General features: G+C 38.8%; 9 protein-coding genes across 20 annotated transcripts in view; 8 read left to right on the top strand and 1 right to left on the bottom strand.

The window, feature by feature from the left end:
• Nucleotides 1-11903, top strand: part of LOC144665253 (cytochrome P450 4V2-like) — a 13819-nt gene extending 1916 nt beyond the window's left edge. For both annotated transcript variants that reach the window (XM_078526462.1, XM_078526461.1), the window contains exons 4-15: nucleotides 149-221; nucleotides 1441-1453; nucleotides 3550-3670; nucleotides 3797-3866; nucleotides 4418-4487; nucleotides 5765-5891; nucleotides 6496-6681; nucleotides 7936-8038; nucleotides 9087-9154; nucleotides 9976-10042; nucleotides 10872-11051; nucleotides 11567-11903. In XM_078526462.1, the coding sequence (XP_078382588.1) occupies nucleotides 149-221; nucleotides 1441-1453; nucleotides 3550-3670; nucleotides 3797-3866; nucleotides 4418-4487; nucleotides 5765-5891; nucleotides 6496-6681; nucleotides 7936-8038; nucleotides 9087-9154; nucleotides 9976-10042; nucleotides 10872-11051; nucleotides 11567-11727 (1239 nt within the window). In that variant the 3' untranslated portion in view covers nucleotides 11728-11903. The remainder of the gene's footprint in view (nucleotides 1-148; nucleotides 222-1440; nucleotides 1454-3549; nucleotides 3671-3796; nucleotides 3867-4417; nucleotides 4488-5764; nucleotides 5892-6495; nucleotides 6682-7935; nucleotides 8039-9086; nucleotides 9155-9975; nucleotides 10043-10871; nucleotides 11052-11566) is intronic.
• Nucleotides 11904-16616: 4713 nt separating this feature from the next.
• On the top strand, nucleotides 16617-26221 carry LOC144665248 (urethanase-like). Its single transcript, XM_078526455.1, has 9 exons — nucleotides 16617-16744; nucleotides 17535-17664; nucleotides 18261-18573; nucleotides 18876-19076; nucleotides 19611-19688; nucleotides 20678-20843; nucleotides 21509-21571; nucleotides 22611-22898; nucleotides 24403-26221. Exons 1-9 carry the CDS (start codon nucleotides 16639-16641, stop codon nucleotides 24600-24602), a joined length of 1545 nt encoding a protein of 514 aa, XP_078382581.1. The 5' UTR covers nucleotides 16617-16638; the 3' UTR covers nucleotides 24603-26221.
• Nucleotides 26222-29462: 3241 nt separating this feature from the next.
• LOC144665393 (uncharacterized) lies at nucleotides 29463-62835 on the top strand. 4 transcript variants are annotated; one of them, XM_078526647.1, is made up of 5 exons: nucleotides 29463-29649; nucleotides 29754-29828; nucleotides 45128-45246; nucleotides 48964-49246; nucleotides 62573-62835. In XM_078526647.1, exons 3-5 carry the CDS (start codon nucleotides 45132-45134, stop codon nucleotides 62727-62729), a joined length of 555 nt encoding a protein of 184 aa, XP_078382773.1. In that variant the 5' UTR covers nucleotides 29463-29649; nucleotides 29754-29828; nucleotides 45128-45131; the 3' UTR covers nucleotides 62730-62835. The 4 variants fall into 4 exon arrangements, with proteins under 4 accessions (XP_078382773.1, XP_078382772.1, XP_078382774.1 ...); XM_078526648.1 differs by lacking the exons at nucleotides 29463-29649; nucleotides 29754-29828 and adding exons at nucleotides 40769-40808; nucleotides 40911-40985; XM_078526646.1 differs by having other exon boundaries at nucleotides 29463-29828.
• Nucleotides 53318-54398, top strand: LOC144665337 (uncharacterized). Its single transcript, XM_078526574.1, has one exon. It carries the CDS (start codon nucleotides 53514-53516, stop codon nucleotides 54396-54398), a length of 885 nt encoding a protein of 294 aa, XP_078382700.1. The 5' UTR covers nucleotides 53318-53513.
• Nucleotides 62836-66562: 3727 nt separating the features above from the next.
• Nucleotides 66563-71780, top strand: LOC144665396 (amidase-like). 2 transcript variants are annotated; one of them, XM_078526652.1, is made up of 3 exons: nucleotides 66563-66620; nucleotides 67547-67834; nucleotides 68491-71780. In XM_078526652.1, the coding sequence occupies exons 1-3, from the start codon at nucleotides 66602-66604 to the stop codon at nucleotides 68688-68690; spliced, it is 507 nt and encodes a 168-aa protein (XP_078382778.1). In that variant the 5' UTR covers nucleotides 66563-66601; the 3' UTR covers nucleotides 68691-71780. The 2 variants fall into 2 exon arrangements, with proteins under 2 accessions (XP_078382778.1, XP_078382779.1); XM_078526653.1 differs by lacking the exon at nucleotides 68491-71780 and adding an exon at nucleotides 67951-68353 and having other exon boundaries at nucleotides 67547-67860.
• A 1607-nt stretch (nucleotides 71781-73387) lies between these two features.
• LOC144665384 (uncharacterized) lies at nucleotides 73388-82207 on the top strand. Of its 5 annotated transcripts, XM_078526629.1 has the most exons (5): nucleotides 76007-76036; nucleotides 76138-76212; nucleotides 78841-78967; nucleotides 81211-81496; nucleotides 81931-82206. In XM_078526629.1, exons 3-5 carry the CDS (start codon nucleotides 78883-78885, stop codon nucleotides 82088-82090), a joined length of 531 nt encoding a protein of 176 aa, XP_078382755.1. In that variant the 5' UTR covers nucleotides 76007-76036; nucleotides 76138-76212; nucleotides 78841-78882; the 3' UTR covers nucleotides 82091-82206. The 5 variants fall into 5 exon arrangements, with proteins under 5 accessions (XP_078382756.1, XP_078382754.1, XP_078382753.1 ...); XM_078526630.1 differs by lacking the exons at nucleotides 76007-76036; nucleotides 76138-76212 and adding an exon at nucleotides 73388-73439; XM_078526628.1 differs by lacking the exon at nucleotides 76138-76212 and having other exon boundaries at nucleotides 75974-76036; nucleotides 78868-78967; nucleotides 81931-82207.
• Nucleotides 82208-88210: 6003 nt separating this feature from the next.
• On the top strand, nucleotides 88211-91298 carry LOC144665416 (uncharacterized). The gene is made up of 2 exons (XM_078526676.1): nucleotides 88211-88425; nucleotides 91040-91298. Exons 1-2 carry the CDS (start codon nucleotides 88262-88264, stop codon nucleotides 91212-91214), a joined length of 339 nt encoding a protein of 112 aa, XP_078382802.1. The 5' UTR covers nucleotides 88211-88261; the 3' UTR covers nucleotides 91215-91298.
• A 5596-nt stretch (nucleotides 91299-96894) lies between these two features.
• Nucleotides 96895-122613, bottom strand: LOC144665251 (cytochrome P450 4V2-like). The gene is made up of 14 exons (XM_078526460.1): nucleotides 122321-122613; nucleotides 118601-118716; nucleotides 117507-117579; nucleotides 117037-117049; nucleotides 107648-107768; nucleotides 107471-107540; nucleotides 106708-106777; nucleotides 101044-101170; nucleotides 99805-99990; nucleotides 99553-99655; nucleotides 99113-99180; nucleotides 98475-98541; nucleotides 97818-97997; nucleotides 96895-97119 (listed from the first exon to the last, which is right to left on the bottom strand). The coding sequence occupies exons 1-14, from the start codon at nucleotides 122487-122489 to the stop codon at nucleotides 96959-96961; spliced, it is 1524 nt and encodes a 507-aa protein (XP_078382586.1). The 5' UTR covers nucleotides 122490-122613; the 3' UTR covers nucleotides 96895-96958.
• Nucleotides 122614-122961: 348 nt separating this feature from the next.
• LOC144665250 (cytochrome P450 4V2-like) lies at nucleotides 122962-138485 on the top strand. Of its 3 annotated transcripts, none has more exons than XM_078526458.1 (14): nucleotides 122962-123252; nucleotides 124650-124765; nucleotides 125797-125869; nucleotides 126500-126512; nucleotides 127348-127411; nucleotides 127831-127900; nucleotides 130746-130815; nucleotides 131218-131344; nucleotides 135024-135215; nucleotides 136073-136175; nucleotides 136681-136748; nucleotides 136892-136958; nucleotides 137331-137510; nucleotides 137801-138485. In XM_078526458.1, the coding sequence occupies exons 1-14, from the start codon at nucleotides 123084-123086 to the stop codon at nucleotides 137959-137961; spliced, it is 1473 nt and encodes a 490-aa protein (XP_078382584.1). In that variant the 5' UTR covers nucleotides 122962-123083; the 3' UTR covers nucleotides 137962-138485. The 3 variants fall into 3 exon arrangements, with proteins under 3 accessions (XP_078382584.1, XP_078382583.1, XP_078382585.1); XM_078526457.1 differs by having other exon boundaries at nucleotides 127291-127411; XM_078526459.1 differs by lacking the exon at nucleotides 126500-126512 and having other exon boundaries at nucleotides 123136-123252; nucleotides 127291-127411.
• Nucleotides 138486-142947: the final 4462 nt, after the last annotated feature.

Below are 142947 nucleotides of genomic sequence, written 5' to 3'. Positions count from 1 at the left end.
TGATAATCTGGAGATGATGCTCTTAAATAATATTTTTGTTATTTATAATATTATATTATGCACATAATTATTTTATTCCATTGAAAGCATTCTGTACAATTAATATCATTTTTGTTTATAAAAAATTGTTAATGTTTATTTCTTTCAGATTCTTCTTAGTAGCTCGAAACATACAAGCAAGTCACCAGATTATATATTTGTGCATCCTTGGCTGGGAACAGGTGAGCTATAGCTATTTTTAACCTGACCGAATACTCAGGATTAATATCTGACTGCAAGGCACGTGCATATGATTACAGGAAGTGGGTGTTGGAGGGGGGCATATAACACTTTCAGTGTTACATGCATAGCATTTTTCTTTTGACATCTGTTCTTCAACATGCTAAACAAACAACACAGATCAATCAATCCACCAATCACAGCCCACTAGGATGACCTGTTGAACTTGCGAGCTCATTTGCATGAAACAAATACCGGTATGCATTGGTTTTGATAAGCTCATTTCAAACAGTACATCCAAAGAAAAAGTTGAAAGATGGATGTAGAAAGACAGCTGTTATGCACATAACCCTGAACGCAGGTGTCAATTGTTCACAGATGCTCTTAGAATAATGTTTCAAAGTATTAGTAAGCTGGGATTAAAAGTGAATAAGTTGCCCATCAGTGATTTTTTTTTTTTTTTTACTGGCCAATCAATGCCACTTAAGTATATGCCATTTTGTACTGTACATTAGAATCAAAGTGACACCAGCTCTTAAGGTTGGCACACAAGATGGAAGAAATCCCTGTGACTAGTCCCTGCAACAGGTCTGAGGACAAGTCCCTTCTTGCGAGCTACCCATTTTAACTAAGAATTCAATTTGGTCCCCATGAATTATCCCAGAAATAAAATGTATTTCAATTTGGTTGGAAATAAAATGGAGGCGACAGGAGTGGGTAATCAGTCCCATGGCCCAACCCCCCAACATGAAAGACCAGGGGGAAAGGTGTGGTGGTGGGGGGGGGGGGGGGCAACTTTGTATGGCCTACCGGAAGTTCCTGTAGTGCACAAGACTGCAGTCAATAATAAATAATAATAAATAAATATTTATATAGCACCTACCCAGGCCTGCTCTAGGCGCTTTACAATAATGTGAAAAAAAATAAGATTACTAAAATCACAATATAATAAAATCGATAAAAATTAGCTAAAATGAGCTGTTGTACATGTAAATCTTAACATTAATTATTAAAAATGTGCATTAAAAGTAATAAAAAGCAAAAATTGCTAAGAATAATAAGTTTTTTTTTTTTAAAAAAGATAAGCCAACATAGCTCTGGGGGTCATTGAGGCATACAAACTATCCAACCAGGATAAAGTGGTAACCACAATATTTACTATTTAACAATGTTTTGTTCTTGATTTGTTTTTGGTCTGTTCCGGTTTATTTTATAATGAAGGCTTGCTGACCAGGTAGGTAAAGCACACGTTTCTTTTATTTTATTATATTGTTATTTATATTTATATCATTACATCAGACTGTGTAAGCTCAAAGTGTTAAGTTTCCTGAATAAAACTGACCAATTTATTAGCATTATTGTCTTAATCCCAAAGTGAGACCAAACCCCATATTTTCCATTCCTATGCAAGTTAATGGACATCCGCGTCCCATTCAGAAAGGCCATTTGTGATTTAACCCTCAGAATGAACTTGGTTTTCGGCGTTGACAAAACCTGGATCGGATCGGATCGGATCACGGATCGGATCGCGGATCGGATCACGGATCGGATCACGGATTGGATCATGGACCGGATCACGAAAAGAATAAATTAAAATAACAAAAAATAAATAAACAAGTAAATGGTTGTTAGTAATCGGCGTAACGGCGGAACGCGGAACGGCGTAACGAGAATCGGCGTAACAAGATTTTTTTCTGTTTTTTTTTTTTCTTTTTTTTAATTGCTTTATTAATTTATTGCTATGAACTTAATTAAAATAATAAATTATCACTTTGCAGACCTGCAGACAGCGGTATCTGGAACCTATTTTTTCTTTATTTCACACACAACTGAGGCCGCAATGTCGTTTACGGCTTATATGATCTCTGGACTTCTGATTACGTAGAACTGGGCAAACAAACAAACAAACAAACAAACAAACAAACAGTAAATATATCCCACAAAATAAAGGGCACCCACATCTTATAATTAATCCTTCGAGGTCGATCTAGAGCCAGGATTTGAGGATTTCAAAGAGAAGCTATAAACGCGACTGCACAGTGTGACTGCCCTTCGGACATTCTTGCCCCGATCGAGACAATGAAACGTACAAAGCCGAACAAGTCAACGGAGCCGTTGGAAAATAAAAAGGAGGGCCTGAAAAGTTACCGATTGCGTAAGAAAAAGAAAGAAAGAAAATGAAAATCCCACAGCAAGATATATTTATATTTTCAGCTGGTCACCCATCCAAGTACTTACCCCGCGCAACAGGGCTTAACTTCGGCGATCGGACGCAAACCAATGCGTTCCTTGTGGTATCACTGTCAGACGAGACAGAGGGTTATAAGAGAGGGTTATAAAAGTAATACCTGGTTAAAATGGATCTTTTGTACAATTTGGCACTTTCCTGCTAAAATTGGTCTTAACTTTTATTAGCAAAATTACGTGCTCTTTCTGATACCATATGGAAAGCAACGGCTCTTGTCCGATCACCGAAGTTAAGCCCTGTTAGGCGAGGCTAGTACTTGGATGGGTGACCAACTAAAAATACCCCTAGTTAGTGGGCATTTTTATTTTCTTTCTTTCTTTTTTTTATGAAATCAGTTACTTAACAGGCCCTTCATTTTTTTTCCAACGGCTCCGTTGACTTCTTCGGCTTTGTACGTTTCATTGTCTCGATTGGGGCAAGAAAATTCATAATACGCCATTCCGCTTTCCGCTGATACGCCGATTATTTTTTTTACTAACAACCATTTATTTGTTTATTTATTTTTTGTTATTTTATTTTATTTTTGTTATTTTTTTTTTTCGTGATCCGGTCCGTGATCCGATCCGTGATCCGATCCGCGATCCGATCCGTGATCCGATCCGCAATCCGATCCGATCCAATCCAGGTTTTGTCAACGCCGCTTGGTTTTTCAAAATGGAAAAGCACCTGTCCAAAATGCTTTTGAATTGTATACTAATGAAAAGAAAGTACTATAGAATCATTTAAGTGAGAACCTGTAAAACTTGGGTTTGGGTGTACATGTAGGTCAGGTGATATTTTAGTATTCTACAGAATGCTACTAAAACAAAGCAATTTGCAACTGCCATAATATAAAATTATGGTGAAATTTGTTGCTTTCTTAAAGTTTCTTTTGTCAAGTAAAAGCAATCTTTTTATTGGTGTAAGATTGCTAAAAGTTTTATGTAAAAAGAAAAAAAAAACCGAAAAATTAACACTGTTTGTAAAGCAATTTTTTTTATTCATAATTATTGATTAACATTTGATAAAAGATTTATTAGTCACTCAGTGAAATGTATTTATACATTGCATTCATATCAACATGCATTTTTTGTTTGTTTTAGTGATGGCTCAAAGTGGAAGACACGTAGAAGATTAATAACACCAACATTTCACTTTAAAATCTTGAATAACTTTATTCAAGTGTTTGAGGAACAGGCAGCCATTCTGGTCACACAACTTGAGGTACATGTGTAACAGCTGTCCCTTTTGCTTGTTTGTTTGTTTTCTAACTTTGTAATGATGATGATGATGATGAAGATGATGTGACATTGTCTTTTTCTCTTCCTAACCTGAACTGTACATAAACAGAAGAATGTCAAAAAAGGCCCCTTCAACATTATGCCGTACATTTCTCATTGTGCATTGGACATTATATGCAGTAAGTGTATCAAATGACAGCGTTAGAAAATTGTATAAATTATACAGTCAGTCTTAAACATGTTCATTTCATGTAAGGATAATTTACTGCATGCCAGTGTATTCGTCTGTTGAAGAAGGTTTGAGTTAAGGATGTCTTACCTTCAAATTGAGCGCATTAGAGCAATTTTGGATTGGATGTTATGCAAGACGGCTAATCTGAAAACAAAGTACATGTTAACACTCTGGCCAAACACAAAGGCATTTTTAAACTATCCAGTAAAGCAATCAAAACTCGAAGCAAAGACATGTAGCCAATGTGTAGTACAGGAGAGCAGTCAATTATGATTCGCTAGTTGAAATTTGGGGAACTTTTGTGGCACCTTCATAACCATCATTTGTTACAGTCTGCACATGGATACAAGCAAGTTAAGTAATTACTTTAACATTCAAGAATATCATAAATATAAAAGCATGATATCCATTCACAATGTAAATATTCTCTTAAATTAAATAAAAAATAGTTGGAAAAAGTTTTTTTTTTATTTTTCCTTTTTTTTTTTTTTGCAACAGTTACGTCCATGGACTCATCCCCAAACGCACAGGGAGATGCCAATTCGCCTTATGTCAATACTGTGTTAAGGTACAGGACAGCTATACATGATTGGGGCATTGCTTCTTGTTAAATAGATAGATTTTTTCCCCAACGGCACAGGCTCTTATTGGCTAATTCGAGGTCACATGAAATCTAACATTAATTAAAAGTCTCTGAGCGGGCAACATTGCAACATCTATGACGTCAGAGGGTAACAGTGCACAGTTGCCCGCGAATGTCGACCAACGTCCGCTATTTTTCGAAGTCTTCGTCTTACTATAATAAGAGCAGTTTTAAATTGAGTGCCGTAAAACCAAAACCAAAGTAATTACTCTGACCAATCACAAAGGACCCAGACAACCCAATGAACCAATCAAAACTCGAAGCAAATACATGTAGCTGGCACGAAGCGCGGGGAAACGTGCGCGAGCGAGTCACGATTGGTTTTGGTTTTGGCTTAGAAATTAGTGGCGCGAGATTTTTAAGCCAATCACTAAGCATAGTAATGCAAAACCAAAGCAAACGCAATTTACTTTCGACACTCAAGTGAAAACCGCTCTACAAGAAACTAAAGCACTTATGATAACTGATCCTACGGAAAACCAGTTAATTTTGTTTCCCTTTGAATCTCAATTTTTCGTGGGAAACAAAATTTTCTGTTTCCCACAGGAACAGTCATCAATTGTATAATAATTTATTATTGTTTCAAGTGTTGTTGGTACTCCACTAGTTTATAGTCCAATTTATGTACAGAGCATGTGTTCGTTGCAACCAATGTAGATCTTTTGTTCTGTTCTGTTTTTTTTTTTTCATTTGTCTGTTTATTTGTATAGAAACAGTAAGGGTTTGATTCAAATTGGTCCTTAACTGGTTTTGCCAAACCTACAAGATTGTAGTTTTATCAGGGAGCTAAGATATAAGCACATAACTAAACGCTTTAATGGCCGGTCTGTCTAAGTCAATCGATATATCACGCATTACTTCACAGGCGGCCCAAGCGCACTATGTGAATTATTCATAAAGTATAAGCGAACGTAACCCTTACCTTCGAGCGGTGTTGTGTTACAAAGATGCGATTTATAAGGGTTTGTATGGGAACTCAACGATTTTGGTTCAAAAGGAATAATATGTAATGTTCTGCTAATAAAATCGACTAACCACCTGCTAACCTTATTGCCTTGTTGTATTCTTTGGGAACACCACCAGCCAGCGCTAACTCACCGAAAACGCTTCAAAATGGCCTGAGATGCGGGCGAACTACAAAGAATACAACAAGGCAATAAGGTTTAGTCGTTTAGTAGTTTATTTTTTTTTTTTACCCTTAGAATGAGCGAGTTGATTCAAATGCGGCAGCGATCACCGTGGCTGTTTCCAGATATTGTGTATTATTTTACGCCTTCGGGAAGAGAGCACAATCGATGTCTTAAAATTCTCCACGGCTTTACCAACAAGGTGCATGTAGCAAATTGTTGTAATTGTTCACTGCGTCAAATATATGTGCGAAAAAACATTATCGTTTAACAAATGTAGCTTCAATGGCAATTTAAGTTGTCAGGCTCAAAACAGAACCTCATTTTCTTTTTTTGTTCTTATTTTGTTTGTTTGTTTGTGTTTGTTTGTTTGTTGTTGTAATTGTTGCTGTTTTTTTTTTTTAAAGATGAGAAAAACAATTTAGAACGGGCCAAGTGAGCTAAGCTTAGTGCATGACCATTAGATAACGAACATTAAATAAATGTATACTTTTTTTTTTTTTGCTTTTTTTGTATTGAGCTTTTTGATAGTTTCACTGTGGGCTAAAAAGTCGACGAGAAATTTACATGACATGAATGGCACGCAAGAATCGTGACATGTTTGGAGTTCTTTGCCAGGTCGTGGTCACACAAACGATTAGACTCGTCAACTAAGCAGATTTAAAATTTGACGAACTAGTACGCGCGAGGTAATCTCCCACCAGATCGTCTTATTCTTCCAGAACATATGGCTAAGATATTTTGTGAGGGGAGCGAGGGTTTAGATTGTTGTTCATCTGACCATTTATTCTCCACAAAATAACTAGGTAATCGACGAGCGAATTGCCAACAGAGCAGCCAAGAAAAAACAGTCTCAAGCTGAGGAGAAGGACGATGGCGAATTTAGACCAAAAAAGCGTCTTGCTTTCCTTGATCTGTTACTAGAATCTTATGACAATGGAGAAATCTCACGAGAAGGAGTCAGAGAAGAAGTGGATACGTTTATGTTCGAGGTAGGTGCTTTTCTATGCTGCCTAGACACCCGGGTGGGGGGGGGGGGGGGGGGAACTTGACCTAAGTTTTGGTATAGGGGTGCCGCTGGAGGTTTGAAACCCTGACCCTGTTTAGGACAATAAAAACTTAAAATACCTACCCTAGGCCTGTGTAGGACAACACCCGCTATTTTAAGACCCTATTTAGGATTAAGGACAGCATCAACAATCATTTACGCTTGATTGTGATTCCGTCCCGTACGCGATGTTTGACGCATTGAAATGTGAAAACACCGATCCCACCAAATAAAATAATGCTTTTTATTGAAGCGAAAGCGAAAACAATGTAAATACATGGATGACAGTCTTGCATCCATACCCCGTCTAGGACAGCTTCAGACCCTGTTTAGGACAGAGGAGCTTGAAATTATATACCCTGTTCAGGACCGGAGGAGTCAAAAACCATACCCTATCCAGCGGCACGTCCCCGTATAGGCCATAGACACAACTCTTTGGTTGGCAAGATTGAAGACAGAACAGCAGATCTTTTGCGGTGGTTTTGTATTCAAAACTGACTATCTATACAGGTCATCCGAATCATGTTTTACAAATTTAAACCGCGTGTCATTCAAGATGTGTTCATTTTTCACCGGGTGTAAGATGGGAAAGATGGATGTTTATTCGTTTGAGGCGTTGATTGCGACGTTTCGACTGCTTTACTACTCTTCATCAGGCAATGAGGTCGATTACTTACGTGTCGCTAGCATGTTGGTTCGCTGCTTTTGGTGCACGAAACAGCCGGAATAATAATGAGGATCGAAATGCACCAATAGCCGTGAACCAGGCGACACGTAAACAATCGACCTCATCGCAAGATGAAGACTAGCGTTTGTAAAAAGCTGGGACCACGCATGTAACTTAGTGTCCGTCTGAAGAAGGTGCCCGATTAGCAAAATTTGACTGTATTTAGAGATTTTTTTATTGAGTTGCGTTCAACCAAAACCAAAGTAACCACCCGGGCCAATCACAAAGGACGCTGACAATCCAGTATACCGATCTAAACACAAAGCAAATACATGTAGCCGGCACGAAGCGCGGGAAAACTCGTGGAATCGAATCGCACTTGGTGTTGGTTTTACTCCTGATTGGTTGGGAAATTGGGACATTCTTTTTTCTAAACCAAGTACTTGGCGTTGTAATTCAAAACCAAAGCAGATGCAAACTAATTTTACACCCAAGTAAAAATCGCTCTTTTGGTTATTACTATTTTTAAAGGGTCATGACACCACAGCCGCTGGCATCACCTGGGCTTTGTATCTTCTTGCTCGACATCCTTTAATACAGCAAAAGGTTCATGACGAAGTGGACAGCTTTTTTGGTAAGTGTTGAGGTCATTAAGCATCTCTCGCAAAGTCTAACATGTCGATGGCTCGCTACCCTTTGAAAGAGTCTTAGAACAAACAGCAGGCGCAATTCTCATAACCTCAAAAACAATAGCACCTGCTACAAAAGAAGGGGTCGGGTAACAGCTCACGTGAGGTCTCACATGAATGGCTTGCTACACGAGGTGGGTGAATAGGAAAACGGATCGACGGATTTTGACAATTTTTTTTTTTTTTTTGCCCGGATTTCGAATTCAGAGCAAATTTTTTTAACGGATTTGCGGATCCTGCAATTGAAGCGGATCGCGGTTTCATCCAATTTTTGGATTTTGGATTTTGCTTCTAATAAGGTTCGGATCGCGGATCTGGAAGAGGGAGATTCAAGCATATTTTTTTCTTTCTAGTAGGAGCCATAACGCGTTTTGGACGACAAGTCAGGATCAACAACAGATAATTAATGTGGCAAAATGCTGATTACTTCTTAGCTATCACAAAACAACTCCAGGGACGTTTTTTTTTTTCACAAATCCTAGCAACAAATAAAATTTGGTTTCGAATGTTTGACCTTTTTTCACGGATCGACAGATTTGGCCATTAAATTACAACGGATCGACGGATTCGGTCATTAAATTATGACGGATCTCCGGATTTGCATACCCCTATTCACCCACCTCCTACACTTTCGACGGAATTTTAAAAACAAACGACAGGAACAATGCCCCTTGCCCCCAAAACATTGGCAACTGCTATGTACACTAGAGGGATCGAGTAGCAGCTCTCGCTCTTGCTTTCTTATTGTTAAGGTCTCACATGAATGGCTCGCTATCCTTCAAGATAACAATAGAACAAACAACAGGAACAATGCAATTAACCTTTAAAACAATAGCACCTGCCTCACAACAGGAGCAGTAGAGTTAAAATGTTACAAAAGCTGCTAGACTACTGTAGTGTTGTGCTTGTAACGCAAATGTTACAAAGATTATACTGAAACAAAATTGCAGTTATAATATTTAAAACAATTTACATAATTATGAAATATTATAGAACAACGTCCAGACACAATGACAGTGGAGGATTTGAAGGAGCTGCGTTACCTGGAATGTGTAATTAAGGTACATTATATTGTCCACGGTACTTTACGGAAGCATGTTAAATTTCCTGCGGCCATTTCCGAAAGTTTTTTGTCTCCCTATCAAAACAAAGTCTAGTGAGAAACGTCTCATAGTGGAAAACGAGTTAATTGTCCTGAAAATAACAGTTCGTCGATGTGATATGAAAGGTTAATTTCTAGACATGACTACGGACCATTTACACCCTGTACAAGCACGCGCGTCTGTCGTAAGGGTGTGGTTGGTTGATTTACACGACGTGACTCGTGTTGTAAGCCTGTGACATGCGGTTATCGTTGGGAACCGATCGTGTCTTCTGATTCGCCTATAGGAATTCTTTTTCATCCAGAGAACATTTCTTAAGTAATTTCCTTTTTCTTTCAGTAATGTTAGCGGAGTAGACAGTCAGATTTCACGTTCCGTCTATAATGATTTGGTAACCTTTGTTTGATGCGAGAAAAAAAGGAAATGCTCGCAGTCTGCCCTTTGCAAAACGATAGGTTTTATCACGGTTTTCGACGCCATCTTGACGAGTAGACAAAGCGGGTAGAAATTACAGTGTTTGTATGAGAATCCGACGACAAATATCTTTTACAAACATTGAATTCTGGAAAACTTGTGATTTATAAAGTTAAGATACTAGGAAAAAGTTCTTATCCACCGAGTTTGAAGGATGTAGCTGGGATAGAAAGCGCCCAAATATTTTATCGCGAACGCGTCAATTTGCGGAAAAAAAATATAACCTAAATCTCCTATTTTTTATTGCTATACAAACATGTTGTCATTATACTGATTTTTGTTTGTTTGTTTGTTTGTTTTTCAAGGAGTCTCAGCGTTTGTTTCCATCTGTGCCCTTTTTTGCAAGAACAACTTCTGAAGAGTGTCAATTGGGTACGTGTTTCATTTATTCGTTTGCTCGTTCACGTGTTCGTTTACTCGTCCGTCCGTCCGTCCGTCCGTTACTTCTTTCGTTCAATAGTTTAATGGTTGGCTTGGTGTTTTGTTCGCTTTTAGCGTAAGCAGAGCTTTGCACCAACCCTTTTTGAGAGTTCTGACCTAAATGTGTTTCACTGTAGATGTGTAGAATGTGAATTTACTATCGCATTCAAAGCTAATGAACATGCACCTAAATTGATCTATGCGGTGATCTTTGATTTAAAAATAAAGGCGTATGAACCAGTCAGATTTGATAAGAAATATATCTGTCACACCTGTACATTTTGGCGCGGTCAGCTTTGTAATGACCGCGATCAATATAAATTAAAAAGAAAAACACACTTTCCAAGTTCCGATTTTGACACACTGGGATTTAATTCACAGACTTTAAAGTTAAAGAAGTTAAACCGTCATTAATTATGAAGGCGCAGTGGCCTAATGGTCAGGTTGCTGGATTACGGATAAAACGGTCCGGGTTCAAGCCCTAGTCGGGATCATTTTGTTGTGTTCTTGGGAAAGGCACTTGGACAGTGCCGCTACCCACCTACGAGTTGGCATCGGCGAATGGTTGGGGCAACCTGTCAGAATGCGGAGGAGTAACCTGCGATGGACTAGCATCCCATCCAGGGGGGAGTAGCAATACTCTAGCCGCCTCCTGCTACAGAAACCGTAGTTATGTTCCAAGAGCTGTAAGTAAGTTGGGCTAAGAAAGGCCTTACCTATACTACGACATCAATTGACTCATAAAGGGGGTGAAACAAATGTTTTCGAAATTAACTTGTAGATGGTTACAAAGTCCCAAAAGGAGCTTCACTTGGGGTTATGCCTATCGGACTTCACAGGAACCCTGACGTTTGGCCAGCACCGCTTGAGTACAACCCTGATCGGTTTCTTCCAGAGAACAGTCAAGGTCGCCATCCATACGCGTTTGTTCCTTTCTCAGCAGGACCAAGGAACTGTGTCGGTAGGTTTATCTGTATGTCTGTCTGTCTGTCTGTCTGTCTAACTGTCTGCCTGCCTGTCTGTCTGTCTGTCTGTCTGCCTGTCTGCCTGTCTGTCTGCCTGCCTGCCTGTCTGTCTGTTTGTCTGTCTGTCTGCTGTCTGTCTGTTTGGTGACATGAAAGTAAAATTAAAAGCAATGATTTTCTGTCGTCATTTCATAGTTTGTTTTTCTCATCTGTCTATCTGTCTGTCTGGTATGTCTGTCTGTCTGTCTGTCTGTCTGTCTGTCTGTCTGTCTGTTTGTCCGCGGCAAATTACGCTTCATCTTTTTCGGTGGATTAGCTGAGTCGTGCATTAGCATTACAGGTGCATGTGTTGTAATGGACAAAAAAAAGTTTGGGAAAGGCCAATTTTTAACATGTACTAAGAATTTCGAAAGGAAAAGTCGTTTCTTTGCCATGTTTTCCAACAGACAATTTGTTTGTCTTGCTTTTGTAAATTATTTTCCCTCATCTTATTTTTTTTTTTTATTTTTAGGTCAGCGATTTGCTATTCTCGAAGAGAAACTTGTCCTGGCTCACGTGTTGCGTAATTTTAGCATCGAGTCCACGCAGACCTTTGATAATGTTCGGCCATGCGCAGAACTGATAACCAGACCTAAAGAAGGAATATATGTTTCCCTGGCCGAACGACATTAGTACGAAGGAATGATCAGTACAGAATCACGGAGATAATTGTGAGAATAACCGCGCATGTCCACCACGAAGAAGCGGAAAAGGCCCATAAATTATGTTCGTAGTGCAGAATGATTTTATCAAGAGATAGGATCTAACACAGTCAAGTCAAACCAATAAAATAATATATGAATAAGAAACTGTGCAGTAGTTTTCAAGAGACGGGTTCTTAAGTGAGTGCTTGGTGGCTTGAAATAACTTCTTAACCCCTGTTATGGTGATAACTTAATACGTGTGTCCCCCCCTCCCCCCCCCCCCCTCACGACCATTGGTTCCAGGCAGCTTTATAATTTACAGTTATTCACCGACACTAAGGTGTAAAATTGTTTTAGTATACAGTGGAACCCCGTTAATACGGACACCAAGGGGACATGCCAAATTGTCCGTATTAACGGGGTGTCCGTATTAAGCGGGGTCTCAGAAAAAAGTCACGGACACACGTTTTATCGATGAACAAGAAATAAAACGCATTTCCACAGCAACCGAACGTGTTCTATAAAGTTTCCTTTGCAACTGCAACTGAAACTCTACTGAAAAAGTCGGTAATTTAACTTTGCACGAAAGTTTTTAGCTTGCGACACAACCAGGCGGACTGAAGATTCGTCAAAACCTTTGAAAGTCACGCTATTAAGCTACTTTTTGTAATAATATCGTTTTAACTCGTCGAATTCTGTCATTATTTGACCAGAGTAAAGTTAGCAAATAATCGCGACAATGAAATTTGACAGTGCACAGATAAACAGTGTCCTTAAGGCGGGGTTGACAATGTATGGCAGTTTGAAACTGTCGAAACTGTCCGTAATACCGGGGTGTCCTTATTAAGCGGGTGTCCGTAAAGCGGGGTTTCACTGTATACTAAACAAGTCAACTAAAGGACCACTACTCACTACTCGGAGGTGAATAGTACTTCTTTGCTAACAATCTCCGAGTTAACCAATCAGCGCACGTGAAAAGCACTATTCACTTGACTGCTTGGTATACGGTAAAATTCTGGTTATAAGCTGTGGGGGGGGGGGGGGGGGTATAACCGGAATTTTACGGTATACGGTAACTACCGTATATCGTTCGATCAAAAGGTTAATAATTAATACCAAGGAATATACAATATTAGTATATACACACTCAGTGATCTTGGTGTTTCAAGCAATCTGATTGGTTCGCTATCTCGGGCTAATGAGCATTATTCACTCCCTACGGAGTGAATAATGCTTGATCCAAACTGAATCAAAATGGCCGGCGTAAACTCGCGTTTCGCCGGCGTTTCTGAATCGCAAATACTAAGAATACAAGAAGATGGTGAAACCAGAAAAGACAAAAAAAGGCTAAGAAATTTAGCCTGATGTTTGTCAAAGTAAGAGAAGACTTCATATTTCGCAATTTGCAGCACAATGTCCATGGACATTGTGCTGCAAATTGCGCAAATTGCTGCAAATTGCTGCAAATTGTGCAAGTTGTGTGCACACAACTCGAGTACTAAAACGATAAACAATTGCTTACCGTGAAGTCGCTCTTCGTCCGGCATCGGCAGAAATGAATACCGCAGATTTATCGGCAGCAACATCAAGTGTTATTCAACCAAGATCCTCCACGAATATTCAGGAAAACGTCTTTGTGCAAGAAAACATCCAGTTTTCACCACAGTTCTGCACACATTCAGTATAATCCAAACTTTCAGGTAGATCCTTCGCCAACTGCTCTTTCAATTTTCAATTCAAGTGAACTTCAAAAGCTTTGATTCAACGGTCAAAATGTTTTGCAAGCAGGTTTTTGATTCAGATTGCAGGTTTGAGTGGTGTCAAAGGACCATTTTGCTAGATTGTGACGAGGATTTTATCGAAGATTAACTAGATTTGCCATGTTTGAAGATTCTGTAAACTGTTTCGCGCATGTCCGTTAGTGTCGCTTGTATGTACGTTTTCCACGCATGAATTGAGAGGTCAATTAAATCGACTTTAAATGGTTTCCTTATAAAAACTTTGAGATCGCTTGCTGTTGAGATCACTTCGTGTGTATACCGTAGAATTCCGGTTATAAGCCCTGGGCTTATACAACTTCGTAAGGGTTTTAGGGTGGGCTTATAAGCGGAGGGGCTTATATCCGGGAGGGGTTATAAGCGGAAGAAAAAAAAAACGTTTCGAAACGAGCCTAGAGAGTGTTGATCGAAATACGTTTTTAAGTTAAAAACGCACAAGAAAGCAACATTTAGCCCTTTCAGTACTGTCATCGGGTAGAGGGGGGCTTATATCCGGGGGGGCTTATAACCGGATGTATTTTTTTGTTTCCAGGTTGATGGGCCTATAACCGGGGGGGCTTATAAGCGGGGGGGGCTTATAACCGGAATTTTACGGTATACTAAAACAATTATTCTTTGAAATCTCGGTGAATAGCGGCAGAATATTCACCTCGATTTCAAAGAATAATTGTTAAATAATATAAGCCGTTGGAAAACGAAAATCGCATTAAGGCTGGAAACTGACATTAAAACTATTGAGCAATCTCACACTCAACTTTAGTTCCGGAATAGACCTGCTCTGCAACAAATGAAAGTCGTGCCAAAAAGTTGAAAGTCGTGTCAAAAAGTTGAACTCTTGCCAAAAATGTAAAGTCGTGCCAAAGAAAGCATAGTTGTGCGAAGCAATTTAGAAGTTGTTTATAAAAATAAAAGTCGCACAAGGAAAATCTGGCGAGGGGAAATGAGTGGCCATTTGATAATTATCTCTTCCAATTTCAAACATATCCACGTGGAATAGAGTGAATAATTTCCAGTTAGACAAAGGAACAATTCTCTGAGAACACCGCACGATCTGAAATGGGTAATTTACATACGTAGCTAAAGAGATCTATTATCACGACGATGGCAACACACGGGGAATCTGGTAAGAACTTTGAGTTTATAGATATGATAGTGAATAAGCTGAGTAAATATAGAGCCAAAATATGTTCCCTCTATCAAGCTAAGGGCCTCAGAAGGGCATATAATATCTGATTTTATCTGCATTTGTTATTTGGCGACTAACCTGTGTTTCACTACTTGACCCACAAGCGGCCCACGTCACGTTGAGAGGAGTTGAAATAGGTAATTAAAATAATACTCTTGGAATACGCGAAATGCGGCTCTTGTCTGATGGTGTATGGAGGTGTTGTGTTACGACGGTTCGTATTTTAAAAAAAGTTTGTATGAGAGCAAACCCTTGCATATCTCGCTTAAAACGCCTCGGATCGGCCTGAGAAGTGAGAACCGAGATAGCAACAAGACATTGATGACAGTAGATGATTTTATTGTCAAAATGTCATTACGTTTAGCTAGAAATTTGAAAGCGTTTCGCCCATACCGAAACCTTTATAAATACAAACTGTTGTAACACAACACCTCCATACGCCACATGGCGAGAGTCACGTTTCAACTGCTCTCATCGTGAGCTTGGGCCACCTGCGCTTGACCTTCAAATTCGAAGGTCAGTTATTTGTTTTGCTGTGGAAGGAATATCAGAATAAAATTATCAGCAATGTTACACTTGAGCTACCGACGATGTTTAATACTTTTTTTTTAAAGCAGCTTTCTCATAAGTACACTTCAAGTCAGTAAAATTTTACTGTTGTGGCTTTGTAATACTTCGCACACGTGGGGACAAGACGAAGGTCCATGTCGCAGCAACAAACAGCAGCGGCAAAGTCATGTGATGTTCACACTGAGGGGACATGTAGCAGGGACGTGCAGCGGGGACATGTTGCAGCAACAAAATCAAAATATACACACACAAGTAACTGTAGCGGGGACATGTCCCAGGGACGTGTCGCACCGACACATCCCCTCGTGTGTGCTGATAATTTTTGGCACGTGTAACACGAAATCCTGCACTCCATAGGTAACACTTCTGTTAACCGTAACGAAATTTACCGTAAACCGTAAAAGTCACAACCCCACCGAGACTCGCTTACATGAATCTCTGCGACATGTTCCTACGTGTGCGAGGCCTTTATATATGAATAAGCTGGATGTAAATAAATAAGTGTAGGAATCTTGACAGAAATGAATAATTCCATTCAGTAGAAACACAGACGTGTACTTAAGAAAATCTGCAAATCTGATTGGATACCGTGTACCGGATAACCGTGTGGGTTCTGGTGCCCCCCCCCCCCCCCTCCCAGGTAGGGCATTGAAGGTTACGTATTTCGATTGGCGTAAAACTGGTCAACCACTTGAAATTGCCTCAATGGGGGAAGGGAAATGGTACGGAGGAAATGTTTTAAATTACCTCCCACTTGAGGGATTAGAATAACGTGCGTCATACGCGTTTTCCATGTGTTTAACTCAACAAGAAATCGTCGCTTAGACCACAGAGCAAAATAGTATTGCTGCTCAATTAGAAATGACCAGCACAATATATAGATGGAAAAAGTCATGATCACGTTATATTTTATGAGTTTTAAAAGCAGAAAGAAAACAACTCTCGCATCTCTACCTTCAAAGTCTTTAAAAGCGATCAAAGCGCCTTTGACCTTTAATACTGACGGCCAAGTACCGTATATCGCAAGTTACGCTTCAACATAACGCGCTTCTTGTTGAACAGCAATGAAAGGAAATATAAACGCTACTGGGTACGTCACGTCTAAAAGCCTTAGGCTTTCTTGTTAGGCAAAAAAGTGGTTTAACATCAATCACCCGGTTTAAAGCTTTGTTTGCCCCCCCCCCCCCCCCCCCCCCCCCCCCCCCCCCCCCCCCCCCCCCCCCAGTTCCAAGACAATTTGAAAAAAAAAATAGCTTATGCAAAATTTGGCGGGGGGGGGGGGGGGGGGGGGCAAACAAAGTGTATTATGGGCAATTAGAAAATAGAGAATGAGCGATAATCAACTTGGTACATTTTTGCAGAGACAATGTACAAGGAGCCCGCCATCCGTGCGCCCAGTGTTCAACGATTGACTGAAATAGCGCAGAGTCTGGGCCTAGATCTGGATGAAAAGGAAAGACATGAATACCGCAGTAAGCGCTGTGTCAATAATGTACTTGGTGAGGGAAGGGGGCATAGATGGGTGGGGGGGGGGGGGGATGTTGACAGCGATTATCAGCCCATTGTTACGACTTTTGCCCGCTTTAGTGGATTTTCTAATAACATTGTTTTTAAGTTTAGTGACTCTTTTGACCATCCACAAATGCTCCGAGGCTGGCTATTTGAACGGAAAATCTCACGAAGTTTTTACCCGTGACCTTTGACCCGAAAAAAAGTCGGCTACTGTGCATCGGCCTTTACATTGCTCCCCTTTTCAGACCTTTTAAACCATGACATGCATAAGCGCTTAATAAGAAGAGCGAATACAAACAATCACTCTTGTTATACAGTTGTTAAACTGTCGACTATTTTGCTTGTGCTTATACTTATGCATTTGACCAATTAAAACCAGACCACAGTCAAACAATCAGGCTAAACGATCCTAATTTTCACTTCGTCTAAGATTAGTAACACCAAAACATTTTTTTAGTCGGCCAGACCTGTGTTAATACGAAATTTGTCGTCTCCTACACAATTCCGACAAATGGTTTTGTACTAGGCCATTTCCGAGTTAACCTTTGCCTCCGTTTCAAAACGAGTGTAAGTGCGAAACCATTCAAATGAAAATGAGTTAAATTTGCATGAAAATGGACCTCTAGGCGAAACTCATTTTCATATAAATTGTTTCGCACGTCTCTCATGAAACAGAGGCAAAGGGTTACTCGGAAATGGCCAATTGCCTCATAAAATCTACTAACTTCATCTCTGTGATCTGCACAAAAGAGGCCATCGCCATTACCTTGGCGGATACATACCAGAGGTTGTACGAACTTCCAGATCCTAAACTACCTGTAAAGTACCCCAGAACGCCTGGCTATCGGCCTTCAGCGGAGGAAAATCCTTACAACGCATGGTATGCTTAATATTGCACAATTATCCTGCGAAATCGCGCACAGAATATCGCTGGATAGTTAGTTGACGTGGACGTGGCCGAGTGGGCTAGAATCAGACGATAGTACGATAGTATTTGTCGTGCGTAGATGACAATTAACTAGCACTCGCTTTTTTATCATTGATTTATTTAAATATTTTTCAATGATAGTTAAGTTGATCTTATATAACAACAAGGAAAACAACGTGGTTTGAGCTTGATGTCGAACCAAATGGCTCATCAGGCCGGAGCTTATCACGGTTTCAGTAACATTAAGCAGCTAGGAGTATCCCCACACCTAAATGGGATGATAGTTCATCGCAGAGTACCCCTCAGCAGTAAATTCGCCGGTACCCATCCCATTGATACACCTGGTTGCAGAGAGGCACTATGAGGGTAAAGTGTCTTGCCTAAGAAAACAACGCAATTGCCCGACTAGGGCTCGAACCTAATCGCTCGATCCGCAGTCCAGCACACTTAAACCAATAGGCAACCGTTCCTCTCAAAAAACAAAACAAAACACCGTAATTCTAATTCACTAGCGTGTGAATGTTGTTTTGGTGTTTTATATTTCGTAGGTACTGGCGCTGTGATATTGAAGGAGCAACAAACGGGAAACTTAAAGGCAAGACGCTTGCCATTAAAGATAATGTTTGTGTCGCTGGGGTCCCTATGATGAACGGTTCCAGGGTCCTCGAGGGATTTGTCCCGGATGTTGATGCCACTGCAGTGTCCCGGATATTGGATGCAGGAGGTCGTATACTGGGCAAGGCCGTGTGTGAAAATTTGTGCTTCGATGGAGCAAGTTTCACCTCAGCAACGGGTCCTGTACTCAACCCTTATGACGTAACGGAAATGGCTGGTGGCTCGTCAGCAGGTTGTGCAGCTCTGGTAAGAAGCTCAAATTTGTACAATTACATCAGTTTCGCGGATAAACAATAGAACACTACTGAGTTTCAACTAAAACTCGATGGAAACACGGGAAACATGCTTTCTTTTCCTTTTAGAACAACGCAAGGAAAACAAAATAAACCCCTTCTTTTTTTGATCATCAAATTATAATTTCTCTTTGCTCGCGTCATCATGATCATTCCGTCACTGCTCGTGCTAGTTCGGTATTTTTATCGAGTTTATATAGAAGTACGGGTTTGAGCGCGCTTTCTTACAAGATGTTTTCTAAATTGCTGTGTTAGGTTTCAGGAGGTCACGTTGACATGGCTCTGGGTGGAGACCAAGGCTGCTCTATAAGGGCTCCGGCGTCATACTGTGGCATTGTGGGCTTAAAACCCACACACGGTTTAGTTCCATATACGGGTGTAATGCCACTTGATATGACCATAGATCACGTGGGACCCATGGCCAGGACCGTGTATGACGTAGCGTTATTGTTGGAGGTAAGTGAGTAGGTCATTGTATATTGCGTATTTAATTTTTCCAAGGTATTTTGATTGGAAGTGATCCTGTATATCCGCAAGAGAAAAAAAGGAGGAGAAAATAAGGAGAAATATAACAATGATGAGGATGACGATGGCAATAACAATGACATTAATTGATGATGCTGATAAAGATTAGGAGAAGCAGGAGGAGTAGGAGAATAAGAAGGAAGAGGAAGAAAGGGAAAAGAAAGGAGAAATTTAATGATGATGACGATGATGAGGGGGTTTCGATGTTGTTGATGATGATTAGGAGGAGGAGGAGAAGGAGGAAATATTGAGGAGGAGGAAGAGGGAAAATAGTTGGTAGAGGATTAGAAGAAGGAGGGGGAGGAGGAGGGGGAGGAGGAGGAGGAGGTTCTTTTGGCTATTGTAGTGAAAAGTGTTGATCTAGTTTTAATGTGAATTATTGAATAAAAATGACTTGCAAAATGAGTACTTTTTTCCAAATTGATGTGTTTATAATGTATGTATTTGTTTGTTTGTTGCGTTCAGGTCATAGCTGGGTTTGATGATGGCCTTGACGCAAGACAATCACATGACTTGCAACCTTCTTTATCTTACACTGAACAGGTACAAAAATGTTTACAGTTTGAAACATTCGTGCTCCGATTGGTACACACGCAGAGACATTTGCGTTAAAGAAAACTTTCAGATGTTAACATATTCTACAGCAAAATGGATTAGATGAGTTGACAATTTTGTCATCCAGGAATAAAGGTTCCAGCGACACTTTACCCGTCAAACGAAAGCAACAGCGTTTTGTCGGTAATTTCGACCAGTATTCTGCAATATTGCTGATAATAAACATCCTTGGAGAGCCAACGGCAGTTAATGAGGAAAGGGAAAATCATTGCTCCTTGTTTATTTCATTTTATTAGTCACTTGTGCTTTAGGATCTTTAGGGGTGGCGAATGGTCTTTCAGAAGATGCGTATCTCGCAAAATTTTAGTCAAATTTCAGGGGTCTCGTCGTCTCGAATTTTACATTGACGCCTTTTCTGAGTCTTGATTTCTTTTACAGGGCTAAGTCTCGCATTTACCATTCGTCCCTATCTTTTACCTACTGAAACAACATGAAATTGCTCAAGTTTGTACTTTACATTTGCACAGTGATTTTAGGAGAGGTTAGCGCAAGGGTGTTTATAGGAATAGTGACGCTTAGTAGGGCCGTAATGAAAGCCAAAAAAAAAAAACACAGCGTCACAAAAAACAAAACCGTAAAGATATGCTTTTTATCTAAGGACCTAATCAGCTTCCGCCTTTTTCGATGCCATCGAAATTACGAAAATTGTATAGTGAAGCGAAATCTTATCGCATTGCTGTAAGTTGTGTTACTGGAAGTCTGCTGAATTACCTTTGACAGTTTCATAGTGATCTCTTTCGTTTAGACGCGCCCCGTGTAAAATTTAATAGCAAATTCCCAAACGTAAACAAAAACAAACGCGTAACCGACTAGGGTCCTTTTAGGGTAAGTGGATACTCTTTGAGAAAAGGTTGCTTAATCGAGGCGTCGAAGCGTAACAGTAGTCAACTGACTCACCTGTAAGTGATTTATTCTAGTTGACGGGAAATATATCAGGAGTGAAGATTGGCCTGGTGAAGGAAGGTTTTGGACACACCGGAGCTGAACATGACGTGGAGGAGCTCGTCAGACAAGCCGCCAGCTGCATACAATCACGCTTGGGCGCTAAAGTCGAGGATGTCTCCATACCAATGCATTTAGATGGTAAGGTGGATGCATTTTGTGGAAGATTACTAAATACTTTGATGAGACTGACATCAGTGCCTCATTTCATTTATTTGTTAAGACTGACATCAGTTTCCAGCACTTTATGCTCTTACATTCAAACACTTGATAAGGAAAAGTTTCAAAAATAAACATTGGCTCTGAAACCGCTCCCAGATATATATATATTTTTTCAAATTGCAACACTGAAATTTGTTGCGAGACAAGTTGAGCGCGCATTAGTAATACGGGCAACGACTCGTTCAACTTGCAATGCAACATTATTGCGAGACAAGTTGAACAAAAATGCTTCCCGTATTACCGGGACAATGCATGAGAAGAAAGTTTTTTTTTTAATTTCTTTTATAAAATGATAAAGAAATTACACGCTGAAACTCGTGACGTAATCCACTAACAAATAACAGGTTTACATAAAGTATAAATAAAACTTGAGTTTGTCAAAAACGGCATTCAAAATCATGTTTATTAAGATACTGTGAAATACTGAAAGACGGCGCAATCTAAATTGTTTAAAGGGAGTAGTTGTTGCCCTTATTTATCATTTTGCGGATTGGACGCGCAACCAGCTGGTTGTTTTGGTGGTTTAACAGATGTTCGCTTAATGACGAGCTTGTACTAACACGAATTATACCATTTTACTTTAGGGCCAAAAATATTGTCTGGTATTTACGTTGAAGGATCTACTAGAATGATGTTTGAAGGAGGTGGTGAGTCATGTAAATATCTCTTGCATGATATGAAAACTGGTCGCCGTTGTTCGGGATTCCCATTTAGAAATTTCATTTACCTGCCTGTGGGTTAATGTGAGAGACCTACCAGCGTATTCTCGTACCCAGATCTTCTCAAACATCGGAGAGAACATCCAGTAAATTCGGATTTTGCTCGCGTCAAATGTGTCAGTAATATGACACACAACGCGACTACGCATCCTCGGCAATTTAGTAGATGAAAAGCTCACCTGGCCGCTGTAAATGGCTAATGGACTTCTTTCCTATTCAAGGAAAGACAAGTAACACAATCTTGAAATAGAGTTGAGGAAGAAAAAAGTCGTGTTTTTGCTGATAAATTAAAACACTCAAACCAGCCTTTAACGGTTGGGAAATGCGCGCGCTGTGTTTGACGCGTACAAGCTAGCTGTACGCGTCAAGTACGCGTCAGATTTGCAAAGGTTTTCGCCCATCTTTTTACCCACGAATGGCGTTATGTTTAGCGCGCTTGAATCCAGATCAAGCGGTCTGATCTGGGTTCGATGACCTGGGCGTGGTGACTGTATTATGTTCTTGGGCAAGACACTTTACCCTCACAATGCCTCTCTCCACCCAAGAGTATAAATGGTTACCGGCGAATCTAATGCTGGTGGCGACCCTGCGATGTACTAGAATCCCATCCAGGAGGGCGTAGCAATACCTTTAGCCGCTTTCATGCTGCAAAATTCGGAGTTAAGCCCCGATAAAGGGTTTGAAAGTCGTTACCTCTTTTTTTGTTTTCTACGACCGCTGTAATGGAAGGCCAATTGACCTAACGGTTGCCGCGGGAGGACTTCCAATCGAGCGACGGGATTTTAGCATTGTCCGGAGTAATTTTGTGGTGTTCAAGCGAAAAACACGTAACTCTCACCTATCTCTTTCCACCCAGCATGTCAGGCCATTTACACGACCCGGTCGCATGGTACAAAATCTGCCATGCTGGGACGGAAGTTACTTAACTTCCAAAGTTAGTGGTCATGTTTCTTGATAACATTTGCAGGTTTTGGAACTTCAGCCAAGATGTATTACGACACTGTTCTGCAGCAAGCATTTGCGCGTGGTCTCAGGACACATGGTAATGATTTACCAGTCACGTGTAAACAAAGTCTCCTGCTTGGCCGCTATCTTCTATCAGAATACAATGGCTATTTCTACAGTAAATCACAGAATTTGGCCAGAGGGCTCTGCAAGGCGTACGACAGGGCTCTTCAGGATTACGAAGTCTTGTTGATGCCTACTGTTCCCAGGAAAGCACAGGCCCTTCCTCTGGCTAACATGTCAATGACAGGTGAGAAGAGAAACGCGGGATTTTATAGCGGAGCTCCCAGCGGCCCGAAGGGCCGCAGAGCAGAGCCCCATACCCATAGAAAATTAACAACCCATGCTTTTGGTTTTTCATGGTCATCATGGCTAGCGGTATGGTTCGCGGGCGCGCACGACGTACGTACGTCGTGCAACATGGCGGCGATACCCCAGAAATAGGTTTAACGTTATGGTTAACGTCAGCTTACATGTTTGATATTCGACATCCATGTCATGGTCTTTTTACAGCTGTCAAAACAAGGTATCCGCTGACCAGTATCACATGACCATATCGCGGGCTCACATACAGAACTCATCGAGGTCGAATGTTTTTGAAGTTTACCGTTGACCAAGTAATGGTTTATATAGGATCGCGGGCTCAAGTGCTATATTTTTTTCTGTTATCGGTCAGTAAATTCAGATTTTCGAAAAGGGCGAAGTAAATAACTGGAGAGCTCTGCTTTTAGGCTTGGCTAAATCTATTTAATAGCTGTTACGTTATGCACTGTACTTTTGGGGGATGCGTTGGCCCAATGGTTAACGTGCTGGGCTCCAGATCGAGCCGTCCAGGTTCAAGCCCTGGTCGGGCTCATTGTGTTTTGTTCTTGGGCAAAACACTCACACACATCAGACACACCTCATGGCGTCTCCCCCACCCGAGTGTATCAATGGGTACCGGTGAATTTAATGCCGTGTTTGGTGTTGCAGTAGACTAGCATTCCATTCAGGGAGGAGTAGAAAATCACCTAGTCTCCTAATGCTATTGAAACCGGGATAATCTCTTGCCTGACGGGCAAGCAGACGTTGCCTTACTGTCATGAAAAGTAACCATTTATAGCGCCTTACAAAAACAAGAGAACTGTAAAGTTTAAAAGCTAACTAACTACTGCATTTTTTGCTGCCGTTATTAATTGTTATAGCGACGGCCAACGAGACTTAAGAAACAACAAACAAAATTGATCGAGATCCACCAATCACAACCGATAGACGTGGCCTAAGAGGCTGCGAAAAAAATACCGATTTAATAGTAATGTTTGCGTGTTATTTTAAGGCGCTGAAAGTCAGTGAACCATATTGTGCCATTACTGTTTGTTTTATATATTTAGTACCTTTTAATTGTTTGTTTGTTTGTTTGTTGAACCACTCCTCCTCTTTCCATTTTTGAATATATCGACGCCAATACCAATCGGGCGCACCAAAATGTTCTAAAATATGTTAATGATGAATGACAAACTATTTATGAGGTTCATAAAAGGACATAATAAACAATGAAGCAATAGAGGAATAATATAATACGAAAAAAGAATAAAAAAAATTAAACTAAAATGTTCCCCGCAAAAATAAGGAAAAGTTCCAAATTTCGTCACACATTATTAATTGTCTTATGAATAATATTTTAAGTCACTTAAACACACGTTTTCCCTCCTCCCCGAGAAAGAAAAGTATTTATTTTCTGATATCACTGATCGACTTTTGTTTTATGCTTGCAGAATATACAGAAAAAGCATTCAACCATAGTATAAACACGTCATCAACAACAGTCACAGGTCACCCAGCCATGTCAATCAATGTGGGTTTCAGCAGTGGGTTGCCAGTGGGAATGATGATTATCGGAAAGAAATTTCAGGAGGCCACTCTGCTAAATGTCGCCTTCGCCTATGAAAATATCCGAGATTCGGTTAATTTATGATGCTATCGCCTTATATATTTTATTTTGCCTCCTTGAATGTATTGCCTACTTGAATAATTTTACCGTATTTTCTCGATTAAACGCCGGGCCCCGAATAAACGCCGGGTCTCCGAGCTAGAGTGGTAAGTAAGCCTTCCAGGCATTTATTTGAGGTGTAATATGCTTTAGGTATGATGGCAAATTACATTCATGTCACAAGTAATGATTTAAAACCCTTCTTTAATAAACATTTTGCTCCAATAAACTGCACCATTCAAATAAACGCCGGGTCCATGGAGCCAAGTTTGAAATAAACGCCGGGGGCGTTTAATTGAGAAAATACGGTACATTCCATAGGCATTCTGGCTTGATTTGTGTCAGTTTTCGCTATTTATGTGGCCCAGTTTTCAGCCAGGTCCTATTCTCTGCCACTTTGTGTTCAACGCGTTTTTCGCGCCATGAATGAACTGAAAGAAAAAGTTATTTCATTTATATGATAGACTGATTCCTGTGCTCTAAGTATCTTAAGTTTGGTCTGTCAACTCGCTATAGAACGCACACACGTTGTGTTTACGCGAAGATAGGTGATTTTTTTTTTCCGAAAACGTTTTTGTTTACGACTCCTTCGAATAGGCCATTTTACAGTTGTCTGCTCAGTGACCTGGCCTTTGAATGGAAGTGAGGCCGAAGGTGACCTTGTTTTGATACAGACCTCACTGCTTTTGTTGTGTTAATCGTGTTGTTCTGATACTAACTAGTTTGCATTTACATGATAAAGCAGACAGGTTTGTATCAATGCAAAGTCACCTCCAGCCTCACTACCATTCAAAGGCCAGGCCACTTGGCAGCCAACTGTAAAATGGACTATTCATGGTTGTACTTAAATTCGTATTTTATTCGATTACCCTTACCAAAAGAACCAATGTTTGGCCTATGAGGCGTAGAATAATCCAGCCTTCTGCTTAAGTAAACGTTTTGCCGAACCGTTGCATTTTTTGACCTTAATTTTGTTTGGAAATTTTTCCGTGCAACGATTGCGTATTTGCCTATTCTCGACAACACAATCACAGCTTAGCGCTTTAATTTTTAATACAATTTCATCTCCCTTGACCAGAATGAACGAAAGAAATGTTTTATAAATAAAGGTGAATTAAATCTCCAAGTTTTGACTTGATTCTTGTCTTTATATTTTTATTATAACACCCAGCTCTTTTTCACTACAAAATAAACCATCTCAATGCAATGGTCACAGCACAATTCCGCCCCTATCAGAACCTGCACTTTGGTGAGCACCTAGGCGCGTAAAAACATTTTTTCCTAAAGTATAACAAAGCCGTTTAAATAATTTGTGATCGTAATAACACAAATAAGTTTTAAAGGTGATTTTATGTCTGAAAAATTTAATTGAGCTTTTTTAACCAGGAAATTACGCACAAGGCTTGTTGTGGCCGAGAACTGCGCCTGCGTGGCCGAGAACTGGGCCAACAAACGGAGCTTAATTCTTATTATTACTGGGTAAATTAATAGAATTAAGTGTTGACCACCTGATAGCTTTACACCATAAAACTGGATATTGAAGCTAGCTCTGGACGAAATTCCCTGCGTTTATTCTGAGGTAAAAAATACAAGTTACGTCTTAAGTGGCCGAGAACTGGGCCCCATATATACTGTACCGCCAGCTAACATGGAAATAATTCGCCTTGGTTTGTGTCCTCAATGTTAATTTCTTACAGGCTGAAAAAAATAGAATTCCTAAAAAAACTTGTTTTATGTCCTTTTATGACATTTTGAAGCTTTTTTCTTTGAATTAATTAAGCGCAAAGTGACAAAAAAGAAACCAAAAAAAAAAGAAAGAAAAGCTATAATTGTATATTCCCATCAGTACTATTCGTATAAGAAAAGATTAAAAGAAGGTCGATGTGACGGGTGATAGGTCTCGTTTCGCTTGTAGAGTGAAATGTGTACGTGGTTTGTCCGTCAAATATGTAGGTACAGGTACATATCAAACAGTTGTTGCCACAGCGATTTGAGCCCCGGGCTTAGTTGTTTTGTGTAGGATCACGTAATTTGGCCCGTGCTAGAAAAAATACTTAGGTTGCTGTTGCGCCAAAAAACTACAATAGGTGTGGCTTTTAAGTCATAATAACAACAAGGGGATGCAGTTAAGATGTGCTTGTGAATAATGGACGAAATGGAACAAAGGGCCGAGGTATGAGTGATAACAAAGGGAACACGTTGTAGTTGATCGGGTGTCGAAATGTCTTTGGTCAGTGTTTCGGTACGTGAGATGTTGTGTTCACGTTGTATTTCTTGTGTAATGACGGTTTTATCCACGTTTGTTGAGATATGTAGTCAGTTCATTAGAACGGAGAGTAAAAGTCTCGTTTGTGGAACCATTGCGGCGGAGTCTGGGAGTTAAGCTAAAAGGAATATCGCGCTTACTAAGTACAGGGTGGCATGGCGACTGTAATAAGTATTGATGTTTGGTCAGTAATGATTTTGCCGAGAACACCATTTTTTTTTTTTTTTTTTTTTTTTTTTTTAACCATAAGGGCATTTCATTAAGGAAAAAAATAGTAAATGCAGTCCAATATTATGGCCCGTCGAGGTCAAACTTTGAATTCTAGTTGTTAAATAATGCTTAAAACAAGCGTCAATAAAACACGAAGTAACAACAATTGAAGCTGTCACGCGCACTTGTCACACTCTATTCAACTGCGCTTGGGATATGCCACAAGTTTTATTACATTGCATAAGCGCATTATTACTTTGATATCACAGTTATCCGACTTACAGTGAAATTTCCTTCATTATGCCACAAACTGGCTTTTGGCAATGAATTCGGCAGTTTACACGGGCTTTATATTTCTTCGGTCGTCTCGAACGATGATTTTTGTGCGTGACCTCCTGGCAGTTTAATGTCTTTGGACACCTTTATGCTATATGCCAAAGGCTGGGAAATGTGTTATTAGTTCAGCATAATTTCCTTCTGTTTCAACCATTTTTACATCAGAGATAAGCAGGTAGAAGCAGCAGTTTCTTCATCAGTTTAAGCAACGTTAACTATTTCGCCTCGATTTATTCAATGTTTGACCCTATGATTGCGTTATCGTCAAATTCGTAAATGACCTCTAATTAGAATCTAATAATTAAAATACAGTATCTATGCCCATTAGACAGTTGAAAACAACAGATTGTAGAAATAAATTTAAATTATAACTGAGTAATCATTACGCGCTGTTTTTAAGATATAATTTATTGCGTTTTGCACCTCAGGCAATCATTGACAAAAGTGTTGACACATTATTAATTTAGGCCCTATTTTGTTGTTATTTGAACTAATTTCATCCTTTTGCCCCCACTCTTCTAACCCCCCTTCCCCCTATCAATGTTGTAGTTTGTTTCTAAGAGTCCTTTGCTACAATTTTACAACATTGAATGGGGGAGGGGGTATTCTTGGTTTTAACGTGACGTCATCAAAATTCTAAAACCAAGAATCGCAAGACCCCTGAGTATTTATCCTTTACTGGATATTAGACGTCCTTAATATATGTCTTGTTGAAGGTTTTTAGCTCGATAGCATTCGCCGTATTTAAGATAAGAGCATTTTGAATTTCGGAGTTTCACGCCACACGACATCAAAGATGGCCGCCAGAATGCTGTCACGTACACTTTAAAGAATGCCTCACTCTGTGATTTTTAACAATCTGAACAGTTGTGGTTTTGCAAAAAGTGTTTATGTGAATGTTAACTAGTCCATGATGGTGATCTGAACGCTTTTTGTAGCAGAATTTAATGCCAGATGTTTTCACTGATTTCCGGCCGCCATGTTGGAGCCCAAGCAGTTGGGCTCCAACATGGCGTTTCCATACTGTGCTCTCTAAATTTGCGTGAAACAATTTGACGGATAACTCGAGTACGGAATAACGTACAGACCTGAGACTTGGACAAGTAGTTTATATAGTAGTTTTCTACAGCATGTAATATTCTTCAATTTTTTGACTCAATAGTTTTTGATTTATTTTTTCGCGGCGTGACAGTGAAAACCACCAATTTTGGCAGACAGTCATGAAATTTAAAAACTAGTGGTAAATTCGCCATAAAAACAGCAGAGCGAAATCAATGTGTCAACTACTTTTGTCAAATATTGTAGGATGTGAAATAGTTGTCGTATATTATTAGTTTAAATGAAAAACAAAGTCATCATTTCAATAATCCAAGACGAAGTGTCAACAGCAACCAATAGAAAAACACGACCACATTGTTATCATGTTCTACATTCTCAATTTTTTTTTTTTTCAGGAACAGGCTTTGCTTTTGACAAAGATGAAAATGGCATTGAATAACTTAGATCTCGCATAATTGAAAGATGTAAACTTTACATATTTGTATACATTTTTAAAAGAAATACCGCTGACTGCTGTTTTAGAACTCTCCACATCTTGCAGGAAAGTAAAATTATTCTATTTTACCGCATATAATTAATATGTACGGCTATATTTTTGTCAACCTTTTTACATGCTTGTTAAATTCATTACCGTTGTCAACGATGCGAAATTTCATACAGGTTTCCTATTGTTGTCAACGATGCGAAATTTCATACAGGTTTTCTATTTTTTCTTTTCTATTGTTATGAATAATTAAGGCCAAATTTCACTCTAATCAAGCCAATGTTGTCAGTGTTAAAACCTGGCCTTTCTACAAGATGGTAAAAGGAAGTGTGGAGTTGGTCACTTGCTCAGAATTTTGTATTAAAACAAATTTTACTGACGAAACTGAAGAGCACAGAAATAAACTGAAATATAATTATTATCCAAACCGTAAGTTCTTTTGAATTCTAATGTAATACACCGCCGTTGTCAAGCTCGGATATCAAAGAGTTTCTTATATCCCTAGGCCATAGAAGGACATCAGTCACCTTTCAAGCCAACCAATCACCAAAGGCGAAGTGTCAAAAGCAACCAATAGAAAAACACTACCACATTTTTAGCATATTCCACATCCTCTTTTGGGTTTTTAAATGAGCATCTTAATTTTAGTCGTTTGTTTGTTCGCCAGAGAAACTCAGGTAAGGCGAGTTTGAGACTAAGTAGTTAAAATACCCTTGATTGTTTCTACTTAAAAAAAAAATAGCTGAAACTAAAAATCCAACCGTCCGTTCATTTCCTGCAGCTCAGTTGATCAGTAAAGTTAGGACGCCACCTGTGGTAAACGCCGAGGATATTATTCAACAAACATTTAAGTTAGGTAAGATCTCATTAGTCCCGACAAATGCTACACAGATCGCTACTCGTGGTTAAATTGTTGAAATTTAATTTTTTTTAAACTTAGCATGTTACAAACAATTCTCAGAAACTATGTTGTTTTGAAAAGAAAGAGAAAGCTCTTATTCTGTAATGCGCAGTTAACGATGCTGGGCGCAGTCAAAAAGGGAGCGCACTCACTTCACTTTACCAATGTTTTTTTCTCCTAAGTATGCAACACTTACTTCTTGGATTTCGAGATAAGAAAGGACTGCTAACAGTCCACAAACTCATCGATTTTTGTTACCGAGAATTGTGACGATTAAAATGAAATAATGACACAATAATTTGGACACACCACAAGCAAGCGGTTAAGCACTGTCGGTTGTATGGCTGCATATGCAAAACCAGATTCTGCTCGTCATCAATACAATTTTGATGTAGCCACAAAACTTTCGCTAAAAGAAACAATTACCTTAAAACGCTCTTCCAAAGTTACAGCCTTAGCTTTAGTACTGAAATGAAAATAGCATAGAATACCTTAAATCATGCACGCAAAATTAAATCTTATTAACGGGCCTGCAATAAACTCAATACGGTAAAACAAAAGTATGAATGACACTTTTTCTGTACAATTCCACCTTGAATTCTGGTGGCCAATATTTTAGTGTCTTTCGTATCTTACCAAAAGTATTTTTCATGCTTTATTCCACCTCATAACATAAAACTAATATGTTTTCCTATACGTCAGTCTCGACCGCCTTTTTACGTGTTTGTAAAATACATTACCGTTGCCAATGATGCGAAATTTCGCACACTGTATTCTCTCTCCGTTGTTCGGAATTATTTGTCTCGCGTTTGCGTTTACAGTATAATTTCAGACTTTTCTCATGGAAGTCGCCAATGTATAATAAAACACGGCTTTTTAGACTTTGATGTATCATTTAAAAATCCTATTTTCATTCGGCCTCTCGAGGATTTACCTATAAGTATTCGTTTCGGCGCAGAGGTAAAAATTCTCATTTCACAAACAGGTGTAAATTTGATCCATCCATAAACCTTTCAGTAAGAGAAAAAAATTATACCGAAAAATGTTTTTACTCAGAGACAGGTTTCGCTTTTGACAAAAATTAAAAGATCACGCACGCAAAATTAAGTCAAATTAACGGGTTTGCATCAGACCCAACACAGAAAAACAGAAGTCTAAATATTACCTGTCTTATACATTATACATTGTCAAAGATTCGAAATTTCGTGTTCTGTATTCCCTTTCTGCTATTTGGAGTTACTTACCTCGCCTTTGCATTCAATGGGCCAATTTCAAAATTAACTAACCTATGTCGCCATTTTTTCATAAAAAGCGACTTTTTAGACATTGATGTGTTATTTTAAACACGTTTTTATTCTAATTCCTGCCACTCACGGATTTAGCTTTACTATGCGTATGATCGGCGTGGAAATGAAATTTACATTTAGCTCGCCATCAGTATAAATTTTATGAAGTCACAAAAATTTTGCTATGAGAAGTGATTACAGAAGGCATTTTTTTTTTTCAGGCCCAGGCTTTGCTTTTGGCAAAGATGAAAATGGCATAGAATAACTTAGATCTCGCACGCAATATTAAATTCAATTAACGGGTTCACAATAGAACCAATACATAATTGAAAGATGTAAACTTTACATATTTTTATACATTTTTAAAAGAAATAGCTGTTTTAGAACTTTCCACATCTTGCAGGAAAGTGAAATTATTCTATTTTACCACATATAATTAATATGTACGGCTATATTTTTGTCAGCCTTTTTACATGCTTGTTAAATTCATTACCGTTAACGTTGTCAACGATGCGAAATTTCATACAGGTTTTCTATTTTTTTTTTCTATTGTTATGAATAATTAAGAGTGAGTCCGCACGAGAACCATGCAGGCGAGTCTACAGCGCATCTCACCGATTTCCCTCAAATTTGGCACACTTGTGTAACTTCACTAGTACATTAACCATGTGCAATATTTTGGTTCAATTGTTTATTGTTTTTGAGAAATGTCAATCAAACTGTCAGACAGTGGAAAGTACTTAAATTTGACCTAAAAATATTCACCATGTTTGATCCCCTGCTACATGCTAAATATAAAAAGAAATGATACGAAACTTTTACATAAGACAAATCAAGTCCCAAACAATAGAAAAACGTTCAGTAAACTTGTGTCATTTGCTGCTTTTGGCTGAAAGCAAAATTCCAAATCTCCTTATTCAATTCGTATAAAAAAAGTGGGGTTTCAAAAGTCGTTGTTTGTAGACATGCGGCGTTTCTTCAATCGAATTTGAAAGTATCAATAGATTGCCAAGGAAATGGTGTCCCTATTTATCAAATAAAATCTCTGTTTAGTTTAAGAGGAATTACAGGTTCGCATCAATAAATGGTGTTAACTTCGTGACAATATGCAAATGAGCTCAACACGGAAATCGTGATAAGTTCAGAGTTTGTAAAATATAAACTAAATAGAATGTTGCTATAAGAAGTAAAACATCGTTATGAAGCTTTTTGCATAAAAATACTTTTAAATCGTTAGTAGTTTTAACTACTGGAAGTCGTTGGCTGGTAATAAGCAAATTAAACAAATTCAAACGAACACAAAGGTCATACCGACCTGCTGGTCGTACTGCACCAATTTGAAAGATATCCCCACAAGCAAGCATCATTGCATAAAAGTCATTTCCTTCAAGGGTTTTTGGCATCGCCCTCTTGGTGTGTAAGCTGCGTTTTGCCGTATTTGCCAGCACCATAGTAATTTAAGAACAGATGTTATCAAAACAAGTTGGCGGCGAGGCATCAAATATAATATCCACGGATCATGAAAACCGACTTGTTTTAGAATTCGGTCGTGTGTTTTGTTCACATATAAAAAACATGTTTCCACTGCAAAGAAATTATGTAGTCATCGTTTTCATCCAGTAAGAATCTGCGGCACAAGTGGTTTTTGGTGCTGTCGTTCTTCGAAGAACACCGACAATAGTTGATTGCGTGACAGACCGACTTGTGAATTTTATCTCAAATTTCATGTCTCAAATTTCACTCTGACTCAGATCATATTGCGATCGTCATTGCTTCGTTTATGTGCTTTCAAGAAGGACCTAACATTCAGGGGCCATGGGATATGTATTGAGTCATCTATAAATGATCCAATACGTCACAAATCGCCATGGCTTTAATTTTCCACCTTTTTTAATTTTGAAAATCTGAAATCGAAAAATTAGCCTTTAATACCGACTTACCGTGAATAATCTTATAAACGCCAGGGCTTTTTAATTTAAGGGGTACATGCGGGAGTTTTAAATAAATATGAGGCGTTTAGTAGAAAAGGGGCATTCATTTCACCAGGAGCCCATGATTTCACTCTAACTGTAACGAAATAATAATAATAATAATAATTACAAATTTGTTGTGCGCAAATTCCATACATAAATGTTCAAATGCGCATTACAAAAAAATGAACGTTACACGCTAGAAGTTAAAATTACAGCTTAAAAACTAAAATTCTTAAAAAACTAAGTTATAGGTTAAAAATTACAAGCGTTAAAGTACAATTTATACCTAACTAAAATCTAAAATTCTAAGAAATTACAATTCTATTCGGATTTTAATAAAAACGCTTTAGAAAACAAATATGTTTTAAGTTTGCCTTTAAAATCGGTAACAGTGTTCACAGATCTGATGGCTAAAGGAAGAGCATTCCAAAGTTTTGGGGCAGCATATGTAAAGGAGCGATCACCCAGTGTTACCTTGGATAACGGCTTCGGATAACTAAGGAGAAGGCTGTCATTAGAGCTTCTAAGGTCATACCGTGAAGTTGATTTGATACTAATTAATGAATCTATATAGGTAGGTGCCAAACCCTTAAGAGCCTTAAATGTAATTAAAAGAATTTTGAACTCAATACGAAACTTCACTGGGAGCCAATGTAAATCAAAAAGGAGCGGTGTAATATGGCAAAATCTGCTTTGCTGGCAGATCAGCCTAGCGGCAGCATTCTGTATTCTTTGTAGCTTGTTTATACGGTAGTCGGGAAGTCCATACAAAAGGCTGTTACAATAATCAATCCTAGCAGTAATAAACGCATGCACAAGAGTCTCAGTACACCGCCTTGAGAGATATTTCCGTATACGCCGAATATTGTAGAGATAATAAAAGGAAGAACTGGACAACGTTGTGATATGAGTAGACATCGAAAGCTTGGAGTCAAACCAAGAGCCGAGGTTTCTAGCAGAGTTTACTGTAGAGACATTGCAATCACCAACTCGTATGCTGCCAATGTCAATTTTAGCCAACTGCTGAGGTGTTCCAATGATTAAAAATTCAGACTTGTCGTCATTCAGCTTAAGACTGTCGGTTAACATCCATGAACGAATATCATCAACGCAAGATTCCATAGCACTAATGGCAGAAAGCTGGTTGATTGCATTACTGGGACTGAAGGACAGATATAACTGGGTGTCATCAGCAAAGCAATGAACTTCTGGAAGATGCGACTGAATAATGTCGAACAGTCTACTCGTATAGAGCGTGAAAAGAAGAGGCCCAAGACAGGACCCTTGCGGTACACCACATTCCAAATTAAATATCCTAGAGAGTGATCCATTGACTGATATGCACTGGGAACGGCCCGACAGGTAAGACTTAAGCCACGAAAGCACCTTGCCTTGAATACCGAAGGAGTTTTGCAATCGCCTCAGCAATGTATTATGTTCAACAGTGTCGAAGGCAGCACTCAAATCAAGCAGGAGAAGCAAGGTGACACGTTGCTTATCCATATTGAGAAGAATGTCATTTACTACCTTGAGTAAAGCAGTCTCAGTGCTGTGATGATGACGGTAAGCTGACTGATACACTGGGAACAGGTTGTTTGACGACAAATACTTTTGCAGTTGCCTGGCAACAATGGTCTCAACCAGCTTCGAAATGTACTGTAGATTACTTACAGGTCTGTAATTCTTAAGAACTGGTTCAAGCCCATCTTTCTTGAGAAGTGGTCGTACTAAGGCAAGTTTCCAGTTATCAGGGAAGTAGCCTGTATCCAGAGATAGATTGATTATTCTTGTGACTGAAGGTAGAAGTTCGTCAAGATGCTTAATAAGTAACGTGGTTGGAATCGGATCAAGTGGACAGGACTTCTTGGTGGACGACAAAATAGTTGCACGTACCTCACTCTCTGATAAACGATTAAATTCAGGAAAAGAGACATCCGTGATGGATTCAAGAGGTAAAGCGTTAGTTGAATGGTGAGCGGTGCTAATAATCGCAGACTTAATGTCCAAGATCTTTTGAACAAAGAAATCACCAAATTCATTAGCCAGGTCTTGATCATTTGCACACGGAGGGAAGATGGAACTATTGCCATAATTAAGCAAGGACTTACTGGCCTTAAACAATTTCCTCTGATCGCCACTGATCTCATCTATAAAATTAGTGTAATATTCCCGACGAGCTTTATTCATCAAGTATGTCACATGATTTCTCTGAGAGCGAAAGAGGGCAAGATTTAAGGGTGACCTCGAAGCTCTCCAACGCCTCTCTGCTTTCCTTTTCATCCGTTTTGCATGCCTAATTTCATCAGTCAACCATGGAGCGTAAGGTCGAGCGTGAATATGTTTACTCTTGACGGGAGCATAACGATCCAGCAAAGCTCGCAAAGTGTTGTTAAATTGCGAAACAAGCTCATCAAGGTTGTCCGACGAGTGCTGGTACAAATCGCTGTCAATAATGTCTTGCTTGAAGGCGACTGGGTCAATAGCCCGTAGTTTCCTGAATGAAACAGAAGAAACCAACGGAGGCGGTTTGGCAATCTTCAGTGAGCTTATCACCGAAAGATGATCCGAAATAAGGTAGTCAGTGTAAGGAGCACCGCAGAGTAATTGATCAGAGTTTCGAGTAATGACTAGGTCCAATGTGTGACCTTGCACATGTGTTGATCCAAGTACATGTTGGGTTAAAGACATCGATTCCAGTAATTCTCGAAAAGATTCAGCAGCAGAATCATTAGGATCATCAACATGAACATTGAAGTCACCAGTTAAACAAAGTGGCTCAGACGACAAAATGATCGATTCAAGGTACTCCGAAAATTCTTCCAGAAAGGTGCTTATGGTGACGGGATGATTCTGAGAATATGGTGGTCGATACACAATAGCGAGCCTCAACCGAAAAGATCCAGCAGATAATAAATACTCCGCAAATTCAAAAGACGACTTGGAACCAGAAGCAATATTAGAGACGTAGATGCTATCCTTGAACAAAAGGCCAGTGCCGCCACCTATACGGCAGCTCCTCGGGCAATGAACAAACTTATAGCCAGGTGGCGTAATCTCCTTGCAAACAGCCGAGTCTTCAAAGGAAAGCCAGGTCTCAGTTAAAGCAAACACGTCCGCTTTGCAATCACATGCATAGTCGAAGAAAAGAGCAGATTTATTCCTGAGCGAACGAGCATTCAGAGTACATAGGGTCAACCGAGTCTGGATTGGCCGTGGGACCACATTTGTAGCTGCACACTTGATCTGTGTTAGATTCTTGATGTTTCGACAGCGATAAGCATCCGATCGGCGAGAACGCCGGCAATCGCTGATGCGCGATGAAATGTAATGGCAGCCTTCAGGACCAGGATTGACGCTGATGTCACCACTGACAAGCAAACGAGCGAGATTAAAAGTGGAGACGGAATTCGGATGATGACTAATTCGGGATAAGAGGAAACCATGGCGTTGTGCAAGTCGAAATCCAAAATGGCGGGTCCGATGCAGCGGCGATAAAAAGTTCCACTGACGGCAATTTGCGCCGTTAGAGAAGACAATTCCGCTAGTTCCAGTAAAATGAAAGTCAAGTACAGCAGATCGCCTATTTGGATAAACATTATAGTGGCAAAACCCATTGAAAAGAATCAAAAATAAAACTAAAATCGCAGAGCCGGCAAAAACATGACCGACCGCCATGATGACCGCTGAAACAAATAGACAAACAAGTATGTAAATATGACGCGTAGTTTGCTCCCGGATAAAGATAGGAAACAGATTTTGTGAGTAGGAGACTACTCTAATCTTTTCTAATGCAAAGACGAATCATGAGTTGTAAAAAGGCACGCTGATCTACACTTATACAAATATTTAATTCCGTCGATACGTCGGTCCGTCATTCTAGCTTTAAATTAGGAAATAAGTAGGAGCACTATCAGAGATACAGGTGATTCCAAATTTGTTGAAATTGTTCTGGATTCTTGTTCCCAGGGTCTTTGTTCCCCTAAACCAGTGGTTGATAAACGAGTTTAGATATTAAATTTCGTTCCAAGAACTTGCGCATTTTCCGTCAGCCTTGACCGAACTGGGCCGTCCTCTGCCCTCTGGGCCATTTATGGTTCCGGTTTAATTGTGCGCATGCACCGGAGACTTGAGATGGAATGATCCGTTCTCGCTCCCAGAGTCTACGGTCCTTCTGTTCTGTGCCAGGGATCGAGAACTCTGCTGTTAATGTCTGTTAAGCTACGCAATGAATTGAAGGCGGGGTTTGGCTGGGAATGAAAAGGAATGAGGCACCAGCGGAGTGGCCCCGAGGCGAGAGCGGAAACCCGACTGAGAGGTAAGTGCTTGGACGGTTTCTATAGAAAACGGCTCTACATCGAGGCCCTTTGAGTCACACTAGGGCTTTCCACAAGTTGCTCGGCAACGTTTTGGCATTTTTTTCATGTTTCGAGCAACTTTTTCCCCCTTGGAGCAACTTTTTTCCTCTCGAGCAATTTGTTGCATTTTGAGCAATTTCCAAACCGAAGATTTACGAAGATTATACGAGTGTTGTTCTAAGGCAAAACGAACGTTTCCGAAGACTTACGACGTTTGCCGAAGATTTTCGAGGGACATCTGAAGACGTTTCAACATTCGGCTCATTCTGTATAAAACATTACAAAACTCGTTAGCAAACATGACGTCATCAATATCTTCACGATTTTTCCCAGTTAAAGGAATCCTTGTTACTTAACACAATAATATTCCCTTTAATATGTTATTTAGATACTTTTGCTGTAAAATTGCTTAAAACTGCTTTGAAGATCTTACTCTCAAAGGGAAATTAGCATATATTTAGAAAAAATTATTTTGGTTAGAAGTAGCGTTTTGGAATTTTTGGAGCAACTTTCGAGCAGCCTTTATTATATGAAGCAACGTTTTTGGATTTTTGGAGCAACTTTTTGAGATATTACGGGCAACTTTTTGGGAAATCTCGAGCAACTTGTGGAAAGCCCTAGTCGCACTGCCCGAAGCCAGTGGAGAGCACGGATGAAAGAAAGAAGGATATAGTGAAGGCTAGAGCAACGAAAAAGAAACTACTTGCAGCAAGCGAGCAGAATGCAAATATACGCGTCAGCATGACGACATGTCGACAGCGCACGAAAGACATGATCCACGAGGGCGAGGTTGCACCAGGCACGAACTCAAACCAGTTTAAATTCGTGCGACTGATCGCAGTGACAAAATGAGTGAAAGCAGCCTTGTCGCAGGGTGTGTGCACTTCTGCGACAAAATATAAACTAACCAATGAGAGAGCTTCATGTGTTGAATTCAAAAACTAGTTTACATTCTCCCTCTTCCAAATTCGCTGCAGGTGCACCGAACAAACACCTTGTTGCAGGGACTTTTTGAAGTAGTACACACGAAGCGATTTGTCGCAGAGAACCTCACTTAAGGTTTATTAGTACTTCATTAGTGTTTTCATTAATTTGAAAGTAATATTGTGTATAAGCTACTTTAACTTTTTCATATATCACATTGATCTGCAATATGGCATGAACAGGAGCTAGAGAGATGGTGGAAATGACCCCAGTGTATAAAGATTGAGTGAAGTCCAATTGGGTATGTAATTATACGCGTTATTAACAAAATCGAACTGCGCGGTCGTTCGATTTTGTTAACAAGGCCTTTGAAAGAACTTTCAATTGGCATTAATGGTTTTGACATCCACACTATAAATCAAACATTCAGTTAGGGAAGCAACATTATTTTTTTGGAGGAGTGGCCAAGTGGGATCAAAAATCCTGAAAAAAAAATTGTTTGCAATAGCAAAATGCCCACATAAATTGTTTGAAGACATCAAAAAACATTGTCTGCAGAAAGATGCAGCTGGAAAAATTGTTTGCACAGAGAGCGCCACGGAAAGAAATCGTCTAAACTGTACTATACTACGCTTCGAGTAAAACAATGGTCCATTCCAGCGTTCGATCGAGCACTGAGGCAAGTCTTGAGAGACTGGGTACTAGTCCAAAACAACATGGCGCCCGGGTGAAAAGTAACTTACCAGGCTTATGAAAATGTGAAGTACTGAGGCCATCGCTTACGAGACAAGTGGAAACTAAATCCTTGCAGAGTTGTTTGTGAACATTATAACTACCAGGTGGACAGGAGTGAGCGACGTTTTCTCTTTCCAATCTGCACGTGAAGATACGCTTGAATTCGATCGATGATGAACATGTCCATTCTCGTCCCCATAGCCCTTTCGTTTCTCTTAGCCGGCTTGGCACGAGAAAACGGAGGGCTCTGGGGACATAGGATTTTTGAATTAATTCGAATTTTTTTGATTGGCTGTTTGGAACAAAGAATTCCTAAACGGAAGTCGTAAACGTAACGACTCTCTCATACATTCTTTTGAAACGTCATGACTGCATACATGAAGACCGGAAGTCCTAGAATCTAGGACTGGAAATTCTGTGTCCCCAGAGCCCTTTGTTTCCTCGTGCCAAGGCCCAGCTGGCTAAGAGAAACGAAAGGGCTATGGGGACGAGAATGGAACATGTCAAGTGGCTTGTTTACCTTTTCTCACGCTGTAAGTCTGTATTTATATAGCCGGATAATTAACATCACGAACCACTTTAGATGCTAAAAGGTTTATTGGATTTATGTAAGCGGTATTTCTCACGTCCTCAGCCGACCTATCCATCATGTTATGAAACTCGTTCTAAAACTTTCAGAACTTTGTATTTGTTTTGCTCACATGTACCACATTTTTGTACGCTAAAATCATACTGCCGATTGAACTTAACATACTTTTTTTGACTTTAATTTATTATTTAGTAAATGTTTTACAAAATAATGGCTAATGGAACTATCAGAATAACGCCGCATCGGCGATATTCAAACGTAATTTTACCCTAAAATCTCTAGTGTCACGCATTGCCCGAAATACCTTATTTTTAAAGTAGGTTTACTACTAAACGTGAGAGCGATGAAAAATCTTGATTGTACTAGGTGATACTAACTACAGTGTTATTTGTATATGGAAAGCTTTAATTCTTGCAGAGATATTTTGGTCAAAAGATGGGTCAAAATTTAGGTATTTTTTGGCTCAAAATCGACCATGGGAACGTTGACCACGATATCTTCCACACGTTAAAGAATTTTGCGATAATATTCTACCTACAGCATTATCATCTCAATATGTAGCCCCATGCAAAATATAAAGGAAATCTGAGAGGGTCGATGTAGACTCAAATTTTAATATTGCATGGATTTCATATGGACCCTCTCTTAAGGCCAAATTTCACTCTAATCAAGCCAATGTTGTCAGTGTTAAAACCTGGCCTTTCTACAAGATGGTAAAAGGAAGTGTGGAGTTGGTCACTTGCTCAGAATTTTGCATTAAAACAAATTTTACTGAAGAAACTGAAGAGCACAGAAATAAACTGAAATATAATTATTATCCAAACCGTAAGTTCTTTTGAATTCTAATGTAATACACCGCCGTTGTCAAGCTCGGATATCAAAGAGTTTCTTATAGCCCTAGGCCATAGAAGGACATCAGTCACCTTTCAAGCCAACCAATCACCAAAGGCGAAGTGTCAAAAGCAACCAATAGAAAAACACTACCACATTTTTAGCATATTCCACATCCTCTTTTGGGTTTTTAAATGAGCATCTTAATTTTAGTCGTTTGTTTGTTCGCCAGAGAAACTCAGGTAAGGCGAGTTTGAGACTAAGTAGTTAAAATACCCTTGATTGTTTCTACTTAAAAAAAATAGCTGAAACTAAAAATCCAACCGTCCGTTCATTTCCTGAAGCTCAATTGATCAGTAAAGTTAAGACGCCACCTGTGGTAAACGCCGAGGAAATTATTCAACAAACATTTAAGATAGGTAAGATCTCATTAGTCCCGACAAATGCTACACAGATCGCTACTCGTGGTTAAATTGTTGAATTTTTAATTCTTTGCAAATTTAGCATGTTACAAAAACTTCTCAGAAACTATGTTATTTTGAAAAGAAAGATAGAGGCTTTATTCTGTAATGTGCGGTAATGATGCTGGGCGCAGTCAAAGAGGGAGCGCACTCACTTCACTTTACCAATGTTTTTTTCTCCTAAGTATACAACACTTGGTCCTTCGATTTCGAGATAAAAAAGGACTACTAACAGTCCACAAACTCATCGATTTTTGTTACCGAGAATTGTGACGATTAAAATGAAATAATGACACAATAATTTGGACACACCACAAGCAAGCGGTTAAGCACTGTCGGTTGTATGGCTGCATATGCAAAACCAGTTTCTGCTCGTCATCAATACAATTTTGATGTAGCCACAAAACTTTCGCTAAAAGAAACAGTTACCTTAAAACGCTCTTCCAAAGTTACAGCCTTAGCTTTAGCACTGAAATGAGAATAGCATAGAATACCTTAAATCATGCACGCAAAATTAAATCTTATTAACGGGCCTGCAATAAACTCAATACGGTAAAACAAAAGTATGAATGACACTTTTTCTGTACAATTCCACCTTGAATTCTGGTGGCCAATATTTTAGTGTCTTTCGTATCTTACCAAAAGTATTTTTCATGCTTTATTCCACCTCATAACATAAAACTAATATGTTTTCCTATACGTCAGTCTCGACCGCCTCTTTACATGTTTGTAATTTGCATAATTTCGCACACTGTATTCTCTTTCTGTTGTTCAGAATTATTTGTCTTTCGTTTGCGTTTACGGTTAAATTCGAGACTTTCTTTATGGAAGTCGCCAGTGTATCATAAAACACGCCTTTTTAGACTGATGTATCATTTGAAAATCCTATTTTCTTCGGCCTCTCGAGGATTTGCCTATAAGTATGCGTTTCGGCGCAGAGGTAAAAATTCTCATTTCAAAAACACGTGTATCACAACTTCAAAGAAAGAAGGGAATACAAATCATACTACGTATTTTATTTTCGGTTGTTTGACTATGTTTTTTTTTTAATACTATCCAGATTAATTTTTAATCTCCTTTGTTAATATTATGATAATGAATACCAGACAATGAACAATAAAAATTGAAACTGGTAAAGACATGTTTTAAACCAAAGATAACTGCTAAATATTCGAAACCAATGTTTTCTTCGATTATATCAATTGTTATTCGATAAACCAGTTTTTTTTTTTCTATTTTAAAGATGAATTCCAGTCCGTACTGCGCAATCTCGGCTGCAATGTTTATGTGAGCCCACACGAAGGGAATGTTTACAAGCAAAACTAAAAATTCCGCGACAAACTTACCTTTTTCTTCATTATTATCGCCAGATATCCTTGCAGAACAAATAATAACGAGTAGAAGAACCTTGACGCTATTTCAAACCGACGTTTTAGCTCATCGGAACTTCCTGAACGAAACGAACTGTAATGGCGGACGTAAAAACGTCATGTATGCTGTCACCGAAGTGTAACGTTTCAACGAATTCAAAACAAAAACGTAAACAAACCCCGAGTCTGCGCAGTACGGACTGGAAATCATCTTTAAGTCTAAATTTGATGCAGCCATAAATCTTTCAGTAAGAGATAAAATTATACCGAAAAATGTTTTTACCCAGAAACAGGTTTCGCTTTTGACAAATATTAAAAGATCACTTTAGAACACCTTAGATCACGCACGCAAAATTAAGTCAAATTAACGGGTTTGCATTAGACCCAACTCAGAAAAAAAAGTGTAAATATTACCTGTCTTATGCATTTTTATCACGGATATTCGTGGGATCTCATCTAGAACTTTACGTATAATACCAGAGAGTAAAAAAAAATATATATATTATTTACCACCTTAATTAATATGTATGGCTACATTTCAGTGCGCCCGCCTTTTTACATGTTTGAGAAATACATGACCGTTGCTAGAGATACGAAATTTCGTGCACTATATTATTTTTTCCACTGTTCAAAATAATCCGACTTGCTGTGGAGTCCTGGGACTAGTAGAGTCGTCACGTGACAAGAAGGCCGTGTACGATCGAGTTAGTTGAGTTCTTGCCATGTGTGTGTTGTAACTCGGAGTTTACACACTGTTTTCTGTATTAAATACACCACACTTGCGTTTGGGATTAACGCCACATTTCAGACTTATCTCACGAATGTCGCCAGTATTATCAAAAACAACGGCTTTTAAAACTTCCACGTGCTATTTCAAATACGCTTTTTTCTTCTTCGGCCTCTTACGGATTTAACTAATCGAGTATGCAGGCGATTCTCATTTCACGAACTGGTCTCATATACTTTGTAATAACCACTGCTTCTTGGACTATAAGGAAAATATTGATTACAAATAGTAAACAAACTCGACGAATTATGTAAGGCAGATGCATGACTTTTAAGAAAACTGAAATTCCTGTCTCAACAATAATTTGGAACACTTTAATATAAATAAGACTACTTAATTAGAGGACGACTACACGCTAATCACCTCAGCACGGTGAACAAAAACGAGTTCAGTTACACTAATAAAAGCACACTGTATAAAGCTCGACAGTTTCAACCGAAACTAATAAAATAGTGGCAAAAAAATAATGGGAAAACGTAGCAAATTTGCCATATAAAATTCCGCCATTGTCGACTAACAATTCGACAAGTTTATAGGGCTGACGCTATGCTTTGTGCTAATTGGCTAATATCCGTCACATGTTGCTCTTTCTTCGATTTGATTGGCTGACACAAAACTGTCCAATTTTTCTTAAATTGGACAGTTTGTTCATTTTACCTGAAAGTCCTAATTGAAATTGTCCAAATTTGATCCCAAATTGGACAGTTCTCAGAAATTAAGGAAAAATAGCTGCGCTGACAATATAGGATTTACTGACAGCTATATAATAAAACAGCAAACACTAAAAATTAAGTGGAAATAACAGTAAACACCAAACCCCATTCAGACCCTCAGTAAACCCCATACAGAAAAACAAAAGTATGACTGCTCGCTTTTTTTAACATGAATGGATATATTTCAGTCTTACCCGCCTTTTTACGTTGCTTGTGACATACATTAATGTTGCAAAAAACAACTTTTAAAAACAGCTGCCTTTTTAGATTGATAATTACAATAGTCCATTTTACAGTTGCCTGCCAAGTGACCTGGCCTTTGAATGGTAGTGAGGCTGGAGGTGACCTTGCATTGATACAAACTTCTCTGCTTTATTATGTAAATGCAAACTAGTTTGCATCAAAACAACATGATTAACACAACAAAAGCAGTGAGGTCTGTATCAAAACAAGGTCACCTCCAGCCTCACTTCCATTCAAAGGCCAGGTCACTGAGCAGACAACTGTAAAATGGTCTATTTCAAAGGAGCTACGTGACAGGGAATTCGCTGATTTTTTGTTCTTAATTGTTCTCGGTAGGCAAGTTTTCTTTTAAAAAATAACCCTAATTTGTCGGATAGAAATCAAACAACGGTTTAGCCTCAATGTCGTAAACCAGTGAAACGTTTACATTCGTCACAGGCAATTAAAATCCACCTGTTACGGCTGGATTTCATCCGCCTTTCCGAATAACTCACCCAATTTTGGACAATTCCAAACAATCCCTTACTGTCCTTGTGAAAAATAACCGTTAAATCGGAGGGCAGCTGCTTAATAAAAGTTGCAGCTTAGAGGTTGAATTGCAGGGTAGAATACGGGCGGGGGGGGGGGGGGTTAAAGTTCCTTCCCCCTCTGAGATCGGCAACAGTATTAAAGGCGTTATATTAAAGCGGGAATAAACTGCTAATTACTTTGTGGAGTTATAAACAAATCAATTAACCATTTCCAACATTTAACCAAATATTGATTTACTTCCAATTTATCTGGGAACAGTATGTCACTGTTTAAGAGACAGGGTATTGCAATGGCTTTTTATTGGAGGCTATCACTTTCTTTTGCATCCGCCATGGTGGATTTTGAACTCGAACCATGTGATCATGACCGCTGTTCAAAACGCTCATTCCATAATGTGGTTAGTGTTTACGATCAGCAACATGCTCCGTACATTTCTCCTTTGTTTGTTTATTCCAGGGAAATGGCTAAAGAGTTGAAAATTTTTCTTGTCACTTGCCTGTTGATGTTTATAGTGGAAGCGAAACCAGCCCCTGGAAATAACGGGAAAGGAGATCATAACGACTTGGCAGCTCGAGGTAAATAAATGAGATTAAATGAGAATTAAAAAAATATATATACAGGGGGTACTTGCTTTTTCAAACCTTAACACTAATACAGTACTTACCCAAAATGAATATGCTATTTCAGACCAACCCCTAAAATGTTATAAAATTAGACTGCTTTAATTTAATAGCTTTCAACTTTCCAATAGGTAGGGAGGAAAAGTCTTCAGTCAAGACTGTTTGGTTTGCCTGGTGGGTCAAATATGAAAATTTGGACCGCTAAAAGAACCAATCGAAATGTTCCTTTTCATCTTCGAAAAGCTGCAGTCTACCAATACAAAGAAGCAACAACAACAAAATACATTATTATTCATATTAAAAGATTTATCCGATTCTGATTGGCTTTCAATGCCCGTTTAATTCCAACTAACCGGCTAGCGCCGACCAAATTTGGAAAACGAACCTATTATACAGCCATTGACATCATCAATTGTCTTACATAAAAAATTAACCGATCACAACCTCGTTCCCAAGAATAATTAACCGATCGCAACCTCGTTCTCAAGGATCGCTGACGTCACGCTACAACAGCTTTGCTGCCAAGCAGATTGAAAGCGCAAAAATAGCCGCAATATTTGAGCATTACGAAGAGAAAAATAAATGACTTATTATAAGACAAAGATAGTCAAAACACGGACAAGCAATGAAAGGAAGTCGATCGATTTTGAAAGCGTAACTACAAGAGGAAAAATCTTAGATCCAGCCACAGCAGAGAACTTGGAGCAGTTTTATGAAAGTTCTACGTCGAAGTAAGCAAGAACGATGGTAAAACGTCGCTTTGTGTCATCAAATTTACCTTCCATAGAGAAGCAAGCAAGTGCTAAATATCGACACTATAAAGGACAAGAATTTTAATGAACGTTACCGAGTTTTCGAAGTTTAAATCAAATTTAAAAGAGAACATTGCTGTGTATTTGTGCACTTTGCGTACTTTCAAAACCCTATTGAATTCTTTTTTTTTTTTTTTTTGAACTCTAGAAATATTTTGAATGAATAATGATATAAAACAGTTATTGAATTCGGCTTTCGTATGATATTATGACGAATTATGTATATCTTGGAGGGTGTTATGAGGGTCTGAATGGGGGTACCTCGATAACAAAAAACACTTTATGTTTTGGCTCTGTAACATGAAACAGTTCAATTCTAGGCATTTTAACGCTAACAGCAAAAAAATCACTGCAACAGTAAATTTAATTCACAAAGAAACAAAAACAGCTCCAAAAAGACCAATATTATTATATTTAGAATATCAAGAAGTTTTCGGCCATTTTCCGACAATTTCCGATCATTTGGGAAGATTACTGAAGACAACTGAAGATTCCCGAAGACTGTCGAAGGTTTGCGGAGAATACCTAATTTGTCCGAAGACTACCGAAGATTTCCGAGGAGAACACATAGCACAGGCTCAATGTTCAGGAGTGATTTTATTACAATGCTGAAAGACTATGGCTTTTTCACGAGAAATCCTCCAAACACTTAACAGTATTTTCTTTTGAAACAATTAACATTAAAAAAAAATGACCAATTTAACAGCAAACACTAAAAATTATGGGCAAATAACACTAAACACTAAACCCCATTCAGACCCTCCGTTATACGCCGAAGCCTTCGGCTTCGGCGAATTACACCGTCCTCGATCTGCATAATTCTTCATATCATACTCTGCCCCATCCCATTAATGCTAAATAACAACAGCAGCAACAACAAAATAAAACAGGAACAGTTATTCTCGTAACAGCATTGCAACAGCTGGAGGTAATGACATTCAAATAAAACACACCCGCGATTTATGGCCCAAGCGCGAAGCGCGCGGGCGGGCCATGAATCGACGGGAAAAAAACTCGGTCCGTATTTTACAGTACGGACCGAGAAAAGGAGGTTAATAAGATATTTATTATATCTCTCACTCTGGACAAAAGCGTGCGGGAAGCGGCTTCGTTTGACTGACGTACGTCAAAGGCGAAAGTACGAGTGAATTACATTGGCTTTCGTAAACAATTCGGCCGTTTAATAGCTCGATTGATAAGCGTATAAACATAGTTTGAATCCAACCTTAACTACTTTATTTCTGCAATTAGTTTTACAGTAAATTCAGTGACAGGATGAAAACTAGATACAGTGCAAGTTTCCTTTGGAATAACTTAACTTCTAAACTGAAGTTCTTTGCTTGGCAACGAAAGTGTCTCGATTGACAACATGTTTTAGCTTATCAAACTTTCGAAAACTTATGGCAGTGATTCTAGAAAATACTGAACGAGAAAACACATATAAAGTTTGAAAGAACTACTTGAAAAAAGCCTCAGATATCGCCGTCCACGTAATGCTAAGTTGTGTCTACCCTAGAGGTGCTAGGCGGCGTTGAATGCTTCGTTGAAAGTTTGAAATGCTGTCTGGCTCGTACTCAACTCCATCGCATTTGCGTACGTCTTAGAAAAACTTTCCGAGGAGCCTATCGAGGACGTCAGCAGGTACGGGTTCTAAATGAAATGTTCCATCAGTCTGCTTTTGACAATAATTTTCAAACCGTTTCCATTTACTTCTTCTTTACCGTGTTTGCAGATTTTTCGCCACTGATGAAACTTTCAAGTTCTTTACTTGAATCCTGCTCGGGTTGCTCTACGTCCGCCACATCAGGGAAGTTTTCCCCTTCCAACGGATCACAAAAATTGGGTTTAAAGTTCGTTATACCTTTTTCCTTTACCTTTCCTTTTTCGCTTCGCCTCTGTTCCTCGCTTTTTTTCCGCTGACTGCGAACGTTGTAGGAAGTTTTGAAAATCTTCTTTGCGAGACATTTCAACGGCATCAGGATAGCACTCAGTCAAATTTCACGGGCCGTACTGCAGAATACGGCCCATAAAATTGACCAATCACAGCGTGCGTACTATCTCAGAGATATAATAATGGAAAATGATACAAAATTGACCACGAGAAATATCATGTAAAATGGTTGAGCGGGGAAATGAGCACCAAAATTCGCTACTATTATTCTCGAAATTCGCAGTATTTACTTGGAATATTTATATTATATGTCCCAAAAAATCGTGCTTTCTATGTTTACATTTTTTTTAGTAATGACTTCGATGCACCCAGGTTATGCCAACCAAACTGTTCTGTCGACCGTGCATGTTTCAGACTAACTGCTTTACTATGCAAGACAGAGATGGCAGGGTTCTATCTAGAGGTGTTCAGGGGTAGAAGCTTCCCCCCAAACAGCCCAGCTTCGCCTCCCCAGAAAAAAAAATTGATAATTTATACAGTACATAGATAAATCAATATATCATTCAGGTCAGTGTACATGAAGTGAGTATTGCATGTTTATCTCTTTTATTCACTTCTTAGTATAGTGTATAAATAGCGCAATGGGAACTCTTCGTCTCAGCCGAGCTAACATCGTCCAAACCTAATCATGTGATGACCAAAAAACAATATAAAATTACGGTGAAAATATGTCAAGGTTGTGTCTCATATCCATTTAAAACATTTTCCGGGGGGGGGGGGGGGGCATGCCCCGGACCCCCATAGAAGCTCGTGGCCTTCGGACATTCTACCCCAAACGACAAATACTAGATAGAACCATGGATGGTCAAGCTCAAATTGTTTCTATTATATTAATTTTTCCAGTCAATAAAATACTACAACAATAAGGTGTAGTGGTCAAGCTGTTCTATATTATACTTTTGTTGACAGGCTCTGGAATAGAGGTTGACCCTTCAATTCCCGCCCTTATTAACGAGATGGTCGGGAATCCTGTACATAAATATGCTGCGTTTAAGATCGTCGACAAGACGAGAGTGGTGATTGACTACGACATGCTCGGGGACCCGGCCAAAACAGTAACTGTAGAAGAAGATGAAAAACAATTTAACAAGATGAAGAGTCTTCTGACGAACGAGCCACGTTTTATCCTCTACGATTTTCGTTTCACCAACAAAGAAGGGAGGTTGATAACAAAATTGGTATTCATTGTTTGGTAAGTATTCGGCCATTTATGTCACACAAAGGTATTTTATGGAAAGGGGTACCAACGAATGGAGTGGTGGTGATAGGGGGAAGGAGAGCAAAAGGGTTAAATCCTTGATTTTTTTTTGGGAGGGGGGAGGGAAGTGCGCGCAATCTTTTAATTTACCTTTTCGAACTCATTAATAATTCATCTAGTTAAAACAAAGTAAATCACAATAAAAAATAGCTTTGGGTACCCGTTTTTAATAAGCACAGGTTTTTTTCTTCGTTTAATGTTTGATTGAGAAGATATATCAAACACTCAAGGCAGTGTTTCATCGGCCATCCAAACACCTCGAATTTTACTTCCTTCAAGTATCGTCTAAATTAGACTGTCCACAGCCTTTCTATTTTTCAGCGCAAAAAAAAACTAGAGAATCGGCGAGCGAAGCGAGCGTCTGCACGAAGCGTGGAGTAGGGGGATGGGGTGTGCGCGGGCGAAGCGAGCGAAAGGAAAATAGAGAGGCTGTGGATCAATTAAATTGGACCAATAAAATTTGAGCGGTAAAATGCTTGTTTAATTGACTACAAGTGTCAGTTTACAAAACAACTACACTTGTGTTCGGTGTTGAGGATGTCGTCTCAGAAAACTTCTTCAACCCCAAGAAAACCTGCAGAAAGAGGCAGAAAGCCGAAATCAAGCGGTCCTTCCGATTTTTTACAGAATATGCGCGTGCTTCTTTGCAATTTGCTTGGGGAACTTTGCAGGACATCGTATATCTCTCCGGAAAATGTATTTGTCAAGCGAAAAGCGAAAGTTAATTCACAATTGTGAAGCACAGAATCTTCGTCCTCTTAAATATCTTCGAACTTTGCATCCAAAAGGTTTTCCTCTGCTCCGAAAACTAATTTGTACTTCGCATCTCCGATCGATTGAAGCACGTCGCCATTTATTAATAAAATATTTGAGGGGATCGCGAGCTCTTTCATCTCTTCGATTTGATCGTTCATAATGTTTTTCATCAGGGAAACAACAAGTACAAGAAAATTCCTATATATTTGCATTTGTTTCGCCGTACCATAGAGCTGGTAGATTTAGCTTTTTCGGAAGCCAGTCGGTAGAATTCCAACGACGTCCTTCGAACAAAGAAGGTTGGCAACATCCTCTTTCTGCTCATCTTTGAGCGACGAAACGTGTGGTAATTTCTCCAACGTGCAATCACTAATCACAACATGATGACAACTATTGCAAACCGCAAGACGCGCCTGCAAGCAATCATGATCCGCCTTCGTCAAGGCGATGAAATTTTTGCCGCCTTTCAACCAATGGAAATTTTCCGTTGCTGGAGAAAGATATTATTTCCAAAGATACAGTCTACAGCCCAGCTATTGTTTTCGCTCCAAGCCCCCACCCCCTCCCGCCTCCCGTTTTTCACTGGCGTCCAGTTCTCTCGCCATTCTTTCCCTTTGCTTATCGATCGAAAAAAAATACGAAAAAATAAAAGGCTTTGAACAGTTTACCATTCTCACTCATTAATTATGCCGCTCATTGTCCGGCGTGGATAAGATATGGGAAAAGATTGTGGCCGAGGCAATGAGCGACTGGGTGAGAAAGCACTATAGCTGTGTATTACGTCGCCGAAGGGGAGGTGGGAGGGTCGAAAATTTGTTCGGACTTCCCGGCTTGCGTATCTCTTTCGAAATGTCCCGAAACTAAGCAAAGAGATCTTTAAGAGTGAGTCCGCACGAGAACCATGCAGGCGAGTCTACAGCGCATCTCACCGATTTCCCTCAAATTTGGCACACTTGTGTAACTTCACTAGTACATTAACCATGTGCAATATTTTGGTTCAATTGTTTATTCTTTTGGAGAAATGTCAATCAAACTGTCAGACAGTGGAAAGTACTTAAATTTGACCTAAAAATATTCACCATGTTTGATCCCCTTCTACATGCTAAATATAAAAGGAAATGATACGAAACTTTTACATAAGACAAATCAAGTCCCGAACAATAGAAAAACGTTCAGTAAACTTGTGTCATTTGCTGCGTTTGGCTGAAAGCAAAATTCCAAATCTCCTTATTCAATTCGTATCAAAAAAGTGGGGTTTCAAAAGTCGTTGTTTGTAGACATGCGGCGTTTCTTCAATCGAATTTGAAAGTATCAATAGATTGCCAAGGAAATGGTGTCCCTATTTATCAAATAAAATCTCTGTTAAGTTTAAGAGGAATTACAGGTTCGCATCAATAAATGGTGTTAACTTCGTGACAATATGCAAATGAGCTCAACACGGAAATCGTGATAAGTTCAGAGTTTGTAAAATATAAACTAAATAGAATGTTGCTATAAGAAGTAAAACATCGTTATGAAGCTTTTTGCATAAAAATACTTTTAAATCGTTTGTAGTTTTAACTACTGGAAGTCGTTGGCTGGTAATAAGCAAATTAAACAAATTCAAACGAACACAAAGGTCATACCGACCTGCTGGTCGTACTGCACCAATTTGAAAGATATCCCCACAAGCAAGCATCATTGTATAAAAGTCATTTCCTTCAAGGGTTTTTGGCATCGCCCTCTTGGTGTGTAAGCTGCATTTTGCCGTATTTGCCAGCACCATAGTAATTTAAGAACAGATGTTATCAAAACAAGTTGGCGGCGAGGCATCAAATATAATATCCACCGATCATGAAAACCGACTTGTTTTAGAATTCGGTCGCGTGTTTTGTTCACATATAAAAACATGTTTCCACTGCAAAGAAATTATGTAGTTATCGTTTCCATCCAGTAAGAATCTGCGTCACAAGTGGTTTTTGGTGCTGTCGTTCTTCGAAGAACACCGACAATAGTTGATTGCGTGACAGACCGACTTGTGAATTTTATCTCAAATTTCATGTCTCAAATTTCGTGTCTCAAATTTCACTCTGACTCAGATCATATTGCGATCGTCATGGCTTCGTTTATGTGCTTTCAAGAAGGACCTAACATTCAGGGGCCATGGGATATGTATTGAGTCATCTATAAATGATCCAATACGCCACAAATCGCCATGGCTTTAATTTTCCACTTTTTTTAATTTTGAAAATCTGAAATCGAAAAATTAGCTTTAATACCGACTTACCGTAAATGATCTTATAAACGCCAGGGCTTTTTAATTTAAGGGGTACATGCGGGAGTGTTAAATAAATATGAGGCGTTTAGTAGAAAAGGGGCATTCATTTCACCAGGAGCCCATGATTTCACTCTAACTGTAACGAAACAAATAGACAAACAAGTATGTAAATATGACGCGTAGTTTGCTCCCGGATAAAGATAGGAAACAGATTTTGTGAGTAGCAGACTACTGTAATCTTTTCTAATGCAAAGCCTAAATATATCGTTCACAGATTGTTCGATATCGATGTCTTCATTGACATCGCATCGGGGTTAACCATGTTGGCTAGCTAGCTCCTTTGGTCCCTTCGATGTCCGAGTGAATCAATTAACTAACTAAAGAAAATTGCGTGTTTTTTACTCCATGAAACGTTTACTTGAATTTTTTAGGCGAATATATATTTTCTTTTTTTATTGAAGAGGGAGGGGGGGGGGTGATGGGAGGGAGCAGGGGTGTCTATTAGACACGGGACGTTTATTAGTAGAGGCCTCTAATACAAATTTTACACCTCAGGGGGAGGCGTTTATTTGAGAGTGGGGCGTTTATTAAATCATTTACAGTATTTCACTCATTTACATTTATTCTCAGGATTGCCTACAGGAAAGATAAAATAGAACAAAAGAGTATGATTATGAGTGTCATTGAAAACAAACTTTCAACAACTTGGTCAAGGCAAAGACGAATCATGAGTTGTAAAAAGGCACGCTGATCTACACTTATACAAATATTTAATTCCGTCGATACGTCGGTCCGTCGGTCATTCTAGCTTTAAATTTGGAAATCAGTAGGAGCACTATCAGAGATACAGGTGATTCCAAATTTGTTGAAATTGTTCTGGATACTTGTTCCCAGGGTCTTCGTTCCCCTAAACCAGCGGTTGGTAAACGAGTTTAGATATTAAATTTCGTTCCAAGAACTTGCGCATTTTCCGTCAGCCTTATAAATTAGAGACCTTACGCAATGATGACGTCGCCAAGGTCGACGTCGTCGGGAGTCTAATGGAGCCGTCGACGTTCTGATCGCCGGCGTCGCATTTCGCGATACTTACGCAAGCAGTCATGCGTACGCCGCAGAGGCGGGAGTTTCAAGTTGGCGGGAGTTTGTAGTCACCATATTCGCAGCTCTTGTAACTGATTCGCATCGAAGATGGCAAAGCTACGAGATACCAGAGACTGTCTTTTGTTAAGTTTTGATCAAAACATCATAGACGATGAAGAATTTATTCTCCTTTATGAAATGAATTCTTCGAAAAACCCGGATTTCCCGTACTGGAAGTATGAGCCGTTTGACTTGGATTGTTTATCCGACGAAGAATGCAAAGCTGAATTTCGTTTTTGGAAAAACGATATTTATCTGCTGAAAGAAGTCATGCAATTACCTGATGAGATAATCTGCTATAACAGATTGGTTGTTAGTGGGGTCGAGGCACTTTGTATTTTGTTAAAACGATTTGCCTACCCTATTAGATACAGTGATATGTGCCCAAGATTTGCTAGACCTGTTCCACAGCTTAGTATGATTACATCAGAAGTGATGAATTTGGTGTACAACCATCACAGCTACCGCCTGACAAGCATGCAGCAGGACTGGCTTTCTCCTGCGAGTCTTCAGAACTATGCTGATGCGATTCATAATGCTGGGGCTCCCTACACCAACTGCTGGGGTTTTGTTGATGGAACAGTCAGGCCAGTTTGTAGACCTGGGACTTTACAAAGGATTTTATATAATGGGCACAAAAGAGTGCATGCAATAAAGTTTCAGTCAGTGGTTGCTCCAAATGGCCTGATAGCAAACTTGTTTGGTCCTGTTGAAGGGCGTCGCCATGATAGTGGTATGCTTCGTGATTCAAATCTCCTAACACAGTTACAGCTTTATTCTCATTCACCTCATGGAGACCCATTGTGTATTTATGGAGATCTGGGATATCCCTTGCGGCCACAACTACAAGCACCCTTTAGGGGATTGCACCTAACTCCACTTCAGCAGAATTTTAATACATCAATGAGTCAAGTTAGAACCAGCGTGGAATAAGTCTTCGGGGACATTATCAATTACTTTAGTTTTCTTGATTTTAAGAAAAACTTAAAAATTGGATTAAGTGCAGTGGGTAAAATGTACATTGTTTGTGCCCTTTTAACTAATGCTCGCACATGTTTATATTCTTCGACCACTGGCAGTTATTTCAACTGAGACCCTCCCTCATTACAAGATTATTTTTCATAATGAAATGTAAGTCACATAGCCAGGCTAGCCTAATTGATCCTTTCAAGCTGCAATACAGGTTTCAATACTTTAGGGCAAATTGAGACAATTACAAATCATTTAAGTTTGTACTTATATTTACTTGTCCAGTTAAACCTGTAGCAATTACCTATAATTGACTGTTACCTATATATAACACACAAAAAATCTTGTAAACAACCGTAAGTAACAACTGTAAGTCAGATGGCCTGACATTAGTTTTGTGAGCTTAGTACTTAAGCCAGTCAGTGCTAAATGAAAGGCAACGAGTCAAACCCTGTATAGAGTTTCAGCTTGTATATTTCGAACTAGCTCTGGATTTTGGTTATATTTTAAATTATTCAAGAAATCATAAGTTAATGTTACATTTTAAACATCCTTCACTCTTGATATCATTTTATTTAGCAGATAAAAAAATATTTTGCAGTATTTTACTAGATTGCAGTTCCAAAACAGACAAACTACAAGTCACAGTGGCTGTGTGGTTTTTGGTGAAAGTATGTCATTATACAGAAAAAGTTAAAATAATGGTACAAATTTTGACATTTTGTTCTGAGACAAAAACAAACTATTGTATAACCTTTGCAAACTTCATGTATTACAGAAATAAAAGTTGCAGAAGTCCTCTCATGTATGGTAGCTGTGCACATGTTTTGTCAAGGGTTGCACTATCTTGACTAAATTGCAGTCATGGGATTACAAAATTGCCTGTTGGGGGGTGAGTGATTTCTACAGATCACAAAAACCATAGCCTTGAAAATTGTAAAATAAATTAAAAATTTCTGAAATCTTCAACCCCCCTCAAACACAAACTTGAATTGACATGGCTTATTGTCACTGCTAAAAATATAATTTTATTGATGAATCCTTCCTTACAAAGTTCTTGTAAACAATTACTTAAAGTAGCAACACACATCAAAGAATCAAATTCTGATAAATGCTTATAACAACAACACTGCTTACAAAAGAGTGATAAGCATTGACTCTGGTTAACAACAACTACATTAGTTTAAGTTATAAAGTACATCAAAGTTCCATAACTCAAGCCTTGCCCTAAAAGGTAGGCTTCAAAATGAACAGGTTACATGAAACATTTCAAAATACCTAAGCCAGGAACTTAGTTCTTAGACATCTTCTCCAGCAGAGTAAATAAAAGTTGTGACTGTTGCTGCTGCATTTGTTGTTGCTGTTGTGCTTGTTTCATCTGCATCTGCTGGTATTGCTGTTGTTGTTGCATCAGCTGCTGCTGTAAGCTAAGCTGCTGTGCTTGAAAATGCTCAAACATTTTCTCCATATTCTGAGAGGTTGAATTTTGCTTCCGAATGGCTTCAAGCTGCATTTCTTTTTGATATTCCATGTCTTGCCGTTTAAGCTGCATCTCTTCCTTCCTCAATTCGAATTCTTTTTCTGCTTTGGTTTGCAGGTACATCATGGTTTCAGTTCCACTTTTTCGTGGCTTTTTCTTTGAGGTCAAGCAATCATCTTTTTCTTCCCCATGCCGTTTTTGCGTTTGTCCCAGGGATTCCAATGCTTTCTGGCGAACTTCCTCTACTCTGCCTTTTTTCGATCAAGTAATTCCTTGCCCTGCTTTTCTTTTGTTTCTTTATCATGGCTGCTTAAAGCCTCCTCTGTTTCCTCGAGTATGTTTTCAAGGAGTTTATCTAGTTCGGTCTCATCTGTAGTCGAGCCGCTCTCACTCTCTTGTGCTCTCATCTTTTTCTTGTGCTTATCTAACAGCAATCTGTATCTATCTCTCACCGATTTCTGATTCACTGTGAAAGATATTTCTTCAACAGCACATAAATCATTGGCAATACTAGTCCAAGCATTTCCACTGTGAGTACTCCCCGATTTAAACTGGTAAGGTTTGATGAATAAAATTTCGCGACAAAGATACACGTCGTGCATCTCGGACCACTTCATCGCACCACTACAAAAAGAACACAAAAAGATGTTGATAGCATGTACTCTTGTTTTACTGGTGCCCAAGAGAACCGATACAAAAGACAAAATAATATAGTCAGCTTCCTTTACAAGGCGGTCTTCCAACTCAACATTCACTGTGAATACATACATGTTTATGGTCAAATGACGGGAATTTTTGCGAAGTTCCACTTGAGAAATCCTTAATTACTCAAAAAGCATTATGCCATCAGAAAGCTCACCTTTTCTTAGAATAGAATAGAATAATTAGGTAAAATATGCACGCATGCGCGTTACGCCTAAATTAAGTCACGCACGACGTCGACATTGGCGACGTCGTCATTGCGTAAGGTCCCTATTAACCGAACTGGGCCGTCCTCTGCCTTCTGGGCCATTTATGGTTCCGGTGTAATTGTGCGCAAGCACCGGAGACTTGAGATGGAATGATCCGTTCTCGCTCCCAGAGTCTTCGGTACTTCTGTTCTGCGCCAGGGATCGAGACCTCTGCCGTTAATGTCTGTTAAGCTACGCAACGAATTGAAGGCGGGGTTTGGCTGAGAATGAAAAGGGATGAGGCACCAGCGGAGTGGCCCCGAGGCGAAAGCGGAAACCCGACTGAGAGGCAAGTGCTTGGACGGTTGCTATACTAGAAAACGGCTCCACATCGAGGCCCTTTGAATCGCACTAGGGCTTTTCTCCTTAGAGCAACTTTTTTCCTCTCGAGCAACTTGTTGCATTTTGAGCAATTTCCAGACCGAAGATTTCCGAAGATTATACGAGTGCTGTTCTAAGGCAAAACGAACGTTTCCGAAGACTTACGACGTTTGTCGAAGATTTTCGAGGGACATCTAAAGACGTTTCAACATTCGGCTCATTCTGTATAAAACATTACAAAACTCGTCAGCAAACATGACGTCATCGATATCTTCAGAATTTTTCCCAGTTAAAGGAATCCTTGTTACTTGACAAAATAATATTCCCTTTAATATGTTATTTAGATACTTTTGCTGTAAAATTGCTTAAAATTGCTTTGAAGATCTTACTCTCAAAGGGAAATTAGCATATATTTAGAAACAATTATTTTGGTTAGAAGTAGCGTTTTGGATTTTTTGGAGCAACTTTCGAGCAACCTTTATTATATGAAGCAACGTTTTTGGATTTTTGGAGAAACTTTTTGAGATATTACGGGCAACTTTTTGGGAAATCTCGAACAACTTGTGGAAAGCCCTAAGTCGCACTGCCCGAAGCCAGTGGAGAGCACGGATGAAAGAAACAAGAATATAGTGAAGGCTGAGAGCAACGAAAAAGAAACTACTTGCAGCAAGCGAGCAGAATGCAAATATACGCGTCATCATGACGACATGTCGACAGCGCACGAAAGACATGATCCACGAGGGCGACAAAATGAGTGAAAACAGCCTTGTCGCAGCGTGTGTGCACTTCTGCGACAAAATATAAACTAACCAATGAGAGAGCTTCATGTATTGAATTAAAAAACTAGTTTACATTCTCCCTCTTCCAAATTCGCTGCAGGTGCACCGAACAAACGCTTTGTTGCAGGGACTTTTTGAAGTAGTACACACGAAGCGATTTGTCGCAGAGAACCTCACTTAAGGTTTATTAGTACTTTATTAGTGTTTTCATTAATTTGAAAGTAATATTGTGTATAAGCTACTTTAACTTTTTCATATATCACTTTGATCTGCAATATGGCACGAACTGGAGCTAGAGAGATGGTGGATATAACCCCAGTGTATAAAGATTGAGTGAAGTCCAATTGAAGTACAATTGCGCGGTCGTTCGATTTTGTTAGCAAGGCCTTTGAAAGACCTTTCAATTGGCATTAATGGTTTTGACGTCCACACTATAAATCAAACATTTAGTTAGGGACGCAACATTATTTTTTTGGAGGAGTGGCCAAGTGGGATCAAAAATCCTGAAAAAAAATTGTTTGCAATAGCAAAATGCCCACATAAATTGTTTGAAGACATCAAAAAACATTGTCTGCAGAAAGATGCAGCTGGAAAAATTGTTTGGACAGAGAGCGCCACATAAAGAAATCGTCTGTACTGTACTATACTACGCTTTGAGTGAAACAATGGTCCATTCCAGCGTTTCGATCGAGCACTGAGGCAAGTCTTGAGAGACTGGGTACTAGTCCAAAACAACATGGCGCCCGGGTGAAAAGTAACTTACCAGGCTTATGAAAATGTGAAGTACTGAGGCCATCGCTTACGAGAAAAGTGGAAACTAAATCCTTGCAGAATTGTTTGTGAACATTATAACAACCAGGAAGACAGGAGTGAGCGACGTTTTCTCTTTCCAATCTGCACGTGAAGATACGCTTGAATTCGATCGATGATGAACATGTCAAGTGGCTTGTTTACCTTTTCTCACGCCGTAAGTCTGTATTTATGGGCACTAAATAGCCGGATAATTAACATCACGAACCACTTTAGATGCTAAAAGGTTTATTGGATTTATGTAAGCGGTATTTCTCACGTCCTCAGCCGACCTATCCATCATGTTATGAAACTCGTTCTAAAACTTTCAGAACTTTGTATTTGTTTTGCTCACATGTACCACATTTTTGTACGCTAAAATCATACGTGCCGATTGAACTTAACATACTTTTTTTGACTTTAATTTATTATTTAGTAAATGTTTTACAAAATAATGGCTAATGGAACCATCAGAATAACGCCGCATCGGCGATATTCAAACGTAATTTTACCCTAAAATCTCTAGTGTCACGCATAGCCCGAAATACCTTATTTTTAAAATAGGTTTACTACCAAACGTGAAAGCGATGAAAAATCTTGATGATATCATTTAAATTGTATTAGGTGATACTAATTACAGTGGTATTTTTATATGGAAAGCTTCCATTCTTGCAGAGATATTTTGGTCGAAAGATGAGTCAAAATTTGGGTATTTTTTGGCTCAAAACCGAACATGGGCACGTTGACCACGATATCTTCCACACGTTAGAGAATTTTGCAATAATATTCTACCTACAGCATTATCATCTCAATATGTAACCCCATGCAAAATATAAAGGAAATCTGAGAGGGTCGATGTAGACTCAAATTTTAATATTGCATGGATTTCATACGGACCCTCTCTTAAATACCGCGATTGTGCACATGCTGATTAGGCATTACATAATACAACTATCTATAAACAAACAGGGTTATGTAATCCACGCACTTGTGAATTCCGCGTCATAATTATGAATGAGAATAGTTTACCATTCTCACTCATTAATTATGCCGCTCATTGTCCAGCGTGGATAAGATATGGGAAAAGATTGTGGCCTACGGCTGCTCACGCACCTTGCTGCTTCAGTATAAACGCCAAAAGATCTCCGCATTTACAGGAAATAATCCACAAAATACACCTTCTCCCCAAAACTCAGAAAACCCCTCAAACCCCAACCGGTATATCCAACCACGAGAGAGGCCCAACCCAGCTAGTGGGGTTACTTCCCTATACCATATCATAGCATGTATTTAGATCGTGGCTTATAATGAGAGTGAAGTTAAGAGTAAAGAAAACGCCAAGACCTAAGGCGGACAGAATAACACCAGTGATGTCTGCCGAGAAAGGAAAACGTAAGACAGAAACGAAAAAAGAACAAAAGGGAAAAACCCCACTAGCCAAGCCGGACCAGGAATCCGTCGTAAACGGATTATAGGGTGTAAATTAGAATACCCTTCTGATCGCGACAAGGCCAGTGGAGGGGGTGGACTGACTGTTTTTTCATTATTTTAAAATGACATAATATTTTGAATTGTTAAAATTCTAGCTAGGGGAGAAGTAAAGGATAAACATAACTCCCGTATAACCCAGGCTGTAGCGTCTAAACGTGGATAAAATGCTTAACTCCGTGGATAAAAACGGCCGACCGGCGAGCTTTTAATAATTACAAACTAAACCTACAGAAATATACAATTGTCTATTTAAAGTTCCGCACTGGGATGTGTTAGGTAACAAACCTTACGTTAGCCCAATGTGTTAACACTTTAATCTAAGCTCATTAACACTCAAACAGCAGTAAGCTCTTAAACAAAAGTCCACACAACTACTGTATTTTTCTTGACATGAAAGCTTATCAATTCCAGACCGATAAACCATAACAAAGCACCTAACACACCAACACTTAAAAGGACCGACACATGACTGTTGCCAAATACCCTCGATACCCAATTCAAACTTTAAACAAAGACGACGCATGGCTCTTGCCAACTTAGCTCGACACACGAGCACACTTGAGACCAAAACCGTAACACGTCGTGAAACAAATTGTGCTCAACAAAGGAGCGAACATAGCTATAGCCGACACACGGCATGTTCCAATTTCTACTCGACACACGAGCGAACGTTTTAGCTACAACCAACAGACAGCATCTGCCAATTTCTGCTCGACATACGAGCGAACGTTTTAGCTATAACAGCCGACACACGGCGTCTGCCAATCTCTGCTCGACACACGAGCGACGGAACGTTTTAGCTATTACAGCCGACACACGGCGTCTGCCAATCTCTGCTCGACACACGAGCGACGGAACGTTTTAGCTATTACAGCCGACAAACGGCATCTGCCAATTTCTGCTCGACACACGAGCGAACGTAAGCTACTACAGCCAACACACGGCGTCTGCCAATCTCTGCTCGACACACGAGCGAACGTAAGCAACTAAAGCTGTAATAAACGGGGTCCGCTAATAAATTGCCATAAACAGAACTAGAAATAAAGCACACTACGCGATAAACAAACGAGATAGCAAGCGAAAAAGAAAGCATATAAATGTTTTAAAATACCGAGTAATTGTTGTATACGTTGTCCCGCTTCTCCGGAATGCTGTGGAACTGGAAAAGCGGCAGAGACTGGATATAATCTGAAATACAGTGTAAGTCCTGCAGTTTTTAGAGCAGCAGCAGGGTAGGTACAGCCATTTACTTGCTTGGGTTTCGGCGACGTACGGCGAGAGTATAAGAAAATTCGTCCGGACTTCCCGGCTTGCGTATCTCTTTCGAAATGTCCCGAAACTAAGCAAAGAGATCTTTAAATACCGCGATTGTGCACATGCTGATTAGGCATTACATAATACAACTATCTATAAACAAACAGGGTTATGTAATCCACGCACTTGTGAATTCCGCGTCATAATTATGAATGAGAATAGTCTACGTATAAATGGGATATCACCCCCATGGCTGTCCCACTGTTGTAGGATAGCAATATCATAGCAAACGCCCACGGGTTCCCAAGGCGCGATCGAGCGGAGCCCCATTCCAAATAAATTTTTGTAAGAAATGTGGATGTCACGTAATTGTCTGTTCGACCGTCGGTACGTTGATCCCCTCTGAAGCCACTTGCACCGCGAGTGCGCGAGCGAGCCTAGCCACAAAATATAATGCGGGAAAACCGTTGGCGCGTTCGTTCTCGTTGTCATTTTTGATGTGAGGTCGCGGCGGGATGGTGAGTGGGGGGGGGGGGGGGTGGGGGGAGCTTTGGTATTCATTACGGCAATATTTATCTAAAAACGGCTGAACGTTCTTGTAAGGTAGTTTTACTCTTCCTATTTAAGTTGATCATGGTTTTGAGTTCACCGCGGTCAAACGTCTCAGGCAGATTTTCTTTCCATTTCGGCGTTTTTTGTTCGTATTGAAGTGTTAGTACGAGCAAAGATAGATAAAATAGTTGCCGAGTGAAAGCATAATCCCATTACCATTACCATTACGAGTGTTTTTACTTTTTTAATTTTCGCATCCGAACCAAAGGTGCTCTGACAAATGGCGCCGACAAGTAGCTACAAGTCCGCATATCGCTATTTTCAAACACGTAGAACTTTTTTAGTAAAGCTCCAAAAAACTTAGTAAACCCTTAGGATACCGGTTATGTATCGAACTTTGAACTGTGAAAATTAAAACCTTATCTTTGCAGTACTTTTCTTATTTTTTGCATATTTCTGTCGTTTGACCGCGGTGGAGGTTTTGAGCCACTTCTGTTGCTTTTTAAATATGCTCATTTCTAGGTTGTCGGATCAAGCCAGTATTTCCGACAGATGGCTCTACGGTGGTGCTTTGGATGTTGTCCGAGAAGCTGTTGAGGGACTTTTTAGGTTACAATTCAACGATCTTTCAAATCTCGACTACACGACACTGATGGAAGAAGTTGCAAGAAGGGCATGAAAGGATCTTACCAGTTGTCGTTTATTGACCAACAACCCTTCTTGTTATTTCCTGTAAGAAATGACTTTTTGTCGCCATTAAACCGGACTTGTCTTCAAAAAAAAAAGGGTCTGTTATTCTGCCTGTAGTTTGTCATCACTGGTTTCGTCTTCAATCTATTATCGCCTACTGTATAAATGGGAAGTGATCGCACAGTCAACTCTTTCGGTAGTAATCTCAAATGCTGAAAGAAAACATACATTTTCTTCTGAACGTGTAATGAAGAACGACAGGAGGCAATGAAAATTGTTTTTGGACCTCAATGGAATTCAAAAACCTTGGGGGTGGGGGTGGGGGCTTCCAGCCACCAAATGCCTCTGCTCCAAATATCATTATTGAAATTATTTATTTTCTTTATCGGAAGCAGAGTAATGAAATAGTAACAAATTTTAAGACCATTCCCCCTTTTATGGTGTTTGCCGCTTATCACAAAGCCATCTTGAAATTCTTGTGTCCGTCGTAGATCTACGAGATAAGATATGGATAGTCACTATACGTTTTGAAGTTCTGACTGGGGCTGGGCATTAACCAGAGAAAAAAACGTTCTAGGGAGCAAAACTGAAGACGAAAAAAAAGATGCAAACCGAACGTTGAAACCAACCTATTATCGCACAAGACCAAAAATTTTGCTAAAAATAATGTTGCGCAATCCAATGGTTTCAGCAAGAAATCGCCGAAGTCCGCCCCTCCCCACTAGGCATAAATAGATTGTGCTCGGCAACTTTTGAGCAACTTTTAGCGTTTTGAGCAACTTTTTGTAGTACCAGCAACCTACGGCAACTTTTGCCTTCCTTGGCAACTTTTTGAGCAACAAATTGATATAAAACCGATCCAAACCATAAAAGGTCGTTTCATTTCGAAGAATTTTATTAAAACTGATTTTATCAAAACTGATTTTATTAAAACTAAGGATATACAATAAAATGACAATAAAATAACACTTGCTCTACGCCCACGAAATCTGGACAGCGCCTATCTATCTAACGGGCGCTTAAATCCAGCGGTTATTCGCTGCAACATAGAGCCTTCCGCCGGCCATCTTGGTATTTGCCGAAGTGCGACTGACTCACTTATGGCATCGCAATCAGATGAAATTTTAGACGAGGAAAATGGAAATAACTCTAGAGAGCAAGCAACTTTTCTAAATTTTGGTGGCAACTTTTTGATATTTGAGCAACTGCAGAGCAACCTTTGGGTATATTGTGAAGCAACCTTTCCTGAATTTATTAGCACAATCTATTCATGCCTACTCCCCACCCTCTTTTTCCGATTACTTTGCTTGTCAAAGTAAAATAGTAAGAATAGTGAGGGGCCTAAATTCACCCCCACAACCAAAATTGTGTAAAAGGTGTTCATCTGTTGGTTATTACGTCATATGACTTCAAATGGCGTCATGCATTCCGCCGTGTTCGATTTTGCTATTTTCTCGTGACGTCCGGGAAATACAATACAAGGTTATCCCCAAAGAGTTGAGGATGAGAAATAAACTGCTATAGCCTGAGTATCAGGCTTTTCTAAGGGGTAGGGGGGAAAGGAAGGAGCGCGGACGGAAAGAAAAGCCTGACACAGACGCTTTAATTCCAGTCTTCCACCCCTCACGGCGTGATAAGCGTCAACCAATCAAATTCATTTCCGGTTGTCACTTGCGAAGCCGGACCAAGATATAACTGATAAGACACAATACATCTTGCAACAATATTTATAATGCCGATCCCGGCATCAATAAAATGCAAGTAATCAACGTTTTCACGGAACATATATCTTGTCCTTACACGGCGAAAATTTCGAGAGTTTAAAGTATATCTTACAAATAGAATTGAGAAAAAACAAGCTAGCAAAACATGTGGCAAAGAAGTGTGAAACAAACAGGAAACCACAATGGCCACAATCTTACGGCTCTATTTAATACATAATGCCTCTAAATAAAACAGTGCCCCTCAGAAAGAAGTGAGAAGCAAATTACGTCGAAAAACCGAATTTAACACAGAACGGCAAGGGTACAAATGTCACAAACGAAGGCCCGTCACCTTTATTTTGCTAAAACTCCGAGGACGTCGACTTTCCGTTTCACAAGCAGCTTTCGAGGCATAATTTCTGTCCTCTATTACGTCTAATTCCAGGAAAAACTGTAGAGCGCCTTTACGAGCCGTTTTGAAGTCGTCGCCTTCCATAAATACACTGAAATAACGCTGAATAACGTCGAGCGAAGTTTTCGCTCACTGTTCGTTCGCGTGGACATTTTTGAAGACGCCGTTATGAAATTTTTATTTCCGATTGTGTGACGTCAGGGCCCATTGTGAATTACCCAATCAGCGCCACATCCAGAATCTGGATGTTTGACATGACCCAATCAAAGCGTTTGTGTCAGGCCTTCCTCTCCTCTTTCCTTCCCTACCCTCCCCCCTCCCCTTAGGAAGGCCTGATACTCAGGTTAAAACTGCTACTGCAAAGTTACCCGAAGAAGATATGAAACAATCATTGCAGGTATTGTGTCTGCGAAAGTAGGCTTCCAACTAACCTGAAAAACAGGCGTATTTAGTGAGCATATTCGAATGCATTTTGATCGGGCGCCATTTGGATTCTTAGTCGGGAGAGGATTGGGGATAGGAGAAACGCGTCCGAGGGTAGCAAGGGTGAGGCTGAAAAGACATTGAGGGGAGAAGGGGAGGGGAAGGAAAAATCCGCCTGCCCGCAGTCATTGTTCGTTTGGGAAACAAACTGATTGGTGCGGTGTAGAGCAGAGATTGATGCCTGCCAATAAAATGTAAATCGATGTTATAATTTCGCTCTGGCGCCTGCGGGAAAATATTCAGTTAAGAGAAAAAATGGCGGACTTGGGAGATTGGATCACTTTATTGTATATATAACTCATTGATTAATTTACATCAATATGCGTGGCGATAAGGAAACCCTTTCGGCCTTTTACAAGAGCCCCCGAGTCTAATTAATATGGTATTATCAATTTACAAAGCACAGGTTTACATAAAGAATGAATAAAACTTGACTTTGTGAAAAACGGTAATCAAAATCATGTTTATTAAGATACTGTGAAATACTGAAAGACGGCACAATCTAAAGTGTTTAAAGGAAGTAGTTGTTGCCCTTGTTTATTATTTTGCGGATTGGACGCGCAGTTGATTGATGTTTTGATGGTTAAACAGATGTTCGCTTAATGACGAGCTTGTATTAACCCTATTCAGACCGGGCTTTTTTGGACCTTCTCAGCTTCGGAAGCCCCCCCTATGTAACTTCCAGAATATTTAAGCAATGACCATGAAACTTATAGGATGTATTGTACGTCCAAAACTCTTTCTTTTGGTATACGTCACGTAGTATGGTGACGTCACATCACGTGACAATTACATCATGATGTCAACACAGCCGCCATCTTGGATCCGCCATCTTGGATTTCAAAATTTTTCCAAAATGCCAGAAAACCACCCAAAATCATTGCAAAGTACTCAAAATGAATTAAAATGTGCTTTAAACCCGTAAAAATGTGAAAATAATGCCATTTAAGTTGATTTTTATTAACAGAAACACGCAAAATTACAAATTTGGGAAAACATGCCTGTCAAAATGCCGTTGCCATGGTGATTTCAAGTTCCTGACACATCATCCAACCCTACCAATTTGTTGCCAGATAAATTTTAGGAAAACTCAGAAAGTATGGCAGCGTTTGGTTAAATCTTAAAAAAGTTATAAAAGTTCAAAGTCAGCGCGGGCCTCAAAAGCCCCCCCCCCCCCGGTCTGAATAGGGTTAACATGAATTATACCATTTTATTTTAGGGCCAAACATATTGTCTGGTATTTACGTTGAAGGATCTACTAGAATGATGTTTGAAGGAGGAGGTGAGTTATCTAAATAGCTCTTGCATGAGATGAAAGAAATACTTAAAAATAGTAAAAAAAAAAATGGTCGCCGTTGTTTGGGATTCCCATTTAGAAATCCCATTTACCTGCCTATGCGTTAATGTGGGAGACCTAGCAGCGTTATGTTTAGCGCGCTTGAATCAAGATCTAGGGGTCTGGGTTCGAGAACTGAACGTGGTGACTGTATTGTGTTCTCGGGAAAGACACTTTACCCTCACAATACCTCTCTCCACCCAAGAGTAAAATGGTTACCGGCGAATGTAATGCCGGGGGTAACCCTGCGATGTACTAAAATCTCATCGAGGAGGGCGTGGCAATACCTCGAGCCGCTTTGATGCTGCAAAATTCGGAGTTAAGCCCCGATAAAGGGTTTGAAATTCATAACCCATTTTTTTTTTGTTTTCTACGACCGCTGCAATGGAAGGCGAATTGACTTAACAGTTGACACGGGAGGACTTCCAATCGAGCGACGGGATTTTAGCATTGTCCGGAGTAGTTTTGTTGTGTTCAAGAGAAAAACACGCAACTCTCTGCCGGGAGCCAAGTTACTCAACAACTAAAGCAGAGGAAGGTGAAGCTGCACTGGTGCGAGTCTGAATGTTCTGAATGAAGCACTGCTTAACTTGTGCCCCAGCATGACTGATTTTGTACAATGTGACCTCATCGTGCAAAGGGCCCACTATAAAAGAATAGATACCGAAGAACTATTTGGGAAATGGCCACAAAATGCTTTGGGAAGGGAAGGAGTGGGGGAACATTTGGATGGACTATTCACCCCACCGAGAGACTGGACTCTTTATAGCCACTGTTTCATGCTACGGGATGGGCTTTGGCCGTGTTGGGTGACTTTATGGTTCAAACGCCGACTTAGCTTAATGGTGATTTTTTCTTGAGAACATTTGCAGGTTTTGGAACTTCAGCCAATATGTATTACGACACTGTTCTGAAGCAAGCATTTGCGCGTGGTCTCAGGACACATGCCAATGATTTACCAGTCACGTGTAAACAAAGTATCCTGCTTGGTCGCTATCTTCTTTCAGAATACAATGGGTATTTCTACAGTAAATCACAGAATTTGGCCAGGGAGCTCTGCAAGGCGTACGATAGGGCTCTTCAGAATTACGACGTCTTGTTGATGCCCACTGTTCCCAGGAAAGCACAGGCCCTTCCTCTGGCTAACATGTCACTGACAGGTGAGAAGAGAAACGCGGCATTTACTGTAGCTTTTACGTTATGCACTGTACTTTGGGGGATGCGTTGGCCTTATGGTTAACGTGCTGAGCTCCAGATCGAGCCGTCCAGGTTCAAGCCCTGGTCGGGCTCACTGTGTTGTGTTCTTGGGCAAAACACTCACACACATCAGACACACACCTCAAGGCGTCTCCCCCACCCAGGTGTATACATGGGTTCTAGTGAATTCAATGTTGTGTGTGACGCTGCGTAGACTAGAATCTCATCCAGGCAGGAGTAGAAAATCACCCAGTCTCCTTATGCTATTGAAACCGGGATAATATCTTGCCTGACGGGCCAGCAGACTTTACCTTACTGTCATGAAAAGTAACCATTTATAGCGCCTTACAATAACACGCGAACTGTAAAGTTTGAAACCTGCATTTTTTTTGCTGCCGTCAATAATTGGTCGTTTTCAAGTTAAATTACAAAATTAGAATAAAACATTCAATCTAAAATGTTTCCTGCAAAAATAAGGAAAAGTCCCATTTTTTTTATTTCGTCACCCATTACTAATTGTCTTTTTTAAGTCATTTAAACACACGTTTTCCCTCCTCCCCGAGACAGAAAAGTATTTATTTTCTGATATCATTGATCGACGTTTGTTTCATACTTGCAGAATATACAGAAAAATCTTTCAGCCATAGTATAAACACGTCATCTACAGCAGTCACAGGTCACCCAGCCATGTCAATCAATGTGGGTTTCAGCAGTGGGTTGCCAGTGGGAATGATGATTATCGGAAAGAAATTTCAGGAGGCCACTCTGCTAAATGTCGCCTTCGCCTATGAAAATATCCGAGATTCGGTTAATTTATGATGCTATCGCCTTATATATTTTATTTTGCCTCCTTGAATGTATTGCCTACTTGATTAATTTTACATTCCATAGGCATTCTGGCTTGATTTGTGTCAGTTTTCGCTATTTATGTGGCCCAGTTCTCGGCCAGGTCATATTCTCTGCCACTTTGTGTTCAACGCGTTTTTCGCGCCATGAATGAACTGAAAGAAAAAGTTATTTCATTTATATGATAGACTGATTCCTGTGCTCTAAGTATCTTAAGTTTGGTCTGTCAACTCGCTATAGAACGCACACACGTTGTGTTTACGCGAAGATAGGTGAATTTGTTTTCCGAAAACTTTTTTGTTTACGGCTCCTTCAAATTCATGGTTGTACTTAAATTCGTATTTTATTCGAATACTCTTACCAAAAGAACCAATGTTTGGCCTATGAGGCGTAGAATAATCCAGCCTTCTGCTTAAGTAAACGTTTTGCCGAACCGTTGCATTTTTGAGCTTAATTTTTTTGGAAATGTTACCGTGCAACGATTGCGTATTTGACTATTCTCGACAACCCAATCACAGCTTAGCGCTTTAATTTTTAATACAATTTCATCTGCCTTGACCAGAATGAACGAAAGAAATGTTTTAAAAATAAAGGTGAATTAAATCTCCAAGTTTTGAAATGATTCTTGTCTTTATATTTTTATTATAACACCCAGCTCTTTTTCACTACAAAATAAACCATATAATTTGTGATCGTAATAACACAAATAAGTTTTAAAGGTGATTTTATGTCTGAAAAATTTAATTGAGCTTTTTTAACCAGGAAATTACGCACAAGGCTTGTTGTGGCCGAGAACTGGGCCTGCGTGGCCGAGAACTGGGCCAACAAACGGAGCTTTAATTTTTATTATTACTGGGCAAATTAATAGAATTAAGTGTTGACCACCTGATAGCTTTACACCATAAAACTGGATATTGAAGCTAGCTCTGGGCGAAATTCTCTGCGTTTATTCTGAGGTAAAAAATACAAGTTACGTCTTAAGTGGCCGAGAACTGGGCCCCATATATACTGTACCGCCAGCTAACATGGAAATAATTCGCCTTGGTTTGTGTCCTCAATGTTAATTTCTTACAGGCTGAAAAAAATAGAATTCCTAAAGAAACTTGTTTTATGTCCTTTTATGACATTTTGAAGCTTTTTTCTTTGAATTAATTAAGCGCAAAGTGACAAAAAAGAAACCAAAAAAAGAAAGAAAAGCTATAATTGTATATTCCCATCAGTACTATTCGTATAAGAAAAGATTAAAAGAAGGTCGATGTGACGGGTGATAGGTCTCGTTTCGCTTGTAGAGTGAAATGTGTACGTGGTTTGTCCGTCAAATGTGTAGGTACAGGTACATATCAAAAAGGTTTTTGCGACAGCGATTTGAGCCCCGGGCTTAGTTGTTTTGTGTAGGATCACGTAATTTGGCCCGTGCTAGAAAAAATACTTAGCTTGCTTTTGCGCTAAAAAACTACAATAGGTGTGGCTTTAAAGGCAACAAGGGGATGCAGTTACGATGTGCTTGTAAATAATGGACGAAATGGAACGAAGGGACGAGGTATGAGCGATAACAAAGGGAACACGTTGTAGTTGATCGGGTGTCGAAATGTCTTTGGTCAGTGTTTCGGTACGTGAGATGTTTTGTTCACGTTGTATTTCTTGTTTAATGTCGGTTTTAACCACGTTTGTTGAGATATGTAGTCAGTTCATTAGAACGGAGAGTGAAAGTCTCGTTTGTGGAACCATTGCGGCGGAGTCTGGGAGTTAAGCTAAAATGAATATCGCGCTTACTAAGTACAGGGTGGCATGGCGAATGTAATAAGTATTGATGTTTGGTCAGTGATGATTTTGCCGAGAACACCAGTTTTTTTTTTTAACCATAAGGGCATTTCATTAAGGAAAAAAATAGTTCACAAGTGATTAAAATTTCTCCGCCTACTGGAAATCTCAACCGATCGTTTTTTTGTTGTTGTTGTTGTTGTTTTTTTGTAGATGCAGTCCAATATTATGGCCCGTCGAGGTCAAACTTTGAATTCTAGTTGTTAAATAATGCTTAAAACAAGCGTCAATAAAACACGAAGTAACAACAATTGAAGCTGTCACGCGCACTTGTCACACTCTATTCAACTGCGCTTGGGATATATCACAAGTTTTATTACATTGCATAAGCGCATTATTACTTTGATATCACAGTTATCCGCCTTACAGTGAAATTTCCTTCATTATGCCACAAACTGGCTTTTGGCAATGAATTCGGCAGTTTACACGGGCTTTATATTTCTTCGGTCTTCTCGAACGATGATTTTTGTGCGTGACCTCCTGGCAGTTTAATGTCTTTGGACACCTTTATGCTATATGCCAAAGGCTGGGAAATGTGTTATTAGTTCAGCATAATTTCCTTCTGTTTCAACCATTTTTACATCAGAGATAAGCAGGTAGAAGCAGCCGTTTCTTCATCAGTTTTAGCAACGTTAACTATTTCGCCTCGATTTATTCAATGTTTGACCCTATGATTGCGTTATCGTCAAATTCGTAAATGACCTCTAATTAGAATCCAATAAATACAGCATCAATGCCCATTAGACAGTTGAAAACAACATATGGTAGAAATAAATTTAAATTATAACTGAGTAATCATTACGCGCTGTTTTTAAGATATAATTTATTGCGTTTTGCACCTCAGGCAATCACTGACAAAAGTGTTGACACATTATTAATCTAGGCCCTATTTTGTTGTTATTTGAACTAATTTCATCCTTTTGCTCCCACTCTTCCAACCCCCCTTCCCCCTATCAATGTTGTAGTTTGTTTCTAAGAGTCCTTTGCTACAATTTTACAACATTGAATGGGGAGAGGGGGTATTCTTGGTTTTAACGTGACGTCATCAAAATTCTAAAACCAAGAATCGCAAGACCCCTGAGTATTTATCCTTTACTGGATATGAGACGTCCTTAGTATATGTCTTGTTGAAGGTTTTTAGCTCGATAGCATTCGCCGTCTTTAAGATAAGAGCATTTTGAATTTCGGAGTTTCACGCCACACGACATCAAAGATGGCCGCCAGAATGCTGTCACGTACACTTTAAAAAATGCCTCACTCTGTGATTTTTAACAATCTGAACAGTTGTGGTTTTGCGTGTTTATGTGAATATTAACTAGTCCATGATGGTGATCTGAACGCTTTTTGTAGCAGAATTTAATGCCAGATGTTTTCACTGATTTCCGGCCGCCATGTTGGAGCCCAAGCAGTTGGGCTCCAACATGGCGTTTCCATACTGTGCTCTCTAAATTTGCGTGAAACAATTTGACGGATAACTCGAGTACGGAATAACGTACAGACCTGAGACTTGGACAAGTAGTTTATATAGTAGTTTTCTACAACCTGTAATATTCTTCAATTTTTTGACTCAATAGTTTTTGATTTATTTTTTCGCGGCGTGACAGTGAAAACCACCAATTTTGGAAGACAGTCATGAAATTTAAAAACTAGTGGTAAATTCGCCATAAAAACAGCAGAGCGAAATCAATGTGTCAACTACTTTTGTCAAATATTGTAGGATGTGAAATAGTTGTCGTATATTATTAGTTTAAATGAAAAACAAAGTCATCATTTCAATAATCCAAGACGAAGTGTCAACAGCAACCAATAGAAAAACACGACCACATTGTTATCATGTTCTACATTCTCAATCCACGATACGCAAAAAGATGGCAATGTATCAGTATAAATTTTATGAAGCCACAAAAATTTTGCTATGAGAAGTGATTACAGAAGGCATTTTTTTTTTCAGGAACAGGCTTTGCTTTTGGCAAAGATGAAAATGGCATAGAATAACTTAGATCTCGCACGCAATATTAAATTCAATTAACGGGTTCACAATAGAACCAATACATAATTGAAAGATGTAAACTTTACATATTTGTATACATTTTTAAAAGAAATACCGCTGACTGCTGTTTTAGAACTCTCCACATCTTGCAGGAAAGTAAAATTATTCTATTTTACCACATATAATTAATATGTACGGCTGTATTTTTGTCAACCTTTTTACATGCTTGTTAAATTCATTACCGTTGTCAACGATGCGAAATTTCATACAGGTTTTCTATTTTTTCTTTTCTATTGTTATGAATAATTAAGGCCAAATTTCACTCTAATCAAGCCCATGTTGTCAGTGTTAAAACCTGGCCTTTCTACAAGATGGTGAAAGGAAGTGTGGAGTTGGTCACTTTCTCAGAAGTTTGCATTAAAACAAATTTTACTGAAGAAACTGAAGAGCACAGAAATAAACTGAAATATAATTATTATCCACACCGTAGGTTCTTTTGAATTCTAATGTAATACACCGCCGTTGTCAAGCTCGGATATCAAAGAGTTTCTTATATCCCTAGGCCATAGAAGGACATCAGTCACCTTTCAAGCCAACCAATCACCAAAGGCGAAGTATCAAAAGCAACCAATAGAAAAACACTACCACATTTTTAGCATATTCCACATCCTCTTTTGGGTTTTTAAATGAGCATCTTAATTTTAGTCATTTGTTTGTTCGCCAGGGAAACGCAGGTAACGCGAGTTTGAGACTAAGTAGTTAAAATACCCTTGATTGTTTCTACTTAAAAAAAATAGCTGAAACTAAAAATCCAACCGTCCGTTCATTTCCTGCAGCTCAGTTGATCAGTAAAGTTAGGACGCCACCTGTGGTAAACGCCGAGGAAATTATTCAACAAACATTTAAGTTAGGTAAGATCTCATTAGTCCCGACAAATGCTACACAGATCGCTACTCGTGGTTAAATTGTTGAACTTTATTTTTTTTCAAACTTAGCATGTTACAAACAATTCTCAGAAACTATGTTGTTTTGAAAAGAAAGAGAAAGCTCTTATTCTGTAATGCGCAGTTAACGATGCTGGGCGCAGTCAAAGAGGGAGCGCACTCACTTCACTTTACCAATGTTTTTTTCTCCTAAGTATGCAACACTTGCTCCTTGGATTTCGAGATAAGAAAGGACTGCTAACAGTCCACAAACTCGTCGATTTTTGTTACCGAGAATTGTGACGATTAAAATGAAATAATGACACAATAATTTGGACACACCATAAGCAAGCGGTTAAGCACTGTCGGTTGTATGGCTGCATATGCAAAACCAGTTTCTGCTCGTCATCAATACAATTTTGATGTAGCCACAAAACTTTCGCTAAAAGAAACAATTACCTTAAAACGCTCTTCCAAAGTTACAGCCTTAGCTTTAGTACTGAAATGAAAATAGCATAGAATACCTTAAATCATGCACGCAAAATTAAATCTTATTAACGGGCCTGCAATAAACTCAATACGGTAAAACTAAAGTATGAATGACACTTTTTCTGTACAATTCCACCTTGAATTCTGGTGGCCAATATTTTAGTGTCTTTCGTATCTTACCAAAATTATTTTTCATGCTTTATTCCACCTCATAACATAAAACTAATATGTTTTCCTATACGTCAGCCTCGACCGCCTTTTTACGTGTTTGTAAAATACATTACCGTTGCCAACGATGCGAAATCTCGCACACTGTATTCTCTCTCTGTTGTTCGGAATTATTTGTCTCGCGTTTGCGTTTACAGTATAATTTCAGACTTTTCTCATGGAAGTCGCCAATGTATAATAAAACACGGCTTTTTAGACTTTGATGTATCATTTAAAAATCCTATTTTCCTTCGGCCTCTCGAGGATTTACCTATAAGTATGCGTTTCGGCGCAGAGGTAAAAATTCTCATTTCACAAACAGGTGTATCACAACTTCAAAGAAAGAAGGGAATACAAATCATACTACGTATTTTATTTTCGGTTGTTTGACTATGTTTTTTTTTTATTACTATCCAGATTAATTTTTAATCTCCTTTGTTAAGATTATGATAATGAATACCAGACAATGAACAATAAAAATTGAAACTGGTAAAGACATGTTTTAAACCAAAGATAACTGCTAAATATTCGAAACCAATGTTTTCTTCGATTATATCAATTGTTATTCGATAAACCAGTTTTTTTTTTTATTTGAAGTCTAAATTTGATGCATCCATAAACCTTTCAGTAAGAGAAAAAAATTATACCGAAAATGTTTTTACTCAGAGACAGGTTTCGCTTTTGACAAAAATTAAAAGATCACGCACGCAAAATTAAGTCAAATTAACGGGTTTGCATTAGACCCAACACAGAAAAACAGAAGTCTAAATATTACCTGTCTTATACATTATACATTGTCAAAGTTTCGAAATTTCGTGTTCTGTATTCCCTTTCTGCTATTTGGAGTTACTTACCTCGCCTTTGCATTCAATGGGCCAATTTCAAAATTAACTAACCTATGTCGCCATTTTTTCATAAAAAGCGACTTTTTAGACATTGATGTGTTATTTTAAACACGTTTTTATTCTAATTCCCGCCTCTCACGGATTTAGCTTCACTATGCGTATGATCGGCGTGGAAATGAAATTTACATTTAGCTCGCCATCAGTATAAATTTTATGAAGCCACAAAAATTTTGCTATGAGAAGTGATTACAGAAGGTATTTTTTTTTTCAGGAACAGGCTTTGCTTTTGGCAAAGATGAAAATGGCATAGAATAACTTAGATCTCGCACGCAATATTAAATTCAATTAACGGGTTCACAATAGAACCAATACATAATTGAAAGATGTAAACTTTACATATGTTTATACATTTTTAAAAGAAATACCGCTGACTGCTGTTTTAGAACTTTCCACATCTTGCAGGAAAGTGAAATTATTCTATTTTACCACATATAATTAATATGTACGGCTATATTTGTGTCAGCCTTTTTACATGCTTGTTAAATTCATTACCGTTGTCAACGATGCGAAATTTCATACAGGTTTTCTATTTTTTCTTTTCTATTGTTATGAATAATTAAGACCAAATTTCACTCTAATCAAGCCAATGTTGTCAGTGTTAAAACCTGGCCTTTCTACAAGATGGTAAAAGGAAGTGTGGAGTTGGTCACTTGCTCAGAATTTTGCATTAAAACAAATTTTACTGAAGAAACTGAAGAGCACAGAAATAAACTGAAATATAATTATTATCCAAACCGTAAGTTCTTTTGAATTCTAATGTAATACACCGCCGTTGTCAAGCTCGGATATCAAAGAGTTTCTTATATCCCTAGGCCATAGAAGGACATCAGTCACCTTTCAAGCCAACCAATCACCAAAGGCGAAGTGTCAAAAGCAACCAATAGAAAAACACTACCACATTTTTAGCATATTCCACATCCTCTTTTGGGTTTTTAAATGAGCATCTTAATTTTAGTCGTTTGTTTGTTCGCCAGAGAAACTCAGGTAAGGCGAGTTTGAAACTAAGTAGTTAAAATACCCTTGATTGTTTCTACTTAAAAAAATAGCTGAAACTAAAAATCCAACCGTCCGTTCATTTCCTGCAGCTCAGTTGATCAGTAAAGTTAGGACGCCACCTGTGGTAAACGCCGAGGATATTATTCAACAAACATTTAAGTTAGGTAAGATGTCATTAGTCCCGACAAATGCTACACAGATCGCTACTCGTGGTTAAATTGTTGAATTTTTAATTCTTTGCAAATTTAGCATGTTACAAAAACTTCTCAGAAACTATGTTATTTTGAAAAGAAAGATAGAGGCTTTATTCTGTAATGTGCGGTAATGATGCTGGGCGCAGTCAAAGAGGGAGCGCACTCACTTCACTTTACCAATGTTTTTTTCTCCTAAGTATACAACACTTGCTCCTTCGATTTCGAGATAAGAAAGGACTACTAACAGTCCCCAAACTCATCGATTTTTGTTACCGAGAATTGTGACGATTAAAATGAAATAATGACACAATAATTTGGACACACCACAAGCAAGCGGTTAAGCACTGTCGGTTGTATGGCTGCATATGCAAAACCAGTTTCTGCTCGTCATCAATACAATTTTGATGTAGCCACAAAACTTTCGCTAAAAGAAACAATTACCTTAAAACGCTCTTCCAAAGTTACAGCCTTAGCTTTAGCACTGAAATGAAAATAGCATAGAATACCTTACATCATGCACGCAAAATTAAATCTAATTAACGGGCCTGCAATAAACTCAATACGGTAAAACAAAAGTATGAATGACACTTTTTCTGTACAGTTCCTCCTTGAATTCTGGTGGCCAATATTTTAGTGTCTTTCGTATCTTACCAAAAGTATCTTTCATGCTTTATTCCACCTCATAACATAAAACTAATATGTTTTCCTATACGTCCCTCTTGACCGCCTTTTTACGTCAGTTTGTAATTTGCATAATTTCGCACACTGTATTCTCTTTCTGTTGTTCGGAATTATTTGTCTTTCGTTTGCGTTTACGGTAAAATTCGAGACTTTCTTCATGGAAGTCGCCAGTGTATCATAAAACACGCCTTTTTAGACTGATGTATCATTTAAAAATCCTATTTTCCTTCGGCCTCTCGAGGATTTGCCTATAAGTATGCGTTTCGGCGCAGAGGTAAACATTCTCATTTCAAAAACACGTGTATCACAACTTCAAAGAAAGAAGGGATAACAAATCATACTACGTATTTTATTTTCGGTTGTTTGACTATGTTTTTTTTTTTTATTACTATCCAGATCAATTTTTAATCTCCTTTGTTAAGATTATGATAATTAATACCAGACAATGAAGAATAAAAATTGAAACTGGTAAAGACATGTTTTAAACCAAAGATAACTGCTAAATATTCGAAACCAATGTTTTCTTCGATTATATCAATTGTTATTCGATAAACCAGTTTTTTTTAAGTCTAAATTTGATGCATCCATAAACCTTTCAGTAAGAGAAAAAAATTATACCGAAAAATGTTTTTACTCAGAGACAGGTTTCGCTTTTGACAAAAATTAAAAGATCACGCACGCAAAATTAAGTCAAATTAACGGGTTTGCATTAGACCCAACACAGAAAAAAAAGTGTAAATATTACCTGTCTTACGCATTTTTATCACGGATATTCGTGGGATCTCATCTAGAACTTTACGTATAATACCAGAGAGTAAAAAAATATATTATTTACCACCTTAATTAAGATGTATGGCTACATTTCAGTGCGCCCGCCTTTTTACGTGTTTGAGAAATACATGACCGTTGCTAGAGATACGAAATTTCGTGCACAATATTTTTTTTTTCCACTGTTCAAAATAATCCGACTTGCGTTTGGGATTAACGCCACGAATGTCGCCAGTATTATCAAAAACAACGGCTTTTAAAACTTCCACGTGCTATTTCAAATACGCTTTTTTCTTCTTCGGCCTCTTACGGATTTAACTAATCGAGTATGCAGGCGATTCTCATTTCACGAATTGGTCTCATATACTTTAATTTGTAATAACCACTGCTTCTTGGACTATAAGGAAAATATTGATTACAATTAGTAAACAAACTCGACGAATTATGTAAGGCAGATGCATGACTTTTAAGAAAACTGAAATTCCTGTCTCAACAATAATTTGGAACACTTTAATATAAATAAGACTACCTAGTTAGAGGACGACTACACGCTAATCACCACAGCACGGTGAACAAAAACGAGTTCAGTTACACTAATAAAAGCACACTGTATAAAGCTCGACAGTTTTTACCCTACAAAAATACATGTTTTTGAATATTAATTTCCTGATGTGTTTTCCTATGCTAATTTCCAGCTTCCACAAAAGCATGATTGTAATGATTTCTATAGGGACGCGCTTCTTCGAAATGGATAAACTCAGTAGATCTATTTCAATTGTATTCATGCATTGAAACGTAAATTAATTGTAGAGTTTTTAAATTCGTGATTATATAAATTAGAATGTAATACTATTACTTTTTAGTATATTAGTATTTAATTGCAATATTATACCAAATTGCCCTCGAAAAGCCCCCACGGAGAAAAATAATGAAGAATGTATGTCTATAAATGTATGATATTTTTAAAGATGAAAATTTCGTGATTTAATTCAAATACTGCTCTTTGGAAATGAGGTTTGAATCGAATTATTAATGAATCAGACTTACAAAAGTTAAACCTCTATTTTCGAACACACGTAAAAATATACCTGGTTTACGAGGAGAATTTAATTTAATTTTCAAAACAATTGCCTTTTAAATTTCTTTCAGACTTCTCTCCCATTTTTTTTCCCCAAGCGCCAATTTGATATCATGAGGACCCTTTGTGTTGTCATACTGGCTGTCCTGGTTGTCACCGTGACGTCACGCGATCCACGTTACCAAGACATTAAGAGAAGTATGGAATTTGTTCCGTTGCAATTAAGAACTATTCTCTGTTGGAATAAAGCAAAGGTTGTGTCGACAAGATAAGGTTGAAACTTTATCATTTTGTCAAATAATGAAGCATTTATACAGGTGTACTGGACTCTGTAACTCATTAAGGTCGCGGGGGATACCAACTGCATGAATAAATTCATGAAGGGAAATTTTGCTTGACCTGCATCTTTTAAAAGGCTTATTTCTCAGCTGTTAAGGGTGCGATTAAGCTCAAATTTTACAGAGACATAAAAAATGACGAAAGATTGTGAATGTCATCTTTTATTTGGTAGATTGCATTTAACGGCGACGTTTTAGCCTCGTTAGTGCCAAATTGGGAAAAACATGATTTTGTGGCAGAGTTTGCGGAACGAGTAGGAGACAGCACACTGTGATCTTGTCAAAATCTAATCAGTCAATACCTCAAGAGTGTCATAACAGAAGCGGATTTTTTAATTTAAAGTTTTCTAACAAGTTATGGCGTTTTAAGTGCGCAAATTTGAATTTAATGTCTTCTACCTCTTTCTAAAAGCGCTCTTTTAAAATTCCGCTTCTGTTATGACACACTACAGTATTCATAGTTTACCTATCTGCAGTGGCAATAAATGAAGTTCTGTATCCGCGCTGTATTCTCTGCCACAAAATTGTCGGAAAAGTCCAAACTTTGAGATTTCCGAAGGTGTCCCGACCTAAAAACGACCATTTTGCCAAGGAGAGATGTAATTATGGTAATTATATTCCACGCTTTTATGGTGAGAACAATGCGTTTTAAAAAGGGCACGATTGTTTATGCCAAATATTTTGTGATTACTCTGAGTTGCAGAAATATTCAAATTTAAATGAAAATAAGCTCAAAGACTTCCTTTCATGATCTATATGAACGTATATCGCTAAGTGTTGTTTTAAATTGGTTAAATTATCAAAGAAACGGGGATTTTTTACAAACCACACGCACGCGCCCATAATTTGTCCAGTCATAAATATCTCGTAAAGTTGTCGATGTCAGTCGTTGTTCTTCGTGCATACGCTTTAAATAAATGCATAATGATAAGCCTAAGGTGCCCCCCGCGACCTTAAATATCTTACTCTTGCAATGAGTGCTACTTCCCAGCCAACTAAATTACCCTCGGACGTACCGGAAAGGGGGGGGGGGGGGAGGGGACTGATGGCACTATCCTGAAGGAATGTTTTTGCATACTCCGCGGAAATACTCATTTGTCATAGGTTTTGACGGTACTATGGCAGCCAAAACTACATGGAGCCTTGGCCAAACATAATTTTCCTCTTTTGACGTAACTGGCTTTTATTTTTATTGTTTTTTACACAAAATTGGAAATGTCGTCAAATTTTCCACCATAATCATTTAATGTTGACTTTTTATCCTCTTCTGTGAGTTCTATCTAAGAAAATGTATGGAAAATCCGTGAAAGTGGATTTTAAGTCAAATGACGCCATCTCATGCCAAAGCCCACAGAAAATGTGGCATCTTGTACAGAAAGCAGAATGCTGCCTATACTCAGTGTTAATTTATTTTGCTGTGTCTTAATTTAACAAAACCCAAGAAAAGATCCTTTAACATCACTTACCCACCAACCCCACCGCCCATCAGCTTTTGTGCCACGGTGTGGGGATAAATTTGCTTGTACGTTCGAATGTTATAACTTATGACCTCTAACACTATACCAGCTGAAGTATGCCAAAAAAAACAAAAACATCCACCAGAAAAGACTTATTATCTCCGGGTGGCAATTGAACAAAAAGCATAACAAAAATGAGACAGCATATCTGAAAGAAATGAAATTAAAATCTAGAAATTATCATAAAAAATATTTTTAAAGTGGTTTGAGCGGTAACACGATACTATACTTTACTACTGTTATTCTCAAAATTAACATTCAATCGTCAAATCTCGTTCCTGTTGCTTTTGCATTCCTCTACAAGAATTTTTCTCAGTTGTACGTTTTATTACATTTAACATTGATTAAGACGAATAAAGTATTTCTATTATATTTATTCGAATCACAAATGACTTGAGCAATAAGGTGAGGTGTTTTATGAATCTCTTACATACAATACGTTTGTTTCCAGGCTATAACTATGAATGCACAATGTTCGACATTGTTTGACATTGTTGATTTTTTTTTTATATTGATTCAGCCAATCGAGAATGTAAACAATATTTAGGCTTTTCTTTTTCTTATGCTTTGGTCACATATTTTTCAGGCATGTCTGAAATGGAGATTGACCCTACTGTCACCGCCCTTTTTTATGAAATGAAGTTGAGATCGGTACATAAATATGCAGCGTTTAAGATCCTTAACAAGAGGAGAGTGGTGATTGATGATGACATTCTTGGGGATCCAATCGCCACAGAGACAATAGAAGAAGACGCGAAACAATTTAACAAGATGAAGAGTCTTCTGTCTAACGAGCCACGTTATATCCTCTACGATTTTGGCTTTACAAACAACGAAGGGAGATTGATAAATAAGTTGGCATTTATCTTTTGGTAAGTAATCGCTGATTTATGTCACACCACGGTATTTTATAGCTTTGGATAACAAGGGATGCAGCGGTTGGAGTAGGGTGAAGGAAGGGGCAGGGTAAAATGCTTGATTTTTGTTTGGCTTAAATTGCGCCCAATTACCAACTTCAAATCAGCTGTAAGTAAACTACTTATTTAGGTGACACCTCTGTATGCTGCCTAACTTGTGGGAGCAGAGATGGCGTAGTGGTGAGTGTGCTCACTTCCCACCAGTATGGCCCGCATTCGATTCCCGAACCCGGCGTCATATGGTGATTGAGTTTGTTGCTGGTTATCGACCTTGGTCTGAGGGAGAATATATTTAGAGGGCTCCTCTCCGCCACAAAAAAATGAATGTAGTGTAATTTCTCCCTTATTATGTGATTTCTACTGCTTTTAATAATTCGCTCTTTTTTAAGGATATCGGACGATGCTAACACTGGAGACAAATTTATCTACAGTTCTGCCAAGGCTACAGTAAAAAAAGCTTTTACTGGACTTGTTTTAGAGTTCCCTGCCAATGATCTTCGAGATCTCGACTACGTGACATTGATGGAAGAAGTGGAGAAAAAGGCATGAAAGGGACTAACAATTCGTCGGATATTGACCATCGACCCTTTCATAATTTTTGGTAGAAATCCGACTTTTTGTTGCCATTAAACCGGACTTGTCTTCAAAAAATAAGTGTATGTTAGTCTGTCTGTAGTTTGTTACCACTGGTTTCTTCGTTAATCTATCATTGCCCGTTGTTCGAATGGGAAAATCACACTATTAACCCTCGGAAGAACAAGGGTTTGCGGGTGGATGCCACTCACTTCCCCCTTGAGTTTTTCTCGTTTTTTTTTTCACTCTGTAAAGCTGAAACTTTCAGTTGCTGTTCATTCATCCCTTGCAGAAATTTTAATATGCAAACAATGTTTTGGTGGTAAGTCAAAACGCGTTTTAGATTTGGTTTGTTATTGGATAATCTGAAATCCGGATTTTAAAAACCAAACCGGATTTGCCAATCGAAACCACCCAAAATATCGTAAATTAAATTATTTCTGCATATTAACGTACTCAGAAATACAGAGAAAAGAAACCCGGTTTTCACGCTAAATGCCACTTTGCATTACCAGAATTGGGTTCGCCGATTTCTCATGGAAGGCTCTTTAGTATGGACCGCGGATGGGGTGGGGGGGGGGGGGGGTAGGGCTTTTTTGGTTGGGTTGATATTTTAGTGCTCTGGATGAAAAGGGTAATGTAATATATAGCTATAGGCAAGCCTGAAAGCGGAGCTCCACATTTATTTAAAAAATGACCTAAATGGAAAAAATCGAAACCTTGCCCACACGGAATTTTTCTAAACTGCGTTCAGAAGTTAAAACATCATGAAATTTTCTGTCATAAAATCAGGCTCAGCAATTCAGTAGAGGTTGTTAGCTTGCATCAGGTTCCTGTCTCTTTCTTCAGCGGACTTGATCTATGTAGTGCTTGGCTTCGTATTAACACAATCATTTGCTGAAGTTATTGTATTCTTGATGATGACAGCCGTAGATTCAACAGCAAATAACAGAAACAAACAAACTGGACTTGTAGAAGAAATATCATTCGCAATTAGTTCGGGTCTCCTCGTAAACATTTCGTTTCCACAATTTCACGAACTGATATAGATGGATTTTGAGGACATCGTGGGAGAAAGAAAGTTCTCTGTCGCTCTTTTTGCTTGCGGTTTCATTCAGCCTACACAGTAAAACACCGCACAACAAATTTTCCCGCGTTTTCATATTATTACTTCGTTTAGATCTAACTGAAACGTCCACATCATCCAGTTGATAGAAAATAACGTCAAGTACTCGTCGTACGGTTAAGAAAAATGCGACCAGAGACCAATAAAGTTGAAATTTAACCGTGTAGCGATTGAACGAGATCCACATTTTTTTTTTTTTTTTGCGTTAAGGCGCATCGAGGTTTCGATACACTCGTGCACACTTGAAAAAAAAGACAAACAGAATAGAGAAGTTGGATAATAAACCTCTCAGATTTTTTGCTGTGTAGTGTCGCTGAGTAATTTTCCCGTTTCCATCTTGTCTTGCCCTGCGAGCTATATTTGTTGTTTGTAATTTCCTTTCCTTTTTTTAGCCACGGCCGGGAACCTCCTTGTCCCTAGGCCTAATCCATGCGTACTTACGGGGCAGGCGGCAAACCCAAAATTTTTCGGCTCGATGGTTAGCCATTTGCTTACTATATGGATGCTCCGTTGCGCATGCGGGAGCTCCGCTATGAATTTTCACATGATAAATGGCGGAAAAGTGACCCCTAATGCTTGCTTGTCTTATCCAGCTTTTTAGCCCTGCCACTTCAAAATGGTCTCCGTAGTCCCTGATTTAGGCATTGTTGTATTTTTTCCCGTGCCCCTTTTATAGAACGTGAGCAACAGAGACGGGTTTGAGGGGTTTGATAAAGCCGTGTTCGTGCCGAGTTTCTCTCTTGTCAGCTTCAAATCAATTGGCTAATCATAAATTCTTAAATCAAGGCCACGGGTACCCAACTCAAGAACATTTTATCAAGATGGTGGTATTCAAGGTCAGCAATATCACCGATGAATTCTTTAACTCAATGTTGCTGACCATTATTGTCATTAGGTATAATCATTTTTACTAAGGCATTGTATCCTTAACTATTGTATTGCCGTTCGTCTGAATTTTCCTATATTCTATATTTTTTTTTAACAACTAATTAGTATCCATAGTCTTTTCTTTGGATGTATACTTTTTTTTGTATTTCTTAGCTGAGTAATAAATGCTCATTACATAAGCAGGAAAGATCTACCCAATTAACTTCGCCTGGATCCTCATTTCTCAGCCATGTACCCTGATTAAGAATTGCTCCGCCACCTTGATCGGTAGCGCTATCCTGGGATTGTCACTGTAATGCAGGCAAAGTACTCAATAATGATCAAATCACAGAATGTTTTAACCGTGAAAACACACACACAAAAAAAATAAAAATGAACAAGGAACGCGAGCTATCTTGCAGAAGACTTTGATATCTTATGTGATAGTTCACGTATATGTTGCGTAATTAGATGCCTGCACTAGATATTGTCTTGTGTAGAATGATGGATTTTTGTGTGTGTGATATTCATCCCATTGTACTGCTACTCTTTTGAATTCCTGCACTCTATTTTTTGTCCAGAATCATAAGCTTTAGCCCATAATCCTGCACGATAATTGGAAAAGTTGTATCTGAAATATAACCCAACAGTATTCGCGGCTAGTGTTATGCGTTTCTCCTTTTGTATTGATGTATACTAATTTATCTCTTTGTTCCCTCTGGTTTGCAATGACCTCAACAGTTTTTTTTTATTATTATTTGCTTATGAGCTAAGAGCGTATGATCACATTATGGTTGAACAACATACTTGAATAAATTGAATACTGTAAATGAGCAAGATCGTTAATTGTAAAAAGTAAATCAGACAAAAGTGTTAAGCCTCGGACGTACAAGCAAACTCATACCCCCACCATCGTACAAGGGGGGAGGGGGGGATGGGTGGATGGAACCCCTCCCCGAAGATTTTGTTATATTAAAGTGTAGCGAAAATATTTTGCACTTAGAAGAAAGCCCTTAGCTTAGATAAGATAAGATAACTATATTTATACACGGTTTTTCCATCAGTCAATTAAGTTACTGGACGATCTACCTATCTAACTAACTACAAGATGATATAATTTTAATTGGCTGTGACGTCATATGACGTCAAAAAAACTCTTTCTCTTGCCTTTGCTAAACATTCTTGTCATTAGGTAAATATTTCTTTTCTGAGTAATAAATGCTCACTATAGAAGTATGAAAGATCTACCCGTTTAATTTTGTCTGGATCCTCGTTGCCATGTACTGTAACTACAAAATTGCTCCGGCACCTTGATCGGTAGCGCTATATTCGATTGTCATTGTAATTATTCCATATTGTTTTAACAACTAATTAGTGTCCATAATCTTCGCCTTGGATGTATACATTTATTTATTTCTCAGCTGAGTAAAAAATGCCCACCACATATGAATGAGAGATCTACCAATTTACCTTTGCCTGGATCCTCATTACTCAGCTATGTACTGTGACTAAGAAAAGCTCCGCCACCTTGATCAGTAGCGCTATCCTTGGATTATTGTTGTATTTATGCAGGCGAAGCACTCAATCATGATCATATCACAGAATGTTTTAACGGTGAAAACACAAAGAAAAAAAGGCACGCGAGCTATCTTGCAGAACACTTCGAAATCTTATGCGATAGTTCATAGTGGTAGCCTGAGAAACGTACTTGGCAATAATTTTCGCCACGACACCCTGGAACTTACGAAACAATTATAAAAGGCTCAGTTATGCAAAACGCAGACAAGAAACCATTAAATGAAAATCGGCTATTTTTATAATACGAACCAATCAGATAACTTCCTAACAATAGTAAAGGTTTGGCAAAGGAATGTTTTATTGTCTTTAATAAAGCTAAAGGTCTTGATAAAACATAGCAGCCATTAATTTGTATGCCTTGCAAGCGTCGAAGGTTTTCTTGAATAGGTAAGTTGTATTTCTAGTAAAGTACTTCTTCCAAGGTACGAAACGTTTGCTTTGGTAGTTCTCTACCTTCTTTTTATCTTAGTTTGGAATAGTGATTCGTTTTATCAACAAAACGTCGTGTTCTCACCCTGATGTTAATAGGGTGCTGCAAATGACAAAGCCGACGTCGAAATACATAGCCTTGTGAAAAATGAATTAATATTTTACTCCAAAAACCTTGCGATTATCCAGAAGTATTCAATGTATCTATTGGTTTAAAAACTAACGCCAACTTAATGTGTAAAGAGATCGTTTAACCCTTAACAAAAATACTGAAATTTAGCTGTGGTCGCCCATTTTCTCCAAAATATGCAGAATTTGAATGTCCTTTCACGCTGTTATTTCGCAGGCAGAAATTGTGGTTATCAAGCTCATCACGTACACTAACTTAATGAATTATGTCGGCTGTCTTTCTTAAAATTTCCATGCATATGATGTGTAATTTAAGTTTTGTTTATTCAATAGATACTCCTCTTTGGTAGGACTTTTATTGTGTGATATTCATGCTATTGTATTGCTCTTCTTTTGAATTCTCGCACTCTATTGTTTTAACAAAATCATTAGTGTAAGCCCTTAATCCTGCACGGTAAATGGTAAACGTGCATGTTAAATTTAGTTCAACACTAGTCGCGACTAGTGCTACGCAATTTTCCATTTGTGTTGATATCAAATACTTTTTCTCTTTTTCTTTCTGGTTTACAATGATCTCAGCAGAGCAAAATCTATTATTATAAAAACTAAGGCGCATACTGCAGGCTTAAAAAATTGAGAACAATTTACGGAACTCTATGTTTTCGTATTCGTTAATTGTAATGGCTTTGTATTTGAGGCTATCACTTTCTTTTGTATCCGTCATAGTGGTTCCATGTGACCGTTTTTTTATTTTTTTTGATCGCCCAGTTAGTGCTTACGATCAGCGTTATTATATGGTGGTGAACATACTGCGTACATCTAACATTTGTTAGTTTTTTTTTTAGAGAAATGGCTAACCAGTTGCCAATTATTCTTGTCACTTGTCTGTTGATGTTTATGGTGGAAGCAAAGCCTTCCCCGGGAAAGAACTGGCAATGAGACCAACACGATTTGGCAGCTCGAGGTAAATGAATGACACTACTTTTATTAATTAATCTCCATTGTCTATTATTTTTTAGTATTTATACATTTTATCACATATTCCCTTATACGAGATTAAATAAAAATAAGAAAAAAATACAGGATCTGTTTGTTTTTTAAAACCTTTATCCTAATACACAACTATCTCAAAATGGATATGCTCTTTCAGATCAGTCCCTAAAAGATTCAAAAATACGACTGCTTTATCCTGATCTTATAGAGTTCAACTTTCCAATAGGTTGGGAGGAAAATTCTTTCTTCAGGACTAAGTTGTTTTACGTTGCGGGCAGATTAAGAAAATTCCAACCGCTCACAGAACAAATTGAAATATTTCTTTTCATCTAAGAACAGCTGCACTCTATCAATACAAAAAAGTAGCAAAAATATCCCATTTTCCCGGCCCATATTTTGCCCAATTCCCATTTCCCAACTTATTATTTTCTCAAGTTTTCAAAATCCCAGTCCCAGTTCAATTGTTTTTCTGTCTCTGATTCCCATTCCCAGTGACTAATTCCCAGTCCACTTGACCCAAATCTCATTTTCCCAGTGAAAATTTGCCCAAATCCCAGTTCCCATTTTACCCCTTCAGGCCCCTCACAAAAGAAAACAGAAAAAGTTATTCTCGTAAAAGCATTACCACAACTGTAGTTAATTACATTTAAATAAAACATTCATAACTTACAATATTAGCCAGAATACCTTGGATGACATGGAATTAAAATCTCAATATGACCACGAGAAATGTCATGTGAAATGGTTTGAGCTGGAAAATCAGAACCAAAATTTGCTACAATTATTCTCGAATTTCGCAACATTTATTTTGCCTAATATATACCCTTTATTTATTTTCCCAAAAACACTAATGTGAAGTGACCAAGCTGTTACATTTTGTACTTTTGTTCCCAGACTCCATGAGTGGGATCAAGATTGACCCTACAGTGGTCGACCTCTTTAACCTCATGAATTTAAACAAGATACATAAATATGCAGCGTTTAAGCTCAGCAATGACAAGAAAAGAGTGGTGATTGATAACGACATGCTTGGAGTCAAGGCTACAACAGATACTGTAGAAGAAGATGAAAAACAATTTAACAATATGAAGAGTCTTCTGACGAATCAAGAGCCACGTTTTATCCTCTACGATTTTGGTTTTACCAACAAAGAAGGGAGAAAGATAAATAAATTGGTATTAATTTTTTGGTAAGTTAATACGGCCATTTATGTCACACTAAGGTATTTCATGTAATGTGGGTACCAGCGCATGCAGTGCTGGTGGTAGGTGAAAGGATATCGTGAAAAGTCAAATCTTGACTTTCCACTGAAGAAGGGCTGAGCCCGAAACGTATGGAACTTTATACTATTTTTAGGCACTTTATACTCATTCAGTGAGAACTTATTTTATAATTTGTACCTTTTACAAGTGCCACGCAGCACAAGGGAATTTATTTTTCCACTTATCCTTAATTATTGACGCCAGTAACGCTACTGTCACGCGCTGCTAAAATGTTAATCCGGAGCTATTGAGTATTATAGAATAATAAGAATATTACAGGTTGTAGAAAATTACTAGATAGTATATGTGTCCAAGTCTCAGATCTTTACGGTATTTCGTACTCGAGTTATCCGTCAAAATGTTCCACACAAATTGAGATGTATGGGAACGCCTTGTTGGAGTCCATGTGAAGGGGCTCCAACATGGCCGCCGGAAATCAATGAAAAACATCTGGAATTCACTTCTGCTATAAAACGCGGTCAGTTCACCTTCATAAAAAAATAACCATTCACATAAACACTTCACGTAAAACCTCAACTGTTTTTAGGTTGTTAACAATAACAGGATGAGGCATTTTTTAAGCATACGTGACAGCCTTCAGGCGGCCATTTCGATGTCGTGTGGCGCGAAACTCCGAAATACAAAACGTCATATCTTAAAGACGGCGGATGCTATCGAGTAAAACCCTTCAATACGATAAATATTAAGGACGTCTAATAGCCAGTGAAGGATACAAATTCAAGGGTCTCACGATTCTGGATTTTAGAATTTTGATGACGTCACGTAAAAAACAAGAATATGGGGTAATATGCTTAATTTGTTTTGGGTTAAACTGTGCGCCTAAACCAAATCTTCAATCAATCTTTAAGTAATATATAACAAACACGAGAGGCAGTGTTTCATCGGGATATCCAAACACCGAGAAGAGAGTTGAAAATACGACGCGCAGCGGAGTATTTTTGACGAAATTCGAGGTGTTTGGATAGCCGATGAAACACTGTCTCGAGTGTTTGATATATCTTCTCAATCGAAACAAAAACTATGGAGTAAACGGAGGAATAAAATCGTAAAAATCTATGCTAATTAAGATCGGGTTTCCAAACCATCGTCACGGTTATAATTTTCTTTGTTTTAACTTGATGAATTATTAATGAGTTTGAGAAGTATCGTTGAAATGGGATGTCACTTCCATGGCTTTCCCATGGTTGCATGATAGCGGAATCATAGCCCGACCGCGTCAAACGTCAGAAATATGCAAAAAAATAAGAAAAGTACTTCAAAGATAAGGTTTTAATTTTCACAGTTCAAAGTTCGATACATTACCGGCATCCCGACGACTTCCTAAGTTTTGTGGAGCTTTACTAAAAAAGTTCTACGTGTTTGAAAATAGCGATATGCGGACTTGTCGGCGACATTTTGTCAAAGCACTTTGTTTCGGATGCGGAACATTAAAAAGTAAAAAAAAAATCGTTCACCTGAGGAAATGGGAACATGTTTACACTCAGGAGCTATTTTATCTATTCTTGCTCATACTAACACTACATAATGAACGAAATTTCCCGAATTAGAAAGAAAAGCTGCCCGAGACGTTTGACCGCGGTGAAAATCATAGCAAACCTCGTGCGTGCCTCAGGCGCGTGCGAGCGAAGCACCATGTCACGTCATTGTCTGTTCGACCGTCGGTACGTAAATTTCCACCTTCCTACGCCACTTGCACCGCCAATGTGCGAGCCAAGCCATATGAAAAGGCAAGGAAAATGTCGTGGCGATTGTTCTCGTTTAGAGAGATTGATTGATTGATTGATTGATTGATTGATTCACTTTTATTTCAATACGGTAATTCCATGAGTTGAAAGCCGTATTGATCAGAAGTAAATACACAAAAAATATGTACAAATAATAAAATTTAGTATATATTCAAACAGTGGATTGCGTTTTCGGCGCGCGCTGATTGGATACTCAAACTCCAAATATCCTTTGCTATTCACCTCCGACCAACTCACCGGCGAAAGATGTGCTCGCTAGCGTAATAATCTAGTCAAAAGTCATCCTTTCGGGCTATATTATCTCACTGTTTGAGGGTATGCTAAAACAACTATTCACCTCAGTGTCGGTGGCTAGTGGTAGATATTTACCGAGCCGCGAAGTGGTGAGGTAAATATCCACCACTAGCCACCTCCACTTCGGTAAATAGTTGTTAACTAGTCAACAGTTTGCTTGCCTACTTGCCAGTTTTTTTTTTTATATAAATATAGGTTTTGATTTGGACGCTTTTATTTCGTTAGATAATGAATTCCATAGCGTTCCTCCTCTATATCAGAAAGACCCTTTATAATATTCTGTTTTAGGAATATGGTCCAGTATAACATTATATTCCGTATTTCTTAGCTTAGATCTGTAAGGGTTGTTCTCACATGCATTCGAGAAAAGATCACTTAAGTAACTAGATACATTTCGATTCACTGCATCATGCATTAATAGGCTTAAGTGCCTCGTGGTTTGGAGCCACTAATGTTGCTTAATAAATTTGTTCATTTTAAGGAAACCGAGTCAAGCCGGGATTAAAGACGTAATAGTCTATACTGCCACTATGGATGATGTAGTAAAAGCTTTGGGATTTAGAAAACTTTTCAAAGTGGACGATCTTCGCGATCTCGACTACATGGCATTGATGAAAGAAGTTGAAAGAATGACTATAGCAGTGGTTATTAATTGACCAACAATTTTTTTGTCATTTCTTGTTAGAAAAAATCATTTTTGTCGCCATTACACCTGACTTGTCTTCAAATAAATGTGTCTGCTGTTCTGCCTGTACATTTGAATCCCGATAACTCGAACCCTCAATAACTCGAATCTCCCGCTAACTCGAACCATTTTCGATTCCCCCAAAGTCATTTGCTTACTAATTTTACCCTCGATAACCCGACACCCCGATAACTCGAACCTTTTTCGATTTCCCTTGGAGGTTCGAGTTATTGGTATTCAACTGTAGTTTTTCATCACTGTTCTCGTGGTGAATCTACCATACCCTACGTATACTGAGAAATGGAAAATCGCACTGTTAACGCTTTCGGTAGTAATCACAAATGCTGAAAAAAGGAGCCCATATATTTCCTTCTGAACGTTAAATGAAAACTACCTTGTCCTGAGTGGGACTCGAACCCATCATCATATACGTTCCGTTGGAGTTGTTAGAATCGGATATACATTAACCGCCTCGGTTACCAGGGGGTGGGGGGAGAATCGAGGGTGGATGCCACCTCTTCCTCCCGCTTTGAGGTTTTTTGACCATTTTGAAAAGGGGACTTATTCTATGATCCTTAACCCGATTTTTTGACCTTCTCAGACCGGGGGGGGAATTCGGAAGCCCCCCCCCCCCCTATGTAACTTCCAGAATATTTAAGCAATCACAGTGAAACTTATAGGATGTATTGTATGTGAGAACATCTTTCTTTTGGTATACGTCACGTGGGATGGTGACGTCACATCACGTGACAATTACATCATGATATCAAAACAGCCGCCATCTTGGATCCGCCATCTTGGATTTCAAAATTTTTCCAAAATGCCAGAAAACCACCCAAAATTACTGCAAAGTACTCAAAATCAATAAAAATTTGCTTTAAAACCGTAAAGATGTAAAAATAATTCCATTGAAGTTAATTTTTATTAACAGAAACACGCAAAATTACAAATTTGGGAAAACATGCCTGTCAAAATACCGTTGCCATGGCGACGTCAAGTTCCTGACCCGTCATCCAACCCTACCAAATTATTTCCAGATAAATTTTAGGAAATTCAGAAAGTTTGGCAGTGTTTGGTTGAATTCTTAAAAAAAGTTATAAGAGTTCAAAGTCACCGCGGGCCTCAAAAGTCCCCCCTTCCGGTCTGAATAGGGTTTAATTAAGCTTTGTCTGAAAGAGCATGACTCAACTTTGTACCGCAATTGCCCCAACAACTCGGCCGTTAGCGCTGCATTTGCAATTTTTTATTGTAAACATGAGGCGTACTAAATAATGATCAAATCGCACAATTTTTAAATTGTGCAATTTGATGAGAACACTAAAAGTTTCAGAAAGAAAGAAAAAAAGAAAAAACAACAACTTATCCCACATCAGCTAGCATATTCAGAGCGATAGTCGATTATAGCATCTAACGATACATTATATTTTTGGGCCACAGTCGGCGTTTAATTTTAAAATACTTCATCCAAAGTTTAGTTTCCCTTTGGAATACAAAATTAGTTAAACGTGGTGACTAATAGTTTCGTCAGCTTCAAACCAATTAGCTGAATTCTTGAAACGTCAGTATCACCCATTAAAGTTTTCTCATCCTGTTGCGGACCATAGGTAAGAAATGTCGGTTGCCATGAAATTGTGTAAGTTCGTCCGTACGTCCATCGTCGATCACGTCACCGCACCAATGAGGGTAGCAAAGGGTTTATGCGTGACACGTGAAAAAGGTAAAAATTAGACCGTGACGGGTGAAAATAGCTAGTAAAGACACGTGATTCGTGAATTCTGCTGTTTCAAGTGCACAAGACCCAACCATAAAAGAAAAGGGCGGTTAAGTCTTTGGCGCGCTTGCTCAAGTTCTCGCTTCTCATGCGGGAGCGCGCGCAGGGGGTTGGGCGGTGTAGTTCAGGACATGGTGGGGAGTGTCTTTAAATTTCCATTCGTTCGCAGCTCCTCCTCTCCAAAAGAAAAAAAAAAAGTAATTTTGCCTGATTTAGTTTGCTCATTTCAAGGTTCCCGGATGATATAAAGGTTGCAGACAAAATAAATACCAATTCAACAAGGATGATGTCATAGAAGCATCTTATAGTGAAATTTCACCAGAGTTCGAAGCCAATAAACTCCAAGACCTTGACATTAGTGTAAGAAGTTGAAATGAGGGCATGAAAGGAACTTACTAATCGTCGGTTATTGACCATGGAGCTTTTCATGCTTCTTGTTAGAAATCAGACTGTATGTCGCCATTAAACCGGACTTATCTTCAAAAAAGTGTCTGTTTTCTTATCGGTAGTCTGTTACCTCTGGTTTCGTGGCGAAACTATTATATCCCGTTTTACAAATGGGAAATCACCCAGTTAAAATAATCTATCGGTAGTAATTTTGAATGCTAAAAAACACATACATTTCCTTCAGATAGCGAGGAAGGGGAAAACACAAGAGGAAATAAACTATTACTACAACGTTACCCGATGGGAGGCTCGGTTCCCTCATGTTTAGCGCTGTGGGCTCTGGATCGATCGGTCCGACTTCAAGCCCTGGCCGAGGTCATTGTGTTCTGTTCTTGGGCAAAACACTCTACTATCATCGTGCCCCCCTCCCCCCCCCACCCCCGACACACTCTACTGTCTTCGTGATTCCCCCCCCCTCCCACCCAGGTGAATAAATGGAGGGGAACCTTACGATTGACTAGCATCTCGTCTGGCGGAGGGAGGGGAGGGATCAGATATACAGTCAAAAACCCTCGAGTGAGAACCTATTATTTTTCAGGTTAGCCTAAACAGGTTCTTACATAAAGGGTCATTAACATTAATTTAGGCTAATTAGGTTCTTAATAGGTTCTTAATTTCTGAAGTGGTATTCGGCCTTTTCCTTGTATAAAATTTGCATACCACATAGTGTTTACATGTATGTAAAAATGAAGCACTAATCATTTTGAACATAACATTATATACATGTACAGTAATGTCTTGTCCAAATTATTTTCCCAAAAGTAGACTTTTTTAATCAATTTTAGAGAATAAGAACCTGTTTCCAAATTTCTGGCTAAATTGGTTCTTATAAAAGGAGGGTCTAATTTGCAAGTTTTAGCCTAAAGGCCTGGCCAAACGGAGACGCAAGTGGACGCAAGTTCAAAATTTGCGTTTACTTGCGTCTCAGCTCCGTTTGGCCTGGACTTGCGTGCACTTGCGTTGACTTGCGATCACTTGCGTTCACTTTGGTCGAGATCAAATTTACACGCAAGTCAACGCAAGTTTTTCACCGTTTAGCCACCCAACGCAAGTCAACGCAAGTTTGCTGCTTACTTCAAGTACTAAATTGCAGCGCGCGCAGTAGCATTTAAATGACTTTTTTGACAACTTGCGTGCACTTGCTAGACCGTTTGGCCACCCAACGCAAGTTTATTATCAAATTCAACTTGCGACTACTTGCGTCCACTTGCGTTACCGCTTGGCCAGGGCTTAACAGGTTCTTAAATGTTAGGTTCTTACTCGTGGGTTTTTACTGTACTCATAGTCGCTTTATGATAAGAAAACCGGGACAACTTCCGGCCTGATGGGTCACTAAACACAACGCAGACTTTACCTACAACGTTACAAAACGTGAAAACAATTATTGTAGGTATTGCTTCTACGAAAGTGAGTTCCCAACGAATCACGTTCACTGATAGACCGAAAAATGTGAGAAAAAATCTCACTGGGAGGGGGTGTTTGGTTATACCTTCATCAATGCTTGAAGTTTCTTCTTCGGCTTTATTGTGCGAGTTCTGCTAACATGGCCCTACTGGAACTGCGATGCAATCTCATTCGAAATATATGTGTGGGGTGACAAGCTCTACTAAATTGTTGATTTTCAATCTCACGGAAAAGTAACATTCAAACTATTGAATAAAAGAATTCTCAGATTTGAACTGTCTTAGAAGATTTTGAAATGGATAATCTTCTTCTTGACCGAGTCTCTGTTCTCTGCGGCAGTTAGGTAATCGAATTATCAAATTTAGACTCAGTATGGAAACGCAATATTTTTGTCGCTCGGTGGGGCATAGTATAAAATGGCCACCGAAAATAAAGGAAACATCTTAGCGTTACTACTGCTTTTAATGCAACCCCCCCCCAAAAAAAGTCACAAAATGAGATATTTCTTTTAGCATCATAGTAGCGAGAGCCTCCTCGCGGCCATCTTGATGTCGCGTAGTGCGAAAAATCAAAAAATTAAAATAATGTATTTTAAAAACCAGGGATGGAAATTTGAAGAAAGAGATACTTAGGAAGTCTAATAATTAGCCGATGAATGATAGAAACTTGAGCGGTTTGACTTTAGGTTTAAATTACGACACGTAAAAAGAATCGAATAAGCTTACCCTAAATGTGTGGTGTCATATAATAAGCAATTATTGGACGAGGTTGAGCATGATATCGTGAATTATCAAAACCGAAAACAGACACGAGGTTTTTGATAATTCACGATATCATGCGAAACCGAATTCAATAATTGTTTTATCATACGTTTTCAAACAATTTGCCATCACTTTTTCTAGCGCTGGCGTAAAACTTCGTAAGAACATTGGCCAAAGCTGTCTTCTCTTGTGGTTCCTCCAGGTTCTTCTCCCTCAAATAATCAATCAGAATTTTTACACTTGTTTTTCAAGTTGTTGTTCTCTTGGTGTTTTTAGAAACTTTCTTCTCCGAAAGTTTTGATCGGCGATCAAAACTTTCAATTCCTCTTCGGAAACGGAGGCGAATCGCTCAGCCATATTTTCAAAAGTTTGACAGCACTACACGGACGAGGGGCTTGGAAACTAGGCGGACTTTGAACTCGACAGCATAACCCAATATCTGCTGCAGATATTGGGTTATCATGTCAAGTTCACATGCTACTGTTTATTGACTGAATGCTCTCGAAATAATTCTTCAAAGTAATTCTAATGTATAATAATAGACATTGTCCAAACAAAGATAGAACAAGCTTTTTGATAGACGAATTAAGTATATTAAACGCTAGAACGAAAAAAAGTATGTATTGTTGTACATTATAAACCAAGTTTCCCAAACTCATTAAAAAGTCACAAGTGAACAAAACAAGTTTTCTAAAACCGTGACCTTTTATTTCCCGCAACTTCCTTAATTTAGTTTTGATTAAAAAGATACAGTCCCTCGAAACAATGTTCCATGTAACATTTCAAACACGAGCGACAGTGTTTCATCGGGAAATCCAAACACCGACAAGAGAGTTGAAAATACGACGCGCAGCGGAGTATTTTTGACGAAATTCAAAGTGTTTGGATAGCCGATGAAACACTGTCTCGAGTGTTTGAGATATCTTCTCAATTGAAACAAAAACTACGGAGTAAACAGAGAAATAAAATCGTAAAAATCTATGCTAATTAAGACCGGGTATCCAAATCTCCTTCACGTTTATGATTTTCGTTTTATAAACTTGATGAATTATTAATGTAATTGAGAATTTATATCCTTGTCCTCGAATTTTGTTAAGATTCTCTGTTCCTCAGTTCGTGTTTCAGGGTCTGGAAATTCTAACAAAAAACAGCTACATTAAAAAGCGTCAAAATATTGAGGTGCCCAATATTTCTATAAGTTAAAAGTAAATATTTTGTTCGAGACTACTGCCCACCTCCACCCCATTCTTTTTTTACTCCTCGGCGTGTTTTTCCTTTTGTAAATATTTGTATTGTTACTGGCAATCCTTTCACATCCTTGGCTTTCTTCGCCTACTGTCGCTTTGCTAAAGTGATGAATATTCCTTCTTTTGGCCTAAGAATTAGTTCGGAGCAAGGGCAGAGATCTTCAAAGGTCTGGGTCGACTTGATGCTAAAATGGTGCAACACGTAAGCCACCACAAGCTTTTCTTCTAACAAAGCCAACCGCTGACCTGCAAAGAAGATATAAACAAATTGTTCTTATAGTGTTAAAAAGTATATATGATGTTTATTTCGGGGAATTTGTCAGAGGTAAATAACAACATAGTCTCTGGGAAGTAAGAATTGGTTAATGGTTGCCCTTCAGTTTTATTTGAGAACATATCATTTGAGTGATAAAAGGTACGTTTGACGATCATGCATCGATTTTTTTTCGATCCATACAGAGTGAATGCATTTCTCATTGAAAATCTAAGAAACTTAGGGTGTATTTATTTGCAACATACACGTATAGCCGTATTTGCCCGCTGGGATTTTTTATTGTTTTTTAGCTCGAAAACAATTAAAAAAAAAAACAGCCAAATACGACAAATTACGAGTATGTTGCAAATAATACATCCTTATATTCAGTTGTAACTATGTCGACATACCAACGTGACCCTGGGACATGTTCGAATTTAAAATATAAAGATGGAAGAAAGCATGATTTAAGTCAAACGTTCAAGTAACATGTTACGTGTGGATAACAAATAGAACATGTTGCAACACTTTGCGTTATTTTGGCCACAGAATCCTGCAACACGGATCAAATTGTTGGATGTATTGGGTCAAAATTTTGGCACTTTTTAAAGTGATTGGAAAACCTACATGTTTTATTTAATATCCTAAGCAAGAAATACAAGCTTCAAATATCATGCGATAATTAGCCTACCGATACAGTTCCTTGGTCCTGCTGAAAAAGGTACAAACGCATATGGATGGCGTCCTTGACTGTTCTCTGGAAGAAAACGATCTGGGTTGAACTCGAGCGGAGCTGGCCACACTTCTGGGTTTCTATGAAGTGCCAAGCTTGAAATGCCAACTGCAGTTCCTTTTGGAATAAAGTAACCTCCTAATACGTGTAGAACGAAGAGAAGTGACACCATGTCCATCAAACAATCAATACAATAATCCTTACATAAATATTAAAATTCAAATGATAAGCTATTAGAAAAACCTGCTTTGCACAAATGCCGTGCTTGACAGTACTTCATTCAGTTAATTAATTAATTAATTAATTAATCAATCAATCAATTAATCAATCAATCAATCAATCAAGCAAACAGGCACTTTATATACAAGAAGCCAATAAACTTATCCAATTAACTAATAATGTAAGTAGTAGATTGTTCACAATAAGCTTCTGTTAGCTAAATATTCACCCAGACACTTCATCAACTCGAGCAATTTATCAACAAATCAATCTCCACCATCCCACCCGCCCAATCACCGACCCAGCCTGCATGCTAATAAAATATCAGACAGAGCTCACGACACCCCATAAAAAAGTAAACAAACAAACGAACAAACAACAAGGATCGAACATTACCCAATTGACAGTCATCAGTAGTCGTTCTTGAAAAAAATGGCACAGAGGGTAGGATCCTTTGAGCTTCCTAAAGAGTAAAATTCACTTAGAATAATAATTATAAAACATTCTCCTGAGTCAAACGTGTAGCTGCTTAATCTGACTGCTACATAAAATATTTGGGGGAGAAGACGTCAGTAGTTAAGCCTTCAACTTTGATTCTACCTTCCTCTAGTCGCAAACTCATAGCCTTTCTATCCTTTATTCTGCTCACTGTTTCAATGTTTTCGATCAAAACGAGTTGTCTGAATCGCTTGGAGCTTAAGCCGGCCCTTGTGCTCGCCAATTCCGTGGACGTTCTCGCAGCTTCGGCGTTCGCGCATGACCCAAACAACTCTCCTCTTGACGACGATTTAAATGCTTTCATTGAAAAGAAAATAATAAATATATGATACATGCATATCACTCAGAAAAAAAGATCGAGAGGCTTGTGGACTAATGGTTAATGCGCTGGACATCGGGTCCAAGTCCTGGCTGGGGTTACTGCCTTGTGTTCTTGGAAAAGACACTTGACTCTCACAGAACTTCTCTCTACCCAGGTAAAAAAAAAAAGGTTACAAGCGGATTTTTGGTTACATTACTTCGTATTTCGTATATACCTTTAGAACACGCTCCAGGAAGCGAAACTCTCTTAAGACATCTACAGTTAATGTTTCTGGACGCCGTTCTAGGAAACAAAAAAATCATTTTATAACGATAGGATGGAGTTTGCTGGGTCGATTCTGATTGGTGTTGAAAGCAATAAAAATGACCGGAAGTAAAACCAAGAAGTTCGTTCAGGCCTGCTTTTGAAAGCCAGAGATGCGCAACTCAACCGGAAGTCCGGACTTCAAATCAGAACTTTCCAGGGTCGCTCGTACCCTGACCGCTGGACAAAGGGAACGAGGACCTTAGGTACGAGGATGTGAGCGCGCGTGCTCGGACTCGCGTCAGCATTGAATCCAAAGAGCGCGCAGAAACTTTATTCAGCCACCTTAAACAAGCAGGAACCCAACAAAAAACTGAAATGGACTGAGCAGAGGATCAAACAAATGGTTACCGAAGAAAGTTTCCACTTCCTCGTAAACTCTCTGTTGTATTTCAGGATGTCGGCCAAGAAGATACAGAGCCCAAGTGATGCCAGCGGCTGTGGTGTCGTGACCCTGAAAAATGACCAGAAGAAAGATGTAAAAGCGACATCATCACCACCATCATCATCATCATCATCATCATCATCATCAAAGTTATCATCGTCATCATCATCATCATCAAAGTTATCATCCTCATCATCATCTTTATTTTTTCAACTAACCTCGAATGTAAATGTATCCACCTCTTCTCTGACTCCTTCTCGTGAGATTTCTCCATTGTCATAAGCTTCCAGCAACAGATCAAGAAACGCCAGGCGCTTCTTTCTTCCAAATTCGCTTTCGTCTTCGTTTTTATTTTCGCCCGGCGTTTTCTTTACTGCTCTTTCTTCGATCCGCTCATCGATCACCTAACGTAAATTGTAACAGGTTCCATTGTTCAAGTTCATTAGCACTAATCCAGCACAATTAAAAAATGTAAGGCAAAACAAGATCAATGCTATTAGCGTTTCCAGAATGTATCCTTTTGTTTGAACTGATGCTTTCAGATTGCAGCCAATGCATGTAATAAAACAAAAATAAGAGACCAGAATTAAAAAAAAGACTAGAGCTACAAAAAAAAAAAAACGTCCTGAAACGTACAGTCGGAAGCAACAGTAAGGTGATGGACATTCGTTCCTAACATTCCCTATTTTCATTATAGATAGATAGATAGACAAATTTATTTAAAGAGGGTAGCACGTAACAGAAATTTAAAAAAACCTGTGGCCCTCTATTTTTTTAAAAAAAAATACAATTTCTAGAAATATAAAACTAATTAATTAATCTAAATAATCTAATTACAAAAATTTAAAAACTCTAAAATTACAATAATAAATTTAACATACAAATGAGTTGTATACTACTTCTAATTACAAATATCTTTAAAAATGTTAAAAAAGGAAAGGATATATGGATATATAAGGATATTATGCCCTGGGAAACTGAAAAAATAGAAAGCTGTCATTGATATTTTGCTCTTCTTAGAATGTTTCCAGCCCCTCTATTTTTTTCAACTCAAAAGAAAGTGAGAGAAAGAGCGCGAGTGAGAGACACCAGAAGGTTGGGGCTTGTGGCTACCTACTTGCGTCAGTCCCTGTTTTGCGCCGGTGTCAAGCTCTCTAGATCTGGTGAAACTTTCCTCGTGTTTAACTATCGATTAAATGATAAAAAATTCGAGAAAATAGACGACTGCATGTCTGTGCTCCTGTTGTTGATCATTGCATATAGTCAACGCTAAAAATATCACTTGACGAGGGGATTTCGTTCGATTTCAAATTAAATTAAGTGGTTGTTTCTGGACCCCATTATGCGTTTTGATGTTAACAAGCTTTCTCGAAAATGAAAGTAGATGAAATGGTCGATTATGCTGAGCAGTGAGATTGCAGGTTCTAACATTTCTTAACATTTCAAACGGTATTTACCTTATTTGTGAAGCCATGAAGGATCTTCAAACAATTGTTAAACTCTCGGCCGGAAGAGCTCAAATTGTATATAATATCAGGCCACAGCCAAGGGGATCGTCCTCGATTTTCAAGTAACTCGCCCATCCTGTAAAGGCAAAACAAATACAAAGCTTGAGGAAAGCTGCAATGCTAACAAAAAACCAACCATTCCGGGAAAAAGTTGTACTTTTGCTACTTCTCCAAAAATTGACAAGATTGGACAAGGTTATGCATCAAAGCTAAAGAAAGTTTTTATTTTGCCCAACGTTTTTGCGTAAGATATTTGTTCGTTACATGTCAACCTACGGCGAGCCATCACTAGTTTACTGAACAGCTCTTACAGTTCAATTTCTGTTACATGTACCTTATTGTTACTTATTTTCACGGGAACTTAATTTCGCGAAAATGGAACGGGCATATTTCGCGGGACTTTATTTTCGCGATTTGGCAAAAAATACGTAATTAACATAAAAAATACAATAGAAAACATTCAACACGAAATTTCGCGGCTCTTTTTTTTTTCGCGATTTTTTTTTAAAAATCGCGAAAATCGCGAAAATTAAGTCCCGCGAAAATAAGTAACAATAAGGTATATAAAGCGTTTAAGACGAATTCCGCTCAAGGTTCGAGCAATAAGTGCAAAAATTTATTACCAAAAATCTACTAATAACACAGTAACATTTTGTGTACTGTTTGAAACATCTCACTGAAATTCATTTTTCAAATTGACCCGGCTATTAAGAGCGAATTTTTCTCGTGACCGAGTGAGAGGTGGTACAAAATTTTAAACAAGCCTACCCTCAATTTTTTTTCAGAGATACCTTATGGTGAGTCGATCAACGTGCTATGATTTTGTCTTTAAGAGCTATCTTTGTTTGGCAGAAAAAAAATAAAAAATTGTCACGCCTGCCGACTGCCATGAAATGGTCGAATTTCATACCACGATTAAGAGCATAAGAATGATGCTGCTCACAAGCGCAAAATAAAGCAGACTTCTCTCGATTTTGTGTATTTGTTAAGGAGGCATTTACAAATGATTTGAGTCTAAGAACAGTATTGCAAAGATCGATTTGAATTTTTAGAGCCTGTTTAAAAATTACAAAAATTTGATTGCTTAAAAATCTCATTTTGGAGCATTTTTTCAAAGAACTCTTTTCCTATGCGGTATAACTCAGAATCACTTAAGACTTGGGTTTTAATAAGCGGAAATGATGATCTTTTTAATGGTATAAAAATCAGCCTTGGGCTTTTAATTGCTACGAAGAACTTCCCCTTTTAATTTGGACGAAATCACAACACCGACTTGTCAACAACCGCAAATAATCGAATAAGGCTCGAATTACGCTTTCCCTTCTCAAAGCCAAAATTCCGACAAAATCTTATTAGTAAACACCCTATTTAATCCAAAAGTCAATATTTAGCTTACCTGGCGTAACAATTCGTTGAAGATTGCTTTGTATCCCACTTTTGTTTCAAATACGTTACCAGCACTCGAACGGTGTTTACCAAATCACAGTATTCAGAGAATTTCAAATCAGCAATAACTTTGCCAGAAGGTCCTTGAAAAAAAAACCACCGCATTCCGGTCTTCACAGTTCCAACCACATTTAGTGAAAACGGCCAATTCATAGAAGAAACTTGCTTCACAGTTTAAAAACCGCGTTTTGGCCGTTGTTTTTGCAGAAGATCAACTAGAGCGAAAATGGCGGCTTGACATCTGTCACGCAATGATATGTCACTTGAGGGGAGGTTACCCATTGAATTAAATTTGGTGGGCTATGTACTTTGAGAAATACCGTAAACTTTCGGTTATAATCCTTGGATTTATACAACTTCGTAAGTGGTTTTGGTGGGGCTTAATATAAACGTAATGGCACATAAACGGGGTAATAAAAAGTCTAAAACCCCTTTCAAAAAAGTCACAGCATATGTAGATGAAAGTACGTTTTCACGTTAAAAAAAAAAAAACACACATAAAGATACTATAGAAAAAAAATTATTAAACCTGAAACGGGGAAGGTCACTGAGTAACTGTTGCCGTTGTTGTTGCATTTTTAACGGAGTACTGCAGCTGTATTTTTGGTTGTTTTGTTTTTTCGAAGTAACTTTTATTTTTTTATTTTTTGGTTTTATTTTGGGGAGGGGTTTTAACGTCAAGGTCTGGCACGGATTAAAGAAAGGGGTCACATATTTTTTGTTTAAACAAAGTGGAAATAGCATTTTTAAATATCAGAGATTCTATTTAAAGATCAGAAAAGAAAAATAAACTAGATTAGGTGCAGCTCTAACAATATAATGAGCGTCGCGCCATAGTTTCCAAAGCAAACAAGAACTGATAATTTATTTTGTTGATTCGTGCTTTTAATAAGTAGAGAATTTTACAGAGTATAGAATGGAAATCAATTACTCTTTTCAAAGATTAGTTGGGGGATACTGCCTCCAAGATATGCCAAGTCGAGCTGCGGAAAGAAGTTCTGTTATACTCCCTCTGCGTTCATATCATTTTAGCGCGGCATCAATCTTCAATGTACCTTTGAATATTTCGGACATTACTATCTGCCCAGCTCATTGGTTTTCTCTGGGCAATGGATGGAGAAGAGGTTCGCAACGGTGCCGCGTTCCCGCAGAATTATTGAGGCATGCCAAAAAAGGGAAATCACGCAAGTCTGCCCGCGGAATCAACACCCGGGGGGACTGTATGAAACGGACGGGGATGTTCGTCAGAAATTTTGAAAAGAACCCCTAAAAGAGAACAATCTGAGTGTGGCTCTAGCTTTTCTTGACCCCTAGACGCCTCCAAAAAACTAAAAATAGAATTGCTATTTGTATATTTCTGCGTGTATAACCCTGAACGAGACCATTTTGGCTGAAAATATTGCTATTTTTTCGCGGAAGACCCCAAGTGAGACCAAATATCAAAAATTTATACCCCCGTCACTTTCATAGGCGAGTCTCCCCCGGAAATCAACAAAGCGCTTTTGAGAACGATCTTTCGACGTACGGGCATATTTGTCCCTGCTGGGTCTGGTAAGTCTCCGCTTTTTGTTAATTTTCTATAGAAAGTACAGTCGAACCTCGATTATCCAGATTTCCGATTGTCCGGAATTCCAATTTTTCATGAATATTATATTTAAGACCAAACTCTTTCAAAATTTAAATGCCACTTTCTTCCTCCACAAACTATGTAATTATAATCGGAATCGTAAATTACCCAATAAGTGAAGCTTCGAAGGATAGAAACTGTGACGCCTCGAGTGCGCTATGTTCATGAATGAGCGTTATCGTCATCGAATTCGAGCTAGAAGGGGTTTATTGTAAGTCAGTTCTCAGTCCGTTTAATATTGTGGTTATATAAAATGCGATATAATTAAGTTTAAAAAGGAGAAACCTAACACAGTGTGATTTGTTCTTTTTCTCTGTTTTAGTCTGATAAATTCTGGTAACGGTGGTGACGGATATATATAAAATCGAGCTTAGCGCCGTCTGATAACAAATGTCGATTATGTAACGTTTTCCTGACGTAATATTATGCTGAAACAGCACCGCATTCGAGTGAATGCTAGCCTGCGCGGCAGGCGTAAAAAGGGGAGGGAAAAAGACGGGGAAGAGGGAACGCCTGCCTTAAGAACCCCCTACGTTTTTTTCCCTCTTTCTCTCCCTCTTCCCTGCTCCCCCTCCCCCCCACCCCCCCCTTTCCGACGCCTGCTATGCAGGCCTATGTGAATGCAGTCGAATATTATTGCGATTCCGTTAAAAGTGTGCGGGACGTTCCTAGTTATCTCGTACTGATAAGTTGATCAGCCCCCCAAAGTAAAATGAATAAAAGTAAAAACGTTTATGACAGACTCCTCTGTGTATTGGAAGCGGGAAGGGTGAACTCCCATATTATGGTTAAGTTACGGATTTTGGTCACACATATAGGGTGTTCAGGACGTGGCAGGCCGCCTGTCAGTTTAACCAAAAAGGTTCCGTTTTGAGCTGCACTCAAAGTAAAACATACTCTCGTGATTTGTTGGCAGTCTTCAGATCATTGATAAGACATAGAAATGGTATCCGGCTCCGGGGTCAAATTAAAAAGCTTTTACCACGCCCAGATGGGGTTCCGTATAATAGTATAATAATTTTAACAGGAATAAAAAGCCTGTACAAATTACCGTACCGTTGGTGCTAGATGCAGTGCTTTTTCAAGTCTGTACATCTTGATTATTTTGTATTGAATAAATAAAAGGGAAAATGGAGTTCAAAAAGCGGCTTTTTTATGACCGAGTGAGAGGTTGCACATGTGGACGAACAAGAGAGCATTAGAAAACTTTTAAAACGTGAATTCGAGTTATCGGGAGTCGACTGTATCTAAATGGCAGTTGAAAAATGCAGACTTTGAAGGGATCCCCCTGTAAAGTACCCACCCACCCCCCGGGAGTTCGTGACTCATTGCGTGACAAATACGAGGGTTCACGAGCAATGACATGTAACCGTTCTTTGAATTTCACAACATCTCATTTGAGGCTTAAAACGTCGTTAAGTGAATCTGTTCATCGTGTTATCAAGTCCCTTGCACGAATGGCTGTATGGAACCTGAAATGTGGTTAAAATTGTCAAGAAATACCATGTTTACGAGGGTCTTTGCTAATATCGACTGATTGTATCATAAGCAACATAGCCGCTTGCCCGTGCAATTTGCCGGTAAAAGAATGTCAAGAATGAAGAAAAACAATGTTTTACCACTGCTTTTGCAAGGTAAGAGTAAAATATTAATAAATAAACTCGTGTGTAGCTAAATGATAAGATTGTGTTCGAATTTTGGCTATATTAAGAGAAAGTGTACTGCGTAATTCGATTATTTGCTTTGTTTAAATAAGTCACTGTCGAGCGATTTCTTCGAAGTAGGACGGTCTATTTCTTGGATAAAATCAAAAGCCCAGAGCAAATTTTTATATAATTAAAAAGCACATCATTTCTACTTATGTAAGCCAAAGTTTCAGGCGAATCCGAGTTATACCGCATAGCAAAAGTACTTCGTGAAAAAACGTCTCCAAAATGAAATCTGTAAACAATGAGAAAATGGCGATTTTTAAACGCCTGCCTGGATTTTACAGTTCAGTTTATTATCCTTATTTTAGACTCATAACATTCGTCAATGCCTCCTGTACAAATATACAAACTTGAGAAAGGTCATCTTCAATTTACGCTTTTGATGAGCTAAGTTCTCGTGACCATGTTCGTCGCTCTTGTTTCGGCCATTTTATGTCGCCGGGCACTCGTTACAGTGTTAAAATAGATTTAAACGAAAAAAATACACCACGTTTATCGACTTACCATAAGGTATCTCTAAGCCAAAAATGAAGGTAGATGACTTTGGAAGTTTGTACCGCATATTTTTGTTTTCACGCGGTCTACAAAAAAATTCGCTCTTAAATTCTAAACCATTCTTGAGAAATTTAATGTCAAACCTCGTAAGAGAAGCTTAACACAACAAATGATGCTTTATATGTGGCTTCATTTTATGAGTTCAAATTGGCGATTTGTCTACCAGAACGGTATATCAATCCCTTGGGGTACATTAGTCATAATTATAGTAAAAAGCTCTCGCAAAGGAGATAAATGATTAATTAATAATATAACTCACAGTGAAAATGCAAATACCTGATGACAGCCTTGACATATGGTGAGTTACTTTTTTCTTGTGCATTTGGAGATGAGCCCATGGAGGTGGCTGTTGCGAGTAAAAAGGAAACAACAAGAATATATATTGTGTATTACGTAAGTAAGCTGCGTTCTCATTGGAGGATTCTCATTATGATAACTGTCGCGTATGAATCGCTATATAATATATACAAAAGAGCTCGTCCATGGATGGTTTGTAGAGGTTGACGGCTGGGATATTCTCTCTTTTTTTATAGGAATATTGTGAAAGGCGCCATTTCTTCTGTATATATTTATGTAATATGTGCCGTGGGTTACACATTTTGAAGAGTTTGGCTGGGAGGGAGGGGGGGGGGGGAGGCGTGGAGGCAACAGTGGAATCATTTGAGGATTACAGCTCGTACAGTGAAAACAGGCGTCATTTGGCATTCACGCGGCTGAGCTGTGCGATCTTACGCTATGCTTTGTAAGGTTTAGCGAGTGGGTGTAATTTAAAGAACTCCTAAAGCTTTGGCTTCTTGTGGTCTGACAGCCTTGCTACTTTATAACCTTATTCGAGTGTTAATCGAGGGCAGTGTTGTTAAATATTTTTTGGACAGAAAATGGAAAGATACTCACTTCTTTGTATCGGAAATGTCTTATATAAAGTAAAAAAAAAATCAAACATAAGATCGATTTTAAATGTAATATATGATGAGTTTTAGGTCTTTTAGCGATTAAGCCTGGCTTCTTATTTTCTTAGATAACGAGTTATATCACTTACCACATATTATATCCAAGGTACACAACGCAATGTAAGGCATTACGTTGAACACATCCTTGTTTACTTTCTCCTGGTACCAAAATGAAATTAAAAGAAAAAATAATAATAATAAGGAATATGTATAAACAGAAACCATAATAAGTTTATTTCACTCCAGGAAGAATGCATTAATTTTACCTCTAAGTGTGTCACTAAAATTGCCGCTTGTTCTTCTATTACTTGGATGAAGTCGTTTAGTATACTGAAGTGAAAAGTTGGTGTTATTAGCCTTCGTCGGGTCTTCCATTTGGCACCATCACTGAAAAAATGTGCAATTTACTGATTAAGGTCGCACAGGAACCTGGCAATCATTATGTATGTATTTATTTAAAGAGTATGCACGAACTGCGACAACTGAAGGCGACAACAAACGAAATATTCATGAAATTATTTTTTTTTCTAAAGGTTAATTGTTCTCAGCTTTGTGTCCCTGTGCTGGAACATTTAATTATTGTTACAGTGCGACGCGCCTTACCGTGGCCACCCAACAAACTTTTTCACAAGTTAGCCAATCAGGTTGCACGATTATGATTGATGGCCACGCCTCCTTGCAAAGTTTCTAAAATATAATTTACAAAAGCGGGAAACGTTTTACGGAAGAGACGAAGATTTCAACTTCAATCTACTGATATAGTACATAATTTATTTTTTAAACATATCCGCAGTTGCGGAAATAGTTGTAAGAGTTAGCTGCTGAAATTGACAAAACACCCTCGGCTATAGCAATTTTGGTCTCTTCCATCGCTAACAGTTGACATCTCCGAAGGAATTCCTTTATTTGATGGAAACAATATTCGCATGTATTGAGATGTGGCGAGTACGGTGGCTGGTAAATAAGCTGAACACCATAGTCATTCAAAAGGTCTCTGAGAACTGGCTCAACAAAAAGGCCATGATGAAAGCCACAATTGTCCATAACGACGCAATCCCCGCGTTCAAGAACAACACTTCTGTCTGGTCGTTGTATTTCGACAGCGTCTTCAAAAAAGTTTAGCAATTCAAATCCATTTGACGGGCCGTCAATTATATTAAAATAGTCTACTCCAAGGGCAGAGTGGAGCAAGTTGATGGTGAAATTGGCGTTTGAAGCGTATCGTTGAAACTCGATTGCTTTCTCACCAACTGTGGCGTTTCCGTAGCTACGATTTCCAGTAGTTTTTATCACACTTGCCTCATCAAAAAAATGAATTTGGTTCGGTTGAAAAGTAGAAATGGCATTGAGATACTCATTTTGGCGGACGATGTTTTCAGGAGTATTGCTTTCTAACTGTGCAACCGAGAGCTTCTTCTTGCTCATGATCAAGTCACGTCTTAATCTTTTATTTATTTGAGAGGCGCTCGGCAAGTCGTCCGCGTCTACAACTCCATCTAACAAGAGTCTTTCCTGGATTTCGGAAGCATGAATACTTGGTTTCATAACTTTCTCGACAGACACAAATTCTAGGACTTCAGTGGTAACTTTTGGCACCAAAAAACTAGTACGAGGAATTCGCGTTGAAATATTTTTATCATCGTACTGTTCAAGAACGTTTTGGACGTAGCCCCGGCTTATTCGAAGCTCTGTTGCTATCTGCCGTTGGCTTGCACCTGTATGTGCCAAGTCTAGTACTCTTTCTCTTATGACATCAGGGTACGCTCGTCCAGAGTCGTAACAACCGCCTTGTCGATTTATGCGAAGTTGAACGTTCGCTGGAGAAAAAAAAATGACAAGTCAAGTTATTTACTTTCGCTTTTCGATAAAAATGAGACTACTCTCAGACCATACGGCTGCGTATCAAAAGTCAATGTAATTATGATTAAACTCGGTGTTAGCTTGTAATGGAACCCTGCGCTGGGAATTTAACTTACGAAGGTTATAATTTCTATCCATCCTAGGGCTTGTTTACATCTTGTGTAGAATGGTGGAAATGCGACTTCAAACTTAAACTGACTGCACGAAATCAAAGTCACGTCAGTAGTGGACGGGAAGAACATTTCGCGCCACGACGTGACGTGGCAAAGTTGAACGGCGTATTATTTTTCTTGTAGTTTCACTAAGGAGTTTGTATGTTTTCCCTCAGGCCGAGAACCTGATTAAGCGATGTATAAAAAGATTAATTGAACCGCAACCCAGACTATACTAAAATAAACAGTGCAAAAACAGAAGCAATTCAAAATACAAGAGAAAAACGAAAACGATGGAAATGAGTTTGATTTTCGATAAAACGTGTATAGAATTTTACATGTACTTTGTTTACAACAGCAGACCTGTGTAAATAAACGATGGAATTGCAAACACGGAGACTAAAATGAACAAAACAAGACTATCGTGTTCTTGAAATAATAACTTTACTTTTACTGCGGAGCGTAAATATCTACCAAACACAACTATTACATGTAAAATTGTAATCCTACACTAACTGTGCAAACGATAAAATGAAGTTCAAGAACAAACACTGGTAACGCAAGAAGCGAATTACACCTTGTTGATATTAAAAACATGACAAACGGTCGCAATCCTCATTCCATGTTCAATTCAGTATTTCTAAATTCAACCGAAAAAACAATTATTTTGTTCATAAACTGTACTGATGTGGACGTAAACTCGAAATTCCTTCACTTCACAAGAATGTAGAAAACGTAACATGTACTAGGAATTTGCATATAAACATAACAACTCGAGTCAGAATTACAAAACATAATTCACGGGAAAAAGGAACCTCCTGTGGAATTCTGAACGGAAGGTACACCACCAACAAAGTACCTTTGAGTGGGCAAATAAGAGGAAACTTTGGCGTGATAATATTGCTCTATTATCAACGGTAGTTGCCAATCACCTTCTTCGGGTTTCCATTTTGGGACTTCATTTCGCAGCGCTCGTTGCAACACCAGTAAATCCTTGTCTAGTTTCAAACGATCTGTGTATTTAGGCAAATTCTGCAAGCGCAGACGATTACGCATAACCGAGAAAAAACTCGACTTGGATTTTTCTCTCGCTGCCGTAAAGTTTTCTAATTCACCCTTGTGCTTTTCATGTTGCTTCTGAAGATCTTTGAGTTCTGCCTGCAATGCTGATATTTTGTTTTTTATCTCCGGATGTTTTTCTCGGATTTTGCAGTTGCTGCTACTCTCACAAGGCTCTGCTTTACAAGTTGTTTTGGTATGGCCAGATTGATGGCATCTGTTGCAAATCCGTCCGCGTATGGCTGCTAAAGGAGTAAGTTTTTCTTGCTCACTCTTCAGTTTTTGTAACTCATCCACGGCGCTGCTGATTTGCACCTCAAGAACGAGTAAATTTTCTTTCATTTCATTTGCCTTCTTATCTAGCGGCTTATTCTCCTGACCGTTAGCGCTCGTTGATGGCCCCGCGGTGCTTTCAGCACATGGCGTCGTTGACAACATATTCGAGTTTAAACCAGCAGCGCTGTTGAACCGCGTACAAAGTTCCACAGGTCTCAACGGCGTTCTTCTATTTTCCGGGTCGACGAGCGCCTTTATTTCGCTTTCTAAGATCCGTTTTTCTGCCAGCAAAAGTTTCTCGGGCGAAGGGAAAAACGCATCTACGTCCCCAGGACGAAGGTATCGAAGCGACTCCAAAGTGCTAAATCCACGTCTTTCAAACTGCTCGCTACATTTCTCCAATTTTAATCCTCCCGGAAGGTTCTGCAGCCATTTAAATACTTCGCTCATCTTAAATCGCTTGCAGGTTTACGCAAGCAGAAAACTTCGCTAAGATTCGATAACTCAAACAGTTTTAATTTACTGAAGATTGTACATGTTTTCGTAAACACGAACTTTGCAAGGAGGCGTGGCCATCAATCATAATCGTGCAACCTGATTGGCTAACTTGTGAAAAAGTTTGTTGGGTGGCCACGGTAAGGCGCGTCGCACTGTAATATATATGTAAAGATATAATTAGTAATCATTATTTGAAGGAAAATGAGTTGAAATTCTACTTAAACAATAAGATTGGTAATCATGATGAGGCCTTTTGGAGGGGGCACGTGGTCACGATGGAGTGAAGACGCTTCTTGTTTGAGCTCCGACTAAACCTGAAATTTATTTCATTTTAAATCATCTTTTTGTGAAAATGCTTCATGTCAGGTAAAACTTTAAGATCCGGAAAGAGCCTGCCAAGTTTAAATTGCGGTAAACAACGTAAAGACAAGCCGCCGCGGAAAGAAAGCAATAAGCCGACGCCGAAACACGAAGACGCCATGACAGCTGAAGTCTTACAGGAGTTGAAGTCTATGAGGAATGATCTCACAGGACAAATTAAAAAGCTAAGTGTCGATCTTACAAACTTTCAACAGGACACGAATGCAAGATTAGCCAAAATAGAAAGCGTAATGGCGAAAATTGACGAGATAGATAACTTGAATACCAGAGCAGACAAGCTCGAAGAAGATGTCGGCCTTATGCAGGATTCTTTGACGACTATGAATTCTACAGTTGCAGCCATTAAATTTAAAACGGAAAGAAGCAACGAGGAGCTCAAGAATAAAGTGGAACACTTAGAAAGATATTCTCGAGACTTCAATATCCGCATTATAGGCGTCGAAGAAGAAGATGGTGAAGATTGCATGTCGATTGTTATTGATTACTTCAAAACTCTTGGCTTTGAAGACGCCTTTAGAGAGTTGGAGAACGCTCATCGAACAGGAAAAAAGCGGGTCGATAAAGCCAGGCATATTATTGCGAAATTGTATAGTAGACCCTTCAAGAGGAACCTACTTCGAGCCGCAAAAAGTCCAGAGAAGAAACATGTGCTTAACGGAGTAAGAATAGTCGAGGACTTCACACCTGGTGACTTTGAACTGAGAAAAAAGGCGCTGCCTAAAATGAAAGAAGCTTTTGAGGCAGGAAAAAAAGTTCGGTTCACCAAAGGAAAGTTATTGATTGACGGTATGGTTTCTACTATTTGACAGAATGCATTAGAGTAAAATAGATCATTTATATTCTTTATGTTTGTTCCTGAAAGCGGTCGGAGCGCAACTAAGATCAGCGCAATAATCATCGCGCTTCTGTTTTTCACTCGCTGTCGGAATGCTTGTGCATTGCTGCACAACCGCGAATTTTCAGAGTGGGCAATTGTCGTTATTTAGTTTCTTTTTCGTCGCTTTATTTTTAAGCGTATATACACCGTATTACTTGTTTACCTCAAATACTATAAAATTTGACACCATTGACTTAAGATACACAGTTTACATTTTAGCAGGTTGTAGTTATTTATTTATATTAAGATCCATTCCCTCCGATCTCATTTACTATATTACTTTTACTTGCTCAAATGGTTTCGGGTAGGCTTATTTCACTGAACATTCGAGGCATCAGCAACTATCGAAAACGAAGAACAATTTTCACTTGGTACAGAAAACAAAAAGCGGATGTTATTTTTCTACAGGAAACTCACTCAACTGAGAAAATTGAATCTCAATGGAAAAGAGAAGGGGGCGCTCCATTCTATTACTCTCATGGGGCTAGCAATGCCCGAGGGGTTGCAATCTTAATCCGAAACAACTTTGATTGCATAGTAGAACAAAAGGTAGCCGATGCACACGGCAGATTTCTTATACTCAAAGTATTACTCAAGGGAGAACAAGCTCTTTTGGTTAACATATATGGCCCAAATCGAGATAATGAATTAGTAGCTTTTTACCTTTCGCTGTTTCAAACTATCGAGGAAAATGACTTCGACACCATTGAAAATATCATTATGGGTCGAGACTTCAATTGTCCGTTAAACCCAACTGTCGACAAAAGAGGTGGAAACCTTTTTTCAAGACAATCGGTAATTAATACAATAGAAGAGCTACAATCGGAACTGGATTTGCATGACATTTGGCGTGTCAAAAACCCTACCACGCGTAGTTATACGTGGAGTCAGTCAGAACCTCAGATTTTTTCTAGATTAGATTATTTGTTAATTTCAAATTCTTTGGCAGATAACGTTAATACTGTGGATATAATACCCTCTATCAAAACTGATCATTCCGCAATAACAATAGAATTTCAAGACGTCAATGATAAAGCTAAGGGTCCCGGCATTTGGAAACTCAATTGTTCCTTACTAAGCGATGAGGTTTATGTTGAAAGAATAAACTCTTTAATACCTACTTGGGTACAAGAAGGGAAGAAGGATCTCAAAGACCCGCGATCAGTATGGGACTGGGTAAAATATAATATTAAAAAATATTCGAGAAAATACTCAATGAACAAATGTAAGGAAAAAAAAGCTGAAAAACAGATGTTAAACAAGCAATTTCAAGATGCATATAAAATTTTTAAAGACAATCCGTCCCAACAAAATTCAGCAGCTTTAAATGCGGTACAAGAACGAATTGAAAAACTTTATGAAAAAAAGGTCGAGGGTATAATTGTGAGATCCCGGGCACGCTGGCATGAACACGGAGAAAAAAACTCCAAATATTTTCTTAATTTAGAGAAACGTAATCATATAAAAAAGCATATTCGGAAACTTCGCATGAGCGGCGTGATCACTGCCAAACCTTATGAAATTTTGGAAGCTGAAAAGACATTTTATGAGAACCTTTACAAATCCAAGCATAACTGCTGTCCACAAAACGAATCATATTTCAGGTATGAAGACCTGCCAATACCGACTCTCTCTCAAGAACTCAGACAAAGTGGTGAAGGAATAATTAGCCTAGAAGAATGCACTGAAGTTTTAAATTCATTCCCTTTAAATAAGGTTTCAGGCAATGATGGATTACCAGTAGAATTTTACAAAACGTTTTGGCCTTCAGTTGGGAAACTTCTAGTGGAATGTTTTAACGAGTCATTTGAAAAGGGGGAAATGAGTTCATCCCAGAAGCAGGCCGTGAAAAAAAGGATCAGGATCGCTGCGAGCTTAAAAACTGGAGGCCAATCTCACTTTTAAACGTTGACGCGAAAATAGCTTCGAAAGTTATTGCCGAAAGAATGAAACGTCTTTTACCAGTATAAATTCATGCAAATCAAACAGGATATATTCCAGGTAGAAATATTGGGGAAAACATACGTTCAATTCTTGATATAATGAGCTTCACGCGAACTAAAAATTTGCCAGGTCTACTGTTATTCATTGACTTTGAAAAAGCTTTCGATAGCTTAGAATGGGATTTTCTTAATAAATGTTTGGATCTATTTAACTTTGGACCCGATTTCAAAAGATGCATATGGGTTAATACCTTTTACAAAAATGTCAAAAGTTGCACAATAAACAATGGATTATGTTCCCACTATTTTGATATTGAACGTGGGGTGCGACAGGGTGACCCTCTTTCTCCATATCTTTTTGTAATAGCTGTTGAAATATTGGCTATTGCTGTTAGAAATGATAAAAACATCAAAGGGATAAAGTTAGATGGCACGGAAACTAAATTGTTACAGTTTGCTGACGATACAACAACTATTTTAGCTGATTTGAACTCTGCTCAGGCTTTGCTTAAATTACTTGATTACTTCGAGAAAATTTCAGGATTAAAATTAAACGTCATGAAAACTGAAGCCATGTGGATTGGATCTCTTCAGGACTGTGAAGAGGAACCACTTGGATTTAGGTGGAAAAAATGTGTCAAATTTTTGGGTATCTTCATTACATATGACGTCAAGCTACTTGTTGAAAAAAATTTTAAACAAAGATTGAAGAAAATTGCAAAGTTAATAAATCTTTGGAAGTCAAGAAACCTTTCCATTCATGGCAAAGTCAACATAATTAAAGCAATCCTTCTCCCAAAAATGATCTTTCCAAGCTCTTTTTTAAGCACTCCGTCACCTGTAGTAAAATAATTTAACTCCTTGGTTTTTATCTTCCTGTGGAATGGGAAGGATAAAGTTACCCGACGCTCAACGTACGCACCTTATACCTTAGGTGGTCTTAAAATGATCGACTATGAAAACATGATAAAAGCACTAAGATTAAGCTGGCTGAAACGAATTATGGATGTAGAGTGCTCTGGTTTTTGGAAGCTTTACCTCAATTATCTTTTGAGGAACCAAGGAGGATTATTTTTCTTTCAATGCAATTATGATGTAAATAAATTAAATATTTCATCAACCTTTTACCTTGAACTTTTATCATGGTGGTCTGAAGAGAAAGCGCAGACCCTGACAGAGGTTACAAATATATTTTATGGAATAATAAAGAAATTTTGATTGAGGGCAGGACTATTTTTTATAGGCATTACTTTAATAATGGTGTTGTTTTTACAAAGGACCTGCTTTTTGATAAGACAAACACTGAGTCTTTCAGTACCATGAAAATACAAGGTTTATCAAATACAAATTTTTTAGTTTGGACTGGTCTAAGACAATCTGTCCCACTGAACCTACGTGGCAATGTGCCTAGCTCTAAGGAAGTTATTGATATAGAAAATTATAAATGTCGAAATTACTAGTGTCACTTAATAAAACTCAAATATGAAAAACCTAGCAAATGGGATAAACTCGGTCTAGAATTTGATTTGAGAGAAGATCAAATTTCATGGGCATACCTTCTACCTTTGAGGGTAGCAAGCGAACCTTATGTACGCTCCTTTCAATACAAGGTGTTAAATTCTATTCTCTTTTCAAATGACCGCCTGTTTAAAATAGGCTACGTAACAAATCCTAACTGTACTTTTTGTCAAGTGAGTCGAGAAACTATCAATCACATTTTGTTTGAATGCACTTTTTCAAAGTCTTTTTGGAATACGGTGACCGTTAATATTTTGAATAGGCTTGGTAGTTGCGGATGTCTCTTGTTACGTGATGTTATTATTGGAATTCTGAAGGAGGGAATGGACTTGGTAAACTATATAATAATTTTAGGAAAAACGTATCTTTGGACCTGTAAACGAAAAGGAATTAAACCCAACTTTGATCACTTCAAACAAATTTTAGAAATCAAATACGAAACTGAACAATATATCGCTTTTAAGACAAATCAGATTAACGTGTTCAACAAAAAATGGAAAGCATTTGAGGAAAACGTCTAGAATAAGTAAAGTTAAGTAATAAATTAGGTAAGGTAAAGTAATTACTCCTGTTGTACCTATAATTTTGTATGTTTTAGTATACGGTGAAAAAAAAAAAACCTTGAGAAACTAAATTGTAAAGTAAAAATCTATTGCACATAAGTATAGGTTAAATCTTATCTTTTAATTTTGTAAAGTGTTGATTATCAATAAAAAAAAAATAAATAAATAAAAAAAAACGATGAGACCTTTTGGCTGTTATCACCTCCAGACTCGTACCAAGCGCCTTTGCGCGCGTCAATTGATGTTAAAAATAGGTAGTGACGACTGGATAGAGTCTGCTCAACCTCATAGAAGTCTCGAACTCGCAATTTATTATTTTTACGAGAAAATCATAAATCAATTTTACTCTAAGTCTGTTTTCTTTCACTTTATTCGCATGACCAAAATATGAGCTCCCAAAATACAAAAAAAAAATAACAGTTAAGAGTTTTTTGCCAATTGCTGAGTTAAAAGCATTCTTAACGTTTGACTACTTTTAATGTACAATGGTAAAGCTCAAAGGATATATACATACAGTATGTGACCTACCTTGTAAGAAGCCCTTATTACAAATTAATCGACAGTGTTGTGATCCAGATGGCAATCACGTGATGTGGCAGAATTAAAAGAACGAAAGTAAGCAAAAAAATTAGAAAAAGTAAGCTTTAAAAAGAAAAGACGATTTATAGGCGAATCTCTAGCGTTAGTCAGAGGTAAGTCATCTCTCACGGTCTGTCTGCAGCGACCGTTTTTTTTTAACGCGACCGTGCGACTATCCATGCACTTTAATTTAATTTAAAAAAAACCTCCTCAAAAACGCCCGCCTGAAATTTAAACGGCGAGTTAGGTAAATCGTTCAAATTAACAAGTACTAAGTGTCAAAATGGATAGGTAGTCCCCTTTGCAATGGAAGTAAAGTTATCCTCTATACCCAGTACGCATGTTCAACAGTGCGCTTTTGGGATCTTAGGGCTGTCTGTTTTAAATACAGTGTTCGGAAATAAGCAGCGCTACCTTACCTGTTCCAAGCCACGGGTGTAAGAAATCATAGTCTGGAGCTTTGCGCATGTGCTTTGAGCTGTTAAGGATAACCTAAAAAAAAACGATATAAACACTATGCGAGAACTGTGGATGATATATACAGTCTGAGAGCAATCTTCGCATGTTGCAGTGATATTTTAAAACTGCTCTGAAGACATGTATCGATGATGTCGACACAACGTAAAAGAGCAACCCTGTTGGAAATCCTGTTTTATGATCCTTAAGGATATTTAATGATCTGTATAAGGTTCCGTTGTGGATCTTGATGGGAATCTTTTAGGATCTTCTACCATATCCTCAAAGATCTTGTAGGATCTTGCAAAATCTTTCAAGTCCCTGCAGGAGGTGAACTCTTTCCTGAATTTGAAGGATCTTAACAAGACCCTAAAGGATCTTAGCAAGATCCTGAGGATCGTTCAAAGGATCTTTTTAAGATCCTGTGGGATTGTAATGAGATCTTTTAGGATCCTTAAGGATCCTTAAAAATATCTTTGAAAGGATCTTTGTCATGAACCCCACAAGATCACTATAAGATCATCTTGAAATCCTTGAGGTTCCTTAAATGACCGTTGTCTTCAAAGATCTTTACATGATCTTTGCAGACCTTGAGGGATTTTTAAAGATCTTTGAAAATATTGCAATAATTTTCGCCAGGGAAGTTCTCGATAAAGTGTTGCTCGGTCGGTCGGTCGGTCGGTCGGTCGTTCGTTCGGCCGGTCGGTCGGTAGGAAGGTTGGTAGGTAGGTAGGTAGGTCAACTATAAAAAGAAAGCTGATTTAATTTCCAAAAGGGGCGTTTGGCTACTTTTGCATTTCATAATTGCTCCTACAAAAGTGAAAAGTGAAACTGATTTTTATTGCACTTTTTTCTTTCCCAACCTTAGCCATTCGTGTTTCTAGCTTTTTTTTTTTGCGTGTACCTGTTGTTCTCCTAAAGTCTCTTTTTCTCCACGCATTTTTTGTTGTTTACATGCGACAGGCCTCCATGTAGAAGTTACATATGACCACAAGGGCAAAATTCGAAGCTTTAACAATATTAAAATCACACAAGGCACCAATAGAAAACAGCTCACCTCTACAAGCTCTGGCTTGTAAATAAGCACTAATGGATATGTTGGTCCAAGCCATAGGCACATGATTCCCTCGTGGAACAGTTCTCCCATCCATCCCAAAATCCGCTTAAGGACAGCTGTCACCAGTTGATATAGAAAATATGTTGTTAAAACAGTTTTGTTTAAAATTGTACAAGATACACTCGAACACTTTAATCCTGACAGACAAATGAATAAGCAAACACGACAGACAAAGAGACGGGACGGACAGATAGCCGGACAGGTAGACAAACCAAGACCGACAAATGGACGGACGGAAGGGCACAAGACGTAAATTATTGACGCGAAGCAACGGAAGGAATATTATGTTAGCTGAAGCAAAGCACATCTTAGTCAGTAATAACAATTATTTATTCACGTATGGGAGACTTTAAACGTTCTCTCGAATAAATATTCGTTCTGGCTTCCCCAAGTAACACAGGAAGGATTGACGATAAGTAGGCTATTAGGTAAAATATTAGTTCAACAAAGCCATTTTGCAAAAAAAAAAAAAAGGGAATTTTAAAGTACAAACTGCAAAAAGGCATTGTTAGCACTTAAGGCCCGTTTTCCCTAGCAATGGATTAGGAGCCGGAGTTGTAAGCGGAGTCGTAAGAGCGCTTGCGACCAAGTGAAAAAAAAATCAGAGCCGTAAGCGGAGTCGGAGAAGAAACAAAACGTTACCATTTCCTTTTGATTCCGCTTATGACTCAGTCGCCTATGATCCAATGAAGACCAGTTTGTCGGAGTTGCAAGCAGAAGTCGAAGAACAAAGAAATCATAGCGCTTGTTCTTACGCATTCCAAATCCTTCCTTTCTTCATGTTTCTTGCATGCGACTCCTACAATCAAGTTTTCAGTTTATAACAAGCGAATAGAGTCTTAAGCGGAACCGGAATTCTGCTTACTACTTCGTCGATTTGATTTTCACAAATGATAACACTATGTACTTCTGATCACAACTCCTTTGCTAGAGACCACCACCCAATAAAAGATCCTGATCATTTAGGTTTATACGCACTACGAATCAAAATCCACCTTTAATCCAGTCCAGTCCAATCCACTCCAAATTTTACAATATCCTCGAAAATTTCGTTGTCGGTTGTTTTGTAGTTGAATTACTGCCTGCTGTTTTTTTTTTGACAAGAAGTAAGTTTGATCCAACAGCAGTAGGAACGAATTCTTTACAGATGACCATTAACCTTTCGTAGCCTATCAATGGGTCTCAGATGGCGACATAGTCTTTCAAACATTAGCCTGTTGTAGGCGTTCGGTTAGCTCCACAAATAACCGAACGCCTAGAACAGGCTATATTCAAATATTGAAACTTTGTAAACATCAGACCTCCAGCTGGTCAATATTAATCTCCTGGAGTCACTCAAACCAGTCTCGAAACAATCGTAGGTAAATAGAGATATGGAAATTCAATACGGACATGTGGAGCTTTGCAACGATGATTTGGGTTTTGTTTCTTAGGTCCAGGCCAAACAGCTTGCGAAGCAGGCGTCTGGAGGAAAGTCGATATTTTTCTCGCGTACGCGCGCAAGAAACTACGGCGCCATGCGCGTGATAGAAAACATGCGCCCGTCACGCAGGCTAAGGCCCAACGTCGAACTTCACACGAGACGAACTAAATTGCAATTTTGGACGACCCAAACAGGTAAAGCTTGACCGTTGCGTCAAACGACGAACATAATTCGTCGAACCGACCGTCGATCGAACCAAATTCAGAGCAGCAAGAACGAATAGTTCGAGGCTAAAAATACACTAACATAAAAGTTTAAGTTCGTTTCATGAAAACATCGACGTTTGTCCCACAGTCGATCTTCACACGTTCTATCCGTCTGAAGCAGACGGGTAGAACGTGTTGGTCGATCCTAATTCAGTCGGACGAACTCAACTGAGTCAAACGTCGAACTATATCATGAACTTAATTCGTTCAGTTTGGTTCGTTTCATGTGAAGTTCGACGTTTGACACGTTTGGCCTGGGCCTTAGTTCTTCTTACACTGCCAGAGATCCTGCATCTTCTTTAATTTTTTTCTTTTATTATTATTATTAAAAGACTTTGTTTTTTCGTCTGATCAACGTATTTGTCTTTCTGCGGGCAGTCAACCGTAATTAATCACACTATTGTAATTAATCACCGTGCTAATGTTGTGTAAAATTTACTTTCAGAAAACAAAAGACAGCGACTTCATGAGCAGTGTCACGTTTCGGATTGAATACTCAATATTGCAACTCGATCGCATAGCATGGAAGTCGGTTTTAACTTTTACCTTAAAATAGGATCAACATGGAGAGATCATTTTCTGGGTATAATGATTGTAAACAAAGTGGCTATTGCCGTTTGAATTTTATAAGCCACGCTTGTCTATTTTCTTTTTTTTTAATTACTGAGGCAATTGTTTTATCGACAGTAATTAGTGAGAAGCCGTTTTAGTTTTCACATTTTACGACTTAAAAGGTAAACGCATTCTTGCCTTTTTCGTAGTACTTACGTTCGTCTATAAGTCAGCGTTACAGATTATGTGAGTGATGTAACCACGTAGGGTATAATCTGGGTAAGTGTTTACACTATAAAGAACCTCATTAAAATTCCAAATTTGTAAATTTGTATACAATAAAACCTATCGCTTTGCGCGATCCCGGTATCTTTCACAACGTCGAGGCAGTTTACATATAAATCGGAAAAAAAAAAAAAAAAACAGTAAACTGACGACCACTGGCGACATTTTCCGGTAATATACCGAATGCCTAACTTGAGGATTCGTGTTTCACTTGCTGCAGAACTCAGACTACGTGTAGTCGGTCTCTTCCTTTAGGGCCCGAGGAGCGTTTTGTATCCCCGGGGAAAGCGAATGCAAAAGGGCACGAACAACAACAACACGGCGTATTTAATTAGCAGATTATTTCCTCGACTTATATAAGCTACAAAGAGTAGCACATGCATTTGGCCATAATTTAATAGGGGTCGACGATAAATTTAGCAGTGCAACATAATGTATACAAGTGTATAGAGCTCGATTAAATTGCTACAATCATGCAGCAATGGCACAGGGCACAGAGGAGTCAAGTTTGTCCGCAATTCAAAATCTCTACCGTGCAAAACGACTTTCAAAAGCTTTTCAAAGCGATCGCCGATACAACGCCGTCATGCGATACTTGTTTGCAGATATCGTATTCTGACAATGGTCGCCTGGGGCGAAAAAATCGTCGCCCGAAGGTCGACGATTTTTTTTCGGAAAGCGAAGCTTTCCGACGAGGCACCAGTCTCTCTGGTAACGCCCACAAACATTGATGTCTGCGGATGTCGCATGAGGGTATGAATACGATATATCACAAGACCAGACAATCCGTAAACAAGTATCGCATGACGGCGTATTATCACGTACGGCTCACATGATCGCTTTGAAAAGCTTTTGAAGGTCGTTTTGCACGGTAGAGATTTTGAATTGCGGACAAACTTGACTCCTCTGTGCCCTGTGGTAAAGGTAGACTTCCTAAACGTGTGCACGATTCTCTCTGGTTGTATGCTGCTCTCCCTCGATAAAAGACATTGTACCGTATTCGATTAGCTCCTTTTTCAGCCAGCAAGCCGAGACAAGAGCGACGAATAAAATGATTAAGTGATGATGTATACTTGTACCAGATTTGGTTTGATAAACATGCTTTACAGATTGACACAAATTTTATAAACTTACCATCGGCTTCGCCTTCCAGCTGTAAAGCGTTCCCGAACAAAACGCTTGGTTTTTGACCCGGTAGCTTCCTCAAGTCTGCTAAAGCGTGACGTTTGGCAATGAACGCTGACACTGCCAACACAAGAACCGAAATAAACAAAGACACTACAATTGCTACCAGGAAAAGCATAGTTTTGATCAACGGCTAAGAAATTTGCGGCAAGCAGTTAGCTAATATTCGTCCTGAAAGTGAAGGTCCGTCATTGTGAATAAATGCCCTCCATGCAACTGTAAAATGGGAGACTCGAAAAACAACCGCTGCGTTGCCGAATGGCCTACTGCGTTGTTTCTCGGCCGAGGCCTAAATCCCTGTTTGACCTTGATCGTCCTTTACCGTGAAGTGAGGTTTAATCAAAGTCACGCGTAGGCTGCTAAGTCACGCGATCCATTGAACTCGAACTTGACTGGTATTTTATTTATTCAGTTTTCGTATAAACAAATGTATTGTCAGTACAGTTTTTTTTTGCGGCTTCGCTCGACTGAACAATTTATAATTTTATATATTGAGATCAGTGGGTTAGTGCGGTCATTCCGTATCACGGAAAGCGTGACATATTTAGGCAGCGAAACCATCGGGACATGAAATTAACATAAATATCAATTTGCCACCAGCGGAGGTTGTTTTCATTGTGTATTTTACTTCACACTATTTATAGTACTCTACAAGGAAATCTGCCAAAATATCGAGCTGAAAAAGCTGAAACGACCACAAGTTCTCATCAAAATGTTCTTTGCTTTGGTAGTTGCTGTGTCGCTGTTTCTCTCTGCAGTTGTGTTCGTAGTGTTTTCGTTCATTGCTAAATGTAACGCTTTAGCAGAATTGAAGAAACTTCCTGGTCCAAAGGCGAGTGCTTTGTTCGGAAACGCTTTACAGATGCAAGGCGAAGTTCACGGTAAGTTTAAAATTGATTTTCTCTGTATGGTTAGAATCCCGTGGTGGGGTTGCGCCGAACGTAAAGTGTTGTGATAAAACATTATGTACAGTTAAAGCTAATTGCGATTGCGGAGCGAATCAGATCGAATTTATCCGTACTTGCGATACATTGAATTTAAAATCCTTAGCTAATATTTCAAGGTTGCAATAAAGAAATAGACTGGATTTCCCGATTTTCCCCGAGTTAAAGCACTTCCATCGAAGCACAAATTGTCTTCGGTCGGTTCGGCAACTGATATTTGTAAACAATGTGCGTGTTTTTGTACATGTCAGTATGACGAATCGCTCTTCTCATTAGCTTTTCTCACGCAATGGCAATAGCGGCTTACAATTTAGCCATCAATTCAGGAAATGTCGTATGTAAAGGCAAATAGAAAAGTAATTTTTCCAGAAAATCCGTGTAGAGAGAGTGGACTACACCTTGAGATTGCCGTACAAACCTGTTTGCGTTTAATACGCCTTAAATTGTGTGATGTTGCTTTACAATTGCATTATTCCAGTTTTCGTTATGCCTATTTGCGTTATGCCAGCCAGCTTGTGTCATGACAATATACAGGATCGGCTTGTTGCCATTTAGCTTTGGATTGATGCATTCGTGATTACAATGAATGAATGAATGAATGAATGAATGAATGAATGAATGAATGAATGAATGAATGAATGAATGAATGACTAAGTGTCTTTATTTCAGTCGATAAAATACATATCAATTGTTACAATGCTAAAAATATTAAAAAAAAGAGCTAAATACAGGAATTATTTCGGTTACTGAGCATTGAATTTTGTCATAGATATACCCCATAAGTACCCACCGGAAATCACCAATCCGGATCTCGGCCAAAGAGCTCCTGAAAGCCAATCAAACTGTGAATTTTACTGTTGTATTGGTTATATGCCCGAGGGGGGGGGGGGGGGTACTCCCTATAATGGCCTATACGGGGAGGCTCCGCCCGAAAGGGGTACCTTTTTCAGGCTTCAGGTATATAAAAGGGTAGGGATTTCACGAGTTTAAATATATGAAAGGGTATGGAAATATGTCATTTGGCTATTTAAAAGGGCCTTTAATTAAAATATTTCGAACAGACGCAATTTATGGCTGTATTATTTTAATTTATTAAGCGCTACATAAAAATGACAAGAAAACGTCCTATTTTAAGTTCACGCCATGCCTCTTAGGGGTACCCTTTTTCAGTTAAAGGTATACGAAAGGGGTACAATTTCTGTCAAAAATGGTATATAACAGGGTAAGGGGTTAGAACTTGGAGCGGAGCCTCCCCATATAAAACTTTTTTGAGTACCCCCCCCCCCCGGGATTATATGTGCCAATGTAACTAGCATTACTATTGGTTCAAACAGATGTCTTTAAGCGAGTCAACGGATGGATGGAAGATCTATATCAAAAAGGAATTATTTGCATTTGGATTGGTCCAGTTTCCCCTTTGGTGATGATTTTCAAGGCAGAGTTGGCAGAGGTGAGTGGTGTCTTATTATTTTCTCAACGTGGCGTTATTCGTTATCACAGCCATAGAGCCTTTCGTCGAGGTTGCGAAAACAGATCCAGCAGGACGAAAAAATAAGTAAAGCTGATACTTCGTAGAACAGTTTAGGGACCCCAGTCAGCTACGCCTTTGTTTATTGTTGACATACGGGATTATTGGTATTATATTTTTCATAAAGTGTTTCTTCAATTGCCGAAGGTTGGAGCGGTTTTCACTTGAGTGTCGAAAGCAATTCGCGTTTGCTTTGGTTTTGTATTACTACGCTTAGTTATTGGTTTAAAAATCTCGCGCCACTTTCCCAGCCAATCTGAAGTAAAACCAAAAAAAAAAAAAAAAAAAAAAAAACGAAACAAATCGTGACTCGCTCGCGCACGTTTTCCCGCGTTTCGTGCCTGCAACATGTATTTGCTTTGAGTTTTCATTGGCTCACTGGATTGTCTGTGTCCTTTGTGATTGGCCAGAGTAATTACTTTTCTTTTGGTTTTACGACACTCAATTGAAAGCTGCTCTATGAGAACATAACCTGTGGTGATGCAATAACAATTCGTCGAACCATACAATTCACCACGTAGATAGATCACAAGCCGAAAGTCAAAATGCAATGCTACTGTTTCGACTATGGTTGGGTCTCGTCAGCACGGTGTAGCAGCTAAAGAGTATCCAGCACAACCCAGGGAAGGCCAGAGGTCTACAAAAATGATAGCCCATTGTAGTGACCTGAGATAAGCCCTTGCTTTTACCCCACCCCTCGAAAGTCACTCTAATACGGTTGCCTGTTCGTCGTACAACCTCAATTCTTAGTGGTAGGAGAAGTAAATTTCTAGCTGGCTGCCTGACTTGCTGACTGTCTGTCGCCTGACATGACTAAATGAAATGACTGACTGACTAATATATCAACCGCTTTTTAATTGACGAGCAAAAGCGTCACTTATTAATTGACGAGCAAAAGCGTCACTTATACCACCTTATATAAGCGTGATGCACTATGGGATTTTTTTATTCAGGTTCTGCTGAACAGCAGAAAACATATGACCAAGTCTTCAGATTACGAATTGCTTCACCCATGGCTTGGAACAGGTAACACACTATCCTTCAGATATACTTAAACCATGCCAATAATTTCAAACAAAATTTCCCTTTATACTAGGAACGGACGCATGCACCTGTTTTATGAATTGTACGTTATTAGAAAACGGTTTCAAACTAAACGTTTGGAGAAAAGATTTTCCTGGAAGTAGAGTTGTCTTTTCCCGCAAGCCGTCTGTTTATATCACAAAAGTTGTTACCGCCAAAGCAAAATGCCACCTAGGATAACGAATCCCCACCCAGGGTAATAATGACAACTCCTCCCTTCCCCTGCCAAAAGCTTAAGGCCACTTTTCGTATAAACTGCTCGCAGCTAATTATAAAGACATGTTTATATGAAAAGCTCCCTTTCTCTATGGGTAGCTAGGTATGGGAGGTTACACTCCTACAGTGGTCATTTTTTTTTTTGTAATGACCTGTACAACATGATGTCTTGATTGTTTTGTTTGCGGCTTTAAAATTTACTAATATTGCACTTTATTCATCTGTCTTTTCTCCTTTGTTTTGTTTCGTTTTTTGTTTCTTTTTTTCTTACCTTCTCTCTTTCCTTTTTTTTTTCGTGTTATTAAACACTTATCACACTATTGTGGCTTGTTTCAAATCACTGGCATTTTTACGAAGGCTTACTTACAAGGTAAGTGACATGATGTCGTGGATGTGAAAGAAGAGGGTAGTCCAGCCGGCCAAACAGGCACTATCAGAAAGGTAGACAAGTAGACAGGTAGGAAGACAGACATAGAGACAGACAGACAGACAGACAGACAGACAGACAGACAGACAATGAATGAATGAATTACTTTTATTTTAATACGGTAGTTTCATAGTCAAACACAGGCTGGCTAATAGATTTGTAAATGGTATTTAAAAACACCTCATGGTACGTAATCATGTGCATGCTTGTTTAAGACCACTGATAGATCGATTTACTTTTGAGCAAAGTTTATCAACATGCTCGCAAACAGACTGACAGATAGAAAGACAGAAAGACAGACAGACAGACAGACAGACAGAAAGACACAGACAGACAGACAGACAGACAGACAGACAGACAGACAGACAGATAGATAGAAAGACAGAAAGACAGATAGAAAGACAGAAAGACAGACAGACAGAAAGATGAACGGACTTGCGGACGGACGGGCGGAAGGACAAACGGACTTGTAGACAGGAAAGAAAATACACGTTTCCATATTTCATATTATCTTGAAATTCTGTGATTAGCTGACAGTTTTTTCGTGTAAAAGAAATATTATCTTATCTCAATAGGCGGACAGACAGACAGACTGACAGACAGACAGACAGACAGACAGACAGACAGACAGACAGACAGACAGGTAAGCAGACAGGGGGACAGAATAAGAGAGAATCCCTTCCAAACATCTCATAGCAAAAAAAAAATCATTTCCTTTTAGCAATGGGGACAAGTGGAGGACGAGAAGGAGGTTAATAACACCAACATTTCACTTCAGGATACTAAACGACTTTATTCAAGTAATCGAGGAGCAAGCCGCGATTTTAGTGACACAATTAAAGGTAAAGTTAAGTATTCAACTTGGACTGATGGTCAGCCCACCGGATGCAGATCAAAATTAAGATCCTGGTTTGAGCGGTTGCTGGTTCATTGTGTTGTGTTCTTGGGCAAGATACTTCACTCAGGCTTCTGAGTGAATTCTCGTGGGAGTACAAATGGTTACCAGCGAACTACAGGGAACTGATTGGGAAAACTCAGTTACAAGATTACGACAGATTAGCATACGGGAGTAGTCACAACTTTCCCGGTCTCCCTTTCCTTAGAAAATCAGAATAAGTTTCAGATATTGCATTGTACTCATGTTGAGACACGTTGGCAGGCTAGTTTAGTGAAGGCTTTACCTTGCATACGGAAAGCGAGCTTGGAATGCAATGGAAGTGGATGTGCTGAGTTATATGAATTTGACGTTTTCTTTTACTAGGAGAAGGCAAACGGGGGTGTCTTTAACATCATGCCTTACATAGCGCGATGTACCTTGGATGTAATATGTGGTAAGTTAAGTATTGTTAAACAAGAATCAAGATAGATTGAATAGACATACGATCAACGTCTCCAAAGCCCGCATATTGTTACATTTTTTTATTAAAATGTTGTAACGTAAGAATAAACCTGAAAATGCAAGTCATACAAAAGATTCCAAAAAATTATATTTGAAAAAGATACAAAAAATAATGACTATTCAAAGTGGCTATGAGCCACTAAACTCGGAAAATTTATTATGAAACAAGAATCGAAAACAACAAACTGACAAATAGAGATTTGCTAAAACAAATGATGTTAAACTTTCCACTATTCAGTTTACTTCACTAGCTTAGTTTCATTGTCATCTAGCTGCTCATCGAGAGCAGGCCGAAAGGGCAAGCGATAGAGTTCCCATCAGTTGCAAATTGTTTTCTTTCTTTTTATATTTCCTTTTTGTTTTTTGAAGGTTAGGCAAAATAATAATATCATTAGAAAAATTAAGGTTTGGTCTATTTCAAGAAAACTGACATTAGTACAATATTTCGGCTGGTAGTTAAGCATGCATGTACCGTATTTATTCGGCTATATAAAGCCGAGACCCTAAACTTTTAGTTTTTGGAACCAGTTAGACTCTGACAAAAAATAAACCCAAATCACTCGGCTATAAGCCGACCCAATTTTTCCTTCAAACTTTAAAACAATCCACGTGCAGCGAGCCAGTCAACATATTCGTTAAATCACAACTATGTAATTGAAAAACAACAAAACACTGATAAAGAATGAAATTATTAATAGAACCGTACACAAGCGTGACAAAACATTCACCTGAGTTCAGAATCCTATCTCAAACAATCACGCATTCTTCTGAAGAATTAAGCGGTTATCGATCATCATGCCAAAAGCTACTGGTTTTCAAACAACTAAACCTTCAAATTGAAAGTTGTTGCCGAGGTAGAGACAGTTCAGAACAACTGCAAAATCGCCAGAGAATACGGGATGATTGCTGATGATTCAGTAAATCTTCAAATCGTCGCAATTCGCCAAGTTGCTAGCGAAAAGATCAAGCAGATCAAGCGGGTGAACTTTAAATGTCATCAAAACGAAACATGTGCTGTTACCAGTATTTTGTCTAGTACTCTGAATCCAATCAAACTTTACTGGAGTGGTTTCTTTTAGCAGAGAAGTCGTGGTATTATAAGTTTTCGGTTTCGAACAAGAATATTACATCAAGCTGATTTCTGTCAGATCGTGTTACAATGTTTACCAAGCGCGTGGGAACAGCAGCTTTTGATTGGTCAGTTTCTGGTGTCGCCACAACAAACCAAAAAGAGCGATTCCTGACCCTTCTTCTCTTGAAAAGTCACGTTAGCAGTGATTCTGCAATTTAACTAAACTTTAAGGAAAGGAACGGAAGGAAAGGAACAGTCTCAAGAACAGTCTCAGGCAGAAATAATTATTGTAGAAGAGATTGCAAGGAAATTGTTTAAGACATGCGGGATTTCGAATGCCCTCGTCTGTTCAAAAGACGATCACACGGTACGCCGACAAAATAAATAATGTTCCAGAGCGAGCCGATTGACGACGAGTTCCAGCCTAAATATCAAAGAAAAGGCGAATAAAAACTTCATTCCTAACGTTGCTTCATTAAACCAAATGGTTTCTAAAGAGCCGCCACTAAAATGAAAGGTAATGACCAAGAATAAATTACAAACGCTTGCTAATAATTTTCGTTTGTTGATGATCGCTCGGCCTCGGCTTATAGATGAATATTTCATTCAAATTTAACTCTTTTCTAGTACCATCGAATTTTTTTCGGAAATACTCGGCGATAAATTGAAACCCCAATTTTGTTGAGTTTTAATCAGTTCTCAGTAAGATTTGGTGAAAATATATAGCCTTTGTGTACTTCATATATGCGCATGCGTTCAGCACAAAATTCCGTGTGCTTGAGTCTACGCCTGAAAGAATGCATACCACAAGGAGAACTTTGGGGTTTCAGAAACAAATATATAGCATTTGTGTACTTCATATAAAGTAACACAGATATGGCTCGCATTTTACCCAGCCCCCTACTCGCTTCACAAAGTTAATTGATTAATTCAATTTGATATTAATTAATTAATTCAATTAAATTGTGGACAGGAATCGAGTGAAGGATGGAAGGAGTGAAATCGGCCCCATAACTAAACTCGGAATTTTCCGAGTTAAAAACTACTATTGTGGTGCGCCGTCAGCGGGCAATAAAAAATCAGTAGTCTATCGACGACTTGTAGTCAAAAGGGTAATTTTCCCGCCATAGCGAATTTAGACAGGTAACCAACAAAGCGTCACCTTCTTATTTTTCTTCTAGAAAGCTTATCCGACTTTAAGTCCGATTTGGGTTCACCGTTTTCATGTTTCAGTGATGTTAGCGACCTTATTTATAGTGAATATCGTAAACGAAGAATTTGTTTTCCAAAGCTCTTTTCTTTTTTTTTCTTTGCGCGGGTGGGTGGGAATTGGGTAGTAGGCCTCTCTAATGAATGTCTCGCTTCCCATTCGAGAGAAAAATAGAAAAAAAAAAAAAAAAACGAGCAGGAGCAATGCCCTTAGCCACCAAAACGATATAGCAGCTGCTACACTTAGGACCAGCTGAATAACAAACTTATGAAAGCTGCTACCCTTCTGGTTCGGGCCATGAGATTAGCCTGCGTGACACGTGGCATGACACGTGGCAACCTTTGCCAAGCGCACAAAGTATAAGAAGGCATAAGTAGTCTGAGTTGATATTCCCTCTTAACGAGAAAAACGTAAAAAAGCTAATGCCGCACTTCAATTTCCAGAATTTAAGGTAATAGTCTTGTTATATAAATTTAGTATATTTTTTTTAAACAGTTACCTCCATGGGCTCATCCCCAAATGCACAAGAAAAAAGTAGCTCACCATATGTAAAGGCGGTAGTCAGGTATGCATTTAGAAACTAAACTGTCATGCTGAAAAAATGGAGATTTCTGGCCTGTCTGAGTTATTTTATGAAACTGTTACTAATGACATCTACACCAAGTTGGAGAAAGGCAATGTCAGGATGAAGTGAGTTGCCCACTCGATTCGGTGTCCAACGGCCTAACCATTTGGTTATCGCGCGCGTTCTGCTAGTTCAGCGCTGAACTATCATTCTCCAGAGGAGGAGGGGGGGGGGGGGAGTTATTGGTACTCCTAGTTGTTTCATGCCACTGAAAACAAAGGAAAGCACTAGCCTGACGTGCCACTATGCTCGAACACAGTAACTTAAAAGTATCTTAAAATTATAATTTGAACTCGACTTTATATTATTTACGCTACTTTTGTTCTTTGTTTGGTTTGACAGGATGAGTGAGCTACTTGAAATACGTTACAGATCTCCTTGGCTGTGGTCGGATACTCTTTTCAGTTTGACGTCTCCTGGAAGAGAGATGAACAAATGCTTGGAGATCGTTCATGGCTTCACGAACAAGGTAAATGCTATTACTGCAAACTGGGTAAAATTTGAAAAATCAAGTAGTTTAAGTCCACATTTCCTGCATTCTAAGAGGCATTTTAACCCTCACACTTCCCGATTAGGCGGATCTTTGTTGCCCGTGGGTGGGTACGGACGCACCCATCGCACCCCCCTGCCCACGGCCCTTATTCTGTAATGAAGCCTTGCAAAAAGGACGAGAACCTCCTTATTGCCAGTTTAAATAACTCAATTTGGGCCCTCTGCACGATCCGGTTACATGGTACATGCTACGACGCAAGTTACGCTGTGGAACATTCAGAACAAAGCGACTCGCACCAGTCCAGCTTCACCTTCCTTTGTTTTGAATGTCCCACTGCGTAGCTTGCGTTTCAGCATGGCTGATTTTTTATCCTTGTTATCGGATCGTGCAAGGCGCCCATCGCCTCATCGCCTCATCGCCTCTGTATCAGAGAAAGTTTTCGTGTGAAGCCATTCATATGAAAATGAGTTTAATGCAAATCCAACTCATTTTCGTATGGACACTTTTTTCACGGGGGCTGTTTCTGAAACAGGGACAAACAGTGACTCGGAAATAGCCTATAAAAAGGTGTATAATTTGCATGACTGAGAAAGACCATGCGAGCACAACTCACCTTCATATGAAATGGTTTTGCGCTAGCTAGGAATCGTTTTGTAACGGATATAAAGGACTCGAAAGTGACTTATCACGACATCACGAACAAGAAAATGCTTATAGTAAACGTGTTTACATAAATAAAAATAACGCGAATTTTTATCGCAGTGGATGTCTCAAAATCAGATCGTACAACTAAAATCCGTAATTAAAATCCATAACTTACGTACCGATGCAGTTCCTTGGCCCTGCTGAGAAAGGAAGAAAGGCGTATGAATGGCGACCTTGACTGTTCTCTGGAAGAAACCGATCAGGGTTGAACTCAAGAGGTGCTGGCCAAACTTCTGGGTTTCTGTGAAGCTGGAAATTTGAAATGCCAACTGTAGTTCCTTTTGGGGTCATGTAACCACCTAATAAGTAAATGACAAAAAGATTCAACATATAGATTCCATTTATTTTTGCCGTGCATCTGTTCAATTACAGATCACAGATGACGTCAAAATGAGGTAAAGTAAGAACATCTCTTCCGTTCTTAACGCAGTTTGAAGTATTCTGGCATCTAGGTTTGTTTTGGCCACATAACATTGTTTCCAAATAATGACCCAAATAATGAACGATGTCGAAACGTTGTATTTTATTATCGCTTAGTTTTGTTCTAAAATGAATACAAAAACACGCTATCTTACCCAAACAGCCTGTAGTCCTCAGTACAGCAAGACAGACAGACAGACAGACAGACAGACAGACAGACAGACAGACAGACAGACAGACAGGCAGACAGGCAGACAGACAGACAGACAGACAGACAGACAACAGAATAGCTTATCAACCAAAGAAAAACAAACCAAAAAGAGTTGCATCATGTAAAATAAATAGGAAACAGTAGGTGAAAAGGATAGTTAGAGTTGTTTGCGGTTATCCGCTATTCATGACTTTTCCTACGTTACTTACACCTTCTACCTCTTGTTAGTAGAAATTCCGCGAATCTGATTGGTTGTCCCACTGTTTTGTATTCGCTGATAGAAAACGATCGCGCGCTCGTTGCTCATTTAAAGGCCCACCTTCGCCCAAGAGTCGTTGCGGTCGTTTGTTTTTGTTTTGAATTGCTCTTTTGTTCATATGCGTGATCTGATTGGCTGAACGCACTCAAGCGTCTCACGCGGGTTTTCTCTGCGACTAGCTTGACTCGCGCTCGAAGGAACCAATGTTTATATGATGGAGCCAGAAGAAAATTTCGTCGCAGAAGATTTCCAAGAAGTATCTTTCCAGAGAAATTTTTATTATTCTACCGTTGGAGAAGAGTCAATCGAGGAAGAGATCGATATTACGGCCGAGGCCGAGGTAAGCCGTGTGCGTACACATCATAGTGGAACAGCTAATGGTCCTGGAATCAACAAAAAAGTAAATACATAAATAATCATCCTACACTGAGTACATGTATGAAGCATAACAACAAGAATAAGAAGGCAAAGTTGTACCCAATAAAACGAAGAAAGGAAGAAAAGCCACGAGAAACCTGCACTGTACAGCATACAAATTACATAATAATAAACTAACACATTCTTGGTTTGTACGACACATTTCAACAAGCTTGTTTAGAAGTAGCTTTATCAGAATAAAAACTTATCAGTACCATTATCTTCAACAGACAGAGACAAATCCCCTTCTGCACTCCCTCGGTAGCCGGCCGTCTAAAACAGACACGAAGAAAATAGACTTCGATTGCTGTCACATATCCTAAGAATAATTATAGAAAGCGAAAATATAAAAACATTTTGATCTAGCCAGTAAAACTAACCTTCGGTGCAGCAGGAATTCCACGAACACGCTGTCTGTGCTTTTTTCAAATTCCAGATCTTGCTTTCTTGCTCTCCATAGGTCAAATACCGAATCTCTGAGACGAACCATCTTCAAACAGCCAGGCAACTTTGGTCTTCCAACAGGACGGTGTGTAAGGCTCGCCATCTTCCCGACTCTCGTCGACTTCAAGCGGCAAAATTAACACCTATTCACACGATATATACATAATAATACAGGAAAAGTCTAAAAATGTAAACAGGGAACGTATCTAAAAGTGAATTGAAATATATCTAGAGGATTGCTTCGGAAAAAGTCGATAATGCCTTCGGTATATTTCTTGCTGCAAGAAATCCAGGAGAAGCGATCGCTGCGCGCAATGCATTTTGGGTGAAGGTGGGCCTTTAAAGATTAAGATTACTTTTTCTTCATTTTTGGCTTATAAGAACGTAAATTTAAATTGTAGGTTTTTGGACTGCAGTCCTTTAAGAGTTTCTACTAAAACAATTGGACTACTCGCCCTCGTTTTCTATGAGCGATAGTCAACTCGGCTGCGCCTCGTTGACTATATATTCGCTCATAGAAAACTCGGGCTCGTAGTCTAATTGTTAATTATCAACTCGCCGTCCCTGCTCATTAATTTGTTATTGTTTATTAAACTTTAATAATAATGATGTGAAGTATTTGAAATGTTGTATAAGTCAATTGCGGATATAAAGGCAATTGAGGGAAGACCTTCGCAGTGATTTTTCGTGCGTGCAAGAGTGTAGAAAATGTATCAAGCACTTCTGTGCTGACTGGGGGCAATGCGAATACACTGAGGGCGTATTTATTTGCAACATGAGCGTTTAACCGTCGCATTTCCTCGTTAGACTTGTTTTGCTCGAAAACAATAAAAAATTCCAACGAGCAAATGCGGCAGCTATAGGAGCATGTTGTAAATAAATGCGACAGCTATGCGAGCATGTTGTAAATAAATGCGACAGCTATACGAGCATGTTGCAAATAAATGCGCCCTTAATAAACAAATATTGCAAATCGAACATAAATTAAACTTGTAAAAAAAAACCGGTATGAGGCTGACCAGTTGGCTGTTCACAACACCTGAAGGAGTTGAATTCGGGACTACCAAACACAAATCTATCTAGTGACAGGGGGGAGGATTTGTACCCAGGGTTCCCAGATTACATCTACGTCTAGGGCCCTAACAACTAGGCCACGCTATCTCGACTATTAGGTTAACTCCCATTAACTCCCATGCTAGGTGATCGATGACCGAATTGATGAAAGAGAAGCTACCAAAACATCTAAAGAGGAGCAGAAAAACGAAGAAGACGAATGTGAATTTAGAAGAAAGAAGCGCCTGGCCTTTCTTGATCTGCTGCTAGAAGCTTATAATAACGGAGAAATCTCACGTGAAGGAGTCAGAGAAGAAGTAGATACATTTGCATTCGAGGTGAGCAGGGAATCTTTAATTTTTCCTTCTAGCAGGCTTAGGAAGATTAAAAATAGTATATGTACCTGTTCATCTACTTCTTATTCGAAGTCAATTTGAATAGAAGTGTTTAAGACAAACACGCGCCCTCCCTTCCTGCGAGGAAGCCTGCTTAAAGTCTCCGCATCTACCTGGCGAACTAACGAGCCTGGTTTAGGCTTGTCCTAAGCCAGAGCGGCTACCCATACCTTATATACATGTTATGAACAACAATATTCAGGGCAGACTATCATACTATACACAGGTGTTTTAGTATCGTTCCAGTGTTCTGACCTTCTAGCGTCTTGTGGCTTTAACTATTGTGTGCTCATTTTTTTCCGGTTCCCTGACCACTGCCAGCCCCAAAAACTACTACACCTGGTCTTTATTTTGCCTATGAGGACAAGTAGTATGTATATAACTTCGACGTTTCTCGATCCTATTTAATAAAGTGATCCATGTATTCACCTCATGCACATTTTGTTCCAGTTGACAAACAGCAACTCTCGACTCTCTGACTAACGATGACAGGTCCTGAGAGGGCTGTAACTAGGTTTGCTAATTGGACATCAAGATTTAAAAAAAAAATGTTCTTCTTCTGATGTGACAGCATAGAACTAGGAGACGAATTTCATCACAACAATCGTAAAATATCAGATGCCTTGAGTGTCATTCAAACCCACTCCAACCGGATAACGTGAAAGGTGTTCTAGTAACTGAGCTATCGCGGCAATTATAGTGGATTGAGTACTTCTCCCACTACCATCACCCCCCCCCCCCCAAAAAAAAAAATATATATATTTGTTGTTGTTGTTTTGTTTTTATAATGTCATTTTTAGGGCCACGACACCACAGCCGCTGGCATCACTTGGACTCTCTACCTCCTTGGCCGACATCCTAACATACAACAGAGAGTTTACGAGGAAGTGCAAACTTTCTTTGGTAGCGTACATATTCTGTGTGTGTTATAGTAATTTTTTTTAGCTTCTTTTTATCCCTGTGTTGATGAGAAAAGAAATTAACTGACACTTAACTGACACATAATAAAATAACTTCAGTTTATTAACTTTACTATCAACACGAAACTCAGCATTGTGTTGTACGAATGTTCTTACCTTACAGATATATAGCTATACCAGGGCTGCGCTGTAGCCGCTTCGAGGCAAACCAATTGCAAGGCACTTGCCTCAGTCATTTTTTCCGTTTTTGTTGTTGTTGTTGTTTGGAAGGGGGGAAGTAAATACATAGGAAGAGAATTTAACTATGGAAATTGCCCCAGACATATTTCTTGTTCTGACAACGGCAGTGTAAACAGAGGAAGGAAAATAATATCTGTACCTTGGGTAAATAAATAGACGGGATGGACAGGTGATTTCTGACATGTCCAAGTAAATGTTCTTGATCATTACGGCTATTAAGTACACTTTTTTATTGCACTTTTCTTTAGATGGGTGTCCAGAAACATTGACTGTGGAAGACTTGAAAGAATTCCGCTACCTGGAATGTGTCCTAAAGGTAAAAAAGAATATAGACAGTAAGAGACAGTAACATGATAGTATAAAGTCAAAAGGGTCAAGGATAAAGGAAACACTTTAACATCAGTTCCAAGTTCTTAATTATATTTAACTCAGAAAATAAACTATCGCGATCACTTTTAGGAGGCTCAAAGAATTTTTCCGCCTGTGCCGTTTTACTCAAGAACGACAACAGAGGACTGCCTATTGGGTAGGTTAGGTCTGGATTGTGTGTTTCATTTATTTTTGTTTTGTATTCTCTAATAAAATATTACGTTTCGAGTTCGTTCAGGATGTCATTATCAAGTAAAATGCGTATAACACTTTGTGCTTTTCAAATTTATCTAAGTTTATGTCAATAAAGTGATAAATGTGAAAGTGAAAATAAAATGTGACTATTTGGAAACAATGCTATGTGGCCAAAACAAGCCTAGATGCCAGAAGACTTCAAACTGCGGCAAGAACGGAAGGAGTGTTCTTACCTAATACAGTTTTGACGTAATGTGTGATCTGTAATTGAACAGATGCACGGCAAAAATAAATGGAATCTCTATGTTGAACCTTTTTGTCATTTACTTATTAGGTGGTTACATTACCCCAAAAGGAACTACAGTTGGCATTTCTAGTTTCCAGCTTCACAGAAACCCAGAAGTGTGGCCAGCTCCTCTTGAGTTCAACCCTGATCGGTTTCTTCCAGAGAACAGTCAAGGTCGCCATACATATGCCTTTCTTCCTTTCTCAGCTGGGCCAAGGAACTGCATCGGTACGTAAGTTATGGATTTTTATTACGGATTTTAGTTGTACGATCTGATTTTGAGACATCCACTGCGGTACATGTTAATTATTAACGCGAATTTCAAAAATTCGCGTTATTTTTATTTACGTAAAAACGTTTACTATAAGCATCTAACCAGAACTTTTCTTAAATTCGCGGGCGTAAATTCTGTTCGCGTTGTTAAACTGCTTCTTTATATTCCTATAATAAGGTATGCAATGTCGAGTGGATTTAGATTTTCTCGGAGTTACCGAAAATATTCGATATTTTCCTTTCAGGTCAGCGGTTGGCTCTTCTAGAGGAGAAGCTTGTTGTGGCGTACGTGTTACGTCATTTTTGTATCAACTCGACCCAGACCTACGGAGATCTCTGCCTGTGCTCGCAAATGATTCTCAGACCCAAGGAAGGGATTTTTGTCACTTTAACGAAAAGAAAATAGTACAAAGAAAATCAAAAAGTCAAAGCCTGATACCTGACATAATTTCTCTTCTTAACGATTTTCTTTTTTCCATGGCGGACTAAAATTCTGAATAACGCACAACCTAAATCAAAATATATCGACAAGTTAGTTGCTTGTTCCCCCACACTTAAAAACTATAACCCGGCATAACGTCATAAAGTATGCTTTTTTGTACTCTGACTAAAAATACTCGGGTTCGCTAGGTCCGTGCCAGAAAGACCTTATGTCATACTTTCCCTATGCGGTGTGCCCTGCCTTCCAGCTTGGTTGACTGTTTATCTTGTATTTTAGCCTTGCTCCTTCAGTATTCCATATTTATTTTATTAAATAATTTGTGCCATATCATGTGTCGATCTGGCGCAGGTTTACAAAATTATAAGCAGGTAGATTGTTCATTTAATGCATGGATTTAGAGATGGATGATAAATTTGAACGTAGACTATATATATATGTAAAAAGCTCACCTTTACAGGAGGGTCTTAATGTGGTGAAGGCTTTATTTTCACGGTTATAACGGTTAGTTTATTTCCATTACGATTAACAGAAGTTAAAAATTAATTTCCATTGTTTATAAAATTAAGTATAAAAATAAGCGAAAAAAAGCCACGACGTTTCGAACTCATCTTGAGTTCATTATCAAGTAGATAAAATAAAATAACGGTCGAGTTTAAGTTTAAATGCAAATAGAGGTGATAGAGTATATTAGAATATTCCGCGGTCATTAGCGTTTACAGTGTTAGTGCGTGCGGTATTTAATTAGGTAAATACTTTCGCACGTATTGAGTCCGCCTGCGTGTTTAGTGCTGGTTTTCTCTCGCGAATTAAAAGCATTTCGTTCACTAAACAATCCAGTTTCCCTTGGCATTTCTTTAAAACGGAAAACATATTTCCTATGTCAGGACTCTCGACACCGTGGATTTCTTTTAAGTGCTTGCCAATTACTGAGGTTTTGTGTTCCTCTATGCGCTGATGTAGATGTCGCGTGGTGTAACCCACATAATCAGCATCACACTGATCACATTTAAACGAATAAACAACGCATTGATTGTTCACCAAAGCAGGCTTCTCCTCTTGTAAAACTTGAAAAACCGATATCGCACTCATCGCTTCGCGATTCGTGCGATATCGGTTTTTCGCGTGAAATTTAACGTGGAATTCCCTCGTCAGGTAGTGGATTTTCCTATAGAATTTACGGTTAACATATTTTACGGCTAACGGATAAAATTTTCCAATTTTTACGCCTACCGGCTACATTTTTGGCCGTTTTACAGCTAACGGTTAATCACATTGAGACCCTCATACAGAGACTGAAACAACATACAGTAGATCAGTTTTAATATTCTATCCAAATAGCCATAAATATGTATTTTTCGGGTATTTTATTTCAGTTTTGTTTCCTCGCTAGGTTGATTGAATAAAAACAGAACAAAGTATTATCCAGGCCCGGTCAGGGTATCTAGGGTGGTTTTTACTTAAGTATTCTCCTTTTTTGTGCCAAATTTTTCAGATATAGGGTGTTCTGTTTTGTAATAATTTTAGGAATTTTTTATCTACGTTTTTGCATTTTTATGGTATATTGGTGTCACAGGAGAAAGAAATGAGGTATATTGGTATCCCATCCCCCCCCCCCCTCCCCTCTCGACTAAGTCGTTCAAACACACGATTGGTTGTTGATAAGGGTTAGACCGTGAGTGCGACATGAGCCACTGAGAATGACGATTTCGAGCCCTTGTGTAAAAATACCACCACGTATATTAAAGCTTATTTTCACTCCAGATCCAGCAAAACCGGCCAGTTTGAGACTTGAAATCTACAGTTTGGGTCTTTTTGGAAGAATGGCATCACGTGGATTCATCCTAATTTTCAATCCAGCTCCAAAAGAACGGCACGGGAAATTGCTACCTGAGCCACTGAAAATGACGATTTTGGGCCCTTGTCTAAAAATACCACCATGTAGAGTAATGCTTATTGTTACTCCAGATCCAGCAAAACTTGCCAGGGTGAGACTTGAAATCTACAGTTTGGGTCTTTTTGGAAATCCGCCATCACGTGGACTCATTCTCATTTTCACTCCAGGTCCAAACGAGTCGTACGATAAAGTGCTACATGAGCAACTGAAAATGACGATTTCGGGCCCGTGTGATGAAACACCACAACGTGGATTAAAGTTTATTTTCACTCCAGTTGCAGCAAAACCAGCCAGTTTGAGAGTTGAAATCTACAGTATGGGTCTTTTTGGAAAAATGGCATCACGTGGATTCATCCTAATTTTCACTCCAGCTCCAAAAGAACGACACGGGAAACTGCTACATGAGCCACTGAAACTGACGATTTCGGGCCCTTGTGTAAAAATATCACCACGTAGATTAAAGCTTATTTTCACTCCAGATCCAGCAAAACCGGCCAGTTTGAGACTTGAAATCTACAGTTTGGGTCTTTTTGGAAAAATGGCATCACGTGGATTCATCCTAATTTTCACTCCAGTTCCAAACGAGTCGTACGGTAAAGTGCTACATGAGCAACTGAAAATGACGATTTCGGGCCCTTGTGATGAAACACCCTCACGTGGATTGAAGCTTATTTTCACTCCAGTTGCAGCAAAACCGGCCAGTTTGAGACTTGAAATCTACAGTTTGGGTCATTTTGGAAAAATGGCATCACCTGGATTCATCCTAATTTTCACTCCTGCTCCAAAAGAACGGCACGGGAAATTGCTACATGAGCCACTGAAAATGACGATTTTGGGCCATTGTCTAGAAATACCACCATGTAGAGTAATGCTTATTCTTACTCCAGATCCAGCAAAACTTGCCAGAGTGAGACTTGAAATCTACAGATTGGGTCTTTTTTGGAAATCCGCCATCACGTGGACTCATTCTTATTTTCACTCCAGGTCCAAAACAATCTTACTGTTAAGTACTACATGATCCACTGAAACTTACTATTTCGGGCCCTTGTGTAAAAATACCATCACGTAGATTAAAGATTATTTTCACTCCAGATCCAGCAAAACCGGCCAGTTTGAGACTTGAAATCTACAGTTTGGGTCTTTTTGGAAGAATGGCATCACGTGGATTCATCCTAATTTTCACTCCAGCTGCAAAAGAACGGCACGGGAAATTGCTACATGAGCCACTGAAAATGACGATTTTGGGCCATTGTCTAGAAATACCACCATGTAGAGTAATGCTTATTGTTACTCCAGATCCAGCAAAACTTGCCAGTGTGAGACTTGAAATCTACAGTTTGGGTCTTTTTCGGAAATCCGCCATCACGTGGACTCATTCCCATTTTCACTCCAGGTCGAAAACAATCTTACTGTTAAGTGCTACATGAGCCACTGAAACTGACTATTTCGGGCCGTTGTGTAAAAATACCACCACGTTGATTAAAGCTTATTTTCACTCCAGATCCAGCAAAACCGGCCAGTTTGAGACTTGAAATCTACAGTTTGGGTCTTTTTGGAAATCCGCCATCACGTGGACTCATTCTCATTTTCACTCCAGGTCCAAACGAGTCGTACGATAAAGTGCTACATGAGCAACTGAAAATGACGATTTCGGGCCCGTGTGATGAAACACCACAACGTGGATTAAAGTTTATTTTCACTCCGGTTGCAGCAAAACCAGCCAGTTTGAGAGTTGAAATCTACAGTATGGGTCTTTTTGGAAAAATGGCATCACGTGGATTCATCCTAATTTTCACTCCAGCTCCAAAAGAACGACACGGGAAACTGCTACATGAGCCACTGAAACTGACGATTTCGGGCCCTTGTGTAAAAATATCACCACGTAGATTAAAGCTTATTTTCACTCCAGATCCAGCAAAACCGGCCAGTTTGAGACTTGAAATCTACAGTTTGGGTCTTTTTGGAAAAATGGCATCACGTGGATTCATCCTAATTTTCACTCCAGTTCCAAACGAGTCGTACGGTAAAGTGCTACATGAGCAACTGAAAATGACGATTTCGGGCCCTTGTGATGAAACACCCTCACGTGGATTGAAGCTTATTTTCACTCCAGTTGCAGCAAAACCGGCCAGTTTGAGACTTGAAATCTACAGTTTGGGTCATTTTGGAAAAATGGCATCACCTGGATTCATCCTAATTTTCACTCCTGCTCCAAAAGAACGGCACGGGAAATTGCTACATGAGCCACTGAAAATGACGATTTTGGGCCATTGTCTAGAAATACCACCATGTAGAGTAATGCTTATTGTTACTCCAGATCCAGCAAAACTTGCCAGGGTGAGACTTGAAATCTACAGTTTGGGTCTTTTTGGAAATCTGCCATCACGTGGACTCATTCTCATTTTCACTCCAGGTCCAAACGAGTCGTACGATAAAGTGCTACATGAGCAACTGAAAATGACGATTTCGGGCCCGTGTGATGAAACACCACAACGTGGATTAAAGTTTATTTTCACTCCAGTTGCAGCAAAACCAGCCAGTTTGAGAGTTGAAATCTACAGTATGGGTCTTTTTGGAAAAATGGCATCACGTGGATTCATCCTAATTTTCACTCCAGCTCCAAAAGAACGACACGGGAAACTGCTACATGAGCCACTGAAACTGACGATTTCGGGCCCTTGTGTAAAAATATCACCACGTAGATTAAAGCTTATTTTCACTCCAGATCCAGCAAAACCGGCCAGTTTGAGACTTGAAATCTACAGTTTGGGTCTTTTTGGAAAAATGGCATCACGTGGATTCATCCTAATTTTCACTCCAGTTCCAAACGAGTCGTACGGTAAAGTGCTACATGAGCAACTGAAAATGACGATTTCGGGCCCTTGTGATGAAACACCCTCACGTGGATTGAAGCTTATTTTCACTCCAGTTGCAGCAAAACCGGCCAGTTTGAGACTTGAAATCTACAGTTTGGGTCATTTTGGAAAAATGGCATCACCTGGATTCATCCTAATTTTCACTCCTGCTCCAAAAGAACGGCACGGGAAATTGCTACA

Source organism: Oculina patagonica, chromosome 9, assembly GCF_052425735.1.
Source record: "Oculina patagonica isolate OP01 chromosome 9, crgOcupat, whole genome shotgun sequence".
NCBI classification, from domain to species: domain Eukaryota; kingdom Metazoa; phylum Cnidaria; class Anthozoa; order Scleractinia; family Oculinidae; genus Oculina; species Oculina patagonica.
This window is presented reverse-complemented; position numbering and strand designations above follow the sequence as displayed.

Excerpts from the sequence above, each read along its gene's own strand:
- LOC144665248 (XM_078526455.1), top strand. The coding sequence starts at position 16,639 with ATGTACAAGGAGCCCGCCATCCGTGCGCCCAGTGTTCAACGATTGACT. Across the intron at positions 20,844-21,508 it reads CATACCAATGCATTTAGATG|GGCCAAAAATATTGTCTGGT; the intron begins GTAAGGTGGATG and ends ATTTTACTTTAG. Across the intron at positions 22,899-24,402 it reads GGCTAACATGTCAATGACAG|AATATACAGAAAAAGCATTC; the intron begins GTGAGAAGAGAA and ends TTATGCTTGCAG.
- LOC144665393 (XM_078526647.1), top strand. The coding sequence starts at position 45,132 with ATGGCTAAAGAGTTGAAAATTTTTCTTGTCACTTGCCTGTTGATGTTT. Across the intron at positions 45,247-48,963 it reads TAACGACTTGGCAGCTCGAG|GCTCTGGAATAGAGGTTGAC; the intron begins GTAAATAAATGA and ends TTTTGTTGACAG. Across the intron at positions 49,247-62,572 it reads AAATTGGTATTCATTGTTTG|GTTGTCGGATCAAGCCAGTA; the intron begins GTAAGTATTCGG and ends GCTCATTTCTAG.
- LOC144665337 (XM_078526574.1), top strand. The coding sequence starts at position 53,514 with ATGGCAAAGCTACGAGATACCAGAGACTGTCTTTTGTTAAGTTTTGAT.
- LOC144665396 (XM_078526652.1), top strand. Across the intron at positions 67,835-68,490 it reads GGCTAACATGTCACTGACAG|AATATACAGAAAAATCTTTC; the intron begins GTGAGAAGAGAA and ends TCATACTTGCAG.
- LOC144665384 (XM_078526627.1), top strand. The coding sequence starts at position 75,989 with ATGAGCATCTTAATTTTAGTCGTTTGTTTGTTCGCCAGAGAAACTCAG. Across the intron at positions 78,968-81,210 it reads TTACCAAGACATTAAGAGAA|GCATGTCTGAAATGGAGATT; the intron begins GTATGGAATTTG and ends CATATTTTTCAG. Across the intron at positions 81,497-81,930 it reads AAGTTGGCATTTATCTTTTG|GATATCGGACGATGCTAACA; the intron begins GTAAGTAATCGC and ends CTCTTTTTTAAG.
- LOC144665416 (XM_078526676.1), top strand. The coding sequence starts at position 88,262 with ATGCTTGGAGTCAAGGCTACAACAGATACTGTAGAAGAAGATGAAAAA. Across the intron at positions 88,426-91,039 it reads AAATTGGTATTAATTTTTTG|GAAACCGAGTCAAGCCGGGA; the intron begins GTAAGTTAATAC and ends GTTCATTTTAAG.
- LOC144665251 (XM_078526460.1), bottom strand. The coding sequence starts at position 122,489 with ATGCTTTTCCTGGTAGCAATTGTAGTGTCTTTGTTTATTTCGGTTCTT. Across the intron at positions 99,991-101,043 it reads TTCATGGCTTCACAAATAAG|GTGATCGATGAGCGGATCGA; the intron begins GTAAATACCGTT and ends AATTTACGTTAG. Across the intron at positions 97,120-97,817 it reads AGGACCAAGGAACTGTATCG|GTCAGCGGTTGGCTTTGTTA; the intron begins GTAGGCTAATTA and ends TCTTCTTTGCAG.
- LOC144665250 (XM_078526457.1), top strand. The coding sequence starts at position 123,084 with ATGTTCTTTGCTTTGGTAGTTGCTGTGTCGCTGTTTCTCTCTGCAGTT. Across the intron at positions 130,816-131,217 it reads TATGTAAAGGCGGTAGTCAG|GATGAGTGAGCTACTTGAAA; the intron begins GTATGCATTTAG and ends TTGGTTTGACAG. Across the intron at positions 131,345-135,023 it reads TTCATGGCTTCACGAACAAG|GTGATCGATGACCGAATTGA; the intron begins GTAAATGCTATT and ends CTCCCATGCTAG.